This window comes from Gymnodraco acuticeps, unplaced genomic scaffold (assembly GCF_902827175.1).
Source record: "Gymnodraco acuticeps unplaced genomic scaffold, fGymAcu1.1, whole genome shotgun sequence".
Taxonomy (NCBI): domain Eukaryota; kingdom Metazoa; phylum Chordata; class Actinopteri; order Perciformes; family Bathydraconidae; genus Gymnodraco; species Gymnodraco acuticeps.
This window is the reverse complement of record NW_022990441.1, coordinates 4,011,873-4,156,051: the sequence shown is the minus strand read 5'-3', so window position 1 is coordinate 4,156,051 and position 144,179 is coordinate 4,011,873. Positions and strand designations below refer to the sequence as shown.

At 41.7% G+C, this 144,179-nt stretch overlaps 1 protein-coding gene across 1 annotated transcript; it reads right to left on the bottom strand.

The window, feature by feature from the left end:
• Positions 1-34,695: 34,695 nt before the first annotated feature.
• Positions 34,696-122,381, bottom strand: drd2a (dopamine receptor D2a). The gene is made up of 8 exons (XM_034225623.1): positions 121,966-122,381; positions 95,302-95,612; positions 69,020-69,129; positions 39,864-40,000; positions 38,209-38,417; positions 36,840-36,926; positions 36,148-36,541; positions 34,696-35,674 (listed from the first exon to the last, which is right to left on the bottom strand). Exons 2-8 carry the CDS (start codon positions 95,578-95,580, stop codon positions 35,478-35,480), a joined length of 1,413 nt encoding a protein of 470 aa, XP_034081514.1. The 5' UTR covers positions 95,581-95,612; positions 121,966-122,381; the 3' UTR covers positions 34,696-35,477.
• Positions 122,382-144,179: the final 21,798 nt, after the last annotated feature.

The following is a 144,179-nucleotide window of genomic DNA, read 5'->3' as shown; positions in this document are numbered from 1 at the left end:
TAAAAGGGTTGCCTGACACACACAGCTTTTATCTTAATCGTAGGATGTAATCTGGCTTCTTATCAGTATATTTAGCTTCTCTGAGGAGAGCCATTACATGCTTTCTCCAGAGCCCCTCTTAACTGGCAGGGTTAATCTAGCCATTGAGTGGTATCCTGCGGTGCTAAGCAGCTGCAATCATGTTTGATGCAGCTGTGTCTTTTAATCCAGGTGTGCCACCTCATCAGGGCCAGGACTCTGCAACCTCCCCTTGTCCTTGCCATGGTAATTGATTGAGTGATCTATCGTCTCTCCTGAGGGAGGAGTTTTTTCTCACAGTGATGATATGGAAACGTTTTTTGCCCTTGTCCTCTCTTAGCGACCTCTCACTCTGGAAGATGACAGTGGAAAAACACCCAGGTCGGTCTTTTACAATTCCCCAAGGTTGTTGCCTGCTGCAAGGGACAAGTGCTATTTCTCACCTGGGTGAAGTCCTATTCAGGATACTGGTTTGAAGCTTTTATTCTCTCATAAAGTAACCGCCTTACAAAATATTTTCTTTAACTATTGACTGGATGATTTTAAATTATAATATATTCCTTTACTACAGAGTGCACTCTCAAAGCAATTGACCCTTTTTGCAATTGAAAGGCCTTGTTTTCTTCATTGCATTCTTATCATGCTTGGTGTCATTTTGTTCCTGTAAAATTATTAATGAAGGATCTTCTCACTCCCATTTTCCTAAGTAAACCCAACACTTTGCACTTTTTGATAACCTTCACTTTGCATACTTCAGCAGCATCACACACTCTGGACTTTTTGTACCATCACTACTAAGACAGTTTGTTAGATACATCTAGTAGGTGTTGTGACGACCCCTCCCCCCTTCTGCCTGGCTGTGCTCCCTGCCTTGCTGTCCTCTGGCAGGTACTGGGAGTGTCGTCCTGTTTGTGCCTGCCCATCTAGAGGCTGAGCCTCAAGAAGGTATAAAGGTTGCCCTGCTGCAAAGTTCAGTCTCTGATTCTGATCCTGGCCTGCTGCAGCAACCTCAGCCTACAGCCTGTGTTAGGTTTGATGCACCCTCCAACATGCTACAACACCCTTCCACACACCCACACACTGCTGACACTACTGACAGTCTGATTCTTACGTACACTATTCATCAGAGGTGTTTTTCGTTAACTTGTTAAATAAACAGATATTTGGCATTTAACTCTGTGTGGCCTCCCTATATATGACACGCATTTTTAAATAATTATCATCCGATAAAACAGACCAGTCTCTGCCAGTCTTTTTCTTTTCTTTTTTTTTAATCCGATGACGTTATCAGTGATTTTAAGCTGATTAATTACCGAAATAACATCAACCCTGTGGCCGGCGCCATTTTGACGAGTCACATGACTTATTTTACCGGAAGTGACGTGAACTATGCGTTTGGTGTCGAGGACAAATTGACGTATGTGCTTTGTTCATGTTGTTTACTCTAGTTACTCTCACAATTCTATTGAAATATGCCTCATTGTATCGCGAAACATTGCCACAATTCGGATAGGAACAATCCACGGAATGCTCGGTTCCATCTATTGCCAACGGGTAAGCGTAGGAAGTACGTTCGGAGGCAGTGGCTAGCGAAATGTGCTCGGCCCGAACCGAAAGATCCACAGGCGCATGTATGCAGCGAACATTTCAAGTTTCCGGACGACTACTCTGAGAGTATGATGAAACATAAAATGGGATTTATTAATCAACCATTACTTAATGGCAGAGATGGGGACTCGAGTTTGTGACTCGGACTCGAGTCGCACTTAAGTCGCACACACAGAGACTTCAGACTTGACTTGGACTCCTGCTCAAAAGACTTCGGACTCGACTTGGACTCGTTTTTTGGGACTCGTGAACAATCATTGTGTTTTCTATTTTTGGCGTATTAAAGGTGGGGTAGGTAATTTTGAGAAACCGGCTCGAGTGCGCTAGAATTTGAAAATACACAACCGGAGAAAATCTGCCACTTCCTTACAGAGCCCCTCCTCCGACACACACAAACGCGCACATGACCAATGAGGGCACGAGATAAGTTTGTGCCCCGATGGAAGGCTGACAGGCAGGTAGGCCATCCAGTTATTTTAGCCGGGCCGGCTAAAATAATTGGTCGTGCTTTTTACAGTATTACGGCTTCCACAGATGAAATTTTTTTATGGATTTTTTGTCAAAGCACTTATGGACGGTTAGCAAACATGTTTAGCTCAGCATCAGCTATGTAATGTTAACTTAGCTTGCTACTAGCTTTGTAACTGAATATTTGAAAAGATGAGTGAATGTTTGCTTGTCACACTTGTTTGCGTTGAGTGGCGTTGACATCCAACTCTTGACATGACATAAAAAAGGTCGGTAACGTTAATCATTACGTTCCGCTGCCACCATCTACTGGCTAACGTTAAACGTAGAAAAATACATAGTTACATACATAAATACATCTGTCGGTTTATAGGCAGGTTACAGGTTTATTGTTGACCACGTAACGTTAATGTTACAGGTTTATCAGGTTACCATTACACTGGGTTTGAGTGAGAGGATAGAGGAATATGTTTATTTATAGTAGACTTAAAAGATGTAATTAGAGACCCAGTGTAATTAAACAATACGGTTGCAGAGGTCAAATTTTAACATTTTTGTCCACTGGCCAAATGGCTAGCCTAGTGAATGTTGAAATGTTACCAGCCACTCAATAGATTGCCATTGTTATTTTTGGCTGGTGCGTGCAACATACAGTACCAGCCACGTGCATGATTTACCAGCATTTGGCTGGTAAATGGTGTTAATGGTAGATATCTCTTTTGGAACAGGTCATGTTTTAATATCACCAGTTCAGTATATTTCAGATAATATTGCAGCAATAGTTTTTTAGTTACAAATGGCACAGAACAAATGATTACTTTTAAGTACTTTTAACACAGTTTCCCTGCGGGGGATTAATAAAGTATTTGTGATACTGATTTTTGATTCTGAAGTGTTTTGCTTATAAGTTGTTTGCATTTAGCTAAAGTGTGATGTTTTTCCTCATATTGCATTGCAACAGCCTGTTTAAAGTGATCATATAACAAACAACTAATCAGTACTGATACTGTATGCTAATAGATATAGGAGTGATAATAATACAGTAAATGCTTTGAATTTCTTAGATAGCTGTGCAGTATTCTTAACAGACTGGATAGCAGCAGACAATAGAAGGCTTATTACAACCAGAAGAGACATGAGACTTTTATTTTTTAGAGACTTGAGACTTGACTTGGACTCGTGACCAAAGACTTGAGACTTGATCAAGTCTCACCCCACAAAGACTTGAGACTTGACTTGGACTCGTGACTTGAGACTTGACTTGGACTTGCAAAAAAAGACTTGTGAACATCTCTGCTTAATGGGGATGCAGTGCACTGCCAATGCCAGCCAGCGTAAGCACATTACGCAGCAGACTTTACTTATTGTTTACTACGTAAGGAAGCAGGAATTGCAGGACCCAGAGCGCACAGAGCGGACAGCAGATAACGGAATTGCAATTTTATTGCTTATAGATTATCAGAACATTTCAAAGGGGACACAGTCACATTGGATATTAACCTATGGATTAACTACATCATCGTTTTTATTGTTGTAATGCCATTGAAGACCAGTTTAGACCAGACAAAGACCAAGGTAAGCCATGTTAGCCTAGCGCATGTTAGTACCTAGCGCCACTTGTTTTGATGTACGTTTTTGTTGATAACGTCGCGAGTTTGTATCTTTCAGTGTTGAGGTGAGCACCGTTAGATTCTGTGTCTTTACGATCATAAACGATGTGTTGGATGTGCAGCTAGGATAAGTAATAAGGGAGCTAGGAGTGATTTTCGGTGCAGTAATAGGTTAGCATTTTTCGCTCGGGGCTAATTCAGAGGCTCACTGTTAGCATTGTGTGTTTTTTTTGAAGAAAAAAATGAAAAAGATCAGTTAAATTAGTTTTTTTCCCGTTATATGGATATCAAATATTTATAGTTTATTAAATATTAAGGTTCCTTAGACGTTGTTTCCTGCAAATGACGCGATTTGGGTCCCGGAACCGGGTCCGTGGGGCCTAAAAGGATAACAGAGTATGTTTTTTACAGTTGTATTTGGATGGAATGAATACCTATAGTGATAATTCAAAGTAAGTCCGCCTGGACTTTATTTTTCTAAACTTCTTCCTCGGCTGACGAGTCCGAACTCAAATACGCCATGTTTTCTTCGTGTGTTTACAAAGTGAAAGCATAGATGACGTCACGACCTAGTTTTTCGGATCATGTGACTACTGAAAATGGCCAAAATGGCAGCTGCCTGACGGAATATACAGGTTTTGATAAAAAAGAGCTATAAAATCATTATTTACCGGGGAATATCGCTGATTTCTTCAGGGTATGGTTTAAACATAATGTTTCACTAAATACTGAAGTTTTGATTAACTATCTAATGACTGGAGCCTTCCTTTAACCTGTTAAGCCCGAAGGTCCCCGCCGGCGGGAACCCTGTTTTTTTTTTCCACGACACTGTGTCTCAGGGCATCTTAATATTTAAAAATCTATTAATGTGTTATACCAGATTAACGAGAAGAATCTCAGCTAACTGACGATACGAACCATTTTTACCGTCACAAGAAGCGTTAGCATTAGCCCTTAGCTAAAACGGGCAGATGCTACTTCCGGTGCTAACTAGCAAAAACGATCTTTAAAACTTAATATTTGCTGCACAAACTACATATCACCTGAAAGCTGATACTACACAGATTATTTTGTTATAAGTATCATCACTGTAGGACACAAACTCACTGAGCTAGCAGCCAGAACAGAGAAGAAAAAAAACAACAGTTTTCAAAACCATAACAATAATTATGTCTTACCGTTGCTGTTTTGTGATCAAAGCTCGTGTTCAAGGGAATACAAAGGCTGTTTAAGGTTAATCCAATGTCTCTTAGTCACTTTAGAATTGTTCCTGATAATCTATCATTACATTCGTGGCAGCAGAGTAGGTATAAAGTTTCGCAGTCCCGAGCTAATGCTGTCTCACGTGCTGTTTACGCAAACCTCTCTCTACTTGACGTAAGTGTTTAGCGGGACTTACTAACTGTCACTCGATTCTATTGTCTCTAACGGTTCAGAAAAGGTGTCAATCAGATATGATCCTGCGTAGTATAAACTACGCCCGCTCCGGCTCCATTACGCATTACGCAGCCATAAGGGAGAGCTTCACCACCGAGCAGGTGCTAGAGATGCTAGCTGACGATAGCGGGGCTATGATCATACCAGATGACTCTTCGTCGGATGATGAAGATCTCCTCCAGCCAGACCTGGATCCGGACAGTAGTGACTCGGATGTTGAACTTCCACCACGGGAAAGGTATGTAATCTCTCTGTTTTTATATATTACTTATGTGTTTGCTGGAACTGCGTCACAGTGCTAGCTTAGCCAAGAAGCTACAGGAATGATTAGGCAAAATGCTAAATAGTGTTACTTGTCTTTTTGGAGTTACATTTTCTAAATGAATGGCCAGTGAATGAATATACATGTGTTTACTTATTTATTTGGTGTAATATTATTCATGTATAGTCCAATATTATCCTATAAGTATAAGCCAGTGAATTAATCTAATCTCTTTGTTTTTCCACATTTGTTAGATGAGGAGTGACCCCAGCAGGACAAAGCCACACACCCAGAAGACTTTCAGGGAGCAGCTTGCTGCAGAATTATTGGAGTTTGCTGAAGGCCCTGCACCTCCACCACCCCCTCCTCCACCACCACTCACATGCATGCCCGAGTATTATGGGGAAGATGCCACCAAGGTCAGGAAGAACTGCAGGAGGTGCCTAGATGCTGGACTCAAAAGGGTGAAGACACCTGTGTACTGCAGGAAGTGCCAGGTCCCTCTGTGCTTCACTGTCAAAAAGAACTGTTTCAGGGAGTGGCACGACCTAAATACTGGAACATTCAGGTAGGTATAAAGTTCAGGTAGGTATAACGTTTTGCGAGTGTTTATTTAAAAAAAAAATACTTGTTTTTATATACCTAGTGTGATTTTATTGTATAGTGTGTTGGTAAAATATGTGTTGTTTTTACAAACCTACAGTGTGGTTTTATTGTCTAGTTAATGTTTGTTTTTACATGCCTATAGTGTGTTGGTAAAATGTTTGAAATAAATCTGCCCCAGTTGGAGTCAAATGTTACCTATGTTTCCGTTTTTTTTATTGTGCAAGTACACCTACACACACTGACCTACAGTGTGGTTTTATTGTATAGTGTGTTGGTACAGTTACATACACACACAGCTACACTTACACATACACAGCTACACATAGGCAAGGCAAGGCAAGGCAAGGCAAGTTTATTTATATAGCACTTTTCAACACAAGGCAATTCAAAGTGCTTTACAAAAAATGAAAGAGATTAAGAAAATGGCATTTAAAATCAGTCATTAAAAAGAAAAGCTAATAAAATAAACATTAAAAGAAAAAAATACATGGCAGTCAATTAAACATTAAAAGAAAAAAAGTACATGGATAAAAGTTACAGTGCAGTCTAAGATATGAATAGTTCAATTAAAAGCAGCGACAAAAAGAAAAGTCTTCAGCCTGGATTTAAAAGTAGTCAGAGTTGTAGCGGACCTGCAGGTTTCTGGGAGTTTGTTCCAGATATTTGGAGCATAATAACTGAACGCTGCTTTACCATGTTTAGTTCTGACTCTGGGGACAGAAAGCTGACCAGTCCCTGAAGACCTGAGAGATCTGGATGGTTCATAATTTAGCAGGAGGTCAGAAATGTATTTTGGGCCTAAACCATTCAGTGCTTTATAAACCAGCAGCAGTATTTTGAAATCTATTCTTTGACACACAGGAAGCCAGTGTAAAGACTTCAGAACTGGAGTGATGTGATCCACTTTCTTAGTGTTGGTGAGGACTCGAGCAGCAGCGTTCTGAATTAGCTGCAGCTTTCTAATATATTTTTTAGTGAGACCTGTGAAGACACCATTGCAGTAGTCGAGTCTACTGAAGATAAAAGCATGGACAAGTTTTTCCAAATCCTGCTGTGACATTAGTCTTTTAATCCTAGATATATTCTTTAGGTGATAGTAGGCTGATTTAGTAACAGTTTTAATGTGACTGTTGAAACTCAGGTCAGAGTCCATGACTACACCTAGATTTCTGGCTTTATCTGTTGTTTTGAACATTGCACACTGAAGCTCAGTGCTAACTTTTATACGTTCTGACTTGGCTCCAAAAACCATTACCTCAGTTTTATCTTTGTTTAATTGGAGAAAGTTCTGACACATCCAGTCATTGATTTGTTCAATGCACTTACTCAGTGTTTGAATTGGAGCATAGTCTCCTGGTGAAATTGTCACGTACATTTGTGTGTCATCTGCATAGCTATGGTAACTTATTTTGTTGTTCTTCATTATCTGAGCCAGTGGTAGCATGTAGATGTTAAAGAGAAGAGGCCCCAAGATGGAGCCTTGAGGAACCCCACATGTCATATTTGTCAACTCAGATGTGTATTTACCTATAGAAACAAAGTTTTTTCTGTCCTTTAAGTAGGATTCAAACCAATTCAGAACTGTTTCCGAAAGTCCCACCCAGTTTTCCAGTCGGTCTAGTAATATGCTGTGGTCAACAGTGTCAAACGCAGCACTGAGATCTAATAATACTAACACTGAAGTTCTGCCACTGTCTGTGTTTAAGTGGATGTCATTAAAGACCTTTACAAGAGCAGTCTCAGTGCTGTGGTTTGGACGAAAGCCTGACTGGAACACATCAAAACAGTTATTTAAATGCAAGAAATTACTCAACTGTTGAAAAACAACTTTTTCAATGATTTTACCTAGAAATGGCAGGTTTGATATGGGCCTGTAATTGTTCATTACTGAAGCATCTAGATTATTCTTTTTTAAGAGCGGTTTAATGACTGCAGTTTTCAGGGCCTGTGGAAAAATACCTGAGTGAAGAGATTTGTTTACTATATGAAGTAGATCTGAGGCCATGCAAGGCAAAACATCTTTGAAAATCCTGTTGGAATAATATCAAGGCAGCAAGAGGAGGATTTCAGAAGTTGAATAATGTCCTCTAGGTTTTTATCATTAATCTGATGGAATTGTGTCATGATGTCTGAATTGATGTTAAGTGGAGATAGGGACAACACATTTGCTGTTCCTGATGCAGAGGCACTGACTGCTTGTCTGATTTTCTGAATTTTGTCAGTGAAAAAGGAGGCAAAATCATTGCACGCCCTGGTGGATAGAAATTCAGAGGCTACTGACACTGGGGGGTTAGTTAGTCTGTCGACGGTAGCAAACAAGGCACGTGCGTTGTTTTTGTTTTTGGTAATGATGTCAGAGAAGAACGATTGTCGTGCGTTTTCAATTCCAAATTATAAAGTCCAAGTCTCTCTTTATAGATTTCAAAGTGAACCTGGAGATTTGTTTTTCGCCACCTGCGTTCAGCTTTTCGACATTCTCTTTTTTCTGTTTTCACGGTCATGGCCTTTCTCCATGGAGATATTTTCTTGACAGACACTTCCTTTAACCTAGTTGGAGCAATGGCATCTATAACATTTTTAATTTTTGAATTAAAATGATCTACTAGCTCATTTACTGAGATGTTGGCAGGGGCAAGTGTGGAAGAGAAATTCTGAGTAAACATTTCCCTAGTATTTTCAGTTAAATATCGCTTTGTGGTTACCTCTTTTTGAACATTTTTGTGAACAGAAATAGAGCTCTCAAATAAAACACAGGAATGGTCAGAGAGTGCAACATCAGTCACCACAACCTTAGAGATATTCACACCCTTTGAGATAATTAAGTCCAGAGTGTGCCCCTTATTGTGCGTGGGCTCCGTCACATGCTGAGTCAGTCCATAGCTATCAAGAACACAAAACAGTTCTTTAGCCCCTCTGTCCTGGGGGTTGTCAACATGGATGTTAAAATCACCAACAATGACTAGACGGTCAAAGTCAATACACACTATAGACAGCAGTTCAGTAAAGTCATCAAAAAAGCTTGCACAGTATTTGGGTGGTCTATAGATATTTAGGAACAGAGCTCGAGAGGAGCATTTCAGCCGAAGGGCCACATATTCAAAATAATCAAAGTTTCCATACGCTGTCTTCCTGCATTGAAGGGAATCATTGAACAGAATAGCAACTCCACCCCCTTTCTTATGCATTCTTTCCTGACTCATAAAACTAAAGTTGGGAGGGGTCGATTCGATAAGAACAGCTGCACTGTTATTTTGTTCAATCCAAGTTTCTGTTAAAAACATAAAATCACAGCTACACTTACACATACACACATACACACACACACACACACACACACACACACACACACACACACACACACACACACACACACACACACACACACACACACACCTACTCACACACACAAAAATGTTAAAAAATAATATATATATATATATTTTTTTTTAAATATATATTTTTTTAATTTTTTTTTTTTTTTTTTGTGGATGGAATGAATACCTATAGTGATGATTCAATGTAATACAATGATTTGTATAGTCTGGTACCTGAAAAAGGTCAAATGGCACTGATGGAACCAAATGTACCCAAATGTGCCCAAAGCTTATTCCGCCTGGACTTTATTTTCATAAACCTCTCTCAAAAGGTCAAATGTCACTTGTTTTGCCTCAATCTTGATACAGGGTACTTATTATATGTTATACTTTGGATTCCTAAAGCTTTTAGGCTACTAACCCATCATTTAAGGTTGGTCATCACTATAAGTAATGGGTTTTCTTTAGGCGGAGACAGGAATTTACATTTTTTTGCTATGTTCCATCTGAATTTACTCTGACACAGAAAAATCTATATTGATTCTGACACTTCTACATCCAACTCACAGATGTAACCTTGCTTTAATAACAACAATTATTCATATAAACCTTTTAGAAGTGAAGTTATAGTCATTTGTTCTGGGAATGTCATTTTCGAGCCTGAAACCTGAAAAACAGGCTCGGGGTTTAACAGGTTAAGGCAGGTTGTAACAAGTGAGGACTCGTCCGGGATTATTTCCGGTGCTGGATAAAGGACATGGTGACCTATTTCAGTCGGGGAGTGTTCACACAGCTTGTTGGTTGACTCTGAGTTTTATAGGGGAAAATAGGTCAGGTTGATCTTACTCTATGTTTAAGTAACTGGTTTTACTCACAGTTGTGTTTCTGTCCAAGGCAAGCTATGTTTTCCGGTATTGCTGTTTTGTGGTAAAGGCTGTCAAATGTTTGGAACACTTTCCTGTTAGGTATAAGCAACGAGAGACACAAGCTGTCTCCATTGAACCTTTTTTTGTTTTTGTTTGTTATTTTTGTGTAGTAAGTGGCTAGAGCATTTGCTCGGGTGCACTCCATGACTGCCTAGGTGATTTAATTCATTTAGGTTTTTTGTAATGAGAATTCTTGCATGAATCAAAGACATGGATTTGGCTTTCGTGCGCTTTTTTTCTCTGTCAATGTAATTTGTGAAAAGAAGTCCCTGATGATTTAGGTGAAGAAAAACACATTTTCATTTTCATCCTATATAACAGGGGTACTCAAATACAAATCTTAAAGGTCCAAAATAAATGTTTCAATAAGACAAAGGTCCGTTTATTACGGTCATTCAAACTTTTAAACAATTGCAACAAGATTCTTAACACGAGGTTGCAAAAACAAAAATAATCTGTATGCAGCAGTTTTCATTGTTATTGTGTCTGTGCTTGACCCCTCAGAGTCGCAGTGTAAGAGCTGCACAGTTAGGAATAAAGGCAGCTGCACCCTCTTTCATTCAGCATTCCCATTATTGCTTTATAAATGTCTTGCCCCCTTGTGTGTCCACTGAGGTTCGTCAGGCCCAACACATCTTCAACAAACTCCCCCTTTGCCTCATCATAAAAACTCACAAACACCAGCAACTGAGCATGGTCAGTGGTGTCAGTGGACTCACCCACAGCTAAGGAAATGCACTGTGCATTTTTTATTCCATCACAAAGCTGATGAATCAAATCACCAGCCAGTATTTATGTTCTTCTGGTTGCTGTGCAATCTGAGAGGGGGATTTGCTTGATTTGACCTGTTATTTCCTCTTTTTGTTTGCCTTCAACATGGTCGCCATCACTTCAGTCATGCATTCTTTTATACTGCAGTTATTATCCAGTGGAAAGTCCTTACCTACTGGCCTAGTTCAATCAAAGTGGTTACTTTTTTTTGGCTGGGCAGTGTAGTTTTAAACACCGTCTTATTTGACTTTCTCAGGACTTAAAACAGTTTTTTGGGGGCAGACCCCCTCAAAGAAAACAATATTTTTACACACGTAAGGTCATCATCTTAATAGTTGTGTATGCTCATCCGTGAGCAGAGCATCAAGTTGACATGTCTATTACAGCTGAATGCGGCGATTACCATTTTGTTCAGCAAAACGCCTCACAAACGTATTAAGATCAACAGCTTCAGTGCGTTTTGATTCAATGCTGAGTACAGTCAAACTGACAGTCTCTTCTCTGTCATTGTAGACCGCAAATACCTCATTCCTTCAGTGCTTGGGTCCGAATGCTTCTCGTTTTGCGCCGTCCAGTTAAAAATGAAATCGCCGCCAAATCGTATGTCCACGCTCGCGCCAGGACCGGGGGAGGGGTTACATGACGTGCATCTTGTGCTGCATTCACTTGCACTCGGACATTAGAGACTTTCTCTCATAAATGTCCGATGAGCCACAACTTTTCTTTCAAAACAAAGCTGCCAACTGGGGTGCCAGCTGGGGTGGCAAGGCCTATTTTTAGGGTGTCAGTTGCCACCCCGGTAGGTGAAACTAGGCTACTAGCTACAGTACAGATGGAACTAGATGAGCTGTTAACTCTCGCTCTGAATTTTTTTTGTTTTTGTTTTAATTCTCGCTCTGACTTAGACAGGTTGAAAGAGACACACACATTTTTCCCATCCGCATTCCGCGAAGACCCGCCCTACTGTGCCTCTGATTCGCAGATTGTTTGGGGGGGAAAAAACGCTGACTGGATGCTGAATGTGATTGGACCAAAGCGTTGACACACACAGGTGGAACACAGTGGAACAGTCAGACATGCAGAGCGCTGTTTGCAGTGGACATAGCGGAGAATTTTGACTCGTTGCGAATGCGTTGTGGCGATGTCTCACATATAATACAGAGAGATCATACATATGAAAAGTATAATTTGCTCAGAGTCCGGAGACAGTGCTGGTTCGGTCCGGATCCGGACCGGAGTCCGTAGTTTGAGGATGCCTGCTATATAATATCGTTTTTGGGATGGCACCACATTAGCAGCCATAAGGACGATCAATCTCTTTTAAAGGGTCATTTGCGCAAAACAATTGTTTTGATGTTTTGTAGTCGTCTATAATTGTGTGTTTTTGTTTCCTGTCAGACAAAGCAATACATTGGATGATGCTTTTATGCAGCAACCCTTTGCATTTTCACACAGCCTATTGCCTGAGTTGATTGTTTTCTGTCTCAAAGGTTATAATTAAATGTAATGGATAGGTTATACAAAGACGTAACATAAATAATTAGAAGAGCATTGTTGACTATACAATATGTGTTCTCTGGATACATTGATTAGTTAGTGATTTTGTTTTAAATTTTTCTGGCATTCAATTCAAAACCTTTATTTATCCAGGTAAAATCCCATTGAGATCAATGATCTCTTTTTCAAGGGAGACCTGCAGCAGTAGGTTCCACAAGAAGACATAAACAACAGAACAACAAAAGGACATCATACAGCAAAATGTACAGGGATTACAATTTACATATTTAACCACAAGTACAGGTACCAACAGCATCTGATTTTGTAGCATCCAACCGAGCTTTAAAAACATGTAGTGGTACTAGCTTGGTAATTTTCCATTCTTTTTGCAGACTGTTCCATGTTAGTGGAGCTGCACATCTAAAAGCTTTCTTCCCTAAGACAGTCCTAGCACTTGGCACATTTAATAAAACCACAGCATGCGATCTCAGGCAATAAGTACTTTCAATTCGCAGAGAGATCAGGGAGCAGATATAAGATGGTAGTTTATCCAACATGGCTTTGTAAATGAAAAAGTACCAGTGACTGAGCCTCCGTACAGTAAGTGATGGCATAACCGCCTTGGTATACAGGGTACAGTGATGCGTAAGTGCTTTACAATTTGTCAAAAATCTCAGTGCACTGTGATACGCAGCATCTAACTTGCTCAGGTAATTGGCAGGTGCATTCATATATAACAAATCACCATAATCCAGCACAGGTAAAAAGGTCACAGTGACTAGCCTTTTCCTGGCCTCAAGCGAGAAACAGGACTTATTTCTGTAAAAGAAACCTAGCCTAACCCTCAGCTTTTTAAGCAGGTTATTGACATGAAGTTTAAAAGTGAGACAGTCATCAAGCCAGATACCCAAGTATTTGTAACAGGTAACCACTTCAAGTTGTATTTCTTGCGTAGTTACAATATCCAAAGCAGTCTCTGGTGTATTTTTAGCTTTAGCTTTCGAAAAGAGCATTACCTTGGTTTTATCCACATTTAAAAGAAGCTTAAGCTCAGCGAGCTGAGCCTGAATAATGTTAAAAACAGCCTGTAATTTAACAACAGCCTCGTTAATCGAGGGACCTGCACAGTACATAACGGTATCGTCCGCATAAAAATGTAAGGTTGCTCCTTCGACATTTTCACCTAAACTATTAATATAGATAGAGAATAATAGCGGACCTAAAACTGAACCTTGTGGTACACCATTAGTGATGTTTAACCACTCAGAAGACAGCCCATCAAACTGAACACATTGGGATCTTTCAGAGAGGTAGTTTACAAACCACCCTACTGCATGGCTGGACATGCCTATACTGACCAGCCTTTGCTTCAAAATGCAATGATCGACAGTATCAAAAGCTTTGGATAGGTCAACAAATAGAGCTGCACAACTCTGCTTATTATCTAAAATACTCGTAATATCATTTATCACTTTCATTGTGGCAGTGATGGTGCTATGTTTCTTTCTGAAGCCTGACTGATGTTTAGACAGGATGTCATTGTTACATAAAAACTCCTTTACCTGTTCACTCACTAAGCGTTCAAGAACCTTGGCCAGAACTGACAACTTAGAGATGGGTCTATAATTGTTTAATAAGGTTGCCTCCCCTCCTTTTAGTAGTGGCAGGACATAAGCTGACTTCCATACTTTTGGGATTTTGTTCGTGCTGAGGGAGAGGTTAAAAAGAGTAGTAAGAGGTGGAGCAATAAAATCTGCAGCTATCTTTAAAAAGAAAGGTTCTACGTTGTCCGGACCAGCCGGCTTTTTAGCATTGCAGCTAAGATAATAGTCTGTACAACTCTGATGCACTGGAATGAGTTTGACTTGTGGTCTGTAGTCTGCATTCATATTAGGCTTTACACTTTACTTTTTTATTGTTTTAATATGTTTTTCTTTAAGGAACAAATATACACCACAGACTTGGAAGTGTACTGAGATCCAAAAGTCCAACAAAGCAGATATAGTAGAAGTATATCATTACTAAATATAATGAATGGTTTCTGCAGAATTTTTATATATGCACGTTTTCTTCCCCAAGACTGCAGAGAAGTCATGTGGAAGGATATTATAGATTTAATTATACAAGACTCACTTCATGTGCCCGTGACTTAAGAACCATTTTTAAATTGGTTCCTCTTTCTCCATGAATAAACAAAGAGAGCAAGAAAAGTCAAGAGGTGCCCTTCTTAAAGGTTTTATGCTGAAGAAGAATCACAAAAGCATGTATTGCTACTATAAAGGGATCGCATTGGATATCATTCAAACATCCAAACACCTCTCTCCTTGGATAAGCTCCCATGATGAAGGAAGTGCCAGTATATCAAACAGCACTCAGATATTTATCTGTTTAATTTCCTCCTGCCTACACCTCTTGTCCTTCAGGCTTCAGCGAAGATTACATCCAACTTTTCAAATAAGTGCTTTCATCACAAGCCTCTCTTTTCCTTACATGGCACACCTCAAAGCTCCAGTTAATGCTGTTGCTGCCGCTCTCTTCCTGTCACTCTACCCAGGCACCTCAGTCACTTAGCTTACAGAATGCATTATTGAGTATGAATGGCATGGAGGACAGCATGCAGACAGGGGGCACATTGACTGCTGCAGGAGATAGGACAGGACTTAAAAACAATAACACATGGTGACTCTGTGGTGGACTGTAAGGACATAATTCAAATAAATCACCACCGCCTGTGACACTAGCAATCAAATGATGTGCCTTTTCTTTCATGTTTTTCCCTCACCACGTACACAGGGCCAGTTGGCCAGTGTATTTGTGTTACTATGGAAACATGGAATGTTAAGAGTAACTGTTTCCAATGTTTTTCTGGTTGAGCTTCTAGTTAGTAAACCATATAACGGGGGCGTGGGGCGCAGTGGATAGAGCCTTGGTGTTTGGATCAGGGGAGCACAGGTTCAAACCCCACTGCAGTCAGCATGTCGTTGTGTCCCTGGGCAAGACACTTCACCCCAAATTGCTCTTGTGGGGATTGCCCACAGTATTGAGTATGTAAGTCGTTTTGGATAAAAGCGTCTAACAAGTAACATGATGTAATATAAACAACACACACACACACACTGTGTCGTCAAAGTAAGAGGTTGGTTATGTTCTCAAAACTTCCTCAAAGGGGCATTATTCATCTAGAGTTCAGATTCTGACACAAATGTCACAAGCTGAGCATTGTAACAACCGGTGTTTATTTGACCGGTAGTCACTCACGGTAACGCCCACCCAGCCAGTGATTCGCTGTTGGTTGGCGCCTCATTTCCTTTTCCCCCTATTTAGTTAGACGGAGCCGGAAGGAAAAGGTGTGTGCAGCAAGAGGGATCAGCGGAGCAACACGCTCATCTGTTAGCAACCAGCAGTTAGGTCGTTTACAGTCCGTACCGTTTGTCTGGTCCACCGTCATCCGGCATCATACCCTTGCTTCACGTTCCTGGATTATTGCATACAAAGCTGAAAGGAGCCGCTCATCTCACAAAACCTTAAAAACCAGGACTGGATTGCTCAAACCGACTGACATTCTCCTGTGGTAATTGACTGTTTTATTTATTTTGAAGGACACCCAGAGTGGAACGTTTTGGATTTACATTTTGAACTGTGGGAAGACGAATTTGTTTGTATTCAAAAATACACTTACTACTTGTGATTATGATTTTGAGTTGTGTCTTTTCTTATATTTTAATGTCATTCAATGTGGGGTGTTTATAGAGAGATGTATACACCTTTGTGCAGATTTACAAAAACTGACTGACTAAGCCAAATCTGAAACGTCAGGAGAGAGACCTGACTGGCACCCCAAATAAGTAAACTGTTACATAAAAAATGGCACCCCAGATGGGACTCGACGATGAAAATACCGTTGAATGACAAAGATAAAAGAAAAAAACTAAATAAAGAAACCCACCCCTGTGGCTAGTAGACCTATACTTTATTTTTGGGGAAAGGAGAACAAAGGACAACAAAATGGCTGCCTATTCAGAATCCTTGTTGTGGGAAATGGAAGGAGAATTAGTGGTGTCCCCTACTACAAATACAGTACCTTCTCACGAGTCTCCTCCCACAACATATTCACTGTTGGACATGGACCTCACTAGATTCTCAGAGTTGGCTAATCCCTTAACTCCTCAAACTGCTGTAAAAGACGACATCAATGGAAATGAAGGACCTCAACCTGTAACTTCTGCCTTAGAGGAAAATAATTCTGGCTGTAGGATTCAACAGCAGCTTCAGAAAATGATTGAGGACCAACATCACCATCGCCAGGAGCTAAAGGATAACATGGAACAAATGACAGACAAAATCACAACTCATAATGAACAAGTAAACAAAGCCCTGACAGGCCTATTTCATGAAAAACAACCAGAAGTTGTCAAACATATGGATAAGCAGTTTGAATATCTGCAAACACAGCTCAATGCATCCATTAGCTGGCGGTTAAATCACTATCATACTGACCTGCTCAAGGATTTTTGTTCTGCTCTCACCCCAATGTCTGTTACCATAACTAACCTACATGAGGAGCTTTCCAAATGCAAGAAAACTATAGATACATTGTCAGAAGAAATGACGGCAGCCAAAGTTAGCACCACCTTTGGCCATGTGAGTGTTCAAACCCACCCTGTGGTTTTACAGGAAGATAAGCCCCTGCCCATTCCAAACCGCCCCAGATTACAATCCACTGTACAGCCTGGACTGTCAGAGAAAATTTTTGGGTCACCTGGGGAGTCTACCATTCATGAGAAAGTAAAGAGCAGGTTCATGGGAAAGAGTCCTGTTAAACTTCAATTTCCATCATTTGGGAAATTGAATGATACACCTGACCCTCTCCAATATCTGGAAAGGTGTGATGATTTCCTGGCTCTAAATCCACTCACGGATGAGGAGCTTATTGCCACCCTGCGTAATGTGCTTCACGGGACTGCAAGAGATTGGTGGGATGTTGGCCGCCATAAAATTCACACTTGGAGAGAATTCCATGACCAGTTCCGTGCTGCCTTCCTGTCAGAGGACTATGGGGATGAACTGGCAGAGAGGGTGCGCAATAGAGTTCAGGGAGAGGGTGAAAGCGTCAGAGACTTTGCCTACATGTACCAGTCATTATGCAAGCGCTGGAAACCCGATATTGATGAAGAGGAGATCATAAAGTTGATTTTGAAAAACATCAACCCCCAACTGGCCAGTCAGCTGAGAAGTAGCAGAGTCACCTCTGTCGATGGACTTGTCCGCCTTGGTCAGCAACTGGAGAAGGACCGGGAGAACCAGATGCAATATGAACAAAGAAATAATTTACTAAGTAAAACACCTCAGCATGTTGCCTCTAAATCTGCTACTATGCCTCCTAACAGAGAAAACCCTGTCCGACCAAGCCAACCTAATCACAACCGACCCCCCCAAGTGTTCTGTTGGCGCTGTAAGGGAAGTCATGCCCCAGATTCCTGCCCGCACTGGAACTCTAACAGGGCTACTTCTCAGAAAACCCCATATCAACAACCAAAAACTCCCCATGATGGCCGTGCTACACTTGGGTTCCTAGGACCAACTACTCCTGCAAACACTTCTTCAATACCACCAGGGGGCACTCTTCCCTGTCAGTTGATGGTTCCATTGCACATTGGTCCATGGATGGGAACTGCAATTCTTGACACCGGTTCATCTTACACCCTGGTAAACGAAAAAATATGGAAAGGAATTAAAGGACAGCAAGATGCGCTCAAACCCTGGACAAGGGGACCCTTGTACTTGGCAGATGGCGAAGCGAGACAGCCTTTAGGATGGAGCGATATGGACCTCACATTAAAGACACAAACAGTTACATTACCTTGTGTCGTCCTGCCTGCTTCCAGTCTTGCTTTCCCTGCAGTGGTCGGGCTTGACTTCATTTTCTTTTCCGGCTTGCAGTTTGATGTATCAGAGAACAGTTACTGGTTTAAGTGCAATAAGAAGCGCCAGTATCAGTTCTTAAAAGAAAGTCAGAGTACAGGCTTTTCACCACAACTCGCCTTCTTCTCTGCTGTGCCTCCTGGTAGCGTGGTTGATCTACCACCATGCCCTGACCTCCTACAGGCTACAACCCTCACTTCTCACCTAGACGATTTCGGAAAAAAACAACTGTTACGTCGACTACAAGCAAACTCTGATGTTTGTACAGAAAAACTTGGAAACACAAATATTCTGACGCACAAAATGTTCCTCACCCACAATATGCCCATCAAACAGAAGGCCTATCGTGTGTCCCCATCCAAACTTCAGGTCATAAAAGACCATGTAGAAGAAATGTTAGAAAAATACATTATTGAGCCATCTTCCTCTCCATATGCTGCTCCCGTTGTCCTGGTGCCTAAAAAACAGGATAGCAAACCAAAGTTTTGTGTGGACTACAGAAAGATGAATACAGCTACCCACACTGACGCCTATCCCTTACCAAACATCCAGGAAATACTAGAGTCATTGGCTGGATCTGTAGTATTCACTTCCTTGGACCTCAACAGTGGCTACTGGCAAGTTCAAATGGATAAGGATAGCCGAGAAAAAACTGCCTTCATATGCCCTTTTGGCCTGTATCAGTTCAAAGTAATGCCATTTGGACTTAAGAACGCCCCAGCTACTTTCCAACGGCTGATGGAGATAGTACTTCGGGACCTACAGGGAAACACATGCTTTGTATATTTAGATGACATCATCTATTCTGACACCTTCGAAAAACACACATCTGATATACAAGCGGTGCTAGACAAACTACGTGAGGCTAATCTTACAGTCAACATGAAAAAAAGTCCGTTTTTTCGAACCTCTCTGAAGTTTCTGGGCCATGTTGTTTCCTCTGTTGGTATTGAAGTTGACCCTGAAAAGACAAAGGCAGTACAGCATTTCCCTGTTCCCCAGAACATCAAGGAACTCCAAAGGGTTCTTGGGATGGCTGGATGGTATCATCGCTTTGTGCCTGGATTCTCACAGTTAACCGAACCACTCAACGCCCTTAAACGGAAAGGAGCCAAGTTCCTCTGGACCTCTCAATGTCAGACTGCTTTTGAGGTTCTAAAAAAACATCTGGTTTCACCGCCAATCCTGGGTCATCCTGACTTTAAACTCCCCTTTATCGTCTATACTGACGCCAGTGATGTCGGTTTGGGGGCAGTCTTGGCTCAACAGACTGGTCTCGGTACAGAGCAGGTCCTGGCTTTTGCCAGCCGAACTTTAAACCAGGCAGAGCGGAACTACTCGACCACAGAGCAAGAATGCCTCGCTGTCGTATGGGCCCTAGAGAAGTGGAGGTACTACTTGGAAGGCAGACACTTTACAGTAGTGACCGATCATTCCTCACTTGTCTGGGTTTTCAAAACGCAAAAAACCAGCACTCGACTTATTCGTTGGGCTCTCCGTCTCCAGGAGTTTTCCTTCACTGTGGAGTACCGTAAAGGAAAATACAACACAGTTCCAGATGCGCTGTCAAGAGCTCATGTGGATGATGCCCAGACACAACCTGCCACCTGTGCTGCTGTGCTGCTCTCCAAGAGGGACACCTATAGAAACCTCCAAATTACTGATGAGGACATCTGGAAAGCCCAGCAGGAGGATTCTGTCATCCAGACTCTGTACGATGCAATCATGGAAAAAGGAGAAGTCGTTGAAAACGCAACTACCAAGTTTACTGTTTTGGAGGACAAGGTATACAGAGTAGTGCACTTACCTCACAAAACGTTATACCAGGTGTATATTCCATCTTCACTACGCCAACAACTACTCTACCATTATCATAATGATCCTGTGTCCGGCCATTTCGGAAGATATAAAACGTATAAAAGACTACAAGCCCTGGTGTATTGGCCTAAAATGAGCATTGATGTGAGAGAGTATGTACGTTGTTGTCAGGTTTGCCAGCTCTACAAACCTCAGACTCGAAAACCTCCAGGGAAACTTCAGCAGACTGTGGTACATGGACCTTGGGAGATGTTAGGAGTTGATCTCATGGGACCCTTCCCAAGAAGCTCTAGTGGTAACCTCTATCTCATTGTCTTTGTGGACTACTACACCAGATGGGTTGAGATGTTTCCACTTCGTAAAGCAACAGCAGAGGCAGTATCCCAGATATTAACAAAGGAGATTCTGACTCGCTGGGGTGTACCGACCTTCATCCTCTCGGACCAAGGTCCCCAGTTTGTTTCAGCTGTTTTTGGAGAAACATGCAAGCGGTGGAACCTTCAGCAGAAACGGACCTCACCGTATCACCCTCAAACCAATCTGACTGAGAGAGTTAACCGGAATGTGAAAGCTATGATAGCTTCCTATGTGGAAGAAAAACACAAAGCTTGGGACAAATACTTACCAGAATTCCGCTTTGCACTGAATTCAGCGGTGCATGAGTCCACAGGAGTCACCCCTGCAGAGCTAAACCTTTGTCGTCCTTTGAAAGGCCCATTGGATGTCGAGCTAAAGCCCCATCTCTGTGATCTTGACACCTCTGCATACACTACAGCTAAACAGATAGCCGAGTTTCAGAAAATGGTAAACGGCAACATGGAAAAAGCAAGGCAGAGACAAAATATAAACTATGACAAAGGAAGAAGAGATGTGGATTTCTCAGAGAAAGATCGTGTGTGGATAAAAGCACATCCTTACTCAAGGGCTGATAAATCCTATATGGCCAAATTGGCACCTAGGTGGAAAGGTCCCTATCGTGTCATCAGGCAAGTCGGACCTCTAAACTTTGAGGTGGTCCTAGAAGAGACTGGAGAGAACATTCGTGTTGTTAATGTGGCTCAAATCAAACCATGCTTCCCCACTGCTGAAGAGATGGACAGAAAGCAACATCAGCGTATCCTCAAGATTTTTGAAGAGGAAAGCGATGAAGAGGATTTTGTGGGTTTTCCAGCTTAAAGTTGGAACAACAATATCGGAAATAAAATAAGGAGGGATAAGGAAAATAAAAAAGCCTTCCTATGTCAGGCTTCTCTCATGGGGGAAGGAGTGTAACAACCGGTGTTTATGTGACCGGTAGTCACTCACGGTAACGCCCACCCAGCCAGTGATTCGCTGTTGGTTGGCACCTCATTTCCTTTTCCCCCTATTTAGTTAGACGGAGCCGGAAGGAAAAGGTGTGTGCAGCAAGAGGGATCGGCGGAGCAACACGCTCATCTGTTAGCAACCAGCAGTTAGGTCGTTTACAGTCCGTACCGTTTGTCTGGTCCACCGTCATCCGGCATCATACCCTTGCTTCACGTTCCTGGATTATTGCATACAAAGCTGAAAGGAGCCGCTCATCTCACAAAACCTTAAAAACCAGGACTGGATTGCTCAAACCGACTGACATTCTCCTGTGGTAATTGACTGTTTTTTATTTATTTTGAAGGACACCCAGAGTGGAACGTTTTGGATTTACATTTTGAATTGTGGGAAGACGAATTTGTTTGTATTCAAAAATACACTTACTACTTGTGATTATGATTTTGAGTTGTGTCTTTTCTTATATTTTAATGTCATTCAATGTGGGGTGTTTATAAAGAGATGTATACACCTTTGTGCAGATTTACAAAAACTGACTGACTAAGCCAAATCTGAAACGTCAGGAGAGAGACCTGACTGGCACCCCAAATAAGTAAACTGTTACAGCATGTATTCAATCCTTAAATAGAGAGCAATTTACAGCAAATCTAAAATGTTGCACTAAACATACATTGGGTGTAGGATTTAACCATGAACCTCAATTTTTCCAGAGTGTCTCTTGCAGGGTCAAGCGACATTGTGAGATGAGCCCCCCCCCCCCCCCCCCCCCCAACCGACAGGAGTGAAAAAAAAACGTTTGGAAACAAAGTAGGCTACTTTGCAAATATAATTCCTGTTTATTATTATTATCAACACAGTTACTTTGTATACAGTGAGGTAAATGGTAAATGTGCATTTATGTCGTTCAGTGTGCGTTTACAGGTGAATACGTCTGCATTTCCTGCCAAATACTAGCCTCAAAAAGATTAAAATATAATTAATGCAAATAAACTACTTCTACTAATAATAATAATCATAATCAATTCAATAATATAAATACTATATTATTTCATTATAATATAGTTGTAATATAGTATAAGACAAAACATGCTTATGACATGCTCAAAAACTGATATTTCTTAAATCTGTATTCAAACGTAGTTCTCTCTGTCAGCAATGTATCAACAACTACACACACATTTCTATCAGTATTTCTCTGTGTTGTGATTGACATGACGATGACTGTTACGGCCTGTCCACACAGCGGCTTTGGAAAAAGCTTGCCGGCGGGCGTGTCTGAAGCTCGACCAACAACCAATCACATGAATCTCCCGCCCCAGACACACAAGCAGCGGTTTGATTGGCTAGAGCTTGTACTGGCATATTATTTGATTGGCTGACGCTTCCACCGAAAGCTTCAGAAGCTTCAAAAGTTGAACATTGCTCAACTTTTGCAGCCTGAAACGCCAGGAAAGCTCCGCTCTGCTTCCCACAATGCAGTTCGGCGAAAAGTGACGTCACCCCATTCAAAGTGAATGGGCAGAAGCTTCCAACGCCGCTGTGTGGACGGGCCGTTAGGAGTTAAGGGGAGAGGCTGAATATCACCATGAAATATGCAAATTGACATAAAAATGAATAAAAGGGGAAAAAATGCTCCATGTTTTTTAGGCTGTAAACTTTAACTGTTATGTAAGCCAACTAGACAGACAGTTTATCACTCTTCCTCCTGTCCATTAGCAGATAAAAGGCATAACATACTTGAATGAATGGTAAATAAAAAATGCTGGAAATAACTACATCTCCATTAGCCTATCGCAGTGCTTCTCAAAGTGTGGTCCGCGGACCACTGGTGGTCGGTGAGTGCCCCCTAGTGGTCTGTGAGTATAATGGTAACATTTCACATTTGAAATAAATAAATACATTTAAGTTTTCCGCACTCTCGCGAGAATATCTCCGCAATGGAACGAGCTTAAGTTTCACTTTCTATTGCATGATAAAGCCCAGGGCAACACCTTCGTCACACATGTGGCCACTTGTTTGTACCATTTTCAGGCGATTTATAATCTGTTCTAGAAAAACGATGTGTTTTGGGATATTTGTGGAGTTAGGTGGTCCGCGAGTGTTTTTTTATCGGTTAAGTGGTCCTTGGTATGAAAAAGTTTGAGAAACACTGCATAGCCTATATGCTATGCAGAGACTGCCTTCATGTCGTGAATTGCAGCTGATGTTTTAATATGGCAATTGGCAATTTGACTTGTACAACATTCACAAGTTGTACATTTGACTCATACAATAACCCACCTTCGAGTGATGCTCTAGTTCAGGGGTACTCAAATACAAATCTTAAAGGTCCAAAATAAATGTTTCAATAAGACAAAGGTCCGTTTATTACGGTCATTCAAACTTTTAAACAATTGCAACAAGATTCTTAACACGAGGTTGCAAAAACAAAAATAATCTGTATGCAGCAGTTTTCATTGTTATTGTGTCTGTGCTTGACCCCTCAGAGTCGCAGTGTAAGAGCTGCACAGTTATGAATAAAGGCAGCTGCACCCTCTTTCATTCAGCATTCCCATTATTGCTTTATAAATGTATTCCCCCTTGTGTGTCCACTGAGGTTCGTCAGGCCCAACACATCTTCAACAAACTCCCCCTTTGTCTCATCATAACAACTCACAAACACCAGCAACTGAGCATTGTCAGTGGTGTCAGTGGACTCACCCACAGCTAAGGAAATGCACTGTGCATTTTTTATTCCATCACAAAGCTGATGAATCAAATCACCAGCCAGTATTTATGTTCTTCTGGTTGCTGTGGAATCTGAGAGGGGGATTTGCTTGATTTGACCTGTTATTTCCTCTTTTTGTTTGCCTTCAACATGGTCTCCATCACTTCAGTCATGCATTCTTTTATACTGCAGTTATTATCCAGTGGAAGGTCCTTACCTACTGGCCTAGTTCAATCAAAGTGGTTACTTTTTTTTGGCTGGGCAGTGTAGTTTTACACCGTCTTATTTGACTTTCTCAGGACTTAAAACTGTTTTTTGGGGGCAGACCCCCTCAAAGAAAACAATATATTTACACACATAAGGTCATCATCTTAATAGTTGTGTATGCTCATCCGTGAGCAGAGCATCAAGTTGGCATGTATATTACAGCTGAATGCGGCGATTACCATTTTGTTCAGCAAAACGCCTCACAAACGTATTAAGATCAACAGCTTTAGTGCGTTTTGATTCAATGCTGAGTACAGCCAAACTGACAGTCTCTTCTCCGTCATTGTAGACCGCAAATACCTCATTCCTTCAGCGCTTGGGTCCGAATGCTTCTCGTTTTGCGCCGTCCAGTTCAAAATGAAATCGCCGCCAATTGTATGTCCACGCTCGCGCCAGGACCGGGGGAGGGGTTACATGACGTGCATCTTGTGCTGCATTCACTTGCACTCGGACATTAGAGACTTTCTCTCATAAATGTCCGATGATCCACAACTTTTCTTTCAAAACAAAGCTGCCAACTGGGGTGGCAGCTGGGGTGGCAAGGCCTATTTTTACGGTGTCAGTTGCCACCCCGGTAGGTGAAACTAGGCTACTAGCTACAGTACAGATGGAACTAGATGAGCTGTTAGCTCTCGCTCTGAATTTTATTTTATTTTATTCTTGCTCTGACTTAGACAGGTTGAAAGAGACACACACATTTTTCCCACCCGCATTCCGCGAAGACCCGCCCTACTGTGCCTCTGATTCGCAGATTGTTTGGGGGAAAAAAACGCTGACTGGATGCTGAATGTGATTGGACCAAAGCGTTGACACACACAGGTGGAACACAGTGGAACAGTCAGACATGCAGAGCGCTGTTTGCAGTGGACATAGCGGAGCATTTTGACTCGTTGCGAATGCGTTGTGGCGATGTCTCACATATAATACAGAGAGATCATACATATGAAAAGTATAATTTGCTCAGAGTCCGGAGACAGTGGTGGTTCGGTCCGGATCCGGACCGGAGTCCGTAGTTTGAGGATGCCTGCTCTAGTTTCTTCATGTTTTTTTTTTTTTCCCTCTTGCTTGCTCCGGACTGAAACTGTCTTTTCACCGACATCTCTTCACCTCCGTGGCCGTATCAAAGCCGTGATTGGTCAGATGTCGATTCATTGCAACGGTGTCGGGTTACAGACGTGCTCCCCTTGTCACCTCTCACTCTCGCAGGGGGTGCGCGGAGAACTGCACACAGCAGCTGAGGCCCTCTGGGTGGGGCCCCCTGCGCAAGGCGGGGCCCCATGCAGCCTGCGTGATTGGCCTCTAGGGAGGGGTGGCCCTGGTCTCTTGGCACCCGGGTGAAAAAAGCTACACAACAGCTATTTACACCCACCCCGCCACAAACCCACATTCCTCTCTCCCCTTGTCACATAATGCCGTAAAGCGCGAAATTAAGCTACTAAGCGCCAAATCACGCTCCAAAGTCATGTCCAAATTGGCGTTGAAGACGTCTTTTCTCTCTTTGTGTAATTTAAATGAAATTTAATATATAAAAGGTCGTTCTATGCGCTAATGTCTGCCCATTTTTTCCTGTTATTAATCAGCTTAATACAACGGTCAGTTTATACTTAGACAACAGGTTTGTCTTTGCACCCCCGACACAAACATGAACAGCTTCTTCATAATTTCCTGCAGCCCTGAATATTTCATACATAATTGTTTACATTTTGGATAGGAAATTAATAGCTAGCTTATATACAAATAGGCCTCCAGTAGATTATGAAAGTGCACGTTCACTCGAAAGTCATGATAACATCTTAACACCTGTTTGTGTTTCTTGTTAAAGAAGTTGAAGAACAGCAGTTTTACATTTTTAGCCCCATTGCACCATGCCTTATCTTTTGGTTGTTTGAGGGTGCCGTTTTAGACTCTGAGAATATGTAACCGTTACTTTCTAATCAAAATAAACCTTTAATGGCACATGATGGCTTATTTTATCTTTGTTGATAACACTGAAATCATATTCTACCTAATCCTCGTAAAGGTCATATGTCATTGCTAACATTTCTATTGAATTTTTGGTAAATCCCTTTTAAATCCATTGGTGAAATCCTCTTGATATTATTTGCAGCAAGGTAGAAAATATATATTGACTATATGTTGTCTGTTATAAGTCTTTCGGTCTCCCTCATACCAGTCGCTAAGTCAGGATCTAGATACATCAATACATTCAATACAAGTGCATTGAATGTATTGAGGGCAAAATGGTGTTTTTAGACAATTGGAAATCTGATAAACCTTTAATTAGATATAGTGTAGATGTAAATCTCTCTCTTATATTCTGTATCAGGTTGTCACTCACAAGATAAAACCAATGTCCCAGTAAACTCGTCCTGCTTTATATCCTGCTGTAGGTGATGCTTCAGCCGCTAAGATATTGATGTCTCTTGGGGCAACAGCTAACATAGAAACCAAGGCTCTCATACCTAATGGTTAAGACCGTTAATGGACCAAAAATTGCTTGGCGGACAAGCAACGGTTAAAAGGACGTTGAAATTAGTTTAATATATTAAATCAAGACTTAATCACTGTATTCAGCCTGTAAAATACACACTTCTGTCGTCCATACACATTAACTATTTGGATGTTTTGCCATGACATTGTGTGCAGACATTGAATAGCAATACTCCTAATGAATGTGGTTATCCCCTGACTTTTACTTTAGGGAATATATTTTGTTTTAGGTTACGTATATTAAACAAACATGGATTTCAGCAACAGGTAAAATATAACAACCTTGAATAGATTCTGGCTTTAAATTAAGCACCATCATCAGATAGAAGTTACATTTGTTCCAAAACTTCTTTTGAGGAAGAAACATCACATCCCCAAGAAACTACAATAAAAGTAAAGTAAAAAAAATGCACTGATATACACTCTGTGAAATCAGTTTCCCCAACAGCATAACCGTAACCTCCAGTGAGCAATTAGTGGTGTACAGTACGTGACAGAAGGTTAATCTTCGTGATGCATGTTTCTTTCCCAAATGTTTCGAGGGAGCTGTAGTTAATTTCTTCTTATTTGATAGGACAAAAGAAAGAAATCCCCATTAAAAATACCAAAGACATTGATCTCAGTGTTCTTGCTACAGTCCTGCTGAGATCAGGAAAGGACTGGAGGCGGGCCGTAACGGTGTTTTAAATTAGAAAGTAGAACACTTGAAACAGAGCTATAGTGGAGACACACTTATTTGATCTTAAGAGCCAAGCATGTTATTATGACTATCAGTGCCAAGAGAGCTCTCCAATCTCTCACTTTCATCCCCATGATGCCCATCACAATTAACAACACATCCCACTGCTCCTGTACCAATCTCAGGCTGCTGATCTGATAGATTTGAGATTTAGATTAATACCCTGCATAGGGGGGTAGATGAACAAATTACTTCACAGACCTCCTCTAAAGCAGGCAAGAGCCAAGTGGAATCAGTTAGTTAGAGAGAGGGCCCAAGAGATTGGGATTGGGTTGAAAAACTCAGCTTGCTGAACTTATCTTCTTTCAACACCACATTGTCCTCTACCCATATAAAACCACGTTTGCGGGACCGGAGACGAAACAAGGTGTGAAGCATATCTAATTGATCCAATCATATCCATCGCCATATTTAGCTTTGTCTTACAATTTATTCCCGCAGGCACACTTTGCGATGAAATGACTTCCACATTTTGAAGCTTCACTTTGTTCTTGTTTGACACTTTTAACTTGCCTTCACCATGCAATTGATTTGCTGCTGCTGAAGAGGTACTGCTTCCTCCCTAATTGCATCACAATCAACACTGCTTTATCTCGTCTAAAGTCTCACTGTGAATGCAGATGAACAAAATAAACACAATTACTATTCATCTTGACGAACACCTTCTGAATAATTTGAAAAGCGTATCTTCCATCAAGCAGAAAATGTTCGATGCAGACAAATCCATCAAGAAAATGATTTTAATTAAAGCATTCAGACTTGGATGAAGTCAAGATAAAACATTAGTGTTCTTTTCTATCCTTTTATTATTCCTCATTTTGTATCAATATCACATTTCAGTGTTTTTTGTTAATTGTAGGATTGACTTTCTTAAAAAAATATTGCAACCAGGAAATACCTCGAGGTCTTACTCCCTGTTAGTTTAACCTTTTTCATTCCCTATTTAAAATGGGTTTAATCATTACTTGGTAATACATTTGTGAGAATCATGGGGGGTGCCACATCCGAAGCAATATCTGCAATAGTCAAACGTTTTGCCAAGGGCGAGAATATTCCTACTGTTAAAAGGCTTTTCATTCAATATACAAATGAATACACAATTTAAATATTACCAATATCTGGATTGTTCAAGCTGTTGGATAGCTACTGCAGCAAACCAATTTTTCTAAAAGGTCAGTGACAAACACACAAGAAGACAACCAATATGATTACAATGCTTAAGCTACACAGTCAGGATATTTCTGTTCAGCCTTGGGTATACATCTGAAACAGGATAAAGGCGTTCTGTCATCAACAGTAATTCCCCTGAGATCATTCAAATCTGACAGCTTTCTCCGCTTGCTGCTGAAAGGACCGTGCCTTCTCAGCTTTTATGACTTGACTTGAATAATTAAATGAAAAAATCCACAGAACAGAAAACCATATATGATATAATCTTGGTTTTCTTATTTTGTGGAGTACACACAATAAGATGCCACATCTTCATAGCCATTGCCCAAAACAATTATAGTAAGTATAATGTTATACCCAGGGCTGCACATAACTGGTGCGCTGGTGCGCATGCGCACCTCCGCCAAAAAAAGAGCACCGGGTCATTTGAAACAAAGCGCATTTGCAACATTGAGAGAGGGAGAAGAGAAAAGAGAAAATAGAGGAGAGAGAGAGAGAGAGAAGAGAGAGAGAGTTGCATATGAACCATGATATGAACTCAGGGCCGGCCCGTAGCGATGGCTAGATGTTCGCCTAGGGCGCCAGATCTGGGGAGGTGCTGCGCTGTCAGTTCTGGTAGGGAAAAAAACATTTTGACCGTTGGGGCTCATCCTAATTTTCGGCCTTGATGTAACAACATTCATAATTAAGTAAATGTAACACCCTTTTCACCCCGGTTACACGTTTAATTTGCCCTGTACGATGGGCGCTGTAAGTGATGAAAATGGGGGATGTTGGCTTATCTGGCGCCCGCAGCTCACAGCAAAAATGCGAGTGAGCGAGGGAGAGAGGGAGGGTGCACCGGTACCAGCGCTGTTGTTATTAGAATCTGGTGCCGTGCTAGCTGCTCTAACGGATATAAGAAGAAGATGTTTCTACAATAATGTGGAGGGAGAGTCCTCTCCAGTCAGACTGAGAGCCTGATAAGTTAACTACAGCTCAGTGAGGTAAAGGACTCTGAGTCTAAGTTCAAACGGTTTGGTCACAATTTATGTAAACACATATTTCCAAGGCACTCCTTTATAATTATTGGGATAAACAGGTTTGAAATAATTCCAATGTATACTATAGGACAGTAACCAAAAATATCCTTTAAAACTGGAGAGATAAAAAAAAAATGCATAAATAAATAAATGTTAAGGTAAAATAAGATATGAATGAACAACACAAATAAAATAAGTTACATTAATTTGTTATTGGCTATGGTAGGTTATTGGTTATGTTCACATACTTATTTGATTACATCCACTTTTCTAAGATGACAACAGAGACTTTCGACCCAAAACCAGCTGTTGACTTGTGGATGCAAGCAGCTAATCACAGACTCAACCAGAGAGGAAGTAGTAGGCCTACATCATCAGCTACCATGTCTGACAGTCAGGAGGGTAGTGATGACAGCTTGTAGGATTACTGGTTGTGCTAATGTTGTCTTGTGTTCACCTCTGCATGTGTGTTCTGTGTTCACCTCTGCATGTGTGTTCTGTGTTCACCTCTGCATGTGTGTTCTGTGTTCACCTCTGCATGGGTGTTTAGTGCCGTGTGTCTGGCAAATAAAGTCAAGACCCCCTCAAAAGTTACGGTTTATTTCATTTTAAGGATGAGCACCAAGCAACATCTCCAGGGGCTCCTTTGAGAACCAGGGCAAAAAAGTTATGTGCACCCTTGGTTATACCCCACTCCATTGGCCAAAAGCTGCAAAAGGGAATAAGGGAAAAAAGCGTTAAACTACACCTAATTCAGTTCAAACGAGTGAGTATTAAGTGATTATTTTTTTAACAAGCCTGTATGTATACATGTCATTTAAATGTATGAAACTAAACAATTACAAAAATGTAAGCAAACAAGCTTTGAAATGGATACTACATTTCGTCTTTCACCTTTGTCTCTTGAGCAGGCAGAACAATGTAATGCACCTCTTTAACTTTTAAGGATAACTTTTGAAAAGCTATTACCATATTAGACAGCTTTATCTCACTACGCACATAGCCTGCAGAATGGAAAAGCTGCTGGTTGATGGTCCAGCAGTATTCAGATTTCAAGACTCAATTCCTTGGTGAAAGAAGATTTTAATTATTCAGGAAAGCTATAGGGTTTCAGTTAATTCCCAGTTTTCTTATTGCTTAAACAGCAGTGAAGTTGGCACCTCAGTTTGAACTCTCCTTCTCCAACAATTGGACATGCCTCCACATGTTACTGAGTTTGTGTTCGGAGAAAATACATAGGCTACTGGAAACTGAAGGGAAAACAGATGGACGAAAGGCTCCCTTATGAGACACTGAGGGTCCTAGCCTTGGAGGTTAATCTCTGTGTTGACCTCAGAGTGTGTGTCTGTGTTGTAGGAAACACTAAAGGGAAATCGAGCTTCTGTAAATAAGTGGTGATTATTTGAAGCAATAATAAAAAGAGGGATCAAAGCCGCAGCGGGTTACAGATTTACAAGTTATTGCATTACAATTTAAATCTCTTGTATATTGTGGAGTATAACCACTTAACATATTTATATATGCGTGACAATGTGTCATTGGTCTCCTTGCCTGTGAATAACAGTGTGTCATTTTTGCATTTACTGTGAAGGTTTTTACCTTTTTTTAAATTAAGATGAGATTCTCGGGTTTAATCTCAAGTGAATCCTCCCTTATACTAAATTTAGATACACGCCAATCACAGTTCTGTATGAATTATTTACAAACCCACCAAAGACCGCACCAATTCCAAGTTCAAAGTTAGACATAGCAACAGCCTCAAAAAGCGTAAAGATATATAATTGAGTCCTTTAAGGCTAAACTATTTCTATATGCATACATAAGGCTAACCGACAAGCTGAGCCATTCATAAATAATAGCACTTACAAAATGTTAACCAGTACAGCTGCTAATTAAAATGATTCAGAAGCTTTAATAAAGATGGGAACAGTTCCAGCATACAGTATGTGCCAGACATGATTGGTGCTGATCCAGTATACGTTGCTCTAGGAAATGCCCCCTGGGGTTTTTATTATGGAAATACCATATAAACATGTGTCACAGAGGTCTAAGAGACAACCATAAATAGCAGCGTTAATACAAATGGATCTTTTGGATCTGTGCCAGTAAAGCAAAGACAAAAGCTACTCTGTAAGATGATTGCATGTGACTGAATAGAACAATAATAGGGCACGCTTTTTACACATTAATATTTCAGACAAGTTACTTTTAAACCTCTGAATGTCCCAGTGGGAGCACCTTCACTGAAACACAAGGCACAACATAACATTGTATTGCTTCTGTGTTAATAGAAATTATGTTTTTTTTCTTTGTCATCAAAAAACCTGTGTCCTGGCTCTTCCTTAACAACCTTTCTCTGATAGTGTCTGCCGGGGGCCAATATAATTGAAATCTCCTGGGACATGCTAGTCCATTATGCCGTGTCGCCAAGTACACCACATCAGTCAGCCGCTGCCTGAAGGGACTATTTGACAAAACATCCTCTCTACTGATCTGATTCTGCTCCTGTTCAACAAAGAAAAAAGGGAATTAAGAGAGATTATTCACTATGAGCAGCGTGGTGCATTATGGTGTGGTACACCAGTGTAGAACATGCAACTGCTTTTGAATCCCTAGGGTTACAAAATGTAATCTTTTTACAACTACAGAATCAACATAATTCCCACAAATTGGTGGAATATTTTATTCCACCATTACACTTTTTCCCACCGTTGAATATTCAAAGCAATTCTAACATTTACTAGATCCAACTTCAGATTTATTTTCCCATTTAACTCCATGCAAATAGAATTAAGCTATTTTTTTTAGAAATGCTAGGATATTGCTTTAAATATGTAATTAAGTTTTACTTTACATTAAAAAGTTTTAATAATCTCCACCTTTACCAGCTTCAATATTAAAAGTGTTGGACACACTGATGTATCAATATGTATAACCTATAAACATAATTCTGAAATTAATGGGCAATTCGTCATAAGAAATACCTTCACTTTTAGTACTTTTGTTGCCAAACCTTGTTTACCACTTAAGGTAACATTTAAATGCAGAACTTTTCACAGAGGATTTGTACTGTACTCTTTGGTATTGCTATACATTCCTTTAAGTTTACTGTCTGAGTGCTTTAACTACTACTGCCACCACAACTCTGTAGACATTACCTGCTGTTAGATTGGAGAAAAAACGGTCTTCTGACCTTCATTTTTCAACTTTAAACAATTTATTCCGATACAACCACAACATCACAACAGAAAGAGGTCAACTCTGTTTTTCCCGAGAACCCTGCTAGCTGCAGCAGCAGCAGCAGCAGCAGCAGCACTCACGATGAATTGCTTTGAAAAAGGAAAACTTCTCATTTTGTTACCTTTGTAACTTGGGTTGCACTCAATGATTGCTAACAGCATTATAGACATGTGATGGTTGTTGTTTTCGGCTCTTGTCCTGTATGTTAGCTTGCTGTAATAATACTTTTTTTTCCCCCTTATAAATGATGCAATGCTGGACTGTCTTTGGTCATCAAAAAGACTGCTGTTAGTCCACAGTGTTAAAGTGCCAGTGATGTAAAGTACTTCTGTAAGACAGCAACAATCACTGATAATACTGTAAAAGCACTACGCCGTCCTTACAATTCAAGAAATAGAGATAACCATACACTGACAGGGTATCCTTAATTGTACGCTGTCTACATCAGGCCACATGAGGAGTGTTAGTATATTTGCAAATGTTTATTAGTTTGGATTCGTTTTCTCAATCACAACAAAGTTACCTTTTCCCACAATCGCTGTCATGGTCAAACATTTCCTCTAAAATCATTTTACCATTCACGAAAAGTGCAACGTTTTGAGCCGAAATTGGTTGTTCTTGAGGTACAGTGTCTGTAAAAAGTCCCTATGTATGTTGTGTATATAGGGTATTTACCAAAAGAGAAACACAATGAAGGAATCAAGTCATGGAGTTGAAAAAAGCATGCAAAAAAAAAAGTCAGATCAATCAATGGTGATTTATACACATGAGCTTCTAAGTTGGAACTGTCCACTTGATTTTCTCTTTTATAAGCCACAACCCTTTCCATGGGATTGTCTGAAGACATTTATTGAATGCCACGAATCTGATTGATTCTGATACCTATGTACCTTCCTAGATCCTGTTCAGGCTAAAAATGTTGTTCCTTATATAATGGTTGGTCAGGGCCTGGACAAGAACATGTTGCATGTTTTAGCCACTGATTTCCACAAATATTAAAAAAAACAAAAATCACCTTTTTCAGAGTTTATTTTCTTGATTGAAATGAAGCACTTGACAAAAAACATTATTTCTGTGAATTCCCTTTACAGTAATCTCTGGCTAATATCCGTCAAAACACTAACATATCTTAATTGATAATGTCTTTATTGTTGAACTGAAATAAAACGCAGGCTTTGTAAGACACAGATATAGCTGTAGTGCTGTATCTGTTATTTCAGTGTTGCCAAGTTTGCCCCATTCTTACACCGCAAAAGCCCGGGGAGCTGCTTCAGGGTAGCACAAACGAGTATACCTGGAAGCTGCAAAGTCCACATACAGTACATGTCATTAGTTTGCCATGGAAGAACTGCACTGCAGCAGTGCTCAGAGTAACTTCCAGAAAACAACATTTCTCAAACGGCAAAACAGTCCCGGGAACAACACAGACGCTGCTGAATGCTGTCAAATCATTTATGGGTGTATATTTTTATACACGGCAAACACTGATATTCATGTGGCATTTTACAGTGTCTCATAACTTCATTTATTGGACATCTTTTGTTAAACATACATTTCATGAATAATCAAGTAAAGGAGCCATTTAGCATGCATCACATTTCCATAGCAGGCATATAATCACAGTTAATGTTTCAAGAAAAACTATGTACAGCAAATATAAATAATAATAACAATAATAATGATATTTTTAATAATAATAATAATAATATAAATTTTTCAATTTATAAAATTGCAAATATGTGGATATTGGCATAGCCACATTATACAGCAGGTAACATGTATCTTGTCTTGGACACACTTTCCAACCAGTGATACGCTTAACGATTAAGAGCTTTTGTATCAGTTTTAACACTGCATTGAACACTGACTAAGAATTGCAGAAGATTTCCATCATTCAAAAGTAAAGTACATATACAATAAATAGCAGTTTGCAACTTGTATGTGTGTGGTATACACAGATGGCTACCCACGTGACAAATACAATGATTTAGAGAACAATGTTACATTTTCTTTTCTCAATGAAACAGCTCCTTGTTACAGACATTTCTTGTATTACATTCAGTGATTTGGAGAATGGGACCCCACAAACAATGCACATATAGAGCCAACGTGCCTTTTAATAAGACACTATCAGTTTTTCAGTCACTCAGCTCCATAGGTTTTAAAAAGCAGATTGCCGTTCCCCCTATGGTGCGTTTCCCTTGACAGGATGAGGTATTTGCCAGAAGAGATGCTTTTATGTATCGCTCTTCCTTCAGTCTGATCCGAAAGTGATGCTGCAGTTTAGCAGTGCAAGATCTTAATAAATGCCTTTCTGAACTCAACATTAAAGGTGGTGTATATGATGGGATTAATAGCACTATTCACGTAGCCCAGCCAAGTGAAAGCATTATACATCTCAGCGGGGACCTTGCATTTTGTGCAGTGGGTGTTCAAGATATGCGTAATGAAAAATGGCAACCAGCATATGATGAATACACCTGTGGAGATACGAGAAAAAATGGGAATATTAGAAAAAGAGTCACAAAAATGAAAAGGAAGCAAGCTTTTTTCGACACTCAAATATGGTTGACTTTAAAATCAAAGCAATAGAATAATTTCCTGTCATTGCATCAGCTTGTCTTATCTTTAAGCCAAAGAAAATGACGTGGCTTGTACAAAAGAGAAACAGTTTTTTAAAAAATTGTACAATAAGAATAAGTTAGAAGAGATACAAATATTTCATCTTGAGTTTCAACAGAGTCCCCTGCTGGTTTGATGTTGTAATCACTGCATGTTGTTTTGCAATAGACAACCAAAACATAGTTATTTGGTTGTGGAAACGCTTCATTACCAACAGCTCCACTTTGGAGAGTATATTCACATTAAACAGCATTTCATAAACTTTAATGTCAATCATTATAAATTATTTATGTTAAATGTTACTTTAAAAAATCAGTAGAAAATATCTTACCAAGGACGATGGCTAACATCTGAGTGGCCTTCTTCTCCTTTTGCTGGGAGATCTTCCTCTTGCTCATGGTCATGGTCTTCACAGAGGTCTGAGTCTTGCCATTAGGTAAGGCCTGCGTTTGGAAGGCTTTAGCCACAAGGGGTGCTGGATCCCGGAGGACCTCCTTGGTAGGATCTCCATTTTTCTCTGCTTTCTGGCCCTGCTCAGGGGGTGTGGGTGGTGAGGAGGTGGGGCTAGCGTTGGCCTTTTTGGGCATCGGTAGCTGGTGGCTGGTGGCCGGAGTGTCTCCCAGAGCACACTGTGGCGGCTGCTTCTGTTTCTGGCTGCTGCCACTGTTGTTCAGCTCATCCAGCTCCAGATCCTCCCCCTCATGGACTACTTCTTTGATGAATATCTGAGCAAGGTCAGGATGAGCACAAAAACATGGATTCAGATGGTCATGTTTTGTATTAAGGCATGGTTGGCATTTAACGGATAACAAAATTAATCACGCTTTAAATGTTGAATTTCCATTTGCTGTGTTCACAGAAGCAGAAAAGGTTGTGTTTTAAGCTGTATTTTCTCTTGAGAAATGGAGTAGAACTTCAAGGTGACACCTTGATAAATCTTTTACGGGAAAAACAAACATGGTTCCTACAATTAAACTTTTTGAGAAAAGAGCAGCAACCAAAAGAACAAAAAAGAGCACACACCACTTTCTTCTTGTTGACAGGAAAACTTCCATTAGATTTAACAATCATGGTGCACAACCTCACATCCTCTGGATGAGTGCACTTATCCTGAAATAAAAAACAGCTGTGTCAGGCATGCAGAGGGTACAATATCAAAGAACAACTGACAAAAGGAATGTCTAAACACAGGTCCCACAGCCTACTAGGTAAAATTAGGCTTCATTGAGCTATGATGCAGAAAGGCTGTTTAGTAAGAATCTGATCTGCAGCTTCAAGCAGCTCGGAGTCCTTTTTTTTCTGACAGTTTAGGACATACAGTTTTTTATGTAAATATCTGAGATCTGATATATGTCAAAGTAAAAGTGAACCTTTATTAAATTATTTTGCTCCTTATAGGTGGGGTAGGTAATTTTGGAGAAACCAGCTTGAGTGCGCTAGAATTTGAAAATACACAACCGAAGAAATCTGCTACTTCCTTACAGAGCCCCTCCTCCAACACACACGAATGCGCACATGACCAATGAGGGCACGAGATAAGTTTGTGCACAGATGGAAGGCTGACAGGCAGGTAGGCCATCCAGTTATGTTAGCCGGGCCGGCTAAAATGATTGGTCGTGCTTTTTACAGTACTACGGCTTCCACAGATGAAATTTGTTATGGATTTTTAGTCAAAGCACTTAAGATATTCATTGCTATCGGGATGTTAAGAGCATTCCATGGAATATAACAAAAAGTGTATTTCGAGCCGGTTTCTCAAACTTACCTACCCCACCTTTAAAGATTATGTACATAATCTATACAATATACTGCCATACAAGACTTCACCGGTCATTGAATTAATTTGCAGTCTTTCAATTCCTGTAAAGATGCAGAAACCGCATGGTGATCTGTGCAGAGCCTATTGAGTGTTTAGGTCAGTAGAATCAATAGAAAGAAAAGCAAAAGGTCACTTTAGGGCCATCACAATTAAAGAAAGGAGACAGCTTTCAACACTGAAAACCTGCCAGTTAATGTGACATTAAGATTAAAATTGGGTGTAACTGAGGCTTGACCTTTCAATATCTTGCATTGAATGTTGTCCACTGTTCTTTCCCAAAAAATAAATTCTCTCGGTTTCGCCTTTACATTATGTTGTTATGTAATGCAATGCCTATACATAAAACCATCAAGTATGATTTGGTTCAGAGAATTATTGATTGTTGTTTCATAAATACACAAATGAACCTTAAAGGGCACGCTGTATTTACACGGTTGAAAAATACATCATTCTACAACATCTGGAAACAGAACGATACAGATCTCTGGGGTAATACAAGCGTAAATCACTCACAGATCCACATCGAAGCAGTACAATATTTAGTAGTAAATAGCAGCCATATTGCAAGCTCACCTTCAGCGAAGTAGGCATATCAGTGTCGGCCGCCTGACAGACACGCTGCTTCGGTTTGGTGTTTACACGTTTTCTGCGCTTCCTCAGCACCACATAAATTTGCACATAAACCAGCAGAGTGATGATGAAGGGAACATAGAAGGACACGATGGAAGAGTAAACCACGAAGGCCGGATTGGCGATCACACATTGAGACTCATCACGGGTAGCTGTGGAGATAAACACAGGGTGAATAAAGACCTATGACTGCATCTTATGCCCCATCCAAAATTGTTTTTTAAGTCAGTTTTGTCATGTCGTGTCAATGTGACTCTTGAAAAACTTTCTGAAATACAATGTGGAAACTTTTTATGAATTTAGTTTTTCTTGCAAAGAACCAAGGGTTGATAGATGATAGATTGCTCTTTGATTTTGATCTCTGGGAAGCTCATCCAAAAATGTAACCATTTATAATACCACCATCACATAGAGGTCATTCAAACATTTTCTCTCCCCTCCCCCCTCATGTTCACTTGGACCATTGCAATCCTTTTTTATTACAACTGACCTCACTCAAAAGTGTTAACAACTTGTCTTCACACTTCAGGGTTGCTGCAGCACAGGGGTAGAGTGGGTGGTCCATTAAAGTGGCAGTCCGATTTGACATATACAATTATCTTTGCTTGTCAGGGGGACTCCCATTTTGCTGTCAGTAATAACAGCACACTTCTTCTAGCTTTGGTAGGAATACAAAGTTCAAATAAAATATATAAATAGTAACTTAAATACATCTTAATCTATGGGAAATGTAAGATCGTCTGTTTTGGACTTTTGACTCATACTAATACTGAATACCTCAGCCTCCTTCTATAATCCTACTCTGCAAGCCCTTCAATTTTACAAATTGCGTGGATGATGCATGGTGAATAAGAGTCACTTTGGAAAGCGCTTTTGGCAAAATAACTATACACAACACAGTTAATTTACAACACAAACCAGGTTGTGATCATCTGTGTATGAAATCATCCACATACACCTCATACGTGTTGTACTTGCTTTCCCTCCACAGTTTTACAGTCTTTCAATCCATTTAAAAGAACATATAAATATTTTAAATATGAGATGCTATAGCGAATTGCTTCCGTTACAGTGGTTCCTTCTGACGATCTCAGCTTTCATGTTTCCTGAAGCCCACACTGGCGAGATCTGCAGCAACTGCTTATATTAAAAGGGTTATGGTAGAATCAACATCTAAGGAGCTCTTGATCGTAACCTGCTTTTGCTGTAATCCTCTGTAAAGCCCTCATTCTGTGGAGTGAGCAACCTAACGGGCTATGGCTCGCTAAAGTAGTTCAGTGTCAGTATGAAGTTAAGTAGTATAAGTTTAATATATTTACTTTTAGAACACAATGCTCTTTTAGAACACAATCTCAATGTGCAATGCTGCAAATGGGCACTGACGTTGGCATTCTGCTTTAATGCAATATTAATGCAAAGAGGGGCAAGAATACAAAAATGACATCAGCTATATCTTCAAAACTTATGTGTATATACAGTTTACATGCTGTACTGCTGTGCAGGGGATGTACAAAACACATGAATAATATAATGCATTCAAACTATTGTTTCAACAAACTATACATCATGAGAAAAATTTTAATGGCATCCTTTCTTACCTGTGTTATTTAGGCCAAACAATAGGGGACATGATATGGCGAAAGACAGTACCCACACCACGGATATCATGACTGTGACCCGTCTCCTGGAACTGTAGCGAGTATTGTACAGCATTGGCATTGCAACTGCTGTGTAACTGTAAGGAATGAAGAAAAAAACACTTAGTTAAGTGCATAAAAAAAAGCATGTAAAAAAAAAAAAAGGAAATGAAATCAGAAGAAAATCTTTGTCATACACTTGTATCGTTTGAATTTATCCAATGATCTGCCGCTTATTTTATCCCCTTCATGTTCCTAGTTCTCTTTCTTCATCAATGGATTTATAGCTCAAAAGGGGACACAGAACATTAGGCCTACAAGTGGTATAACCAAAAGATCTTGCCTGCCATCTTTGATCAGATCCTTTTTGATGTTGGATGGGCGCTTAGGAAATGTGTGGCCTCAGTTTACATGTAGAGGAGGAACTTTAAAGTAGTCTCGCTTTTTCCTCCAAAGAAATACATTATCATTTAACCTCGCTACATCGGCTGACCTTATTAGTGAGCTGCTGTAATCACCAGGAAACGGACAGCCTTTTACTCATGCATTGATTTCTGTGCAATTTGGATGTAAAGCCGAGTGGGTAAAGCTTTACAGAGAATACTTTGCTGCTTGGATTTCTTTTTGTTGAAACACAAGGGAAGTAATACATTTAAGGTGATTGTGTTATAGACAGGGGTGCACATAACTTTTTTGCCCTGGTTCTCAAAGGAGCACCTGGAGATGTTGCTTGGTGCTCATCCTTAAAATGAAATAAACCGCAACTTTTGAGGGGGTCTTGACTTTATTTGCCAGACACACGGCACTGAACACACATGCAGAGGTGAACACAGAACACACATGCAGAGGTGAACACAGCTCACACATGCAGAGGTGAACACAAGACAACATTAGCATGACCAGTAATCCTACAAGCTGTCATCACTACCCTCCTGACTGTTCTCCTGACTGTCTTCCTCTCTGTCAGACATGGTAGCTGCTGATGTAGGCCTACTACTTTCTCTCCGGTTGAGTCTGCGATTAGCTGCTTGCATTCACAAGTCAACAGCTGGTTTTGGGTCGAAAATCTCTGTTGTCATCTTAGACAAGTGGATGTAATCAAATACGTATGTGAACATAACCAATAACCTACCATAGCCAATAACAAATTAATGTAACTTATTTTATTTTTGCTGTTCATTCATATCTTATTTTACCTTAACATTTATTTATTTATGCATTTTTTTTTATCTCTCCAGTTTTAAAGGATATTTTTGGTTACTGTCCTATAGTATACATTGGAATGATTTCAAACCTGTTCATCCCAATAATTATAAAGGAGTGCCTTGGAAATATGTGTTTACATAAATTGTGACCAAACCGTTTGAACTTAGACTAAAGTTATCTAAAAACTCAAGAGTCCTTTACCTCAGTGCTTCTCAAACTTTTTTCAGTAATGTACCCCCTTTGAAACATTTTCTCAGCCGAGTACCCCCTGTCCGACCCCGAACATCTTTGATAGAAAACGCCTATATACATAATTACAATATAGTGATGTTTCATCTGTGTGTGATTTATTAACTCCTTCATGCATGAATTACAACAAACTAAGGATTTTTTCATCTTTGTGCATGAAAAAAAGGAGTTTTTCAATTGAAGTAATATATATGTTTAACAAACCAATGAACAAAATGATATATTATGAAAAACTATAAAATACAATACACACATTTGACATGTTTATATGAGGACCCCCTTGGTGGTTTTAGAAATATTTTATATACAATTGTGTTTTCTATTTCACTTATTGTACTAAAATTATTTTTGTAATCATGCATGGTATTTTTTATTTTTCATTTTAAATCTCACGTACCCCCTGCAGTACCCCAACGTACCCCTAGGGGTCCGCGTACCCCCATTTGAGAATCACTGCTTTACCTCACTGAGCTTTAGCTATCAGCCTCTCAGTCTGACTGGAGAGGACTCTCCCTCCACATTATTGTAGAAACATCTTCGTCTTATATCCGTTAAAGCAGCTAGCACCAGATTCTAATAACAACAGCGCCGGTACCGGTGCACCCTCTCTCGCTCACTCGCATTTTGGCTGTGAGCTGCGGAACATCCCCCATTTTCATCACTTACAGCGCCCATCGTACAGGGCAAATTAAACGTGTAACCGGGGTGAAAAGGGTGTTACATTTACTTAATTATGAATATTGTGACATCAAGGCCGAAAATTAGGATGAGCCCCAACGGTAAAAAAAACAACGTTTCCCCTCCCAGAACTGCCAGCGCAGTGCCTCCCCAGATCTGGCGCCCTAGGCGAACATCTATAACGCCGGCCCTGAGTTCATATGCAACTCGCAAATATCTCTCTCTCTCTCGTCTCTCCTATCTATCTCTCGCTCTCTCTCTCTCTCTCTTCTCTCTCTATCCTCTCTCTCTCTCTATCATATCTCTCTCTCTCTAGTACTATCTCTCATATCTCTCCTCTCTCTCTCTCTCTCTCTCTCTCTCAATGTTGGTACGCAAATGCGCCGGTGCTCTTTTTTTGGCGGAACACAGTTTACCAAGTTTTCGGATAGGAAGCCTTGGGTAAGGTAAAACCTCTCCAATTGTCCCAAGATTGATAATGCACAGTACTTGTGCAAGGCCAAAAATAATGCATATATCCAGAAAAACACCGGCAGATTAATGTTTCCCTCCACCTGCTCATGAATCACAATTGTGGTGATGGATAATCACATGGCTGCACAGAGATAGCAGCTGGGTTTAGAAAAGATTAGACATAGACAAATGTTATCCATTTTGAAAAGAAATTCAGCCCACAACTCAGAGAGGGAAACTTAGGTCTTATGTGTTTTCATTGCTTTCTTTATGGGATGTACACAAATCCCGCTGTTACATCAGATAGATCACATAGTTGAGCCTTCTGTCTTTCAATTATAATATTTACATACATTTTTTAAAGAAACCCTATGAAGTAAGTTAAATACTAGTAGTGTTTGTTTATTTATGCACACGTACCAGGAATCACACCCAAAGGCATGATTCAGCATAGCAATACACATTCATTTAGGCAATTTAATACTAATTTGTCAACAAAAATGTAGTGAAGATCAGTTTAATAAAGATCTGAATTCGCTTTATTGGCCATGTTTGTGAGCATACGAGGAACTACCCTCGGTACAAACACGTAGTTTCAAGTTGCTTTCAATGTACTTTTTAACGGTTCCAACAACAATTGATTTATATACCATTTTTACATTAAGAGCTGATTAGGCCTAATGGTGGATTGTTACCAATTGTTTAAACATGTATAAAGGTTCTCCTCCCAGATAGTTAAGACACAGTATAGCAGTAAGAATGATATCTGCAATACAGCTGCAGCTTCTTTCTAAAGGGGTGTGCAATTTTGCGTGCTACATACATTTCCTGCACCTGTTTTATTCAATCAATCAATGTTTATTTATATAGCCCAATATCACAAATGTTACATTTGTCTCAGTGGACACAGTTTGTACAGAATATCAGTATGCAGGGTGGGATTTTCACGGCGGCCATGACGGCCATGGCCGTCGTAGCCCCTCGGTCTGGCCGTTATGCCCCACAAATAATTGTTCGTCCTACGGCCACCATGGCCTTTGGGCCCCTCACACTGTTAAAAGTTGCTTTAAAAGCGTCAGAACAGTGGTTTCTGAACTGCATTATGCTGCGTTCACAACGGACGCGATGCGAATATTCTCATCGCTCTAACCGCTGGAGTTTCACCGCGGCTGTCAGCTGTGTTTACTCCTGTCATTCAAACAGGACGCGCTGGAGATGGGGCGGGGCTTATATCCATGTAAATACTGTGCCAACTACGACCAAATTAACCTATGTTACCGTGATTTAATTGTAATACACGTTTCAAAATGATGCCGAAGTAACTAAATACTGATAACGGTTAGTAAAAACCATGCTTTAATGCTTTGACAAGTGTGCAGACAAGACGGCATGCAAAACCTTTTAAAATGCGCGTTTTGTGAATGGAGATTGGATCGATCAGGCTAAACCAGTGTTTCTCAAACTTTTTCATACCAAGGACCACTTAACCAATAATAAAACACTCGCGGACCACCTAACTCCACAAATATCCCAAAACACATCGTTTTTCTAGAACAGATTATAAATCGCCTGAAAATGGTACAAACAAGTGGCAACATGTGTGACGAAGGTGTTGCCCTGGGCTTTATCATGCAATAGAAAGTTAAATTTAAGCTCCTTCCATTGTGGAGATATTCCCGCGAGAGTGCGGAAAACTTAAATGTATTTATTTATTTCAAATGTGAAATGTTACCAATATACTCACGGACCACTAGGGGGCGCTCACGGACCACCAGTGGTCCGCGGACCACACTTTGAGAAGCACTGGGCTAAACTAACGTTGTAGCTGCTCCGTCCACACTCACAACAACGTCCTAAAGACAGAATTAAAGCAGCGACTGTATTCGTCATGACAGAGACAGTCTGTGGTTTGTACTTGTTTAACTTTTGTCTAGTTTCTGAACAGATATGAGGAGCTGTGAGGAGTTAATTAAAGAGACACACGCACACGCACACGCACACACACACACACACACTTTTGCATTTCAAAGTATTGCTTGTTCATACAGTTGGATGTTGGAGCTTCACTGTGCACTGCTGAATGATGTATGTGCAGAGTTTGACCCTTGAAGGCTGTTTCTTCTGCTCTGAAATGGAATATATTTGTTACATATTAATATAATTTTTGATTTTTAGATTTCATTTCGGATTTGTGAATGGGAGAAGTAGTAGATGGAAAACATACCAAACACTAATTATTCAAAGTAAATTATTTCATTTTATATACGGTAATACTAAGGAGTCATAGGCCTATATGATGATACGATTATTGATCTTAAAAAAGTGATTTGTTTTTTGTCATTAGAAAGTGAAGTTATTTATTTGTAAGCTCCAAATCCAAATGTTTTCCTCAATGGCCTTTGTGCCCTGGCATGTGGCCTTTGCGCGCTGAAAAAATGTGTGACACCAAAGGCCAAATGGCCTTGCCCCTAAAATGACGAAAATCCAAGCCTGTCAGTATGACAATACGACACCCTCTGTCCTTAGAGGCTTAGACCCTCACATCGTACAAGGAAAAACTTCCGGAGAAAACCCACTGTTTAAAGGGAAAAATGGGAGAAACCTCAGGGAGAGCAACAGAGGAGGGATCCCTCTCCCAGGACGGACAGACGTGCAATAGATGCCGAGTGTAAATTGAAAAGATAATACATTTGCAACATAGGTAGTCCAAATGTTTGGAAATGCATGTGTGTATAATAGGAAGATGAATCCACGAGGATATCCATCCAGGACTTATGATCCAGGACCACAGCCACGACTCAAGATCCAGGGCTCGCGATCCAGGACACAGGACTGCAGCGACAGGATCCTCCATGACTCCGGATCCCGGCGTATATAGACACCAAAAAGAAAGAAATTTGGGGAAGCTGGGTTAATCGGAACATGAGAGTACACAGGTATAGACAGAGAGAAGGAAGAAGTAAGATGTCCCCCGACAAACTAAGCCTATATCAGCAAAACTAGGGGCTGAATCTAATCAGCCCTAACTATAAGCTTTATCAAAAAGGAAGGTCTTAAGCGCACTCTTAAAAACGGATAGGGTGTCTGCCGCCCGAACACAAACTGGAAGCTGATTCCACAAATGTGGAGCTTGATAAGAAAAGGCTCTGGCTCCCATTGTACTTTTAGAGACTCTAGGAACAACCAACAACCCTGCATTCTTGGAACGCAATGCCCTAGTACAGGGGTCGGCAACCCGCGGCCCACGGGCCGCATGCGGCCCTTTAAGCCCTCTGCTCTGGCTCCCTTGAGCTTAGACAAAAATAAGAAGGAAATAAAATAAAAGTATTTGTAGGACTATTTATATTTTATTGCATGGTTGAAAATGTTTCGTATCTTGTATTTTGAGGTGATACTGTGACACATAAATAAAAAACAAAACGGTTTTAATTAGGTCAACTAAAATATGCGTCACATCCTGCTACGGTCCCGCGCGAGCGCCTTTTCTTGGAGGCGAATAACCTGACCCCTGGCTCGATGAGCGAACTATGGATAAATCAAAGAAAAGTACCGGAGGAACACAGGATTTAATTCTGTGTGGACAGAGTTATATGCTTTCACAGCAAACGATGCTGGTTTACTGGTATGTTTGATATGTAGAGACGAGAGAGAAGTTGTCAACGGTGGTGCAGCCTTTACGTATCGAGGAACAACAAGGGAGAGGAAGACAGCTGACGATCTTCAGTCATAATTCAATGGGGTATGTAATTTATTTCAGAAAACACTTTTTGTTATATTCCATGGAATGCTCTTAACGTCCCGATAGCAATGAATATATTAAATGCTTTGACAATAAATACAAAAATGTATCTCTGGAACTCGTAGCGCTGTAAAAAGCACGACCAATCATCTGAGCCGGCCCGGCTAAAATAACTGGATGGCCTAACTGCCTGTCAGCCTTCCATCTGTGCACACACTTATCTCGTGCCCTCATTGGTCATGTGCGCGTTCGTGTGTGTTGGAGGAGGGACTCTGTAAGAAAGTCTGAAGGAAGAGGCATATTTTTTCCGGTTGTGTACTTTCAAAGTCTTACCTACCCTACCTTTAACTCTTTTTAGGGTGCAGCTATATGTTTTATTTATTTCAAAGTGGGCCCATTTTAATAATATTTTTTTTTTCCTTCAAATGTGCAGAGGACTCCCCAAGTGCTGTGTTTAATTTATTTTTAAAGTAGGCCTGTGTATTATTTTGTATTCTCCTTATAAGAGTTATTTGTTTATTATTAGAGGTTAACAGTTGTATATCATGTAATAAATAGCCTAATAAATGCAAAAAAACTCTAGTTTTTGTCTGATATAACAATAAAAAACTATGAAATATGTTTTGCGGCTCCAGACAAAAAATTTTTTGGGAAAAAGGAGCAAAATGGCTCTTTTGGTCAAAAAGGTTGCAGACCCCTGCCCTAGTAGGACAGTAGGGTATAATGAGTTCTTTAAAGTAAGATGGCGCCTGCCCATTAAGGGCTTTGTAGGCGAGAAGAAGAATTTTAAATTCTATCCTGTGTTCTATAGGGAGCCAGTGTAAGGCAGCCATAACAGGAGTAATGTGGTCCCTTTTCATAACTCTGGTTAGTACACAAGCTGCAGCATTTTGAATCAGCTGAAGCGACTTGACTGACTTCTTGGTACACCCTGATAAAAGGAGTTACAATAATCCAGCCTTGAAGTAACAAATGCATGGACTAGTTTCTCTGCATCGTTTTGAGGCAAGATATGCCTGATCTTTGCAATGTTACGTAGATGGAAGTAGGCGGTCCTTGAAATTGATTTTATGTGGGCGTTAAAGGATAAATCCTGATCAAATATAACACCAAGATTCCTTACAGTCTCACTGGAGGCCAAATTAATGCCATCCTTAGTTAGTATATCTTTAGATAATTTGTTTCGTAGATTCTTCGGGCCAAGTACAATAACTTTAAGGTCATCCACGTTTTTTAAGTCCTTGAGGCAGTCTTGAATTTTATTTAGATGATTAATTTCATCAGGCTTGATTGATAAATATAGTTGAGTATCATCCGCATAACAATGAAAATGTACAGTATGATTCCTTATAATATTGCCTAACGGAAGAATATATAATGTGAACAAAATAGGTCCGAGCACTGAGCCCTGTGGCACTCCATGGCTAACTTTGGTTCGCGTGGAAGATTCATCGTTGACACGTACAAACTGAGAGCGTTCAGATAGATAGGACCTAAACCAGCCTAAAGCAGTTCCCTGTATGCCAACTAAGTGCTCTAGTCTTTGCAATAAGATATCATGGTCGATAGTATCAAATGCAGCACTGAGATCGAGCAAAACAAGAATAGAGACAAGTCCCTTGTCAGAGGCTATTAGAATGTCATTTGTGACTTCAACCAGAGCTGTCTCTGTGCTATGATGTGTTCTAAAGCCAGACTGAAAATCTTCAAATAAATTATTGTTTTTTAAGTAATCACACAACTGTTTTGCGACTGCTTTCTCAAGAATCTTTGAGAGGAAGGAAGATTAGAAATAGGTCTATAGTTGGCTAAAACCTCTGGATCGAGCTTGTGCTTTTTAAGAAGCGGTTTTATCACTGCTACTTTGAATGATTGTGGAACATAGCCTGATAATAAAGACATATTCATAATATTTAATAAAGAAGTGCTAATTAATGGAAAAACTTCCTTCAACAGCTTAGTTGGAATTGGGTCTAACATACACGTTGATGGTTTAGAAGAGAGAGTCATTGAATTTAATTGTTCAAGGTTTATGGCTGAAAAGCATTCTAGTTTACTATCTAGTGTAATATTAGAACTTACGTTTCCGGGAGCTGTTGATAACACTATACTGGTCAAAGGCAAGAGGTCGTTAATTTTGTTTCTAAGAGTAACAATTTTATCGTTACAAAAGCACATAAAATCATTACTACTGAGTGCTATGGGAATAGAAGGCTCAATCGAGCTATGGCTCTCTGTCAGCCTGGCTATAGTGCTGAAAAGAAATCTTGCATTATTCTTATTCTCATCTATTAATGAAGAGTAGTAGGCTGCTCTCGCTTTACGCAGTGCTTTCTTATATTAATTGAGAGTAATATGCCAAATTAAACGAGATTCTTCAAGTTTAGTGGAACGCCATATCCTTTCAAGTTGTCACGACTTTTGCTTTATTTTGCGGGTTTCGGCATTATGCCATGGAGCTAATCTATGTTGTTTTATTTTCTTCTTTTTCAAAGGAGCAACAGAGTCTAATTTTATTCGCAGCGCATCTACTGTATAGCACTATCAACAACATGATCAATTTGGGGTGGTGTACATTTTGTATAAGTTTCCTCCCTTACATGCAGACATGCTATCGAGTTAAGTATTGGTGGAATCTCTTCCTTAAATTTGGCTATAGCACTAACAGATAGGTTTCTGCTGCAGGAGCTTTTGACTAATGCTTTGTAGTCTAGTAACAGTACTTCAAAAGTTACTAAGAAATGGTCGGATAAAGCAGGATTATGCGGTTCGACTAATAGTTGCTCAATTTCAATACCATAAGTCAGAACAAGGTCGAGAGTGTGATTATAGCAGTGGGTTTGGTTTATTTACACTCCGACGAAAACCAACAGAATCTAATATAGAGTTAAATGCAACAGTAAGGCTATTTTTATCATCGTCAACATGAATATTAAAGTCACCTACGATAATTCTGTTTTAAGTACCAAAGTTGATAAAAACTCAGAGAATTCTGATAAGAATTCTGAATAAGGACCTGGTGCACGATACACTGTAACAAATGAGATTGGCTGCAAAGTTTTCCAGGTCGGATGCGTAAGATTAAAAACAAGACTTTCAAAGGAGGTATAATTTAATTTTGGTTTAGTATTGATAAGTAAACTTGAGTCAAAGATTGCTGCAACTCCACCTCCTCGGCTCGTGCCTCGGGAAATATGAGTATTGATATGGCTGGGTGGAGTGGCCTCATTTATGCTGACATATTCTTCATGTCTCAACCAAGTTTCAGTGAGACAGCATATATGTGATCTATCGAAATCAGTCGCATTGACCCGAAGACACATTTTGAGTTGTATACACTGCTGGAAAGAGGATATTCCTAGCTTTCTAATGATATCAGGATTGTTGTTGTACTCCAAATATTAAGCGAAATATGTCACATTATATAATGACTGTCATCGAGTCATCATTTTGAGAAAAAGGCCTTCAAAGTTTTCTCTTCTCTGGAATCCATCGATCTGATTGATTATTAGCGGAGCAAATGACCAAATACTACGGAGGGAAGATATTTTCGTTTGAATTACTGGTCTGGGGGAAGCTTGCGAGTGTGTGTGTGTGTATACGTGTGTGTGTGTGTGTAAGTTTGCGTTTGTGTGTATTGCGTTTGTTTCCCGGCGAAAACCCTCACGAGAAACACCGGCTGTTGTTATGCCTGCTGTGACGTTAAATTACTCCGTTCTCCGCTTGTAATTATGCCGTTACAAGCTTCAAAGTTGTATTTATCATCTGAATTTGCCGAAACAAGTTTAATATTCTGAAAGCCAAGACTTTGTTTAATTGAAATCAGATGAAAACAAACTGTAACGGACCCTGCCGTGTTATCTATGATTACTATACTCTTACGGCCCCTACACACGGCGGCGTGCGTTACCGCTTGGCGGTGGGCGTGTCTGAAGCTTGGGGATTTTTTACGAACAACGCGACCAACAACCAATCACATGAATGTCCCGCCCCGGACATACAAAGCAAAGCATTCATGCTACATCCATGCTGGCTAAATATACTGTCTATGCTTGCTAGCTGTTCATTCAAACGAAGTACACTGGATATAAACTCCCCAAACAGGCGAAAACCTATCAGTTTCACCCTCTGTCTCTGCCACCTCCCCCCATGCCTGGCTCCTCCGCTTTGTATCCCTGTATGTAAAGAGGGACTGGTCATATAGTACCGGGTGATTCCCTACCGCCACGATAATTTTCTCCTCCATTTTTTGACATATGGGAAATAACTGCGGTCTGGCTCTCCCAACATACACGCGGTTTGATTGGCTAGCGCTTGTAATGTCAGATTTGCATACGCGGGATTTGATTGGCTGACGCCTCCGTCGAGGCGGCAAAAGTAGAACATTGCTCTACTTTTGCAGCGAGCACCGCGAGAGAAGCTACGCTTTGCTCCCACAATGCAGTTCGGCGAATCGTGACGTCACCCCATTCAAAGTGAATGGGCAGAAGCGTTGAAGCGGCAACGCACGCCACCGTGTGTAGGGGCCGTTACGGAGCGTCCACACAGCAGCGTGCGTTGACGCTTGGAGGTGGGCGTATCTGAAGCTTTTTTGCGAGCAACGCGACCAACAACCAATCACATGAATCTCCTGCCCCCGACATACAAAGCAATAGCAATGTTAAAACGAAGTAAACTGGATATAAAATCCCCAAACAGGCGAAAACCTACCAGATTCACCCACTGTCTCTGCCACCTCCCTCCATGCCTCGCTCCTCCGGTTTGTATCCCGGTAGATCAACAGAGACTGATCATACAGCACCGGGTGATTCACTACCGCTATAATGAATTTTCCCTCCATTTTTTTGAATATGAGGAAATGACCTGCGTAGTCTCTCCCAGCATACACACGGTTTGATTGGCTAGTGCTTGTACTGGCAGATTTGCATAAACGGGATTTCATTGGCTGACGCCTCCGTTGAGGCGTCAAAAGTTGAACATTGCTCAACTTTTGACGCCAGCTACGCCAGCAACGCTCCACGTCGCTTCCCAAAATGCAGTTCGGCTAAAAGTGACGTCACCCCATTCAAAGTGAATGGGCAGAAGCGTTGGAAGCTTCAACGCACGCCGCTGTGTGGAGGGGCCGTTACATTCATAATGTCAGCCGGAGGGAGGGGGGGCGGCGCTGCGGAAGAGCAGATTGCCTGTCATCTTCCCTTTACAAGCTTAAAGAATGTATTTATCCTGTGAGTTTGGAAATGAAAGTTTCATATTCTGAAAGCCAAGACTTTGTTTGTTTAAAATCAAACAAAACACCCAAACTCCGAAAAAATAGTTTTTTACTTAAATCCACGTTTATTTTGAAATGAGCCGTTGCGACTTCCGACTGATTTCGATAGAGCGGGTCACATAAGTTGTGCACCGACAGAAAAGCTAGAGAGGTTCATGTTGTTTATGTTTGCTTTCTGTCATTCCAGGCTTCTTGATTGTTTGCACCATCCTGTGTCTCCTGTGCTCATCAGTGTCAGCCCCGCCCCTGATTGGTCCCACCTGTGTCTTGTCACCCTGTGCTTAAATTCCCCTGTCTCCCAGTGTTCTTTGTCAGTTCGTATTGTCTTACGGCCCGTCCACACAGCAGCTTTTGGCGATTTGTCCACCGCTTCCAGCGCTTCTCTGCCCATTGACTTTGAATGGGGATGACGTCACTTTCCCTCGCTTGTCGCCGAACTGCATTGTGGGGGAGCGAGGCGAAGATTTCCAGGATTTCCAGGATGTTCAGGATTCCAAAGTTGAGCAATGTTCAACTTTTGAAGCTGAGCTGGAAGCGTCAGCCAATCACACCCGTTTATGTAAATCTGACCGTAGAAGCTCTAGCCAATCAAACCGCATGTAAGCAGGGAGAGCCAGACCGCAGTTCATTTCCTCATATTCCAAACGAGAAATTACGGTAGCAAATCATCCGGTTCTTTACGACCAGACTATTTACCGGGATACAAACCGGAGGAACCAGGCATGGAGGGAGGTGCCAGAGACAGTGGGTGAAACTGGTAGGTTTTCGCCGGTTTGGGGAGTTTATATATATATATATTGCTCGCATTAAATCACCGGGGTTTTTTGCTTTGTATGTCGGGGGCGGGAGATTCATGTGATTGGTTGTTGGTCGTGTTGCTCGCAAAAAATCCCCAAGCTGTCAGACACGCCCAGCTCCAAGATTTTCAAGATTTGGTCAAAGCTGCTGTGTGGACGGGCCGTTATGCTATGGTCAGGGCGAAGTTTCTTGTGCTCGTGAAAAGTTGAATTCCTCACTACGTTTTTTGTTCGCTATTTTTTTCATCTCGGCTAGAGATTGATAGTTACCCTTTTTGTTGTTCACTGCTGTATTGGAAAATAAAGTATCTTACAAATACTTTAGCTCTGTCTCCCGGGTCGTGCAATTGGGTCCTACATCCTAAGTGTCTGAGTTCGTAACAGAACGAACTGACCATTATGGACCCAGCCGACCCAAGAACGCTTCACGCCGCTCTGTCAGCACATGGCGTGAAGATTTTTCATCATGAGGAACAGCTGGGCATAGTCAGCCAGGAAATGCAAGAGCTGAGAGGACGCCAGGCCGGGATTCTGGAAGACTTATCTACACAGATGCAACAACTGGTTGCCCAAATGAATCATTTTTTCACTCACCAACAGACTGCTCCTCTGGTGACGTCATCCACACGTGAGAGGTTGCCTGTCAATACTCCAGCTGACTACCAGGCTAAGTCAGGCTGTTTCTTCCCCTTTACGGCTGGCTCTTCCGGAGAGATTTTCCGGAGATTCCTCGAATTGCAGAGCCTTTCTGGTACAGTGCGATCTGCATTTTCAACACAACCCAGGAGCTTTTTCATCTGACCTTGGTAAAGTGGCATTTATTGTGTCACATTTAACGGGAAGAGCTACAGCCTGGGCTACTGCAGAATGGTCTAGAGAAACCGAACTATGTTACTCATTGGCCGATTTCATAGAGACTATGAGTCGCATTTTTGACCACTCATCGCCTGCTACAGAGGCCAGCAGAAGACTGTTTCAAATACGTCAGCTCAACCGTCGGGTGGTTGATTGTGCCATTGAGCTTCGTACAGCAGCAGCGGATGGAATGTTCCGGCTCTTCGTGACGCCTTCATGACGGGACTTTCGGAACCGATAAAGGACCAGCTGGCTCCACTGGAGACACCCCGGGATCTGGAATCCCTCATCGCTGTAGCCATCCGGATCGATAACCGTCTTCGGGAAAGAGAGAGGGAGCGTCGACGCAACCGAGATGTTATTCCCAGCTTCCAGAATTCGTCTCGGAGGGTCGCGCCGCCAGCTGAGGATTTCCAGCCCATGTTACCGGACCGTCAGAGGACTACACTTCCGAATGACTCCGGTGAACCCATGCAGCTGGGAAGAACCACGCTTTCTCTGCAGGAGAGGCAGCGCCGTCTACGGGAGGGTTGTTGTTTCTACTGCGGCCAGCCGGATCATCAACTCGCTTCATGCCCGGGAAAAGGTCGTGCTCACCATTCAAAAGGAGGGCGCTGATGAGCAAGTTTCCCGCAGACTTCCCTCCTCGACCTGTTACTCAGGTAAACATTTGTATTAACAATCAGACCATTGACCAGGGTGTGTTAATAGACTCAGGGGCTGACGAAAGCCTTATGGTCTGGGGCGTAGTAAATCAGCTAGAAATAAAGACTGTTCCGCTATCTCATCCTATTAATGCCAGTGCCTTAGACGGCCGCTTGTTGTTCACAGTTACCCATTGTACTGAGCCCATTCAGATTACTGTGAATAAGGACCATACCGAGAGCATGCAATTTCATATTTTTGAGTCGGTTCAGCACCCGATTATTTTGGGGTTTCCATGGCTGAAGACCCACAATCCTCACATTGACTGTCGTTCAGGGAAAATTAAGGAATGGGGAGAGGATTGTATGGGCAGGTGTAAACTTCCGCAACCTGTTAATGCACCAACAGACTCTAGTAAAATCATTATACTGTAGATCACCCTGACTATCCTAATCTACAGAAGGTTACCATGATTTAAAGGAAGCCTTTAACAAGTCCAAAGCCCTGTCGCTACCTCCTCACTGAGATTTTGACTGTCCCATTGATCTCTTACCGGGAGCCCCCATTCCCAAGGGGAGACTTTATGTCATCTGCTTTTGAACTGCTTAAAACTGCCAATATATTCACCAAGTTAGATTCAAGAAATGCATATCACTTGGTTAGAATAAGAAAAGGGGATGAGTGGAAGACAGGATTCAACACTCAGAGTGGTCACTATGAGTACCTAGTAATGCCCTTTGGACTATGCAATGCACCGGCTGTGTTTCAAGCTTTTGTGAATGAGGTTTTGCGGGAATTTTTTAATATTTCAGTGTATCTGGATGATATTCTGATTTTCTCCCCAGACGCACAATCTCATGTTAACCATGTCCGCCAGGTTTTGCAGAAACTGCTGGAGAATCAGCTATATGTTAAGGCAGATAAATGTGAGTTCCACACAGAAGAGGTGTCTTTCTTAGGATACATAATCTCACCTAATCATATGCAAATGGATCCTGCTAAAATCAGTGCAGTATCCCAGTGGCCCACTCCAGGAAGAAGGTTCAGCAGTTTTTAGGGTTTGCTAACTTCTATAGGAAGTTTATTAGGAATTTCAGTTCTGTTGCTGCACCTCTGCATGTTCTGACTTCTCCTAAGGTTCCCTTCAAGTGGACTCCCCAGGCGGACTTCGCTTTCCAACGCCTCAGAGAGAGATTCACATCAGCTCCCATACTCACCATTCTAGATTCCCAGCGCCAGTTTGTGGTCGAGGTTGATGCTTCCAATGAGGGAATTGGAGGAGTACTGTCTCAACGTTCTGCAGAAGACAACAAAATGCATCCATGTGCTTACCTATCGCGGAAGTTGACAACAGCAGAGCGGAATTATGACGTGGGAAACAAGGAACTGTTAGCGGTAAAAGCTGCCCTCGAGGAATGGAGACACTGGCTAGAGGGTGCAGAGCGGCCGTTTTTAGTCTGGACAGATCACAAGAATCTGGAATATATAAGAAAGGCTAAACGTCTCAACTCCCGTCAGGCCAGGTGGACACTATTCTTTAGTAGGTACAACTTCACACTCTCCTTTCGTCCCGGGTCTCAGAACCAAAAACCTGATGCTTTGTCTCGTCTTTACGATCCAGAACCACTTGCGGTAGAGCCCAAGACCATCCTTCCACTTAACCGTGTGATCGGAGCCTTTTTCTGGCAAGTGGAGTCGGACGTTAAGAAGGCGAATGGCATGAATCCAGCACCTAGCGAGTGTCCCAACAATCTGCTGTTTGTTCCTGAGGCTCTTCACTCCAAGGTCATCCACTGGGCTCATTCATCTGTGCTTTCGTGCCATCCGGGAGTAACAAGGACAATGTTCAGGATTCAACAACGTTTCTGGTGGCCAGCCATGAGGAAGGATGTGGCGGAGTATGTAGCGGCTTGTCTTGTGTGCGTGTAATAAGACCTCAAGTCAAGATGGGCTTGCTCCAGCCGCTGCCGATTCCCCAACGTCCTTGGTCACACATTTCAATGGATTTTGTGACAGGATTTCCTTCATCCAGAGGCAAGACTACGGTCCTAAAAGTGGTGGATCGATTTTCAAAGATGGCTCACTTCATCCCATTTACCAAGCTTCCCTCTGCCAAAGTCACTGCAGAGGTCATGATGAATCACGTATTCAGGATCCATGGATTCCCTGATGACATTGTTTCCGACAGGGGTCCACAATTCATTTCCGTTTTCTGGAAGGAGTTTTCCAGAACTGTTGTGCACCGACAGAAATGCTAGAGAGATTCATGTTTTCGTTTGCTTTCTCTCAATCCAGACTTCTTGATTGTTTGAACCTGTCATCCATCCTGTGTCTCCTGTGCTTATCAGTGTCAGCCCCGCCCCTGATTGGTCCCACCTGTGTCTTGTCACCCTGTGCTTAAATTCCCCTGTCTCCAAGTGTTCTTTGTCAGTTTGTATTGTCTTATGCTATGGTCAGGTCGATGTTTCTTGTGCTCGTGAAAAGTTTAATTCCTCACTACGTGAGCGCTTTCATTTTTTGTTCGCTATTTTTGTCATCTCGGCTAGAGATTGATAGTTACCCTTTTTGTTGTTCACTGCTGTATTGGAAAATAAAGTATCTTACAAATACTTTACCTCTGTCTCCCGGGTCGTGCGGGTCTGAGTTGTGTCTGAGTTTGTAACAATATATCAATATTATAATCTGATATTAAATCATTTACCAATATTGCTTTAGATGCTAGAGATCTTATGTTTAAGAGACCACATTTAATCTTCCTGTTTTGTTGCACTGTAGTAGTTGTTACATTTACTTTTATTAGGTTATATATGACACCTCTATTAGGTTTTACCTTAAATTGTCCTTGGGCAGACACACACACCGTTAATATTGGGTATTTTATTGGGTTCGGGATTCCTATGGATGACTGCCTAGGAGAGAGCGCAGAGAAGCGTGTAAAACTGCGACTCCGCCTCCTGGTCTCAACTCCAGTTTGTCATGGATTACGTCCACAAAGCTCTGAAATGTTTGCCGAAATGAGATTTGCACCTTCCAAAGTAGGATGAATGCCGTCTCTCTTAATCAGACCAGGTTTTCCCCAGAAGGCTGTCCAATTATTTACGAAGCCCACATTGTTTGCTGGGCACCACCAAGACAACCAGCACTGAAATGATGACATGCGGCTATACATGTCATCATTGATCAGATTGGGGAGGGGACCAGAGAAGATTACGGTGTCCGACATTGTTTTAGCATAACTACACACCGACTCCACATTAAGTTTGGTGCATTCTGATTGGCGTAAACGAACATCATTACCACCGACGTGAATAACAATCCTACTGTATTTACGTTTATTTTAGCCAGCAGTTTAAGATGCGCCTCAACGTCTCCCGCTCTGGCCCCCGGAATGCATGTGACTGTGGAGGCTTCGGTCTCTAAATGCACGTGTCTCATAGAGCTACCAATTTATTCTACAGTATAATCAAATCCAATGAAGGACTGCCAATAAATCACATAAATACACCTATTTTGTTTTTAAATTACATATTGGGTCTTTAATCCTGTGACATACTACCAGCGGCGCCGGATTCATTTCAGAAGTGGGGGGGGCAAAAAGTGCGTGTGTGTATGTGCAACACACTCTCACTCCCTAAGCGTCCAGGAGCGACGTTTGGTCAGTGTCCGTGGCGTCCAGTTGTGACGCTCCTAGGCTCCTTCAGCGTCATAAAGGGACGCAAATAGCTTTCAACTGATTGCAATGTATTCCCATCTGCGGCGGGATTTGACGCTCATGGAAGCACGGCATTCGTTTGTGTCGGCTGCCCTTAAAGGCAATGTGAGCGTCCATTCCCATTGGATAACGGAGAATTGTACACCCGGAAGTAAGTATTCCTCTTACTGTCGATTGATTTTACAGTGATATCTGCACTACTCATCGACTAAAAAACACCAGATTATCCTTGTTAATTACACAACATTGATTGGTTTAAATTGTGTGCAATGCTTTTGTATTTTTCCCCTTCGATTCGGAGAAACAAATGTTTTTTCTGAGTAAAGGATGGCAGAAGACACTACACTACCCAGAATCCCCAGCTATCGTTTGGACTACACCATGTGCTCTGTTTGACAAACCCCGTTTTTTTCACTATTCATTCCAATGGCTGGCGTCTATGTCACGTGATCTTCAAATTTCTCCCTGCAGAAAAAGAAAACATGGCCGAACTTCGTTTTATTCTCGGTGGAAAATGCCAATTTTAAAGTTAGTTTGGCCATTAAAATGCATTTTGATGTCATTTGATGCGAGAAATATGAGTTGTTATTTCAGATTATGTGTGCAGTGGATGTCCATGATCTTTAGTTTGCTAGTTATTACGAAGATTACTTCAGGAAATCGTGACGTTTTAATTGTTACCAAGGTGGTTGCTAGGGACGCTGCTATCGATATTATTTCTGTTATGTTGTGTAACTGTTTAATGGTGTTATCTTTATTGCTACCCCCTTCCCCGTCAATGTATAGTGTTGGTCCACAGTGCAAACATATTAGTTTAACAAAATCCGCATCTAAAGATAGCCTACGTTATTTTCCCCTGTGCAATTCCAGTCTCACATCTCACAGCACATCGTCATTAACAAATACCGGAAACAGACCGAAAACTTTTTTAAAAATAAAATAATACTTTATTCCGAGTGTGCTTGCTTTTCTCTTTGAAAGTCATCACATAACGGCATTGTAATACACAGTTCGGCTGCATTAAATATTACATATCTGCCGTAGTTCTGTATTTATAGAGCCCTGATGAGAAGACTTATAGACAAACATGAGGAACTGAAAACGTGACGTGGATCATAAATATATCAGCCATTAAACAACATCTTACATTTCTTTTCACACAATACGTCTCCTTGCAGTATCAACACTAATTCGGCTGACTTTTATTTTTGATCCAATTGGTAGATAGGCTGTATTTACACCATAAAGGTGCACAGCTGATATAAAGGGACACCTAGTGGTTAAAGCATGTTATTGAATTTCATTATTTTTATTATTAGATATTAATAGGATCCCTATAAAGTATATTCATTACTCGTTATTCTCTACTAATAGTTAATTAAAGACTGTATATAATGACTATTTTGCACATCCCTTTCAAGATTTTCTAAGGTTTATTGACATATCATATAGGCCTACACAACTATGGTGTAGTTCTGCATTGAATGAAAAACTTGGGTCACAGGTTCCTCAATAGTGCATTACAAGACATCTATCAATATTTGTGCATACCTCCAGCAATGTTAACTATGTTGAAGCACTTATTTTAACTGATATTATACATAATGTATTATACTCTTATAAGATGTATGTAGATATTTCATCCCCGGCCTTGTCAGGTATTGAACAATCAATAAATAAAGAAGAATTGTTAAATATAAAACACAGAATTTGTGTGATTATACTAAATGATTTACAAATAAACACCACTGCATATTTACAACTGTTACACATGCTGATGTAACGCAAATGTTCCAACTTGGGATCAATAAAGTATATCTTATTTTAAGCTGATCGATGGCTACTGCCATATTTGCAAAATTTGCCTCTGAACCTTGACAAGTGCATGTTTCAGGCTTATCAATTAATGTAATGTAATGTTATCAATTAACAACAGGGGTCACAAACATAAGACCAGCTGTTAAATAAAGCTCTTCTGACCTTAGCTGGCATGTGTGTATATATATTAATGCTGCCCATTATGGGCACAAGCAATTTTCACCCATTTATTAATTATATGTTTTAAATTTGAGTGTTTCCTATCACCTAAACCTCCAGGGATGTACACAGTTTAATACTGGCAACTTCTTATTATGGGAAATACGAAAACGTCTTTTAAAACTACAACTCCCAGTAGAGACGTGGCATAGATAGAGAACATGTTGCGAAACAGAATAGCCAGCATGTGTAGTTCTGGGGATGGGGTGGGGGAGGGGGGGACGCGGTGGACCCGTTCAAATCCAGTTTTGGACAGTCTGCCGTGCATGGTTCCATCCCATTTCAAGTGCTGTTCGAGAATCGGCGTAACCCTCGGAGCACACTCTCCAATCACAGAGCTTGAGGACTATCACGGGGTTTGTCAAACAGAGCACATGGTGTAGTCCAAACGATAGCTGGGGATTCTGGGTAGTGTAGTGTCTTCTGCCATCCTTTACTTAGAAAAAAACATTTGTTTCTCCGAATCGAAGGGGAAAAATACAAAAGCATTGCACACAATTTAAACCAATCAATGTTGTGTAATTAACAAGGATAATCTGGTGTTTTTTAGTCGATGAGTAGTGCAGATATCACTGTAAAATCAATCGACAGTAAGAGGAATACTTACTTCCGGGTGTACAATTCTCCGTTATCCAATGGGAATGGACGCTCACATTGCCTTTAAGGGCAGCCGACACAAACGAATGCCGTGCTTCCATGAGCGTCAAATCCCGCCGCAGATGATACATTGCAATCAGTTGAAAGCTATTTGCGTCCCTTTATGACGCTGAAGGAGCCTAGGAGGGTCACAACTGGACGCCACGGACACTGACCAAACGTCGCTCCTGGACGCTTAGGGAGTGAGAGTGTGTTGGTATGTGACATAGCCTACTTGCCAACCCTCCCGATTTTCGCGGGAGACTCCCGTTTTCCTCCCGGGGTCATATTTATCCCGCATTTCTCCCGATTTCTGACTAAATCTGATTTGTTTCATTCTAACATAACGCACCAAATGTTAGTGTTTCCACTCGGACTTCAATACAGCTACACCATTGTTTGGTTTCCATGGTAACGTGTCTCTTTAGTAGCGCGAGCAAATGAAAGTCTGAGAGGGTCTTCAGGAGGAAGATAGTCAGAGAAAACAGAACAAGAATGGACAACTCGACCCTCTGCTCACTCCTTTCCTGTAAATGAAACTATACAGACCAGCCCACACATATGACAGCGCAGTTGCTCATTCCATCTCTTATTTTTTCCTGCTACGCTCTTGTTTGACAGGCTGAATGTTGACTGGTGTTTGACTGAAGTAAGCTCTGTGAAAAGTTCCAGTTATTAACTCGGTATTTACAAAGCTGTCATCTCCACATTTGGAGAAAGTTACAAGCCGTTTGACAGCAGCACATCTGCATATTTCACAGAAGGCTCGTTTAGTGGTTTTGCAAATAATTAACCACTCTCTGTTTTTGTAACATTCTGCATTGAAGTACCTTCTCTTTGCCCAAATAAGCTTTTATTTGCCCGTCACAATGTCCCGACAACAAACTTCCATGCAGTCGGAACCAGCCTGTTTCGGTTCAACGATGCCGGCGGCGGCGGTTTTGACAGCCTCTGCGGCCGCAGAGCTGCTGCTGGGGTTCATCTGGCTGCGCTGGTTCTATGGTTGAAGGACCAGGCTCTGGAGCTCGCTCTATGGTTGAAGGACCAGGCTCTGGAGCTGGCTCTATGGTTGAAGGACCAGGCTCTGGAGGTGGTTCTATGGTTGAAGGACCAGGCTCTGGAGGTGGTTCTATGGTTGAAGGACCAGGCTCTGGAGCTGGCTCTATGGTTGAAGGACCAGGCTCCGGAGTTGTGGATGTCAGGGATGTGACATTCAAGTTGTTGAATTTCAGCTTAGTTTGACTGTATTTTTGTTTTCTTATGCGCCGGTTCTTCTGACATGTTTGCAAGTTTATCTATCTAAGTTAACGGCTGACACACACTGAACAACGTAACACACAAAGTAAACAACGTAACAAATAAACACATCTAAGCTTTGTTATTGGTTGTAATGTACATGGATACATTTGAATGGTGTGACAATGTCCTATTTGATTGGATTAAAATGTACATATTCTTCCTGTTATGTCTGCCTGCTGTATTTTACCTAATGCAAAGTGACCTGCTCCATCGAAATCAGTCGCATTGATCCGAAGACACATTTTGAGTTGTATACACTGTTGGCAAGAGGAGATTCCTAGCTGACTCACCGAGTCATCATTTTGAGAAAAAGGCTTTTAAAGTTTCCTCTTCTCTGGATCGATCTGATTGATTATTAGCGGAGCAAATGATCAAAGTAGTACGGAGGGAAGATATGTTCGTTTGGATTACTGGTCTGGGGGAAGCTCGCGAGTGTGTGCGTGTGTATACGTGTGTGTGTGTTTGTGTATGTTTGCGTGTGTTTCCCGGGGAAAACTCTCAGGAGAAACACCGGCTGTTGTTATGCTTGCTGTGACGTCAAGTTACTCCGTTCTCCGCTTGTAATTATGCCGTTAAAAGCTTCAAAGCTGTATTTATCATCTGAATTTGCCGAAACAAGTTTAATATTCTGAAAGCCAAGACTTTGTTTATTTGAAATCAGATGAAAACAAACTGTAACGGACCCTGCGGTGTTATCTATGATTACTATTTGCCTTACATTCATAATGTCAGCGGAGGGAGGGGGAGCGGCGCTGTGGAAGAGCAGAGTGGCGACTGAGAGGCGAGCTGTGTTCTTCCCTTTACAAGCTTAACAAATGCCTGTAGCTAATGAGATTGAATATAACAATCAAAAATAACAAAATATACACAGCTAGATCAGATGGCGTTCTTTTTAGATGCGACTTTAGAGTAGAGGGGAATTATTGAAACGGGATGTGTACAGTGTTCCGCGGCATCAGCTGCTGCGAAAATGTGGGGCAGGGCCGTAAAGTGGGGGGGGGGCAATGCCTCCCTGGCCCCTCCGCTTCCGGCGCCCTTGCATGCTACCGAGCTCTATCAAAAGAAGGAGACAGATGTTTTGTGCACACCAAATGTGAAGAATATCCTGCAAAGATTCACGGGAATGCGCCGGTGAAGATGGCCGCATTGTCTTTTGGCTCCTCTCCAACTTTGCCCTTTTTCGTATTTTGTGCGTGTTTATTTACTTTTTGCTCTCACTCGCCCTCCCTTCGGCAAATACAAAGGAGCAACGGGGGTACTGCGGGAGTGTCTGCGTGCGCATCTCTCTCAGATGAGCTGAACAGCTTTTTTGAGAGCGGCCAGGCTGTAGAGGCACAGAAGGATCAGGAGCCCTGCCCTTTTGTTTTAAACAGGGCAGATGTGTGCAAATCCTTTAAAAGGGTTAACCCACACAAGGCTCCTGGACCTGATGGCATCCCTGGCCGTGTTCTCAGGGTGTGTGCAGTTCAGCTGGCAGAGGTGTTCTATTATCTAATATATAATTCCAATAACTTGTATAGACTCGTATTGCACTATTCCACTGTTCTTTCTCACTTTAAAACTTTTTTTTTTTTCTTTTTGTATTACTTTTAATATAGTTCAATTCAATTCAATTCAAAACCTTTATTTATCCAGGTAAAATCCCATTGAGATCAATGATCTCTTTTTCAAGGGAGACCTGCAGCAGTAGGTTCCACAAGAAGACATAAACAACAGAACAACAAAAGGACATCATACAGCAAAATGTACAGGGATTACAATTTACATATTTAACCACAAGTACAGGTACCAACAGCATCTGATTTTGTAGCATCCAACCGAGCTTTAAAAACATGTAGTGGTACTAGCTTGGTAATTTTCCATTCTTTTTGCAGACTGTTCCATGTTAGTGGAGCTGCACATCTAAAAGCTTTCTTCCCTAAGACAGTCCTAGCACTTGGCACATTTAATAAAACCACAGCATGCGATCTCAGGCAATAAGTACTTTCAATTCGCAGAGAGATCAGGGAGCAGATATAAGATGGTAGTTTATCCAACATGGCTTTGTAAATGAAAAAGTACCAGTGACTGAGCCTCCGTACAGTAAGTGATGGCATAACCGCCTTGGTATACAGGGTACAGTGATGCGTAAGTGCTTTACAATTTGTCAAAAATCTCAGTGCACTGTGATACGCAGCATCTAACTTGCTCAGGTAATTGGCAGGTGCATTCATATATAACAAATCACCATAATCCAGCACAGGTAAAAAGGTCACAGTGACTAGCCTTTTCCTGGCCTCAAGCGAGAAACAGGACTTATTTCTGTAAAAGAAACCTAGCCTAACCCTCAGCTTTTTAAGCAGGTTATTGACATGAAGTTTAAAAGTGAGACAGTCATCAAGCCAGATACCCAAGTATTTGTAACAGGTAACCACTTCAAGTTGTATTTCTTGCGTAGTTACAATATCCAAAGCAGTCTCTGGTGTATTTTTAGCTTTAGCTTTAGAAAAGAGCATTACCTTGGTTTTATCCACATTTAAAAGAAGCTTAAGCTCAGAGAGCTGAGCCTGAATAATGTTAAAAACAGCCTGTAATTTAACAACAGCCTCGTTAATCGAGGGACCTGCACAGTACATAACGGTATCGTCCGCATAAAAATGTAAGGTTGCTCCTTCGACATTTTCACCTAAACTATTAATATAGATAGAGAATAATAGCGGACCTAAAACTGAACCTTGTGGTACACCATTAGTGATGTTTAACCACTCAGAAGACAGCCCATCAAACTGAACACATTGGGATCTTTCAGAGAGGTAGTTTACAAACCACCCTACTGCATGGCTGGACATGCCTATACTGACCAGCCTTTGCTTCAAAATGCAATGATCGACAGTATCAAAAGCTTTGGATAGGTCAACAAATAGAGCTGCACAACTCTGCTTATTATCTAAAATACTCGCATAGTATATTTTAATATTGTCTGCTTATCTGTATTATTGTGTTGCATTGTTGGAGAAGCCTGTGACCTAAGATTTTCAACGACATAATTACTCTGTAGCTATGTTAGTTTGACAATAAAGAACCTTGAACCTTGAAGTTATACACCTGCAATCATTGGAGATGGTATTTTAGGGCACATGATGACTCACTGAGAGCGTAATGATGGGGAAGTTTCTTGTGGTTTAAATGTGATATATACAACATTCAGGACATTTGTATAGCAGCAATCACATATTTGCTTTGTGTTTTAAAGCATTTTGAATGGTCAAGAAGAGTGCTAAATGCTGTCTCTTTGCCATTAGGCAATCCCTAGATAATATGCTCTAAATCTGAAATATAGCCCAGAGAACATCATTTGAATTATGTTATGTTCATATCACCTACACAAATTCAGATATGTTTTATGGCTACTGCCTTTAAAGAGGGAGTGAGTAGCAGATTTGATTGGCAAGCTCTACCTTCTGTTAATGTGTTCGCCCCTTAAAGGTGGGGTAGGTAAGTTTGAGAAACCGGCTCGAGATATACTTTTTGTTATATTCCATGGAATGCTCTTAACATCCCGATAGCAATGAATATCTAAAGTGCTTTGACAAAAAATCCATAAAAAAATGTCATCTGTGGAAGCCGTAATACTGTAAAAAGCATGACCAATCATTTTAGCCGGCTAAAAATAACTGGATGGCCTACCTGCCTGTCAGCCTTCCATCTGTGCACAAACTTATCTCGTGCCCTCATTGGTCATGTGCGCGTTTGTGTGTGTTGGAGGAGGGGCTCTGTAAGCAAGTGGCCGATTTTTTCCGGCTGTGTATTTTCAAATTCTAGCGCACTCGAGCTGGTTTCTCCAAAATTACCTACCCCACCTTTAAACTATATAGTAATACAGAAAAACGGTTTTATATCCTGTGGCCACGCATTTAAAAGTAAGTTGTCGACACACTCATTAGTGCAGAACAAAGTTTGGAGCAAAACTAAAATCCTTTGATGTATAAAATATGATGCTCCCTTAAGCTGCTGAATTGATAAAAGATAACAAATTCTTCAGTGACTTCTTGATGAACTTTTACAAATCAGCATCATAAGGGTGGACACCAGTGATTAGTATTCACATGTACTGTACACAGCAAGCAGGCACAAATCAGATTAGTAATTTCTAAATGTAAATTTTAATGTAATTCCCATGCTTGTAACACTCATTTCAATTACATGCAAACAATGATTATCTTGAGATACCAGGTGTTTATTCAAGGAAGCTTTTCTCCACATGTGAGAGACCTTTGCATTCTAATACATTCAGGCCAGTAAGAATTGAAATTGTGTTTGTGCGACCAAAGTGAGCGCACATTTTGCATATAGATTTAAGGTGAAAAAGGCAACCAAGCATAAAATCATGTAAGATTAAACCTGGCAGGATTCTATGAAATGAAAATATGAAAAACAGAACGCCCTTGGTAATTGTCAGATGTCAGCAAACTAAGCACTAAGACTTTGAATACATATTTTTGGTTATCAACATCACACGATTACTTCCTATGGATTTTTATTGACAGCTTGAGATTTACATACTCTTCACATGAACAGCTTTCTTGTGTAACTCTGCTTCCTCAGCAGTTTGAGATATACAGTAGGCCTACTCTAATAGAGGTCCAGTTAAAAAACACAACTAAAAAAGTGCATTTCCTTTTGGACAAGGCTTTAAAGGCCCCCTATTATACTGTTTTTCATCAACATATAATAGTTCTCAGATATATACTAAACATGTCTCTGAAGTGTTTGGCTTGAAAGACCAAACAGATCATTGTAGCATCCCATAAATCCCTCTGTTTCAGCCCTGTTTCAAAAGTGCTGATTCTCTGTCTGTTACTTTAGATGAAAATAAGGAGCCACTCCCAACGCCCCTCTGAGAGATATTTGGTTAAAAAGAACACAATGGTGCTCCAGGAGGAGATTCAGGTGATAAGGTGGGGGAGGGGGGGTTACCTTGGTTGGTTATTGGATAATGGTTACACAAGCAAAAAAATCGTTATGACATCATAAAGTGGGCAAAATCTGATCAGCTCATTTTCAGACAGGTTTTGATATGGATCAGGACAACAAGTGAGTAAATCTTTTTTCCTGAACATGTCAGAATCTCTTTACTAAGGGGACACATGCTTATGTATAAAAGAGATGAAAAAGTGGATTTTGCATAATGGGTGACTTTTAATGATTCAAAGTGAAGATGTTTCAGTGATAGGTTTTCTAAATGGCACTTCATTACCAGCCATGATGTGACGCTGCTATTGTTTTTCGCCTTGTTTGCTCCTAAATTCACTCAATGTAGAGGGAACTCATACTGAGGTTTGCAGAACTTAGTCAGGTGTTTCTATTGCTTTGTCACTGCAAGTTGCACTGCAAGTCGCAAATGTTTTCCCATCCGTATCTTAACCAAAAGATGTCCTTTGACATTTTGATGGTCTTTATGTTTTTGTTCATATTCGAGCATAGCATAGATTACATATTGTTGTGGGTAGACGTCAGATTCATTGTTTGTCTTTCCCTTCATGTCACGTTCCATGTTTGTCCTTGAAGTTTTGGTCCTGGATTATTTATTCACGCTCCCCTGTTTTGGTAATACTAAGTTTGTCTCTTGTTTTCTTTTGTCATCGGTAGTGATGGCGAGATGAAGCCTTATGAAGCTTTCCAGCCAATTGGTTCGCAAAAGGGTTCATCTCATGGGCTTCATTTGAACACAAACCCCCCTGTTGGTCAAAGTGTGTAAAACAGGCAGATTGGACATCTCAACAGTGTGCTCTATCTCATACCGAGTTCCCAATGAGTAAAGCCTTAGAATAACTCTAAACAACGAACATTAAATCATATTTTCATGTTAACAATATTGTTTTTATTCCAGTTGAATGATTGTGATTGAAAAGCCTAAGGAGGCTGGTAAACATTGCAAAGAGGGATTTGTATTCCTCCATAAACTTAACCATGTTGTAGCCTGAGAAAGGCTAAACCATATCAAAGAATACATTTCTTAACTACATTATCTCATTTAGCTGTAGCTTTTATAAACAACCAAAAATACGTAGGCCTATTGACCAGTTGTTGAACCAGGGACCCTGCGGTCGTGAGTCAACTGCTTTCCAGCTGAGCCGCAGCCCCACACTGAATCTCCCTGAAAACACTGCACGATATTTATTCCTGTATTTATTCATTTATTTATTCATGTTTTTATTCCTACATTTATTTATGCTTGTATCTATTTATACTTATGACATGTTCCGACCTCTATATAAGTGAGGGTCTGAGCTCTCTTAATTCCATCGTGTCACCGGGCCCGGGTACAGGAGTGGTTATATTGTTTGTAGTGGCTATTTGTCAACAACAATACAGTTTCAAAAGGCCACTGAGGCACCAGGTATAGTGGATCTTACGCAGATCAGGAGTTGGTAATTAATCCATTGTCCAGACAAGGCATCAACGTTTTTGTGGTATTTATTAGCTTCACCTTGCGGGAACAATACAGCAAAAGGTGTTTAAATGTTTGCTGAACTCAGCCCTGACACTGGTAAAAAACCATAGACCTTCCCGGTGCCCACTGACTGCTGCTGTGCCCTGATTGACTTAAATAAACCCAGCTGTGTGCCCAAATTGACCCATCACCTTCAAAATAAAAGCATTTTAGCTGGAACACAACTTAACTTAAATAATATGGCTGTAAATTAACTAATTCTACAAAACAAAAAAAACAACAAATAAATACATTAAATAAATGTGAAAAATACTGAATAGCTTCCACATTGTTCTTATTATACATCCATGGGTAATATGAGCGTTGTGGTTCAACCGATCTGAATGGCTTCGTGAAGCAGTCACGTGGTATCGACAGGCAGCGAGGCTTCGTTTGTCATCGATGACGTCACTGGCCCAAAACGATACAAGCCTCGATACATGCTTCACAAAAAGCTTCGGGGATTACTCGACACACGCTCCGAAGCCTCGGCGCAATACGTAACATCACTAGTCATCGGCTTTTTTTTTGTAAATTAAAGCTCGCTTTTTGTTAATACTGCATTAATTGGGTCCTACCTTTTCCACGCACCCTGACAAAGATGTGTCATTGGCCTTGTAAGTAAGTATTTCTTCTGATTGTTTTTTTTAAGTCTGTATTGTGCTTTGTGGGCTGTTTGTCTTATAATAAACAAAGGTTTCTAACTTAAACCTAACTGCTTTTTTTCATTAGGGTTTAAACTTCGGGTTTTTGCTAATGTTTGTTTATCATGCAGTCGTCAACGATTTTGCCAATAGATGTAATTCCTTTAAGCATATTTCTTAGAGGTAGTATATTCACATTTATAATTCTGGAACATCTAGATGCTATCAATTACGACATGTGTGCTCTTGACTTTTATATAACTCAATAGATGACATTAGGGTGTTTTGCATTGTGCACAATTGAGGCCTTTTTTCAGATTATAGCTGTGTGGGCGCTGATGGCAATGTGCGTAAAGATTTCCATTGAAGCTCCGTACAGAAAGCATGACAGACAGGCCTTAATAATCAGTGCAGCGGTGAACTCACCGATCAATGCTGATGGCACAGAGATTGAAGATGCTGGCTGTACACATCATCACATCCAGAGTGACAAAGATGTCACAGTGGATCTTGCTAAAGCGCCACTCTCCCACTACCTGTAAGAAAAAACATCAACAAATAGCAGTTTACAAAAACAGTCAACAGAACAAAGCCACTGCACCGTAAGAGGCAGCACCTGTGATGATGCGTTATACTTCTCCAACAAAAAGCAATCCTGACAGTCAAGCCTTCTTGTATTTTTTTCCGTATTATTTCCTCACCGGTAACATCAGAAATAAAGGGCAAAACTGAATCATAGGAAGAAAGAATAAATGAGGTTAAAATGAAAAAGCATACAAAAAGATCTGAATGCACCGAGTTGTGAGTGGCATCTGATGGGAAAACAGATTAAACAGACATAAGCCATCTGATAAACTGCAGGAGAAAAACAGCTGGCATATATATATTTTGCAGATACAGACTCCAAATGTTCTGTTACGTTTATTTTACCAAAAGAATCCTGACATCCTGGATATTGACTGATTATCTGATTTGACTACGCAGTGACTTACTGACATCTTTTCAATGACACCAGGTGGCTTTTATTTTGACTTGTTCGTGTTCGTATCTTGGTTTCACTCGGATCCAGGATCAAACCCTAATATAAACCAACATGAGTGATGCTTTGAAAGGTCTAAGCCCACTCTGCACTACATCACACCTGTTTCCTCCTGAAAGGGTAAGAGAGATGAATGTGTCGGGGGAACGACCCCGACCTCATGTGGCAGATTAATCTTTGTCACTAGGCCATGTGTTCATGAAATTAAACGCCACGTTACATTTCCTATGTCGTTGCTGGTGTCTACAACACAAGTGGTGATAGCAGAAATATCTGACAGCCTAATGAGCGCCCTTCTCCCTGTCGCAACCTCTCCTCTCTTTTTGCATTCTTCCTGACCTTTTGCTCCTGACATTTGTCTTCTTAGTATCTCTACACTACCTTCTATTTCTAGCTGCCCCTGCCATCACTCAATTTCTTGTTCTTGATCTTTATAGGATGATCTGCCGGTTCCTCCTCTCATCAGCTCCATGAAAACAACCATACTTTTGAACCTCATCAGTGCTGCAACCCATAACAATTTAAATGCCTCATAAGAGATGAAAACCATTTCAGCCCCTCACAGTTGAAACACCACTTGTTTTCTATCAGCATGGAAAAAGCATTCAGTGGATATTAACTTGCTTGTCTCAGCCAATAAAATCACAACAAATATATGCTAAAATAGGATAATTATTATGAAATGTTTACTGTGGGTTTACAACTCCAACGTCATTTATAATTTGATACTGTGTATATGTGCATCGCAAATCATAATTTACAATGTAACTGTGGTATGATTTAATTTTTCAAAGGTAAGGTTTGAGGAAATTGAAAATCCAGTGATGGGGGCAGGGGAACTCAGTAGAGGCTTCGCAATTCTTAAATTTCCCCTCCTCGACTCCTATCCTCGAGACTTAGTCCCGCCCACAGGAGATGCGAGCGGAGGACTGAGGAGGGGAACCGAGGAGAGAGGAGGGGAAGCAGCAGGCGGTTAGAGAAATGAGAACTCCTCTCCTCTGAGCGGTAATTTTAAAGAGACGTCCATTAATGATGACAGGAGGCACAGCAGCCCTCTGTATGATGGACCAACACACTCTCACTCCATAATCGTCCAGGAGCGACGTTTGGTCAGTGTCCGTGGGTGCAGTTGTGACGCTCCTAGGCTCCTTCAGCTTCATAAAGGGACGCAAATAGCTTTCAACTGATTGCAATGTATTCCCATCTGCGGCGGGATTTGACGCTCATGGAAGCACGGCATTCGTTTGTGTCGGCTGCCCTTAAAGGCAATGTGAGCGTCCATTCTCATTGGATAACGGATAATTGTACACCCGGAAGTAAGTATTCCCCTTACGGCCCGTCCACACTACAGCGTGCCGTCTACAGCGTCGACAGCTTCAATCTGCCCATTCACTTTGAATGGGGTGACGTCACGTTGCCTCGCTTTTTCGCCGAACTGAATTGTGGGTAGCATAGCGGTCCGTCTCCGCTGGAGTAGCCAGCGCCAGCCAATCAAATCCCGTTTCGGAAAATCTGACAGCTCAAGCCGTAGCCAATCAAACCGCGTCTAAGCCGGGAGAGATATCCCGCCGTTCATTTCTATATTTCAAAAAAAGATGGAGGAGAAACTAATTATCGCCGTAGCAAATCACCCGGTTTTGTATGATCAGACCCTCTTCACCTACCGGGATACAAACCGGAGGAACCAGGCATGGAGGGAGGTGGCAACTGGTAGGTGAAACTGGTAGGTTTTCGCCTGTTTGGGGAGTTTATATATATATATTGCTCCCATACAATCCCCGGGGGTTTTTGCTTTGTATGTCGGGGGCGGGAGATTCATGTGATTGGTTGTTGGTCGCGTTGCTTGAATAAAATCCCCAAGCTTCAGACACGCCCAGCTCCAAGCTTTTTTTGAAGCTGTAGTGTGGACGCTCCGTTACTGTCGATTGATTTTACAGTGATATCCAGTGGTGTAGTGGGCGTTGGACACGGGGGTACGCCGTACCCCCACTTATTTGGAGCACAATCTTTTTTTTAATAGTCTAATAAATATAAAATCATTGCCAGTGTTATCAGCTGCAAGTGTGTATTTGTTGTAATAATGACAAAAACACAATACATTTCACAGTAATTATAATACAAAATAAAAACGATTTCCTTAAAGAATTATGATTCATCATCACGCTCATGACCCCGCGGCGAGCTGGGGGTGTGTCACTGACACACCCACGGCGAGCCAGCTCACTGCCCGCCGATTTTGCGGTAGCTCTTTCCCTCAAGAATGCTAACGAAAAAGCTCTATAATGGCAGGCAAACATTTTTTACTTGACTTATTTTCTAAAAAGAATATAATTCACAAGAAGAAAGAGGCTAGCAGCACCGAAGCTACAAGTGAAGTTGCTAGTACTACATCACCAGAAGAGCCACCTAAAGACGTGTGCTAGCACTAACGTCAACGTTAGCTGCGCTAGCAACGTTCCCCTGGCTAGCTCAAGCTCACCTTTCCCAGAGGTATGGACGGAGGAGATATGGCGGAGGAAACAAGAGGAATACCCGTGGAGACTGCAAAGCTGGAAAACTGGGCTGCAAAGTTTGTTCATCCATTTCGGATTTATCAGTCTTCAAAACGCAAGGTGTGTGTGTGTGTGTGTGAAAAGCAGCGCTGTCTGTTTATTTGCAATGTAGGCTAGGCCTAATCAGAATAATTTCAAGTCCAGATCATCGTCTGCTTAGTTGCAATACTGTAGTTTATGCAATTTAGGCCTATAAATTGTTTATGTAATTTATATGCCAGTGTGTCTGTCCATGGTTTTGAGTCTGTGTGTGTGTTGAGCGCAGCGCCGTCTACTTTTTGCAGTACAGCAACTATAGGACTAAGCATGCCGGTAGTTTCTTTGGGCCTGTCTGCCCGTGTTGTGAGTGCACTTCGCGCGTGCGCACTTGTGTGGCATTGTTTGGGATTAAGATATCGTCCCCCCAGTAAAAAAATCCCCACTACACCACTGGTGATATCTGCACTACTCATCGACTAAAAAACACCAGATTATCCTTGTTAATTACACAACATTGATTGGTTTAAATTGTGTGCAATGCTTTTGTATTTTTCCCCTTCGATTCGGAGAAACAAATATTTTTTCGGAGTAGAGGATGGCAGAAGACACTACACTACCCAGAATCCCCAGCTATCGTTTGGACTCCACCATGTGCTCTGTTTGACAAACCCCGTTTTTTTTCCACCATTCATTCCAATGGCTGGCGTCTATGTCACGTGATCTTCAAATTTCTCCCTGCAGAAAAAAAAAACATGGCCGAACTTCGTTTTATTCTCGGTGGAAAATGCCTATTTTAAAGTTAGTTTGGCCATTAAAATGCGTTTTGATGTCATTTGATGCGAGAAATATGAGTTGTTATTTCAGATTATGTGTGCAGTGGATGTATGATCTTTAGTTTGCTAGTTATTACGAAGATTACTTCAGGACATTGTGTCCATAGAACGTTTTCATTGTTACCAAGGTGGTTGCTAGGGACGCTGCTATCGATATTATTTCTGTTATGTTGTGTAACTGTTTAATGGTGTTATCTTTATTGTTACCCCCTTCCCCGTCAATGTATAGTGTTGGTTCACAGCACAAACATCTTAGTTTAACAAAATCCGCATCTAAAGATAGCCTACGTTATTTTCCCCTGTGCAATTCCAGTCTCACATCTCACAGCACATCGTCATTAACAAATACCGGAAACAGACCGAAAACATTTAAAAAAATAAAATAATAATACTTTATTCCGAGTGTGCTTGCTTTTCTATTTGAAAGTCATCACATAACGGCATTGTAATACACGGTTCGGCTGCATTAAATATTAGATATCTGCCGTAGTTCTGTATTTATAGAGCCCTGATGAGAAGACTTCTAGACAAACATGAGGAACTGAAAACGTGACGTGGATCATAAATATATCAGCCATTAAACAACATCTTACATTTCTTTTCACACAATACGTCTCCTTGCAGTATCAACACTAATTCGGCTGACTTTTATATTTGATCCAATTGGTAGATAGGCTGTATTTACACCATAAAGGTGCACAGCTGATATAAAGGGACACCTAGTGGTTAAAGCATGTTATTTAATTTCATTATTTTTATTATTAGATATTAATAGGATCCCTATAAAGTATATTCATTACTCGTTATTCTCTACTAATAGTTCATTAAAGACTGTATATAATGACTATTTTGCACATCCCTTTCAAGATTTCAAGATTTTCTAAGGTTTATTGACATATCATATTCACAAACGGTGTAGTTATGCATTGAATGAAAAACTTGGGTCGCAGGTTCCTCAATAGTGTATTACAAGATATCTATCTATATTTGTGCATACCTCCAGCAATGTTAACTATGTTGAAGCACTTATTTTAACTGATATTATACATAATGTATTATACTCTTATAAGATGTATGTAGATATTTAATCTCCGGCCTTGTCAGGTATTGAACAATCAATAAATAAAGAACACATAATTGTTAAATATAAAACACAGAATTTGTGTGATTATACTAAATGATTTACAAATAAACACCACTGCATATTTACAACTGTTACACATGCTGATGTAACGCAAATGTTCCAACTTGGGATCAATAAAGTATATCTTATCTTAAGCTGATCGATGGCTACTGCCATATTTGCAAAATTTGCCTCTGAACCTTGACAAGGGCATGTTTCAGGCTTATCAATTAATGTAATGTAATGTTATCAATTAACAACAGGGGTCACAAACATAAGACCAGCTGTTAAATAAAGCTCTTAGCTGGCATGTGTGTATATATATATTAATGCTGCTCATTATGCATGGGCACAAGCAATTTTCACCCATTTATTAATTATATGTTTTAAATTTGAGTGTTTCCTATCCCCTAAACCTCCAGGGATGTACACAGTTTAATACTGGCAACTTCTTATTATGGGAAATACGAAAACGTCTTTTAAAACTACAACTCCCAGTAGAGACGTGCCATAGATAGAGAGGAGGCTTGTTTGAGACAAGCGAGACCTGCGCAGACCTGCGCAGTTGCGATCAACGTCTTGCTAGTGCGTTGCATGATGGTTAGTCATTTTGTCCGACTTGCTCTGGAGGCCCGCCTACATGAGACGTTGAAATCTCGCGGGACAAAGACGCCCGCAGCCTTGAGAGCGAGGCGCGGCGAGGCGGCGCAGTTCCTCTCCACGGGCTGCGGAAGCGAAATGCTTGATGGGAAACGACTCGCTGGTATCTCGAGCTGAGCGCTCATTGGTGGTTTTTACCACGTGCAGGTGATGAAACTCTCCAATTGGCTCGGCAAAAGTTTGTTTTGTGTCAGTTTTACGTCGCCACATCCATTCCCATTTTTCATCATTGTTCCACAATGTTTATCATAATGAAATTAATATCCATATATTTTATACTATACTTGCACTGCTTACCGTTTTCATACTTTATATATCTTAGCATATTCATACACACTGTTCATACTGCTCTCAGGCTGCTGTGTATATCTAGTGTATTCATAGCCCTCACTGTTTATTCATCATTCAATTCATTCTATATTTTATTCTGTCTATTGTGTACATTACTTTTCACTTTACTGCTTGTTGCACCTGGTTAGAAGCTAAACTGCATTTCGTTGTCTCAGTACCTGTAATATGGGCAATAACAATAAAGTTGAATCTAATCTTGAGCAGGAACAAATATATTTACTTAGTACATATCTGACATTAACGATTAAACACATGTGTGCATTCTTTATAAATGCAAACCGAGTCAAGCCGACTCCGGAGGTGGCGGTATGCACCTTAAAGTTGTTTGCAATCCGCCAAAACACCGAGAGAAGAAGAGGACGAAGCCGATTCCGAGCTGTCCGACTTCAGGCGAGCTTTTTGAGACCTCCCCCGGCTGCGATCGGCTATTCTCGTCTACTTTCGAGGCGAGCCGCAACGCGTCTCAAATAAGCCTAGTAGCTCTGTCCCCGTTGTGTTCACAAACACCCCCGCCTCTGTTAGTACACATTTACTGACACAAACATTTGTATCATCTGTTGTAGAGTGCACAATAGAAATAAAAGAATTGAGAGAAGAAAAAGAGATAGCCTATGTTATCAAAACCCAGTGAGATTAACATTCATTGGATTGCACACTTTGTTTGTTTGTTTGGTTAGCACATTAACATTTTAAATAGCACTGAATGACTGACTGAATGGAAATGACAATAAATGAAAATGTAAAACGAAAAAAGCGATCATGAAAATGTTTCCAAAAAATGAATAAAATGATTTTTGACCACTTTGTTGTTCAGATATATCACATATTTGTAACTAAATGAAACATTAATTGAATCAAAACACGGTATAAACTGAGGAGTGACTCTCGTGAGGTTCATGTGTTTTCTTCACTCCGCTGGGAAACTGCTCTCATGTCAAGAAGCATCAGATCAGTGCATGCACTGCATCGTCCAATCAGTGAGCGATACACAGTAAGGGGGCGGGGCGAGTGTCTGAGGATTTCATCGAAGGATGGTCTGGTGGTTCCTCGATTATAGCTCCTCCATTATCGCTCCTCGTTCCTCGCTCCTCTGGCAGAAATAAGGCCATTGGGACGCTACTCAAGATGGCGCAGACAAATCAACTTCCGGTGATACCGAGACCGAGGAGCGAGGAAATGAAAAATAAGAGAAGTGAGAAGGGCCCGTAGAGGCTTCTCAATACTCAAATGTCGACTCCTCGGTCCTCCGGTAGTGACCCGGAAATGAATTTCAGCGCGCCATTTTGAAGGACATCTAATTTCTCTAAATGCACACCGAGGATCGAGCGTCGAGGAGGCTCTCTGGAGGAGCTATAACCGAGGATACACTGATGGTTCCTCCGCGGATGCATTTCTGGGAACGGTGGAGTATAAAAGAGGCGTGACACACCGCTGGATTCATTTAAAAACCATGGCGGGAGCAAAGCACATATGTAAGTGTTGACAATGATACGTTGCATTAGTTATTTAAGAAGTGAAATGCGCGATCAAACTCCGTCTGTATGCAGTTAGAGCCTTCTAACCGCATTCCTTATTGACATTTCACCTGATATTCTTTATGTTTGTATCCACATTTTAACTACACCCAATCCTGCTACAGCATGCTATGATGTTTAAAAGGGCAAACGTTTATTTATTTTTAAGAGTATTAAATCAACACGAACTTTGTTTAGCATTTAGCACTATCATTTGTGCTATGTTATATATACACTAGAATCAATTGCTCATTACAGAGTCGGTAAATCTTCCAACAGTTTTAAGCTACACCTTTTTACTTTGTCTTTTCACAGGGCCATCCATCGACCCTCCCACCATCGACCCTCCCACCCTGATGGACTCGGCCACTGCTGCTGTTGCTTCTGGCAGTGGCTCAACATCCACTGAGGCTGTCCAGAGCCAGGCCACAGTGGAGGATGAGGAGGCCGCCAAGTCTGGCTCGGACAGCCAGGAGGATGTTGAGCCATCCACCTCTGCCGGTCCCCCTCCCCGAAAAAAAAGAAAATGCAGTTTATTGCAGTTCCTGGAGGCAGAGGCGGCCAAGGAGGAGGACCGCTTCAACCGCCAGCAGGCAGCCAGTGAGGAAACCTCCAAAAGATTCCTCGACTTATTTGAAGTGTTAGTTCGAAAAGAATAGTTTCCGTTCTTTGTTTTTCGTTTGGTTTGGATTTGTTATATTGTTTTGTGTGAAGTTTATGAAAATATTGAAGTTTGGAATACAAATTAAGTTTGTCGTGAAATCAGTAGCCTTCTTTACAGTTTGAAATACAGAACAAAAACCAACACATGTTTACTGAAAATATACAAGGACATCTTTATTTTATACAAAGCTCAATATGTTATGATTGTGACATGACTAAAAAGCCAACGGTTACAATCATTATGGGGTGTACAATGCAGGGGTAGCCACCATCCCCCACAATGAAGTACCCTGGAGGAGGATAAAGAGCCTCTTTATAGAGGGCACTGTGCTTCATGGTGTCGTGGACTGAGCCCGGAAATCCTACAAATGTTTGTAGAAATCTCCCCTTCCTATTCACGTAATCCTGGCCAGTGGGTCCGGATGGGGTCCTGATGCATATGTGGCACCCGTCTATTGCACCCACACAGGAACTGAATGCCGGGCTGTTGGCCAACTGCTGGAAGCCCTGCCCAACCTCCTCCAGCTCTGGACCAGCAGGCAGCTTGATGAGGGAATGCCGGAGAGCAGCGATGTACTCCACTCCCTGGTGGACCAGTCTGTGGACCGTGGAGAGGGGTACCTGAAAGGCCCGGGACACCACACTGTATGACAAACCGTGTGCCAGCCAGTACACGGTCGTCAAGACAGTCATGTGGTGTCCCCAGGCCTGTCTCCTCTCAGGCCCCAGACACCGCATCAAGGCCTCCAGGGAGTCTCGGCGGATCCTGAAGTCCTTCAGCAGGCACCCATCACCCTCGAAGTACAGTTTAAGCAGTGGGACACTGTTCAAACGTGTGTACATGCTGGGAGAGTGTGGTGCTGAACCTACAGGAAGAATAACATGTACAGAGGTCAATACCTTTATCCAGCAAACTAAACTCCTTTATCCCGCAATTTAAACTGCACATAAATATTCTGTCATAAGGAATAAAGCCATGGCTAAATCTGGCACATTTGATGGTCTCAAGTGCTCGTGTTAACTAGTGTGCATGGTCCCTTCTTGAATAAATACAACTACATAATCCAAAACACAACTGTCTCTTTGACAAACATGCTTTTTCTCTGACTCTCTGGTTTAGGCCTATATGTGTCATGATTGTCTTGCTACAAGTAGTTGGTAATTTTTGTATTCCAATTAAAAAAAAGCCAGCTATTTTTCAACCATTTCAAACATTTGTAAACAAACACTCATAAATACCTCAAGATGAAGCAGGATGGCATTGCGCATTCTCGCTTTCCAGCGCTTCCTCACGGGATTTTGTTTTCTGTAGCTCGTGCCACTGCCATAAGGCACACACTAATTGCGGTCTTCATTCTCAATATTGAGAATATAAATCAGAGGTGTGCCTGGACCTTATATAGGCTGTCAGGTCCCTCATGATTTGGTAATTAATTAGAAATGTGGTGCAGGTGTTTTGTCAAAGAGGTGTGACTTGATGACTTATCATGTCATTAAGCCTATAGTTTAAAAAGGTAAACATACTGTGTATAGTGTATAGACAGTCATTGGGTTTTTTAGGCGTTTGTGTGTGTGCATGTGTGAATATATCAAACGTATATAGCACTTTATTGGGTATTTTCATACTAATATTTTAGTGTGCCACAATACAGAAGAGATGCAGGCCTATGTATTACATTATACATATTCATACATTCTTGACATACTATGCCTTGTTGCAAATTGAATTAAAAGTAAATATGTGGGGGAACAATGTTCAGCTGATCTAACAGAGATTATAAAATACAGCACTATGACAAAACACTCGACAGCTGATGCAGCTGTTGCCACGTAATAATGAACGGACGTCGCTTTAATATGACCGCTCAGAGGAGAGGAGTTCTCATTTCTTTAAACGTCTGCTGCTTCCCCTCCTCTCTCCTCGGTTCACCTCCTCGGTCCTCCGCTCGCATCTCCTGTGGGCGGGACTAAGTCTCGAGGAGGGGAAATTTGAGTATTGAGAAGCCTCTCATCAGTGTATCCTCGGTTATAGCTCCTCGGCGCTCGATCCTCCTCGACGCTCGATCCTCCTCGGTCCTCGGTGTGCATTTAGAGAAATGAGATGTCCTTCAAAATGGCGCGCTGAAATTCATTTCCGGGTCACTACCGGAGGAGTCGAGGAGGGGAAATTTGAGTATTGAGAAGCCTCTAGAGTGGTAGGAAACTGCAGTTTGAGATGTCAGATGAAATTTGGGTGAAATTAAACTAACTTACTCTGCTGTTTCATCTAAAACGCAGCTGTCTTTATGGCATTCATAATAAAAACAATAAATGCCAAACTCTATAACTACTGGACCTTTTATATCTAAAATGCAGGAGCATTCATAAACAATTTATTATGAACGGTGAAGACAAGTAAACAACTCAAACTGCAGTAAAAAAAAGCATATCAAAACAACATCCGGTTTCACTATGAGTGGTCGCATTTTCGAGAGCTCCCGCTTTGGCGGTTATTCCTCACGATTTTTTACATATTTCATCCTCCTGACAATATGGATTATGGACTCCTACCTCAACTCATCAATGAGGCAACATCACTTAGAGAAGGAGAGTAATGAAAGCGGGGATAAAATGAACCACAATGACTTTTACCTTCTCAACGGCTGGGAAAGGAAACACCTCGCTTTTGGAAGTGCAAGCATTCATGCATTATTAACTGCAAACCCGACGCGAAAGTACTTACCCCCCGTCAGGCAAACTAGACCGAAGAAGTATGATCGTCTTGGTCTTATTGTTAGCGGGAGACATCCATCTGAATCCGGGCCCGGTGCAGACAAGAAGCCAGTCCTGCAGGCTCGAGGAGCTAGCATCACAATTAGCATCAGAACTAGCATCTCTTCCGCTGCAACAACAACTACGCGACGACAACAGAGACCGTGGAGACAGCGGAGACCGAGGAATGAACGGAGACTTCGAGATTCCCCCGGGGACGCCTCGGCAGACAGACACGCATGAGGCAGTGACGAGAGGAAGAGAACCGAGATCCGAGGGAACAAATATCCGCCATGTTGTTAGCCACCCTGCTAGCATATCAACGGCTAAAGCTACAACGGAGCCTCCCTCCCCCCCACTCCCCCCCACCACCATCCCACACCACCACACCACCACCCCACCTCTCCAAACACCACGGCAAGCCGGTTGCTGTAACGGACAAAGACAAATATCTGCAAGCTGACGACATTGTGCATTTAAGCAACAAAAAAGGACTACATATTTTTCATCTGAACACTAACAGCCTGAGACACAAACTGGCTGAACTCAGGCAGCTATTCATGAACGGTAAGGCAAGCATATTATGCTTTTCTGAGACCAAATTGGACAATTCCATTACAGATTCAGAGATTGAAATTGAAGATTATCTTGTAGTGAGAAGGGACAGGAACGTGAATGGAGGTGGTGTCTGCATGTACATACATAAAGACACCAATTTCAAAAACCGTACTGACCTGCATCATGAAAATATTGAATCTGTTGAAATTCTTTTTGACAATGCTAAATCTGTAATAGTCGGGACAATCTATAGACCACCGGAACAGAGTGACTTTTATGATACATTAGATGAGTGTTTGGCTGATGTGGGGGATGTAGAGACAATTATTATTGGAGACTGGAACACGGATATGCAACGTAAAGACACGTCCGTCTTCAAGTCCTTCAGTAGGATTTGTGATCTGCACGGCTTCAGCCAGCTAATCACCCAACCCACCCGGGTATGTGAAACAACACAAACTACCATTGATCTCATTCTGACCTCTGACAAGTCCAGGATCTCCAGTAAAGGGGTTATAGCATGCGGTTTAAGTGATCATTATATGATATTCTGTACCCGCAAAAAGCTAAAACAAAGGGCCGGCTGTCACAAAACAGTCATATCTAGAGACCTCAAAAACTACTCTAGCGAGGCCTTTAACCTAGAACTGGAGGGCCTGGACTGGTCAGATGAGCTCAGTGGTACACAAGTTGAAGAAACATGGCTTGGTTTAAAAAACAAATTCTCTGCAATACTCAATGATTTGGCCCCCCTAAGAACAACCAGGGTAAAAAATCGCGCTGAGCCGTGGATGCACTCCGGCATACTGACCGCCATGAAAACCAGAGACAAAAAATGCTCTGAGTTTCATAAAAGTCAGTCAATGCTTTCCAAAAGCACGAGCAGTGAACTCCAGGCCCACGTGACTGAACTCAAAATTGAAAGAAACAGACTAAGAAATGACGTAAGCTCCATGATCAAAACTGCCAAAAAGAATTTCATCAATGTCAAAACTGAGGAAAACAAAAATAAACCCAGTGAACTTTGGAAATTACTCAATAACCAGCTTGGCTGCAGTAAAAAACTCAAAACGAGATTTTCTAACTTAAACATAAAGACAGATAACAGGCTCATCACAGACAAACTGGAAGTGGCCAAGTACTTGAACATTTTTTTCACAAACATAGCCACAACTCTTGTAAATAAATTACCCTCCCACTCAGGGCTTTTTGGAGTAGATCACATCATGACCTACTACAAAAACCTAGGGGTACGCAAAGATGATTTCAGTCTAGCAAGGGTAACAACAGCAGAGGTACTCATTAAACTGAGCGCCCTCCAACCTAACAAGGCCACTGGCCACGACAATATCCCCTCCAAATTCCTCAGAGACACAGCAACCGCCATCTCACCAGTCATAGCTCACATAATTAACCTCTCCATAAAACAGGGAAAAGTACCCAAAGACTTCAAAATTGCAAGAGTAACCCCCCTGCACAAAAAGGGCAGCAAATTGGACCCAGGCAACTACCGCCCTGTTTCTATACTTACCTCCATCTCGAAAGTCATGGAAAAAATAGTATATGAACAGGTCGAAAAGTACCTTGCGGAAAATAAACTAATCTATGAATTTCAATCTGGCTTTAGAACATCCCACTCCACTGACACATGCCTTCTTTATTTGAGCGACCACATCAAACAAGAGGTGGACGAGGGCAAGTACTGCGGCATGGTGATGCTGGACCTACAAAAGGCTTTCGACACTGTCAATCACCCCATTCTGATTGACAAGCTAAAAGCAATTGGTTTTGATAAACTATCGGTGAGCTGGATGCAATCCTACCTGGAGGGGAGAGAACAGATGGTGGAGGTAAACGGTACTCTGTCCCCCCCCCTCCCAGTGAGCTGTGGTGTTCCACAAGGAAGCATATTAGTTACTGTTCCTAATTTATGTAAATGACATGTCATCAGCATGTGACTGCAACTTGTTCCTGTTCGCGGACGACTCAGCCCTGCTGGTCTCTGACAGGAACAGGTTGCAGGTTGAAAAAACCCTCAGCTCCGAGCTCGGCAGAATCTGCACCTGGCTCGCCGATAATAAATTATCATTACACCTGGGTAAAACAGAGTCCATTCTCTTCGGTTCGAAACATAATCTCAGCAAATCCGACGACTTCTCAGTTGCAGTGGGTGACATTATTGTCACAAGTAAGAAGGAAATTACATACCTAGGATCTATTCTTGAGGCAAACCTCTCCTGTGACAAAATGGCATCCAATGTAATAAAAAAAGTCAATCAAAGAACTAGATTCCTATACCGGATCTCCTCTCTGGTAAACAAAAACACCCTGAAAACTCTGGCAGGAGCACTCATTCAAGGGTACTATGACTATGCTTGCACGTCATGGTACCATAGCACGTCCAAGGCGCTAAAAATAAAACTTCAAACATCGCAAAATAAACTGGTCAGACTACTGCTTGACCTTTCATCTAGAACCCACCTCACCTCTGCCCACTTTGACAACCTAGGATGGCTTAGAGTAGACGACAGAGTACAGCTACTTGCAATGGGACTGGTCTACAAGATCCACTACACCTCTATGGTACCCATGTACATGTCAAAATTCTTCCCAAAGGTCAAGGAATACCATGATCCTAACACCAGAGGGAGCTCCACAAATCATGTGAAACCCAGATTTGGCACAAAAAAGGGGGAATACACGTTTCGCAATTATGCCACATCAAGGTGGAACGCTCTTCCCACAACTGTAAAGGAAAGTAAAACTATACTTACCTTCAAAACCTCTCTTAAAGAGCACCTTCGGGGGAGGGCATTGCAAAACTGGCCCCGGTAATGGTACAAATCTCAACCTGTCGTTCAATGGACAGCTTCCCCCCCCCCCCCCATCTATGTATATACTCGCATTTTAGACTCTGTTACTAACTGTATATCTGTAGACTTGGTATGTCTTAAATGTCCGGTTAGGATGTATTAGAACGAAATCTAAAATGAAAATTGTAAACAAGCAATCTGTATGTAAAAAAACCACCTGTATGTAAATTGTAAATAAGCCATCTGTATGTCAAATATGTCTTATATGTCTTAAATGACATGATGAATTGGAAATGGGGGACCCTGATGTAAACAAGACGAAAGTCTTTCTCTGGTCTGCATCCCCTTAACAATTGTATGTTTTGAGCTGTACTGTACTGTACTGTACCCAATATACAAGCTGTTAATAAACTTTTCAATCAATTCAATCAATCAATATCGCATACATCATTTGCATATAGCACATTTCAAATGATACATACAACTAATTATTTATCTCTGTATTACAATGTCGAATGGACATCCTTACTGGCAAGAATAACTAATGAAGCTTAGCGCAAGTTCAGACAGGAAGACCTATCACTCCGTATTGCACGTCATGGCAATACTCGCTCCCTGCACTAAATGACAGGGAGCGCCACTCCTCAGCTAACCTATCACTCCCCTCCATTTACAAGCCTAATTATCGCACCTGTTAATCCCTCTATATATGCTCTCCCCTTTCCTATCAGCTGTCTTCCAGGTGTCAACGCGCAAGCAGCAGCAGGGCTTCGTCCCAGCTCCAGGCATTATTCATCAGCTCCGCAGTCTTGCGGATTAAGCTGCAGGCGGCGTCCCCCAGTCGGCTAGCGGTTCCAGCCGGCCGCCCCGCAAACCCGGACGCGGGAGGAAAAGACAAGGAAATCGGGCTCCACGGAAGTTCCTCCGGCTAATGGAAATGGACTACTTCACGCAAACAATTGACGCACGCCTTCAGTCTCTCAAGACATCACTGGCATCAGGGCCGCTCAAATGCGGCGCTTCCGGCTTCACGCGGAACGGGTCCTCATCGCATGCGAAGCTTTACCCATTCTGGCTTCAACCACAACCCCTCCTGCAGGCAGGCAGGGCGTAAGCTACATCCCATTGAAGCTACTTCCTCCTGCGCCTCACCTCTAAAACAGGCGTCAGGGTAGCGCTGGCAAGAGGCAGTTGCAACAAATTCACAATATGTTTCGTATATTGTTATGACATTTGGGTCATGCAGAGTGAGATCGCTACCCATTTAAGAGAGGGTGTGGCGCGTGCATGTGTGCGCGGGCATGGTATGGTAGACCGAGCGGGATACATGTTTTCTAGAAATAACGAGGCAGCAGAAAAAGGAAGGTCTGTGATCTTGCGAAACAGAAGAGCTAAATAAATGCAACGACCTCCCAAGAAGAGCTCGCCTCTCTCCAGTCTTTCCGATAAAATGGGTTATTGAACCCGAAGCGTGTTGCTTCTGCCCTGGGAGACGACAGAGAGTCAACCCCCCCGTTTCCTCGACTACGGTCTGGGAGCCGACAGGAAGTTCAACACTATGCATTGCTACCTTTAGTTCAGGGTTAAGGTGAGTCCCAGCAGGCAGTGTTGGTTGTAACGTGTTACAGTATGGCAGTGGTTCTCAAACTTTTTCTGTCAGGCCCCCCCTTTGGAGAAAAAAAAAAGTCGGGCCCCCCCAACACAAATAGTCAGGCTCAGTGGCGGCGCCAGATATTTATTTTGGGGGTGCTGTGGGGTAGCTTGACGTTTCATAGAGGGTGCTCAAACATTTAGGGTTTCCCATTAACGTACCGGGCGCTACAGTGGAATTTTCTACTGCAACACTCCCCACGCAAATACACAGTGTACCCGCGACTGTTACAATGAAGGCTCGATAATCAGCTCACGGCATATAGGTGTAAGCAGGGGTAAAGTGCTATTTTTATAGGTGGTGCGTGGACCTCGCATAGGGGTTTCCGGGGGCAAGTTCCCCCGGGAATATTTATTTTTAAATATTTAAGTTAAAAGCATCAATCTGGTGCACTTTGAGAGCAAAATGACGAGATCTATGGATACATCTCTCAACACCCATTTGAAACAGACCTGTTAACAGATTTACTTTTTATTTATGGATATTTTACAAATCACCCTTTTAAACTTTATTCTTTTTTTACTGTCATATAGTATTTCATACCTGTTTCTCATTTATTCTCTTATTTTTGTATAACCATAATGATCATTTAAACGTGTGCCTCGGAAATAATTGTTTACATTAATGGTGACCAAAACGTTTAAGACCCACTGAGATAACACTGAGAGTCCTTTATCTCACTGAGTCTCTCAGTCTGACAGGAGAGGACTCTGCTCCACTTTGTTGTTGAAAAAAACTCCTTATATCCGTTAGCTCTCTCTCGCTCGCGCACACAAAATGGCTCGTTACACACACACACACACACACACACACACACACACACACACACACACACACACACACACACACACACACACACACACACACACACACACACACACACAGTCGAGCTTTAATGAAACACAGAGACCCAGACGTAATAGTACTGTACTGCATCATATTATTTTTGAATCAATAATTTTTCAAATTATGATTTTTTTATTTTTATTTTTTTTTTTTTTTATATAACCATTTTTCCTCCTGGTCTCTCGCGCCCCCCCTGGCATGCCTCTGCCCACTTTGAGAACCACTGCAGTATGGAGTTCAGTAACGTATTACTTGCATTACTAATGCAGTTCGGGTAATTACTACCCATTACAATGCTCAGTAACTAACGCAGTTTCAAGCTTCAACACAGTGTTACCTGAAATAAATGGCGTTTCATAGGGCTTCTTTTCCTCAATGACCAAGTCGCTGCACATTATCCTGTTTATGACACGACCAGATACTAAATAAATTAGGAATTCACTCCCAATATTAATTGAATGATTATTGACTGAATGATCGTATTTTTCTCTTTTTCTTCTCCACTAAGAAATATTCCGTTTCTCGTTGCACCAACGGCTGGATCTGCGACAACAACATATCCTCGGCAGTAGGGGTGCAACAACTGATCGACTTAATCGATTACCAAATTAGTTGCCAACTAATTCAGTCGTCGATTCATTGGTGACGTCATCACGTGTGTTTTACGCGCCGTTAAGTTCCAACGTATTGGTCTTTTATCGGTACCGGAGACATTTATAAAATATATGTCATGTATTATTGCTAAAAAACATTATATCGCAGTCTTAGTGTCGCCAACTCGTTTCTAATATGCAAAAGACAAAAAAATGCGTCTATGATGTATTTCCGATCAGACGAGATCTCTCTCCCCCGTCTGTGTGCGAGGGGGCGGGGCAGTTTACACACACGGAGCTGCTACATGCAGCGGAGCACACTGCGGAGATGGCGGAGAGAACGCGCTCCGAGGTGTGGTTAAACTTTACCCGTCTCGATGTGAAGAATGCTCGTTGCCAAAAGTGCAATAAGAGTTTAGCATGTAAGGGCGGTAACACGAGCAATTTGTCTAAATATTTAGCAAAAGTGCTCCACATTCAGACGGAGGAATGTACCGGGTTCGACCGTCTTTCTAGCAGCTCTGTAGCCCCATCCACGAGTAACGTTTCCACGTCAGGTGTTATGTATGCTAGCAGCAACACACAGAGTTAACTACATTATACAAACATGGGTTAATGATTAGAGGTAACAGAGTTATTTCGTTTGTTAAAATTCCAGCTATTCTGTTTACAGTCTGTCGACAGATGACTTAATACGATTTGTTAAAGGCTCAGGGCAATCTCGATGACAAAGGTCAATGTTCCCCCCTTTCTACGCACGGAGATAATGTAATCTTAATAGTGTGCAGGCCAAGGCTGGCTCTTCAAAGCAGATATTAACGACGCGCTTTAAAGTTCCCATCATCGTTCAGCGGAACTCTTTCAGCCTTAAGCGGCAGTCAAGTAAGGAGAAACTACGTGTGCACCGGCTATTCGGGTAAATAATATTAATAGCTGTCTCTCCCCAGTTCAAATCACCCACTGCTCAGGGAGATCTCCTCATGCGTTGCCTTTACGCATCTAGTGTTCAAATACAACATTACTAACCTATAACTCCGCTCAACTGGGAAAAGAGAAGAAGAAAGAAGAGAATCCTCCAGGAGCACAGCGTTCCTAATCATGAGGAACTATAGGCCCAGTCACACACCTGGAGTTCCTAGGCATCACATCAAGCTCATGGTATTAACGTTCCTCTAACCAAACTGCGTGCATCCACATAAACGTCTTCAACGACAGTTGCTCTTCCTCATCGGGCAACCGTACTTTGCATGCGGATATTCTTCGGCACACCATCATCTCCCATTTCCTGGACGTGGCATCCGCCGGCCTCACGACGACCGCGTTTTCCCCGACTTAAGGACGTGCACCGCACATCCTCCGTTTTGGGGGGGGGACATCTGCATGAGATCATACGCATAGCGGCACACTCAGATTTCCACTATTGCTACACATTTATTATCACACTCGCTGGATCTAACACTAGCCTCCCTCAGAAAAGAAGAAGTCAATCGAGACGTCAGCTTTTCTGACATATCCTTTCACGCCAGCCATTTTAGCTTATATCTTAAGCACTCCAAATGCGGCGGCGCCTGCTCCGTCATCGCCGCCCGCAATAACTCCCAGTTCTGCCCTTATAAATCCATGATCAAATTCCTACAGCTTAGACCTACCTCTAATCCTCTCTCACCATTATTCCTTATCTCAGGGAATTTTCCTTTAACTCAACGACAGTCCAATATCTATCCCCGCACGTTCGGGAAGCCCTGCACGTTCCGGGCGCCCCGCACGTTCGGGAAGCCCTGCACGTTCCGGGCGCCCCGCACGTTCGGGAAGCCCTGCACGTTCCGGGCGCCCCGCACGTTCGGGAAGCCCTGCACGTTCCGGGCGCCCCGCACGTTCGGGAAGCCCTGCACGTTCCGGGCGCCCCGCACGTCGGGTCGCCCGGTGCGTCCGGGATGCCTCGTTCGCCCGGGATGCCCCGTACGTCCGGGACGCCCTGTATGTCCGGGATGCCCTGTATGTCCGGGATGCCCTGTATGTCCGGGATGCCCTGTATGTCCGGGATGCCCTGTATGTCCGGGATGCCCTGTATGTCCGGGATGCCCTGTACGTCCGGGACGCCCTGTACGTCCGGGATGCCCCGTACGTCCGGGAAGCCCCGTATGTCCGGGTCGTTAACCTCCGGTCCGTATAATGTGTCCCTGCTAAAGTTAGGTTGCCCCGCACGTTCGGGAAGCCCTGCACGTTCCGGGCACCCCGCACGTCGGGTCGCTCGGTGCGTCCGGGATGCCCCGTACGTCCGGGACGCCCTGTATGTCCAGGATGCCCTGTACGTCCAGGATGCCCCGTCCGGGATGCCCCGTCCGGGATGCCCCGTACGTCCGGGAAGCCCTGTATGTCCAGGAAGGATGCCCGGGAGGCATCAGATGTTTAAATTCTCACATGTATTAACCTCATTTCCATCCATAGATTTCCACTGCATCCCACAAGGTAAGATTCTTCACGTTCAGTACTTCATACTTCATTCTTTTGGGGGTTCATCGGAAACGGTTCTTCCCTTCCCGATTGATATCCTACAAAACCTGGGCCTAATCGCCAAAACACCATTTCATTCACTTGTGATAAACTGTCATCATTATGTTTCATTTATATAATGTGACCGATAATAAATATGTATTCCATACATCACGTCTCTCCTGATTGAAATAATATCATGTTAATCATATCCACATCTCAGATTACCATTTGGGTGTACACTACTCATGTTTTAATACAATCATTTAGTGGGAATGCTGTTAACTATTACGTTTATCATTCATAACTTTCATAATTCCAGAGATACATTCCATAATTCATCAAATTCTTAACATTGAAGTCAATGGAGGACATCTTCATGCAACTTCAACTGCTAACTGTTCATTCATACTTTCACTCAGAAACCTCATTCCAACTTTAAATGTTACACATCTTTCTGACATTATTCGTGTAAAACAACTTTTAAATCTGATTCTTACTTTTAGAGATATTAAACATTGTTCAGACCTTGTTAAAGAGGTTTTCTTCAGATTTTAACATTAACTAGAGTGCGTGATGTCACAGGGTAAAACATCTTGAAATTTGCCTTCATATATTTTTTTTAAACTGCCATAATTCCCAAACCCTACATTCCTGAGACATCATTTTAAATGAAAAACGTAGGAAAACATCTCGTAGCTTGAAAATGACAAATAATTAAACAAACTGCCTCTTGAGGGCATGAAGTGACAAAAACGTTCAACATTCCTCCATTAAAGCCCATTGTAATTTAAGGCAGATATTTATATTTCAGCAGCCGCACACCTTTAGTTAAACTGCCTAAAAGGCCACATTATTAACCCGAAACTACACAAAAATTACACTTCAGATATTCAACTTCCTTGACATGCTTCACGTTTTGAAATTTCACAGATATCTGTTACGTTTCTTCCACAAAACGTTCACATGTAAGAGGTTTATCTCTCATTCAGAACAATAGAAACCTTTGATCTCTGCACACCTCGTTAGCTCAAATATAAACACCTGTGTCATGGAACACAATGATGTCATCACTCCAACTGACATGTCAGAGCAGCAGACTTCAGATAAAGCTTAATGGTCCTGCCCTCAACAGCTATACGTCAATTATGGGGTGTCATCATCATATGCCGAAGAGGGAGAGAAGAGAGAGAGAAGAGAGAGTAATGTAATAAAACACGGTTTTCTCATAACTTCAGTGAAAATACTCCAAACAGCCCAAAACTTCACAGGTAACAATGCATATTATGGGGTGTCATCAAAATACCGTTGCCATGGCCATGAAACAGGATGCCGCTGTAAGTCCAATCGACACGGTCCAATCGTCCCCCAATCTTCACTTGTATATCACCGGTCCATACCTCAACAGCTCTACGCCAAATCTGAGATCTCACCATATGCCGTTTCCATGGAAACGCATCCCTCGCCATAAAACATGATGTCGCTAACTCCTATGAAAATATTTTAAAAGTGCTCAAACTTCACACTGTGCTAACAGTCCAGCCGTGAAGACATCTACGGGACAGTTTTGAGATTTCTTCAAATGCCGTTGCCATGGCAACACAATGCTCGTCATGAAACACGGTTTTCTCATAACTTCAGTGAAAATGCTCCAAACGCCCCAAAACTTCACAGGTTTGGTAACGATGCAGCAATCAACGCATCTAAGCGTATTATGGGGTGTCATCAAATGTCGTTGCCATGGCGACAGATCATTCGCCATCAAGTTAGTTCAGAAGTTTGCAGTTCAAATATTCTGCTGCTTTTCCAAGCCTTTTTACTTTCTTTTCTTCTCTTATACACATTCAAGCCCCCAGTGTTCATGTATCATTTCAATCTAAATTGTTCACTTTCTTCTTGCACATTTCAATCTAAATTATTCACTTTCTTCTTACACATTTCATTTTAATCTAAATTCTTCACTTTCTTCTTACACATTACATTTCAGCATAGCAGTTTAGCGTCAGCTTTTCAGCATAAAGCATTCCCACTAGCAATTTCTTCAGGAATTGCATTCTCTAGTTGTAAACTGCACTTAAACTGGATTTACTGTCTGATGTTTAAAAGACTCGTAATTATTTGTAATAATTCAGTTTTTTAGCCCGGCTTATGTTCCTTCAATATGCTCTCTCTTCTCCCACTTGGCAGAAAGCAAAAGCTGCAATAATGAATGCTAAATCAGCTTTTGATAATAAAGGGCGAGTTAAATGCCCTTTTCCACACTGTGTGACTAAGCTCTAACTAAAGTTCATTATGATACATTATTAACAAGATGAAACTAAGTCATTGCCAAAGTCAACGAGGCTAAGATTAAGGAAGTGAAATATCTGCACATGGATATAAAAGAAAACAGTTTTTCTGTATGCAGTTAGAATTGGTGTGTTATTTGTAGTAGGTAGACAAACCATAGACACATTTGTATCCCACGCTGAACACTAAATTGTTTGTTTGTTATTATTTGAAGATGCACATCACTCTGATGGAAGAAGAATATACATTATGAACTCTGTCAGAGGTTAATTTTTTTTATATTCAAGCACATGCTGTCTTGAGCTCTGCACAATTTGTACACATAATTAACAGTGAACTGTCATTATGAGCAGCTCAGCCTGTCAAAAGGGGTTGACTAATGTCAATTTAGGCTATATAGGCCACTCTCTAAAGTCTGAGAAAATAAACCTGAACCTAAAATGTTGTACAATGGAGTTTGAATGACGTGAGCTTTTACAAAGGGTCAAAGTAAATGATCATTTTGATTTCCATTGTGGTAAATGTAGGATTCTTGAGCTGGATTACATTTCAACATATTGCAGTCTCTGTTACTTTGATTTTTTTCTGACTCGTGATGCCTTATGAACTAAATCCCTGAACCACTTCTTTAATCCACAATTTCTGATGCTTGCCCTGCCCTGGTTATGAAGAAAGAAAGAAAAAAACATTGGGTTTCCACGAAACACAAACAGATCACAAATCAGCAATATAAAGTTACAGGATGTAGAAGTTTTAAATTAGTGTCTGAAAACATGCTGTGTCAGAGGAATTCCAAGGCTCACTCAAATTGAAACTCCACCCAATGCCATTAAAACACTTTCATGGACACGCTTTATTTTGCTATAATATTTAATTAAAAAGGTTTTATGGTAGAATTTTGGAGCTTTGATACAATGCTGCACTGAGACATTGCAATTCCACTTGATTGTTAACGAAATACTTTAAAGTGGACCTATCATGCTATATTTGAAAAATATATTGTAGGGCCATATACCTACAGTATATACATTTTTTTTTCAAAATACCAAACAGATCACCCATTGTAGCCATGCCTCTTACTGCTCAAACCCCTCTTTTGAAGCCCTGTTAGAGAAACGCGGATCTTGGGTCCTTAGCTTGAAAAAAAAGAAGAAGAGGACGCGGAGCTAATGCCTGATCAGAATTCTACCGGAGATAAAGTTAAATTCGGTTGTGATAAAACGCCATCCTGTTTAAACCACGTCAAGGATTATTTCTGAAATAGTATAGAGCTCAAATGCTTTTTCTCTTGCAGGTTTATCACAAGGTGAGTTTTTTTTTTATTTCTTGCTTTTTAAACACATGTGCTCTACAGTACAGGTTAGCTCTGAGCAGGGGCGGACTGGGGGGAAAAAGTGGCCCGGGGATTAATTGACAGACAGGCCCACTTAATGCTCGGCATGTATTGGCCGGCCGGCGACGAAAGTATGTTACTTAACAAAAAACCCTATGCATTTTATGTTATTTTGGACAATTATTCATATAGTAATCACATTACCTGACCCCTTGAGTTGCCTAGAGCAAAATAGTTACGGCATATATTTAGTGATTTTAATGTTAACAGATCATTGATGCAATAACATTTTGACCCAATTTGCCTGACTTGACACATGGAATAAAACATGGGCGTAGGAAGCATCCTCAATGTGGGTGAGACAATTTAACAGGGGGTGTGGGCAGGTGGTGAACCTCACCTCCTCTAGGGGGGTCCGGGGGCAAGTTCCCCCGGGAAGATTTGTTTTTAAATGTTGAAGTGAAATGCATCAATCTGGTCCATTTTGAGAGCAAAATTAGGGACTAAATCAATGGCAGTCGGTAGGGGCTTGGACTGTGAGCCGTAGGGTCGCCGGTTCAAGTCCCCGACCAGACCTATTTGGAGTGTGGACTTCTACTTGGAGAGGTTCCAGTTCACCTCCTGCCGTGGTGCCCTTGAGCAAGGCACCATACATCCCCCTTCCCCCCTCACTCCCATTGCTCCGCGGGCGCTGTACAATAGCTGCCCACTGCTCCTAGTACTAGACCCCTGGTACTAGGATGGGTTAAAAGCAGAGAACACATTTCACTGTGTGTGCTGTGTGCTCTGCATGTGTGACCATTAAAGAGGGTTTAATTCCTCCCACTTCTTCTTCTTCTTCTTCTTCTTCTTCTTCTTCTTCTTCTTCTTCTTCTTCTTCTTCTTCTTCTTCTTCTTCTTCTGCTTCTTCTTCTTCTTCGTCTTCTTCTTCTTCTTCTTCTTCTTCTTCTTCTTCTTCTTCTTCTTCTTCTTCTTCTTCTTCTTCTTCTTCTTCTTCTTCTTCTTCTTCTTCTTCTTCTTCTTCTTCTTCTTCTTCTTCTTCTTCTTCACCCATATAAAACAGAACTGTAAACAGATTAACTTTTTCTTTCAACATTTATTTGAACAGCAAGTGGAGGCAAACGTGACTTTTTAATTTTTTTTGGCCCTCCGGCCCACACACAGCACCGGCCCACCGGGGAAACTCCCGGTATTCCCAATGGCCAGTCCGCCCCTGGCTCTGAGTGTTAGCGAGGCTTGCTAATGTAAACAAAGACGAGATTACGTCCAAAACACGTCAGGCATTGTTTCCGATAGCAACTTTCTGTGGGTCCGCCGGCACCGACGTCCCAGCGGATGGAAATCGTCACAGCGGATGGAAATCTGTGTCCGCTCGTTGTACACCAGTTTTTAAAAGATTTGGGTACGGAGGAAAAGAGAGAGGGTTTTATTTCCTGACGCTGCGTGAGTTCCCCGACGCACCGGGGACACATATTTATGTATAAAAGACATCACAAAGTGCATTTTGCATGATAGGTCCCCTTTAATGTAGGCACCCTACTAGTCGGCCCACATCAAAAGAGAGAGTGTAAATGTTAGTGATAAAAAACAAACACAGCAGGTTTCTTACTTTATGGATTAACAAGCTTTAGGCTAATAATTGGTCCTAATGATCACACACATAAAAGCAATGAAAAGGTAATAAAAAAAAAAAAGTAATAATATCTCTGAAAGATTACTGTTAAAGAGAGACACATTTCCACTTTCCACTGTGCTGTAACAAACATACATGGAGTGACCATGACATTGTATGGATTAATACAGTGTAATTTGATCAGAGTGATAATCATCCTGACTCACTGAGAGGCACAGGAGGATTAGAGTCCCTTTAGTCTTAGATTGCCTTTCTCTACATCAGACAGCGTGACCTAAAGCCTGACGGTCAGAAATAAACCCGGGGCCGAGAAGATAGACAGAAGAAATGAGCAATGACCAAGAGATAGTCTTTTCTGAAAGATAGCCCACATTTAGTGGATTGGAGATGAATTTATGCTGCACCCGAGACTCTGTTCTGTTTGAGGTTGCTCTGGTTAGCAGCATTGATGTGTCTAAACTGCTTTGAAAACTGCATTATATCACACAGCAGCGAATGCAAACTGATATATCCCAGAATAGGAAGAATTATTCATAAATGTCTGACCTCTAGCTGAATAGACCGGTCCGACATTTTGATGTTGTCACGTATTGTTGCAACAATAAAGGCCTTTAACCACTGCAGGACTGATATTTACAATGCTGATGTGAACATAAGAGCTGTCCCCCTTGTTTCACCTTGGGCCTTCGACCTGCTGATAACTGCAGGCGACTTGCTTGGCTCAAACCCTTTTCAGGAGTTTTTTTACTTGCACTGGATTTATATATAAATCCATGCTGTATGCATAATTTGCTTTGTTATTTTATAACCACAATATTCCAAACTGAAATCTGTCTTAAGGTAACTTTCTTGGTATCAAAGGAGCCTCTCTGTTTTGTTGACAGTATTCACATCTGTTATATAGGAGATAGTATAGAAACCAGAACTGCTTATTATACAACAAGTCTGCACACCACTTTGCTTTGTCTTTGGTATAGTATGTACACAGTATACTTGTGTAAATGTTGTGTGGGTGTGTGTATCTGGTATCTTACCTCCAAGTAGACGACCCATGGCATAACCAGCGTGGCCACCAGAAGGTCGGCGACTGCCAGGCTGACGATCAGGTAGTTGGTGGTGGTCTGAAGGGCCTTCTCTCTGGACACAGCAATGCATACCAGCACGTTGCCGAAGACGATGACGAAGATGAGCAGAGTAAGCAGCATGGCATAGTAGTTGTAAGGGTGCTTGTGCTCTTGATCTGTTTCGTTGAAGCTCCATGTTCCATTATCATTGAAACTGTCATTGTAGGCATACTGGGTTAAGACATCCATTAGCTGTGAGTGACGAAGGCCAAGAACGGGCCCTGCAAAACATGCAGAAACACAGAGAGAAAACAGCATTTAAATGTAGCTGCAATCATGTGAATGTTCACAGTAATAGTTTATGAAGAAAGCACAAATGTGTTGGGACAATCTGTATTCCTGCAGTATTTTTGTCTTAATCTCTAAAACCCCGATGGACCAAGTTCATTTTAGAATATTCGGGATAATCCAAATGTGTACAACACGAAGTAGAAGGTATTTACCATATTTCCATAAAACTACAGCCCTGAAAAAGCCCTGACTTCAAGAAAAGCATTAAGTGAACTGGCAGAATTTTAAATGCATCCTGTAGTTTCTGTGGCCTTTAGAGAAAAACATATTGTGATTTCCAATGGGTATATTTCCCCAGTGCACCAATGCCGTAATGCACATATTAATGTGCTGGTAAATGTGCTTTTCCTTCTTTTTGTAAGGAAAGAGGTGCTGCAAAAGGAATGATACTCAAAAAGAGATTTCAGAACATTCTAGAAAAGGTACACTATAGAGTTTTCTTGTATGCAAATACAGTTGCTACAGTTATTTGCACTTTTTGGTTATATTTCATAACTTTTGAGATACAGTACAACAATATGGGGAAATGTTCCATAGCACTACAAAAAGTGATAGTGTTAGGACATGTAGTTAAATATCAGGAACAGGTTTGCATCTAAAAACAGCAATTAGTGCTCCCAAAGTGTTCGGTCTTTAAAACAAACAAACACATATTAACCACAAAAAAGGGGAAAGATGTGGAGTTGTCTCCCCTTGACAGACATATCACCCGAATATCGGAAACCCAACACAAGAGCTTCTGTGTTATCAAAGGAATCATAGTCAGCGCACCCGTGATATACATCCATTTGAAATGACTAGAAAAGCATGACTTTGAAACGGCAGTTAATTTTCTTCAATTCTAATCTTATGACTTGCATTTTCAGACAGGAATACCATTATAAGAACTTCTGCTTAGCCAATATGTTACAAAACAGCCATATTGCATCAATATGCACCATTACTGTAAACACTTGAAGGACCTTGTGACAGTCAGTAAAACAATGCGTCATTGCGACAAGAGATTCTGATTAACATATTTACTGAGCTTCTGCAGCCATCAATCTGCATTTAGCTTACAACATCAAATACAATGTGAGGAATGTGATTACAGCCTGGATATTCCTGCGTCCTGGATATTTGAAGTCTGTTTATTTAATCATTTGTCAGTGTCATCAAAATGAAATTTTAAATTGTAAATTGTGTGTCAACCACACAAAGTATATAGTTCATTAATATGATCCTGCTTTCTTTTTGCCACAATACTGTGAAGCTAAAATGAAAGCAACTTAATAAAGCTGTACGTATCATCTCTGTGTACGTCAGAAATACACAAACACATTCTATTTTGGAAACTATTGGCAGTGCCGTTCACTCATAACTGAATAGATTCATGTTTATGTAATCCTCCACTTTCCCAAATACATTTTTGTTCTCCATTGGTACTCCAAGCTGCAGCAATGTCTCCACTCTTGGTAAAATAAGTTTTCATACAGAAGGTGGCCTGTAAAGCTATAAAGTCCTGGTACGATTTTGACAACACTTTCAGTTCTCCCATTTCGCTAATTATCTTCAATTAAGGCCCTTAATTGTTGACTTTCAAAACATAAATAAATGACACTAAAATACACACTGCTTTTGGCTGCTATCATACAGTAGTTCCTCCTCTTCATACGGGCAGCGTATGTGGCAGATAGAAAAATTAAAAAACCCTTTGTTCAACTTCTTAGTCTTCATCCCACCGAGGGACGTTTTATTCCAAAGACAGAATCTTTTAGTTCAACCTTTTTTAGTTGTTAGTGTGTTATTATGTATTAGCTCAACCACAAAACAGAACAACAAAGTACAGTCAAAAAGAAGAGGACATTTTTAAAATAAAGTTGCGACTTTGGGAGATATAATTGATTTTCTACATATCTTCTTTACCATTAAGATAAGGAAAAATAACAGAAAAAACTGTTTTAATGTAAATGTTTTTTTTTTTAAGAACACATGACATTTTAAGCCATGTTTTGGTTGAAGTCTTTGAGGCAGTGGATTTCTCCATGGTGACCTCAATGAAGAACATATATATCCCTCAGGGTTTTTTTTATATTGTAGATGTTTAGAAACACACTCTGCCCTTCGGCTTTGTTTCACATCCTTTATCTTAATATGGAACTCTTTAACTGAATGTCGTAGCGACATTTATTATCATTTTTAACATGAATCGCTTCGCAGTAACTGTGAAATTTGCCCTTTCCATCATTACATAATGATGTGTCTTTGTCCAGAGGTATATGAAAATCTTGAATTTGAAGGACCTCGAAAATGTTCAGGTCACGTTTTACTGGTGAAGGACGGACACTTAGCTATCTGTGATTTTTTTAATAGGGTCAGGTACGTGCAACTTACAATACATCTGAATGTCACTGCACTGATTAAATTATCTTTGACTTTCAAAAAGGTTTGCACACTAATTCTAACATTGAATGTGAATTTTCATTTTAGAGAATCGATACAAAAAAGTGACTAATAGAGGGAAATACACAAATACAACACTAAATACATCTACTATTGAGCCCAGAACACGGCTGAATTCATTACAAACGTTACAAAAGGAGGCTAGAGGAGAGCCTCAGTGCCGAGAGAAGGATGCAGAGCATTGCTCTGGGGCAGCAGTCTCTGTGTGTACCCTGCAGATGCCCTGTGCTGTCTAATCTCATGTATTTGCCCGCTCTACTTCCTCACTTACAGTACATGAGACTGTTCTCATTGCTGTCCTGACAGCGCGTGCTAGCTTTTATAAAGCAACCTCTGCTCTCTCCCTGCTGCCTTCAATATGTTCCATTATTTAAATGGCTCCTCTGTGACCTGCACATGATTATCATAATAACAATGTCCTCCTCAGTTGAGGTCAGATAGAGGTCAGGGTGCATCCCCTAAACAGATTCAGTGTCTTTCACTAGGAATCCCCATCAGAGCCCATATTGCTGAATGCTAAAACCTGAACCGTTGTCCATTATTTAAATTAAGTGTCGCTATTGTAATAGGCAACTGGACATTCAAAGAGTCTAACACCAACAAAGATCAAACCCAGGGTCATACCATTCATTAGGAGCAGCTAATGTTGAGGGCACCTGGCTAAGCCACAGGATAGACTTTTCTTGTGACCTTGGCGCCCCATGAATGCCTTTTTTTTCTTCTTGGTGTCATCCATATTTTGATATTTGAAGCAAGCAGACAACCCACTGCCTTGCGGGCTGCACTGCAATACTGACAGTGCTTATGCAAATATACATAAATGATTTGGTCCAACCCAAATGATTGCCAAGCCAGCCTGTGTTTATACCACAATGCTGTGATTATAGTCCCTGATAAAAACAAATGTATCACGTTGTGAGGAATGTTAGCACACATTTTGTTCCAAATGATCCACAATGATAACCAACTGGGTGTGTAATTATGTTCAGTCTCTTTCTTCAGAACAATTATATAGAAATAATCAGATCTCTCAAGGAAAAAGTAAAGATGCTAGGCTGCAAAATCATTAAATAACAAAGAATGTCAAAGTGAGTGTCGTCATTTTTTGTCTGGTTTTGGAAAATCATTCTTGAATTGTCTTTTACAATATTATAAATGGGAAATATGTGTGGTTTAGTATCCCTCTATACAAATGTATTTCAACATCAATGTCTGTCAATATATAGTTTAAGGTGGGATCTTTTAAAAAAGGCAATGCCTGTCAGATGTGGGGTTCCCCAGGGTAAAATGCAGGGTTATCTGTTGTTTTTGTTTTAAAATGACATCAAATGTAATTGCAATAATTATTCTTTTGGGTATTTGTTCCATCATAATAAGGCCACTTAAGTGTCACACAAACAGAAATAAATCTAACAAGAAAGACTAGTTACAGTGAGTGAGATATATAAAAACCAGATTACAGAATCAGAAGACAGGATTATGTTTTGTTTGGATAAAAGTTGAGAACATCCCCAAACTGTAACAGAGCCAGAATGCTAACAACACACATAGTGACAGCGCAGCGTCATACTTCATGAATGAAAAGTAAACTATAATATATTAGACAAATATGAAGAAGTTAAACTTTAAACATCCATGACTTAACCAGGATAAAAGCCACATAGTTGCACATGCAAGGTGAATACAGCTGGTAAAAGAAAAAGTGTTTGAATGCATTCATTAACAGTTTATGATATCACTGCCCCGTCTAAGACACGAGGGGATCTGACTTTAATTGCATTTGAGTGTTTCTTCAACTTAACGTGTTGCTTAAAATAATACTTTGGCATTCAGTATGTGACAATGTAAGTGTTGCACGTCCAGATAGCAGATACGGCTCAAGAAGCTGACTGAGATAAGGAAATATATGATATTATGATGTGATTGATGATGTACTGTAATATGAATGATAATGGGACACATCGATGTCTGCACTCAGTGTCGCGGACTGTTCCGGAGCATAAGTTACCATGGAGATCTACCCCGGTAAGAAGTGAACCAGCGTCGTAGGACCGGAAACCCAGAGTTAACCCTGAAGTTACCTCGCTAATCGAAAATCCGGCTTCGTAGTACAGGGCACAGGAGATGCTTAATCTACTAGATGAAAAAGATTTGGATCAAAAACATCTGAAGAAACACAGACAGCCAGGAGAGAAAGAGAGGTCCCAGGACAACAGATGGTCCAGTTCAGAGAGGTTTAGAAACAGAACAAAGAGGAGAAACTATGGAGCACACAGATTGGATGCTTGTGTGCTTGTGGAACAACAAACAAACTAGGTTTAGAGGTAAACAGCCACCAATCTGCCAAAATGTGATGTTAACAAGAGAGGAAGTAATCGGAAATAACCGAGATACTTTTTTCATTTAAAGCCTTAACCTGTTGAACCCCACCCCTGTTTTTCAGTCTGATCGTGTTTTGCCATAAACACTTTTTCAGCCAATCCAGCATAAAAAAATATTATTACAGCAAACAGCTACAGTTACCATGGTGATTTACCCAGGTTCAAAGAGCGCCCCCTTCGCAACATCGGAAACTCTGGCTTTAGGATCAACATAATTGGCTTAACCACTATTCATACTTCTTAGTAGTACTTTAATATTTTACATTAGACTTAAAGATAAAATACAATTCTAAGGTTAACCTAGGTGAAATGTAAATTATACACCAATTATAAAGCAACAATAACAGTGAACAATGTAGTGATTTTGATCAAATAGTCAGGTGCAATTAATAGAAAGTTTACTCTCAGAGTACAAATTGTCTTTTACTTCGAGAAGGTTTACGTGTTGTTGATCAGTAGCAGTTTATTTAATTATTTGTCTAGGTGCTGCAATTTCCTGCTGTGAAAAGACACCTTTCCCTCCCGGCTTTAGAACAAGCATGCACTTCTGAAACAAAGAAGATGGGGCTAAAGACAAGTGAACTGTGTCACAAGACATTATTTTTGGAGTCTCTTGATGTGTATTGTTCTTTGAAGCTCCCAGTAATAAGCCATAATTTCCTCTTTTTTTTAAGGCCAGACACCTCCATCCTGTCATCTAAGAAGCTGCATGTGTCGTCTATAATAGCAAAACAGTTAATAGACCGCTGGTAGGAAAGCTCTCACACACAAACCCAGAATTCAAATGGGAGCTTTAATTTCAAAATGGAGTGCACAATCACAGATAGAAGGAAAGTGGGTGTTCTTCCTCTTCATGTCCTAATGAAATACATCTGCAAATCAAAAAATGTGATGGCAATGCTATAAATGTATGGACTATTATAACTGAAATTATTTGAAAACTGTTGCACCAGTTGCATCAGTTATTTGATGTTGATACAATTGTGAGTGTGTTATTATTTTGGCTCCAGCTGTTGGAGCTTTTTTCCGTGCGTGTGTTTGTGTGTAGGAGATCACATCTGCAGTGCACTGAAGAACTGTAAAGCCATCAAATGTAAAAACACCATCTGACGTAAATACAATACAGTTAGCTTATTGAACAGTTTAACTTTGTTTACCAACATATATGTGCATATGGAAGAAAACACAGAGAAGCACATGAAAATATGTACTAAACATTATAAAACAAATATCTGTATCTGTGCATGCAGTATGCTGTGTAATGCACTTATTCTCAAATCCAATTTGAATTCAAATGGCACCTTATTTTCCATAATTTATTAGTTTTTAGTCAAAATGACTGATGGAAAGGTTGCAAAGATGTGGCCGAATAGCATAACAAGCAAGACTGCAGCCCAGAGTCTAATAAAGTATGGGAAATACACAACAAACCCTGCTGTAATAAAATGCCTTTAGAATGATGAAGCTGAAGGGTTTGTGGACTCATAACAAATGACAATCTGGGCTACAAGCATTTTCAAACATTGCAGATAAACTCTCTGAAACAGCTACAGGGAAACTCACAATACTCTATAGCATGGGTCGGCAACAGGCGGCCCGCGGGCAATTGTTGGCCCGCCAGCAATAATATTTGGCCCGTAATTTTGAGAATCACTAATAACATATTATTTTGAGTTTTTTTTTTTTTTTTACAACATAAAAGCCGCTGATTGATCGGCCGCCGGTCACTATCGGCCGATATTCACTATTAATAGTTTGATCGGTGCTCTCTATAAAGGCCGATCAGGAGAGCTGGATCTGATCGATATAAACGCGAGTGAAGTATAACCGGACCGAGAGAGATCAGATCAGCTGCTGAGTCTGACGGAGACATGCAGCTCTGCATAATCACCTGAAGCCCCGCCCACTGTTTAGCGAGCTGCTTGTGAAACTGACGGGCTGTCAGGAGAGAGAGAGAGGGAGGAGGGGAAAAGAGAGCATTCGTTTCTCCCGTGTTATTATTGAAAGTTAATTTAAACTTTTGAATAATGTACTTCATCTACTACAAGTAGTTTGTTTGAATGTAATAATTATGTTGTTTGTTGTTTGTGGAATCATTTATTGAAAAATGAATCTGAACTTTTCGATCTGTAACGATTATAAACTGAAGCAATATAAAAATGAGCCCCATTAACTGAGTTTTAACATCAGCATATCCGGTCATAGTCCGGTGATTACCTGCTAACGGAAACTCTGCTACACCATTCTTATTATTATTATTGAAACATGACCGGTACATTTCAAATTACGGTAAAATAAATTCTGTCCCGAAATATCCGCTTACATTCATAATGTCAGCGGAGGGAGGGGAAGCTGCGCTGTGGAAGAGCAGAGTGGCGAGGGAGAGCTGTCATCTTCCCTTTACAAGCTTCAAACCAGTGCTGGAATTGGGCCGGTACTCACCGGTACGCAGTACCGGCACTTCTGGTTCTGACCCATGGAGTACCGGCACTTCTTGCTCAGTACCGGCATGCTGGCGGTACTCCGGTACTCATGCACCGTGCCAGTACTCAACACTCTCCCGCCGTTCTTATTATACATCCATATATATACAGTGCTGGAATTGGGCCGGTACTCACCGGTACGCAGTATCGGCACTTCTGGTTCTGACCCATGGAGTACCGGCACTTCTTGCTCAGTACCGGCATGCTGGCGGTACTCCGGTACTCATGCACCGTGCCAGTACTCAACACTCTCCCGCCGTTCTTATTATACATCCATATATATATATACAGCCGCCCGGTACTCAGTAGATGCGTCATGAGGTGCGGAACGGACATTCTCATCGCTCTAACCGCTGGAGTTTCACAGCGGCTGTCAGCTGTTTACTCCTGTCATTCAAACAGAACGTGCTGGAGAGGGGGCGGGGCTTATCTTCTCCATGTAAATACTGTGGTGGAAACGACTATGTCAAAATTAACCTATTTGACCGTGATTTAATAGTAATACACGTTTCAAAATAATAATAATAATAATGCCGAAGTAACAACATACTGAAAACTGTTAGTAAAACCATGTTTTAATGCTTTACAATTTACATACCTAGATGCACGTGTGTTGTGTTTATGCAGTGCAACTCCCACCCAGTGGGTGGCTATGTAGAGTGATAGAACAGAGCAGGCACGCCCCCGAGAGAAGGAAAGCAAGTCACGTCACAAATTAGCATTTCTAAAATGTTAGCGTGGATTAATAAAAGTGCAAAAAGACAGCGGTTGTCGCCGGAAGAAACTTCAAATACAGAGAATGCTGTGCCTGTGTTGGAAATTGTGTCTGATGGGGAGCTTTCTTTGGTTGATCCTCCTGCTCCAAGTTCTAGTGCATTAGCATTAGCACTAGCTCCGCCGCCCCCTCCAGAGCCTCTAACGTTAGCTGCTGCTGGCGCAACTGCCACCACCAACACCGGGCAAAGCGATGCACCTGACTGCTGGACAACGGACCAGGTGCAATATTTTTTGCAAGACCAATGCATGGCTCCTTCTTAAAGATAAGAAGCTAGGATGTCGGATATGCAGAGATGTCAAATCTTTGGGAATACACACTGGACAAGGACTGAAACTGTCAACTGAATGGGGTGAGTGTGCAGTGTCTCATTTCGGTGTTGACAAGGGCAAACAACAAGCTAGCCTGAGAAAAAAAATCAAAGAACATAAAGAATCACAAGCCCATGTAAAAGCTGCTGACATCCTTACATCTGCTTCACGTGAAACTATTCAACATCAAGTGCAGTCTATGCATACATCTGAATTAGACACCACTATCAGAGTTTTTCGAACGGCATATAAAATTGGCAAACATAGCCGGCCATTCACAGACATGCCAATTGATTTGAATGTACAGAAACTGAATGGGCTGAACGTGGGCAGGGTTTTGCACTCCAATAAAACCTGTGGCGAAATCATCGACCACATAGCTCATGAGCTGAAGAAAAAAATGGCAAAAGACATTACAGAAAACCAAAGAAAACTCTGTGTTTTGGTCGATGAATCTACCACTATTAGTGGTAAAACGGTGCTTGTTGTGTGTCTACGCTCAGCATTAGCTGATGCTGAGCCCGAAACGTTTTTTTGGGAGCTGATCGAGTTGGATGGAACAACGGCTGATGACATCACAAAGGCGTTAATGGAGTGTCTTGGAAGAGATTTTAACGAGGACTTTTTAGGTCAGTGTTTCGTTTCTTTTGCATGTGATGGGGCTTCAGTCATGCTAGGGAAGAGAACAGGCGTTGCTACCCAGTTGTGTAGTAAATTCCCAAGCCTGTTTGTGTGGCACTGCTCCAATCATCGTCTAGAGCTGGCAGTTGGGGATGTGGTCAAGGAGGTCTCAGGGCTCAATCATTTCCAGATCTTTTTTGACAAACTCTATTCCTTGTTCCATGCCTCCCCCAAAAATCAGAGGCAGTTAGCGCAGTGTGCGCAAGCAGTCGGACAGCGTCTCCTGGTGATAGGGCGTGTTTTGTCCATCCGCTGGGTGGCTTCAAGTGAAAGGAGCGTCAGAGCAGTCTGGGAAAACTACCGAGTGCTTCATGATCACTTCACAAATGCTGCAAACGACACGAGCAGGGATTCCAGAGACAGAGCAAAGTACAAGGGCCTGGATGATGTGCTCACATCTGCAACGTTTGTCAGCAATCTGGGACTGATGTACGATGCGCTCACAGAGCTCAGCGACCTCTCTCGGCAACTCCAAAAAAGAGAGATGACACTGCCTACAGCAGATAGGCTCTTAACTCGAGAAATACGAGTTTTTGAATCCATGGTCACCATGCCTGGCCCACACATGACTACAGTTCATACAGCTCTAGCTGAGAAGTCCTTCAAGGGTGTTGCCCTGCGTGAGAATGGCAGGCTTGTACAGATTCATGCAGGTCAGTTTTTCCGCAGTATGGTAGAGAATCTGAGACACAGAATGACTTCCACAACCTCCTCTCATGTCAGCACAAGAGAAATCCCATTACATGGCCGGGAGGCCCGGGACAATCAGCTAATCCAGGACATGAAAGTTATCCATCCTGGAAGTTGGCCTGAAGAGGAGTTAGACGTACAGTATGGGGACGTAGAGGTGCTACGTTTGTGCGAAGTGCTGAAAGTGGACAGAAGAGAGACTGTTCAGGGCTTTCGCGAATACAAGGAAACCAGGGCATCCCGTACACCTGCTGCCATGGAGCCTCTACTGAAAGCAGTCCGAACCATCGCTGTCTCCACTAGTGAGTGTGAGCGGGCATTCAGCTGCATGAACGATATCCTTACTGCAAAAAGGAATGCTCTCTCTGTCAGCCGACTGTCCAGCCTGGTTTTCATTAAATGTAATGGACCATCACTAGGACAGTTCAATCCGGAACAGTATGTGAGGTCCTGGCTGGCAAAGGGAAGGAGAAGTGCTGATGAAAGAGCCTGTCCAGCTCCAGCCCCTGATACTGATGTCCCCAAGGCCTTCTGGAGCCTTTTCTAACAATGTGAAGTATATTGCAAAGCAGCTCACCCAGTGAGAAGACTTTTGGCATAATGTGCCGATTTGTACAGATCCTGGAGATAGAAGGACTTCAGATCAACCAGGGAGTTATCTGATCAGCTTGGTGTTCAATGTAACTCTTTACCATGGCTCAGACTTTGTTACTTGCAGTTACAGTTTCTCATTTTAGATTGTGCAAATTTTGCATTTGTTTTTACATGTTCTTTGTTCATGCTCTTTATCATTTTTCTGAGTTGGAAAGTTAGATTGCATCATAGTTTACTTTATACATATTTGTATTCTTCAGTGGTGAAGTATATTGCAAAGCAGCTCAGCCATGTGAGAAGACTTTTGGCACTTTTTCGTTTTTCGTTTTCTGAGTTGGAAAGTTAGATTGCATTCAAAATGTACAGAAATACTTAATTTTGTTAAAGCTTTTTATAAAAAATGCTTCTGACCAGAGCTTTGTTTCCTTGTCATTAATGTTGAACACCACCAGAGGGGCTCTCACCTGAAAGGTCTCTGCTTCATGTGTCTTCAGCAGAAGATCTAGACTTTGATTGCTATATTTTCAGTTAATATTGACCTTACTGAGCTTTAGCCATATCCGCTGCCTATCATAAAAAATGTTAAGTACAGTGAACCTTTCTAAAATATACAGTAGTAAAGAGACAAACCCACCAGCATTATAGTAGCCAAATTCTTGTTTGTGGGCTGTATATATAAAATTGACTTGAAAAAGTTGCTGATTTTAGAGTACTGGCACCTTTTTCATTCCAATTCAAGCACTGCTTCAAACATGTATTTATCGTGTGATTTTGGAAATAAAAATGTCATATTCTGAAAGCCAAGACTTTGTTTATTTAAAATCAAACAAAACACCCGAACCCCGAAAAACTAGTTTTTTATGCATATCCACGTTTATTTTGAAATGAGCCGTTGCTACTTTCGACTGATTTCGATAGAGCGGGTCACATATGGCAAATTGGGGGGAACCAGGTCAATTAAAGTACTTATTTAACTATATATGAAATACATTGAGTTTGAGTAAAATACTTGGTTACTGATTAATTTAGGTTATAATATATTAAATTGCAAAGCAAAATGCTGTAATTGATTTATTTTGTCCTTTGGTATTTTTTAAAGGTTTTCAACCTGAAAGAATATAATGTGTCCTTGAAAAGTTTAAATAAAGAAAAGGAAAAAGGATTCCAGTTGTCCATGCGTCCTCTGTTGCCCCTCAAGCCTCTCAAATGTGCAAACACTCAAATAAATGCCAAAAACCCAGAGAACTTGACAATACTTATCAGAATAAAATGTTAAATAACACTGCTACCTAGTTAATAACTCTACTTTACTCAGTGGAGGCTCGTCCATTGAGGAAAGGGAGGACCATCCTCCCTAAAATTTCAGAGAAAAATAAACTTTGAAGAGAACAATAAATACACCTCAATTTAAAAGATAAGTCTGTTAAAATACAGATAATAGCCCTGGCTTTGGGACTGAAATGGGGCTAGAGAGGACGAGCCTCCCTTTGGGCGGGTCTAGCCAGAGGCTCTGGATTGGGCGCCTATATCATCAGTGAACCAATCAGCGGATCTGACTGCGCATCAGAGTGTTGATGGGGAGGATCATCAGCGATAGAGTTTTTTCTGAACCGGGGAACAGGGGCGCTGCGCCCTCTTACCAAAATCATTTCCTTGAATTAGGCTTTGATTATGTTCTGGCCCGCCATCTTGCGGCTCAGCAAAAAATTGGCCCACGGCCAAACTTACTTGCCTACCCCTGCTCTATAGACTATGTGTCAAACTGAGTTATGCCTTATTGATTGGAAATTACACTGTGGATGATAAAAACAGATGAAAGGTGCATTAAATAGAACATTTCCTTAATGCTTCGGTGGCTGTGACACGAGCACTCGGATATTCATCAGCCAGTTAGTAAACATATGTTTCGATATAGTTTTGCTGTGGGAACAGGAGTTGCAGTTTTATGATGAAATTACTTTTGAGTTGAATCGACTTCATTTATTTTACATTTGAATAATGACAGTTTACCAGTATATTAACGTGATGACATGCTGTAAGAAGGCCTAGTGTCGTAAATACACAGTCAATTTAACGCAATTCATTATAGGGTTAACACAAGTTTTATTAATAAATGTGATTATGGTTTGATTCATTGTGTCACAGCCATACCGGGACCCTAGCCCACCAATATGTTACCTGCTCATGAGTGTTGTTACGCCTGTATTTACGCTGCAATGAAATTGGCTCTACAGCCACAGAGAAGGTGAATGGTAAAGTTTTCTTAATTCTTGTATACTCTTGAAGATAACATTTTGGTCATCAGTGAATGAGATATAACCTCTGACCTGAATCACCGACATCAAAATGTTGATCCTCTAAGTCAGTGGTTCCCAACCTGGGGGGCGCCAGGCCTCAGATGATTTGAGGCCAAATCTCATATTTAGACTTTTTTATTTTTATTTGTTTACTTATAATTGTAAAATCCAGCTTACTTTGAGCATGTTTTAAACAGTTTAATCCCTTTGCGAATTGTTTCCACTTGCGCCGTCATTTAATTTCTTCATTCAGCGGGAATCCAAATGAATTAATCCTTAGTCCAATAACCATCAAATTCACTCCAATAGTGCTCCTTAATTACGCTTTCAAACAGCTGGATTACGAGCAGCAGCTACAGTGTTTCCATCATCATTAAACAGATTGTATAGTGCTTGAGCCTACCAAGTGACCTCTTAATTGTGAACAGTTGACCTGTCTTGCATACAATCCTTAAATAACCTCACTTTCTACCCACAATCCCTCAATGTGACCCCATCACTGATCTATGAAAGCAGGAGGTATTATCTGGCTATCCTGGATTTCCACAGTAGTGACAAGGCTTTTCTCTGCAGACAGACGAGGACCCCGGCTTCAACTGCCCGAAAAAACAGATAAAAAGCACTAGTGAGGGTGTTTGATTTGTTCTTGTTACACAGATGCAATGTAGAATATGTATTTTTTCTCTCTTTCATCAGATAAAGTGTACAATTACATTCCAAGACCAAATAGAAAATGTTATTTACAAAAAGATTGACAAAAGCAGAGACATGTTTGAATAAATAAAGAGATTAAATGTTTTCATTTGTAAACATAGATATTAATGTTTCTATTTTTATATTTATAACTGTTATTTTATCTTTAACAGTATGAATATATGAGTGATGTTGGTTCTAGTGTGTTTCATAGTTTACTTTATGTTATTGATGGAGATTGCAGGCAACACATTATGGTGTAATTATTTTTGTAATAATGGGGTAATTACAAAATAATAAGAAGGTACAATTATGATATCATTGGGGAGCAAAATGGTCATGACAGTTTCTTATAAAAATCCAACCATAATTACTTTTGAATTCCTCCATAAATACACCCATTGTTGTCTATATTATTGTACCCTAAAATAATAGTACTTCTAGCATTATTTATGGTTAGCAACATTAGGCTGCTTCGTACAGAGCAACTGTTTTGAAATAATAATAATTGAATCTCCTATAAAATGTTGAAGGTCTCTGAACAGGCATCAGTCTGTGAAAAACGAATAAACCTGTTCCTCATTGCTGTTGAGTGCTAATCTCCTCCAATCACCAGCGATTCAGTCATCCGTTTATTAAACCTTGCAGTAAACCGCACTGTTAATCTTACAATAAGCCCCATTTAATTAACAATTTGGTTGGGTTGAATCACTGCTATTCTAGAGCCCTGAAATATGATTGTTCTACACACACACACACACACACACACACACACACACACACACACACACACACACACACACACACACACACACACACACACACACACACACACACACACACACACACACACACACACACACACACACATACCATGTATACATCACTTCAGGGGTTCAGGGGACATTACATTGACTTACATGCATTTCCTGGAGACTTATCCTAACCTTAACCATAACCAACACATGCCTAACCCTAACCCTTAACCTTACCCTTACCCTTACCCTAATCCTAAACCTAACCAAGTCTTCACCCTAAAATTAATGATTCCCCTTATGGGGACCTCTAATTTGTCCCCATAAGGGAGGCGAGTCCCCACACATGACTGTGTAAACAGATTTAGGTCCCCACAAGTATAGTAATGCTAGGCCACACACACACACACACACACACACACACACACACACACACACACACACACACACACACACACACACACACACACACACACACACACACACACACACACACACACACACACACACACACACACACACACACACACACACACACACACACACACACACACACACACACAGTGCCATAATACACATACTAACAACAACAGAACTGAAACACACCGTTTACAATAGTGCCTTGAATACCACAAAACACATTTCACAGTTACTATACTATTGTTTGAAACGCTCCGTTAACAATGTTTTCTGGGTTTGGAATGTGAGACATTTTCATTTAACACCTGTTTTAAGGGCAATTAAAGATACATTATTCCGACTGGAACCAAATAATCTATTAATAAATGTAATTTGTGTGGATAATATGGCGCTGCTAATGTTCTCTTTTAATTTCTAAATTCTTGCCAGTTATGTATACCTGAATTCTTATAGATTTGTTTGTGTGACACGGTTAAACGGACATCCAGTTCTAATGGTACATTTAATGGTACATTTAATTCTAATGGGACATTTAGATTTTGCTAACCCTGTCCACATGCATCATTTAATCCTTTACAAATCCCAGTACCTGCATATGCAAAGGGAAAGTAAAACCTCAATCTGATACCTCTTGGTCAATACTGTCAAAGTGTTTGATTCCACCCTGCGATAGCCTTCAATCTAATTTGTTTTCTATCTACCACATCCCCTCTTAGAAGGGGGTCAGAATCATCAATGCTGAATAAGTCAATGACTATCTTGTGAATTCCCTTTCTCATAAAATAGCTTTTGTTACTGTTTGAGTGAAGAAGCAACTCCTAACAATTTCCAAGCCTCTTTCTACAGGCTTGCTATGTAGGAAGCTGCTATGTCTTTAAGTGTGCTGAAAATAAACCTGCTCATTCAGAGTAGCAATTACAGTGTCATTATCCTGGAGTTCCAATTATCCCTCTTTTCTCGCTGCACATACCAATACGAAATATTTTCTGGTAAAATCCTTCTTACGTAAAGGTTCAATCAGTTTTGTTTGGCACCCTTTTGAGATGGGGCAAGACAAAATGGATAAGATGGTGAATGATTCAAAAGACATATACTGAAGACGTATGTTTCCTTTCTATATGAAACATAAAAAAGCACTCTTGCAGCCTCACTGTTGTGCCCTTAGTGGTACACCGATATGTTCATCAAACAGCTATAGTAGTAGAAGAGTTACAGTTTCAAAGACAGTGTTTGTAAAGATGATAAATCAATTCTATTTTTCAGGCATCTGCTTAAAGAAGAGGGGGAGAAAGAAGAAGAGACAGCAGTTTATTCTGTCAGGATGCTGAGCTACGGCAATTGACATATAAAAAAGTACAAAGGGACCGGTCGGTAATTTATTTGACTGACGTCTGCAATAACCTGTATCACTGAAAATGGCATTCAGAGCAGAAATTGTAACTCTGACAAGGGACTTTTTAATTTGGAGATCCTGTCAGAAAGAGGTGAAAACAAATCTAATATGAGGAACCAAACAGGAAGTTACAAGTCACATTGAGAGAAAGGAAGGAAGATATAAAGGGCTAAATAAAAGGCACTGAGACCAAATCCCTCTGGGCACAAATTCCACCTATACATCAATGTTATTGATACAGTACGACATAAAGGTTATTGTAGTGGCAATTCCAGCCATTACTTTCTCAAATCAAGCCATAAGGGTAAAAATGGTAGAGCATCCGCCCACTGGAAAGAGAGGAGAGGGAGGTTGGTAACAAGCCTCCATTGTCCTCATTAGGTTGTAGGGAAGCTCTAACCTAACAACCGGTCTTGTCTCTTGTGAGACACATGCACACACATACGTGCATATACACACACATACAAAAATAACACACACCTAGCTACTTTTCCATTACAGGCCAACAAACATGTAGGAACGGATGCAGGTGTACACAGACATCCATGCACACCTCCGCAAAAAAAGAGCACCGTGTCATTTGAAAAAAGGTGCATTTGCGTACCAACATTGAGAGAGAGAAGGGAGAAGAGAGAAGAGAGGAGAGAGAAGAGAGAAAAGAGAAGAGAGAAGAGAGAAGAGAGAAAGAGAGAAATATATTTGCGAGTTGCATATGAACCTATGATATGAACTCAGAGCCGGCCCGTAGCGCTGGCGTAATAGATGTTCGCCTATGGGCGCCAGATCTGGGGAGGCGCTGCGCTGGCAGCTCTGGGAGGGAAAAAAACATTTTTGACCGTTTGATTGATTGATTAATTGAAAAGTTTATTAACAGCTTGTATATTGGGTACAGTACAGTACAGCTCAAAACATACAATTGTTAAGGGGATGCAGACCAGAGAAAGACTTTCGTCTTGTTTACATCAGGGTCCCCCATTTCCAATTCATCATGTCATTTAAGACATATAAGACATATTTGACATACAGATGGCTTATTTACAATTTACATACAGGTGTTTTTTTTTTACATACAGATGGCTTATTTACAATTTACATACAGGTGGTTTTTTTACATACAGATTGCTTGTTTACAATTTACATACAGGTGGTTTTTTTACATACAGATTGCTTGTTTACAATTTTCATTTTAGATTTCGTTCTAATACATCCTAACCGGACATTTAAGACATACCAAGTCTACAGATATACAGTTAGTAACAGAGTCTAAAATGCGAGTATATACATAGATGGGGGGGGGGGGAAGCTGTCCATTGAACGACAGGTTGAGATTTGTACCATTACCGGGGCCAGTTTTGCCATTGGGGCTCATCCTAATTTTCGACCTTGATGTAACAATATTCACAATTAAGTAAATGTAACACCCTTTTCACCCCGGTTACACGTTTCATTTGCCCTGTACGATGGGCGCTGTAAGTGATGAAAATGGGGGATTTTGGCTTATCTGGCGCCCGCAGCTCACAGCCAAAATGCGAGTGAGCGAGGGAGAGAGGGAGGGTGCACCGGTACCGGCGCTGTTGTTATTAGAATCTGGTGCCGTGCTAGCTGCTCTAACGAATATAAGAAGAAGATGTTTCTACAATAATGTGGAGGGAGAGTCCTCTCCAGTCAGACTGAGAGGCTAATAACTACAGCTCAGTGAGGTAAGGACTCTGAGTGTTTAGATAGTTAACTTTAGTCTAAGTTCAAACGGTTTGGTCACAATTTATGTAAACACATATTTCCAAGGCACTCCTTTATAATTATTGGGATAAACAGGTTTGAAATCATTCCATTAACCAAAAATATCCTTTAAAACTGGAGATAAAAACAAGTATGCATAAATAAATAAATGTTAAGGTAAAATAAGATATGAATGAAGAACATAAATAAAACAAGTTACATTAAATTGTTAGTGGCTATGGTAGGTTATTGGTTATGTTCACATACTTATTTGATTACATCCACTTTTCTAAGATGACAACAGAGACTTTCGACCCAAAACCAGCTGTTGACTTGTGGATGCAAGCATCTAATCACAGACTCAACCGGAGAGAAAGTAGTAGGCCTACATCATCAGTTACCATGTCTGACAGAGAGGAAGACAGTCAGGAGAACAGTCAGGAGGGTAGTGATGACAGCTTGTAGGATTACTGCTCGTGCTAATGTTGTCTTGTGTTCACCTCTGCATGTGTGTTCTGTGTGTTCAGCGTGTGTGTCTGGCAAATAAAGTCAAGACCCCCTCAAAAGTTACGGTTTATTTCATTTTAAGGATGAGCACCAAGCAACATCTCCAGGTGCTCCTTTGAGAACCAGGCCAAAAAAGTTATGTGCACCCCTGCTCATAATACACACATGCGCACAGAAGGATTCACACTTGTATTTCATGATCCGCAAAAGGATTCACACTTGTATTTCCGGATCCACACTTGTGTTTTTCAATGCACACACAAATGTATTCCGTTTCATATACATGTAAATAAAATCCAAATACAGAAAAAAGTTTTACATGTGTATTTTTGATCCTCACATATTTGTTTTCCGTGTAAAGCCTCTGAACCTGCAAACACAAACAGCTTTCTGTGCACGGATCGCTGTGCATTTGTGTGTGGGTTTTTTGAGACTCCCCTGACGGTCAGCCGATTCGTACATGTAATTATTTCTATCTATAGCCAATCAGATGTCTCCTCAATTCTAAGCCAATCACATGAGCGCGCGCCCCACGAGGATAGATTTCTTGCGTTCATGACGTAGCGCTTCATGTACGCATTTTGCGCAGTCCGGAGCTGACAGCTCCATGGAGCCTGCCTGCAGGCGCTAATCTCAGGACACCCTCCACTCTCAGTACAGCGCCACTTTCCGAACAGGAAATGCACGCAAATACAAGCCTTTATATTAATAAGGTACAGCGCCACTTTCCAAACCATTGATGAATGCTTGTGTACACAAAAACGGCAGGCAAAACCGTTTTAAATGTGTGTTTCCTGTATGGCGATTGCGAATACAGCTGCTTTATTTATGTCTGTATGAAGTTGTTGTGAGTGAGCAGCTACAGGTTAGCTTAGCCTAATCGATCAGTGCACTACGAAGCCAATGCTAGACAGTGACCTCGGGGGGAGCCCCGCCGGTCATTATCGGCCGATATTCACTCTTAATAGTTTGATCGGTGCTCTCTATAAAGGCCGATCAGGAGAGCTGGATCTGATCGATATGGACATAAATGCGAGTGAAGTATAACCGGACGCAAGAGAGAGATCAGATCAGCTGCTGAGTCTGATGGAGACACGCTGCTCTGCATGATCACCTGATGCTCCGCCCTCTGTTTAGCGAGCTGACCGGACTGCGCAAAATGCATATATGAAGTAATCTTACTCTCGTGGGGGCGCGCTCATGTGATTGGCTTAGAATGAAGGAGACATCTGATTGGCTATAGATATAAAAAATTACAAGTACGAATCGGCTGACCGTCAGGGGAGTCTAAAAAAAAACACACACGAATGCAAAGCGATCCGTGCACAGAAAGCTGTTTGTGTTTGCAGGTTCAGGGGATTTAAACGGGAAACTAATAAGTGAGGATCAAAAATACATATGTAAAACTTTTTTCTGTATTTGGATTTTATTTACATGTATATGAAACGGAATACATTTGTGTGTGCATTGAAAAACACAAGTGTGGATCCGGAAATACAAGTTTGAATCCTTCTGTGTGCATATGTGTATTATGAGATTGTTCTGAGCCCATATATAAGCCCCGAGTAAATCAAGTGCTTCTTTGAGCCCCACTGTACCTGTCTGCAACAACGGTGCTGTTTATAGTAAAAAATAAAAGGTGAGGTTAATAAAACTGGGTTTTTCATGTCCGATGCTTGTCTGAGCTTATTGCACAGTCATTTTAGGCAGTCCATAATCCTGCATATCCCCACACTATCCTGGAAGGTGCTGTTGGCTGTGGAGTGAACAAAGATGCACTGAAGCAGGCATATTCTTTGCACTTGTGATTAGCAGATCAATGTGAAACCGTGCCAACATGTGTATTTTTGTATTTCTCCCTCCTCCCTCTGTGTTTGGCACAGAGATACAGTCGTGTTTTTGTCATTATCAGTTTGAGGCTACATAACAGCATTGTTATCACCCACTGTGAAATAGGATATTATCCGTTGCCAGGTGAAAATGTTGCATCATTTTGACCTTTAATAAAACCGTTGTCAGCTTAAAAATGTGAAGCAGAACCATTTACTTTAATTAATGGCCATGCAAGGGAACATTAATCGGAAGAGGAACAGTATGACCCAAACATATTGATAGAGGGGTTATTAGTGGTTGCCTGTAATAACAACACACCTAAATTGCACTGATCATTTACTTCATGTAAACAAATCTCCTCCTTTCGTGAAAATCCTCATCAGTTTCTGCAACGGTATCACTATTTGAACATGCAGATGAAGGGGCCTGTTATAGCATACTACAAGCGAATGAGACTGGTGGAAATGTATTATTGACACACATTAGTAAACTTTAAAATCTGATTTTGAGCTGCTTCTACCAGTTCTGCAACCATAAAGAAACGGACCACAGAGGATAGGATGCAACAAGTAAGCCTGGAAAAAGGTCACAAGGCCTGATGGATTGGTAGTGACAAAAATAAACCACAATGGTATCTTGTGGTTGTCACTTTTACCAGGCAATTGAAAGGAATTCGTTATTTCTGATTTAATATCAATCCCATGCTGACTCAAAAATCTGGATGTATTGTTGACAATGCGCCAACAAGCTATCAGACTCAATTATTTGAATATAAAACCCTTCAGCACATTTATATCTATATATTGATTTTGTTACATTAAAGGTGGGGTAAGTAAATTTGGAGAAACCAGCTCGAGTGCGCTAGAATTTGAAAATACACAGCTGGAAAAAATCTGCCACTTCCTTACAGAGCCCCTCCTCCAACACACACGAACGCGCACATGACCAATGAGGGCACGAGATAAGTTTGTGCACAGATGGAAGGCTGACAGGCAGGTAGGCCATCCAGTTACTTTAGCCGGGCCGGCTCAGATGATTGGTCGTGCTTTTTACAGTACTACGGCTTCCACAGATGAAATTTGCTATGGATTTTTTGTCAAAGCACTTCATATATTCATTGCTATCGGGATGTTAAGAGCATTCCATGGAATATAACAAAAAGTGTATCTCGAGCCGGTTTCTTAAACTTACCTACCCCGCCTTTAAGAAGTACAAAGTTTATAGAGCAATGTTTGAGTCAAACCTGCTATTGTCTGACACCTTTAAGAACTATCCTGCTCACTTACACTCATGTATAAAACGTGTAAATAAAAAGGTTTGATTGGTTTATCACAACATTCAATTGGTGGCCCTAACATTTAAATGAGAGAGTCCCTTATACTGCCAGTGCGCCTCCTTCTGAGAAAGATAAGATTGTCACGGTTTGTGTGGGAAACAGGACCCAAATGCAGACTTAAGTGACAAAAGAATTCCTTTATTTCAAGGCTACAGTATCTAGACACAGAACAGAACACTCACCGCAGAATGACTCAAAACACAAGACGAACCGACAAAGACAGACGGAAAAACCAGAACTGAAATACACCCAGGACTAATCAAACAAACACGAGACAGGTGAGGAGGTAGGAGAAAACACAGAGGCACCAGGTGAACACAATCGGGTAATCAGGGAGGGAAAACAGACAGAAAGCAACAGGCAGGAAACGGGGGTGAACAATTTACAAAATAAAACAGGAAACCCAAAGATAGAAAAAGACAAGACAAAACAACAACACAGACAGATCGTGACAAAGATGCTGTATACTTCAATTATATGTATCCTATACACTGTGAGCACAGTATTATAAAAACAGTAAACATGTTAAATCGGAAATGACTTATCACCTATGTATTACCCACTCATCTTTTGAAAAACCTTACTGTCAGTTTTTTCAAATACGGGGTGCCTGGAGGCTTTGCTATTTTCAGAGATTAGCAGTTCCTCAGAAAGTCTTGTGTTGGACAATAATTTATCAAAGCTACGACCAAAAGGTCATACAGACAGGAGAATCTATGCTTGCTTTGTTCACCCAACAAAACACTCTTGAGGAAAATGTCAAGGAAGCTGCCACTGAGGGGCTGTTTAGTAAAACCCAGCTTTCATTTGGCACTTGACACAAGAGCTTGAACAATATAGTTCAAAGTGATACGTGATTCGTGTCACGGCAAGCTTGTATCTTACACATCACCCCACTCCATCTCACTTTCCCCTTTTTAATGTTTGTCCTTTTAAAGACTGATTTTCAGAGTGTTTGAGTGAGCTGTGTAAACATGTTTTCTTTGTACACCACGATGGTCTCAGTGTTTCAGGCACCATCTGGTGGAGTTCAAATTATCTGGTCTTAGTGCCACTAAATTAAAGTCCACAGGGAGAAACTCTTAAATGGACCACACATTCAAATTTCAGCGTATTCAGACCAAACACACTCTATATTGAAATAATTAGGAAGACATTTCCTTTCTCTAGGGACAAGCTGTTCCTTCTTTCTACTTTTGCTAATAATCCTCATTGCTTCCCCTCTCCTCTAATAGACACCCTGTCAATGGCTGCACATAGTTATTTCAAACATGTTACCTTTGATGTTATATCAAGCTCTACAGGAGCCATAACTAATTAAGAAATGTCCAATCCAATTATATTCATTGTGTGTATGTATGCAATGCACATGTGTCTTTAATGCACCAATTGTGACTGCTCGAGAGGGTGTTTTATATCCTATGACAATGCAGCCTTACTGTAGCTAAAGCACTTTCACACCTCTCAGTGCATATATTGTGTGTGTGTCTAGCTCAACAGGGGATCAGTGAGATAGAGAGCCATGGAAAGGTTCACTGTTCTTACTGATCACTCACATATTTAACTAACTGTTGCTCTTGCCTCAAAAGAACAAGACAAATGGGCTATTTCTCTAATTAAAAATGTGTGATGGAGCGGTTCTCAACAGCAGAGCGTTATGCGTGTAAAACTTATTTTTGTCTGCTTTTTACGGCAATGTAATTATAAATGTGATGATGCATTTGTTAAGGTGTTAGTTATTGTCAAGTGTAACTGCACCATAAAGGCAAATAATACAGTGCTGTGTGAGTGCACCTCTCCATGAGGATGATATAATATACATATAATAATTACTGTTAAGAAAGAATTTTCTATGAAACACACACACAAAGAGAGCACACTTATGGCAACATAATACAAACCCCTCATTTAGGTTACAATCGTAACTCGAACACAATGCAACATACTGTTTATATACACAATCTGTAGTAATGTGTTTATATCATGGACGCATCATTAATGCACACACCAGTCTGCCACCATAACTTTGAGAATATAACTCTAACATGGAGCATTATCAGATCCTGATGGATTTCTTATTGGCTTTAGGACCTAATTGACTCCTCCATCCTTTCAGTGATGGTGCCAGTCCCTAGTGTGTGGACGTATTTGACATGCTGGGGAATGGGTTTCAGGAGAGAAGAGAATGTAGGCAAGTCAGATACATTCACATAGATCCAATACAATTAAATTATTAATTGGTCAAAACACAATGGGGCTGCTGAGCCACATACAAATACAGGAGGAGATGCCCTGGTGTTTTGGTGCTACGTGTGCATTATGCCAGATTATTGTGAAACCGCTGCTAGTCGGAGGAGTCTGCTGTGCGGTTACACTGGTTGTTATTTTAAGGTCATTTTGAGTTTTAGTGCTTCAGTTTCCGCTGAAAATGTAAACTATTTATATTTCATGTTAACTCACTTATGTTCTAGACAGAACCGAACAAAAAGGTCACCAAAGCTCTCTTGTCCACCATTTCTTAGCCTTTTTTGTTTATCATGGTCCAAACAATCCCTCTTAGTTTTTTGTATTCCTCTTCAGGTTACATTGACATAATTACGGTTAACATCTACTGCTTTTAAAACTCTGAGACTGCTGTAAGAGCGGGGCTTTCCGGGGTTTAGTGTATACTAACATTACTATATTACATAATACCCTGACATTTCTGAAAGCACCACATATAATCATCTCAAATCATAAAGCATCAAAGTATGCAAGATGCCAATTAACTTGTATCATGGCATAGAGGACTTTATTATTAAACATTGGCTTTACTTTCCCAAATGGGTAATGCCAGAAGAATGCTTCTACAAAGAATAATATTACGAACAAAAAATATGTTAAGTTTTGACATTGCAGAGCTTTTTGTAGCATCTTGTAAACATAAACTAATGCTTCAATTTGAAATTATTTGTTACTTTATTCTAATGGCTTGACCCCTGTAGCACATATGGAGAATGTTTTTTTTTGTGAGTGTCTGTTTATTAAATGAGGTTTTGATTTTCAGAGACAAATTTGGGCGATACAAGCCTGTAAACAAACAGGTTTGTAATTAAATGTAATCACGGGCCCAGGCTGAAGCACGGTGTTGTTTTTGTTGAATACATGTCATCTCTCTTAGGAGCAGTGTGCTGAATTGAAATGTCACTATTGACTGACCAGCTGCATCAAGTGATTTGGCTTTAAATCCCTTAACTATTGTGCTAACAATGTGCCTTATCCACTTAAGACTGTACCACCATGATGTAAATATCCTCATGTAGGCTTATCTCTCACAAGGTAAAGCTATAGCAACGTCCTAATGGGTGTTGTCTTTTCCTGATACTAATCCATGTAAATCATGGCGAGATAAATATCAGTTTTTTTAAATTAATAGTTGTCTGGTGGCAATCAGGAGATTTGATTCAATTGTAGCTGTCTGGCTTAAACAGCTGGACTTGACAAGCGCTACTTCAGGCAGCCCTTTCGTTGCTGTTTACTTCACAAGGTGTGACACATCAGAGTCAGGAAGACGTAGAATCCATATGAATGAACAATGCGTCTGGAAAACTGTCACTGGACAGACAGCAAATTGACACTACATTCAGTCTCAGGAGTTCCCTTGGTATTTGAAAGATGCAAACACTTGGAGCAAGCATTTCACATTTCCCCTTTAAGAAACCATTCCAATTGTTAATTGTGGCCATGTTGAGCTAACAAACCCAACTGTCCCTGTCCACTGGTGGTCCTTTTTGGTGAAAGCACAAATTCGGTTAACAGAATTTAGCTATCTGACCATACCTTAGTTGCTGACCACATGCCAAAACAGTTTGACATGAGCTATCTTGTTCCCAATCACATTTTTACTTTTTTCAAATGTTGTCTTCAGTTACTGACTGAATATCAATATCTGCATCATCATTATCACCATTCTCTTCCATCTGTTTGGGAAATGGCAAACTAAGCATATTTCAACAAAAATAAAACAATGCAACAACATCATGCTACATGTTTTATTATACATGCAATTAAATACATACATTACTTAAAGGCCACTATCAACTCTGTGACAGTATGACTGATAGGTTGTTAGCCCACAGGTTTCAGACAGCTGCAGATAAATAATAATAATAATAATAATAATGCATTTTATTTATATAGCGCTTTTCACAACTCAAAGACGCTTTACAGTATGAGGGAGGGTAGACAAACAATACAAAAAATAAACCACCCAGGTCTGTTCACCTCATTTATATTGCCCGTTAACTTGTAAAAGCTGCTGAGCGAGGGTTGATAGGATACATGACGGGTTGTTCAGCCAGAACAGCACACACCTGCCCTGCACCGAGCCCTGTGTCGAGGACGCGCTGCCCCTGGAGAACCTAGCACTAATTACACACTGGAAGGCACAAACAGATCTCAAATCAGCTCCGTGGGTTGGAAAGGTGAGCTTGACACATTGTCACATCTCAATAATTAAACTACAACTCACTTGCTGGGCTCCTAATACGGCGGAGAGCAAATGTTTGCCTTCAGTTGTTTTACACCGGAGACCAACCCGGATCAATACTGACAACAACATACCTGCTATACAAATAAATCTTCCCGATAATGCGTCTGTGACACAAACACTGTTGATGTGCTTACGCCCTCGCACTCGCTCATTCACAGAAACGGTCTTAAAGTGTTAATTTGCAAATAGACAAATATTTCGAGTTTGGATTATTCTTAAAAATAGTCTCACAACAGCAAATTCATCTTGAAAGTTAATAGTTTAGGGAATCACACCCAATAAATCACTTTATATCACCCCATATGTCTCAGTAGGTATAGGTTTGACTGGACCACCGAACCCTGCTGGATAGAAAATGTTTCACATATATTCACAGATCCAAGCAAGATAATCTTATTTTTGCAAGTTTGGCGCATTACATAGGGAAATAAATGTGTCTTACCTTCACGCCATAAGTTTGAATGAATCTTTGTTTTTACGGGTTAGATCCAAGCGCACCCCAGTTAGCTCCTACTGTATCCGTCATTTGCTTTACACATGGTTTACTCTTTGAAATGGAAACGAATCGGTGCGGCGGTTTGGGTCCGAGGCATTAGTACAGGCTGTTGGGGGACAACTACACTGGCGATGAGAGCCTGAACATAGGATGCATACAAAACATAAATAAATAAAACTGATTTAAATATTGAACTGTTTCCCGGTTATTTGGCGAAAACCTCGAGGAAAGCGTTTCTTCCCTACTGATCTCTAGAGAAGCACGCTGAAACCGTACGGTGTCTGTATGATGTCCAGGAGCTTTACGCACGGAGTTACCTTCGGCACTGACTGAGGAAGGCGAAGACGCACAGACTGTGGAAAATAAAGGCGGGGTTACATCTGTTTAAACCCTGGAAGGGACGTATATTTCCTTTACGGTCACCGTCCTTGGGGGCAGACCTTGTCACCTTATGTTTGCCTGACATTTTCAGTACTGCGTGCCAATTTACGCCACAAGCTGGATCCAAAGGATTCCATCCACTGCGGACGAGAGTGGACGAGATTTGAAAAATAAATAGTTTGCTACTAATTTAGTACACATTCATTTTAGGCGGTGAATCGTGATAGATTTAGTGCATGACGTGCATGCATGGAAAATGTGTACCCATATACACATATTAACAAATCTCTCTCGTTATAAGAATAATACATATTATAATGAGGATAGTAATAATCATCATCATTATAATGATAATTAATAATCATTATTATTATTAATAATAATAATAATAATAATAAGATATACTCGTATACCAGTAATAATTTAAAAACCCTTGTCATTATTTAATAACTGGCCTCTCAGTACCCAGCACATACAGTACAAGTGGAGAAGAGTTTGATTTTAAATACAATACTCTTGTGTCAGGACAGACTCTTGACTTTGTTCCCGATCAAAAAGGTAATCTGAGTGTCAATATGATTGCTCTCCACACTACAGCCCAGGTATTTGAGAACAGATACAACATATGATGCAGAATTGTTTATTTATGTAGTATGTCAGAAGGAGCACAAGAGCATTTTCAATAGCAGCACACATTTCTCACATTTCATAAACTGTATAGCAAATGTAAGAAAACCATTGCTGAGTGATGAAACATTTATGTAGAACCACTGGCAGAATTGTTAAGTGTATTAACTCAGATTATTTGTGTTTGAATACATTGTCTTCATTTACTGAAAACAATCAAAACCAAAGGCATTTTGAGAAAGGAAACAAAGTAATTATAGCATGATTAATTAAGACAACCACAGGGAGATAGCAAAAAGTTAAATTGCAACCCCCCAAAATCCTCACAATGAATGAAATATTAGACACTAGTGATACTACCTGACTGTGGCATATTCCTGTGTGAAGCTTTGCAAAGTAGATTTCCTCAATTCTGTGCTCTTGTGGTGACATCTGCTTTCAAGCAGATAGCAATATCACAGTTTAGACTTCTGATTCGCACATGAACATATACACACTAGGATTCATATACCGTTACAGTACACATACAAACTTGCACCGTCCCTGGGCTTGTTGTGGGAGGCACAAACACATATAACTGCTGACTGCCATAAGGCAACATTGCAGCCTGGTGCTGCCTGATATGGCAGCACTCAGTTGATGAGTGTATCTTGGCAGCATGCTAAATAAATCAGAGTAATCTAGATGATGGTGTTCAGTTCATGCTATTTCACACTAAGGCTTCACCCTTGTGTCATGCCAATAACTGTTGAAATCCACCAAGGACAGATCCACAATATTGCGTATAATCTGAATGTCTGAGGATAAATTCACTTCAGCGATGGAATTATTTTTCATCCTTATGTCGAACAGTACTTGTCGAGACAGATTAGATAGACACGCTCCTCTCTCAGCCTGGCCCAGGCACAGAGCCTCCACGGATGCCGACTTGAGGTGAGCCGGGGAAAGGCACAAACCTGGCAAGAAGGAGGACACAACTGTGACATAAAGGGTTCTCGCTCCCTCTTACACACAGCCTGTGTCCTACATTGACTAATCCTGAAAATGAATTACATTTTATGCACCAGGCACTTTAAAGTTCACCTCACCCTATAAATAATTGATGATGTTATGATGATGTTATTACTGGTTAGCACTATGGTTGACATCCTCCACTCATAACACTGAGGCTTATTCCCTGGCTGGCACTCGCTCCAGACGTACTGTGTTGAGCAGCTGCCAGTTTGGATGAGGACATGGACACCACAGGTACCACAGAGATGATGCATCACTAAGCCACCAGGGTGGGTGGAGGGGGTCTGGAGGACGGGCTTGGGCTGACAGCCCAGGGGCACGGCAGAGGACCAGGAAGGGGTCTCGGGCGGACGGCCTGGGGGCAAGGCAGAGGACCAGGAAGGGGTCTCGGGCGGACGGCCCGGGTGCAAGGCAGAGGACCAGGAAGGGGTCTCGGGCGGACGGCCCGGGGGCAAGGCAGAGTCCAAAATGGGGGTTATGGAGGGGCGAAGGCCACCGCGGGCGAACTCAGGGGGCCGAGCATGAGGGCGAGGACTGCGGCCGGAAAAGTCAGGGGGCCGAGCATGAGGGCGAGGACCGCGGCCGGAAGAGTCAGGGGGCCGGGCCCGAGGGCGAGGACCGCGGCAGGAAGAGTCAGGGGGCCGGGATCGAGGGCGAAGACCGCGGCTCTCAGGGGGCCGGGCTCGAGGGTGAAGACTGCGGCTCTCAGAGGGCCGGGCTCGAGGGCGAAGACCAGACAGCTCCGGAGGCCGGGCAGGAAGGCGCTGACGGGACAGTGCCGGAGGCCGGGCAGGACCCGGTGTCGGAGCTGGTGGGACAGGCCTCGGCAGGATCCCCCACGGAAGAGGACCAGGACACGGGATTTGCAGGATCCCCGGCAGGAGAGCAGTCGGCGGGGCCTCCAACGGCACAGTACATAGGATTGGCAGGACCCCCGGCAGGAGAGTAGACGGCGGGACCTCCAACGAGACAGGACAAAGGGTTGGCAGGACCCCCGGCAGGAGAGTAGTCGGCGGGGCCTCCAACAGCACAGGACAAAAGGTTGGCAGGACCCCCGGCAGGAGAGTAGTCGGCGGGGCCTCCAACAGCACAGGACAAAAGGTTGGCAGGACCCCCGGCAGGAGAGTAGTCGGCGGGGCCTCCAACGGCAAAGGACAAAGGGTTGGCAGGACCCCCGGCAGGAGAGTAGTCGGCGGGACCTCCAACGAGACAGGACAAGGAGCTGGCAGGACCCCCGGCAGGAGAGTAGACGGCGGGACCTCCAAGGGGACAGGAAAAAGGGTTGGCAGGACCCCCGGCAGGAGAGTAGACGGCGGGACCTCCAAGGGGACAGGACAAAGGGTTGGCAGGACCCCCGGAAGGAGAGTAGACGGCGGGACCTCCAAAAAACAGACATACGATTGGTAGGACCCCCGGCAGAGGAGTAGTCGACGGGGCCTCCAACGGGACAGGACATGGAGTTGGCAGGACCCCCAGCGGAACCTCCAACGGACCAGGACATTGGGTAGGGACTTGAGACGTGACTCGAGAGGAGACTCGAGAGGGGAACCAAGGGGGAACTCGAGAGGAGACTCGAGAGGGGAACCAAGGGGGAACTCGAGAGGGGACTCGAGAGGAGACTCGAGAGGGGACTAGAGGAGGGACTAGAGAAGGGAACTCGAGGAGGGACTAGAGAGGGGACTAGAGGAGGGACTAAAGGAGGGAACTCGAGAGGGAACTCGAGAAGGGACTAGAGAGGGGACTCGAGAAGGGACTAGAGAGGGGACTCGAGAAGGGACTAGAGAGGAGACTGGAGAGGAGACTGGAGAGGGGACTAGAGAGGGGACTCGAGAGGAGACTGGAGAGGGGACTCGAGAGGAGACTCGAGAGTGGACCCGAGAGTGGACCCGGAGAGGGAACTCGAGAAGGGATTTGAGAGGAGACTGGAGAGGGGACTAGAGAGGGGACTCGAGAAGGGATTTGAGAGGAGACTGGAGAGGGGACTAGAGAGTGGACCCGAGAGTGGACCCGGAGAGGGAACTGGAGAGGGGACTCGAGAAGGGATTTGAGAGGAGACTGGAGAGGGGACTAGAGAGGGGACTCGAGAAGGGATTTGAGAGGAGACTGGAGAGGGGACTAGAGAGGGGACCCGAGAGGGAACTCGAGAGGGAACTCGAGAGGGGACCCGAGAGGGGACCCGAGAGGGAACTCGAGAGGGGACCCGAGAGGGAACTCGAGAGGGGACCCGAGAGGGAACTCGAGAGGGGACCCGAGAGGGAACTCGAGAGGGGACCCGAGAGGGAACTCGAGAGGGAACTCGAGAGGGGACCCGAGAGGGAACTCGAGAGGGGACCCGAGAGGGAACCCGAGAGGGAACTCGAGAGGGAACCGGAGAGGGCACTCGGGTAGGAACCGGAGAGGGCACTCGGGTAGGAACTGGAGAGGGCACTCGGGTAGGAACTTTAGAGGGGACTTGAGTCGGTCGGTACGCCGACAGGACACAGGGAGCTGGCGTCGGCTGGGGAGCCAGCAGGAGACGAGGTGCCGGAGTCGGCCGGTACGCCGACAAGACTCGGGGAGCTGGCGTCGGCTGGGGAGCGAGCAGAAGACAAGGTGCTGGAGTTGGCCGGTACACCGACAAGACTCGGGGAACTGGCGTCGGCTGGGGAGCCAGCCCTGTAGCCGAAACTGGAGTCGAGCCCATGGCTTCCCGGGCCGGTACTGTAGCCGGAATCATGGCTGTAAGGTCCGGTTCTGGAGCCGGAAACATGGCTGTAAGGTCCGGTTCTGGAGCCGGAAACATGGCTGTAAGGTCCGGTTCTGGAGCCGGAAACATGGCTGAATGGGCCGGCTCTGGAGCCGGAATCATGGCTGTAAGGTCCGGTTCTGGAGCCGGAAACATGGCTATAAGGTCGGTTCTGGAGCCGGAAACATGGCTGAATGGGCCGGCTCTGGAGCCGGAATTGAAGCCAGAATCATGGCTGCTGGGTCCGGCGCGGAAGCCTGGACCCTGGCTGTGTAAGCCAGGTAATCCAGTATGGACGCAAAGCTGCGTGGGCCGGTACTGGAGCATGGAGGCATGGCTGCTAGCTTGGCTTTGCGCCTCTTTCTCTTAGCAGCCGCCGGAAAGCTCCGTGGACCTCCATAAGCCAGACGAGTTCCAGCATACGACTCCTGGACAGGAGCAGGAACTGGGGCAGAAGCACTGGCTGACTCCAGACGGACCACACCGAGACGTGTGTAGTCAGCAGGCTGGAAATCACACACCCAGAGGAAGTTCAAAATCCAGCCAGGCAAGAACTTCACCAAGTCTGGTTTCTCCATAGCCAACCGGTGTGCCTCTACCAGAGCGGCCTCCCTCTGCCGAACACTGGACGCTCCACTCCACCAATCACAGCAGCAAGCCAAACAAAAGGAAAAATGCTGTAGCTCCACCTCAAATTGATCATCTGCTGGGTCCATTTCTGGTCGGTTCGTTCTGTCACGGTTTGTGTAGGAAACAGGACCCAAATGCAGACTTAAGTGACAAAAATAATTCCTTTATTTCAAGGCTACCATATCTAGACACAGAACAGAACACTCACCGCAGAATTACTCAAAAACACAAGACCAACCGACAAAGACAGACGGAAAAACCAGAACTTAAATACACCCAGGACTAATCAAACAAACACGAGACAGGTGAGGAGGTAGGAGAAAACACAGAGGCACCAGGTGAACACAATCGGGTAATCAGGGAGGGAAAACAGACAGAAAGCAACAGGCAGGAAACGGGGGTGAACAATTTACAAAATAAAACAGGAAACCCAAAGATAGAAAAAGACAAGACAAAACAACAACACAGACAGATCGTGACAATTGTTGTCCAAAAACACTACGAAACAGTGAGCAACATCATTGCACTGGGTATTGTGACATACGCATTAGTCATGTAGTTTATAGAGCCTGTCCCTGCACAGAATATATGTTCTTCCCCAACTAAAATCGGTCCACAAAAGAAATACAGTAAACACATGTGCTAAATGCTACAGTTCCCAGGGGTTTTAGGAAAGTGTACTTTATGTCTAGCCAGTGGCTTGACTCAGATGTAATTTTCATTTTTCCACTCAGTCACCTAACAACTTTGCCAGACTCTCAATAACTAGTCGATGGACTGCCAAAAAAAATGGTGCAGACGTCATAGTTCCTTATTTAGTTTATCTTGCTGTCTATTAAAGGGGACATATCATGCTATATTTGAACAATATATTGTAGGGCCATACCTATATAAAGTATATAAATATAGTTTTTTTTCAAAATACCAAACAGATCCTGCATTTTAGCCATGCCTCATTTCGCTCTATTTGCTCTTTCCAGCGCTGTTTTTGCAGGGGGCTAATTCTGTGAGCTGCAGCTGACCATGCCCCCCTGCAGGAGAGGGGAGCGTGCTTTGAGATCAGCTGCTATATAAGTGATGGGGCAGAAACCCTCCTTTTTACGCAGCGGTCCAGACATAGACATCAAACGGCGACACATATTCAGTTGCCAGTTACTTTGGCATTAGGGCAGAGATATCTAGATACTTTCCAAGGTTTGACATAATGAATTGTGCTACTTTTAAAGCAAGCAACGATGTTTTCAAATCTGTAATCAAAAAGCTCCTCAAAAACGCTATCGAAGCAGTTCCTGCCGTTGCTACGTTAGTTCAGACAGTAACAACGGACTATTTTTCTTAGCGGATGCATGTCAATTTAAATCAATACAACTATTTTTTAAATCAATAAAATAATTTTCTAAATCCATAAAAGCGTTTCAATTAATATTGGGAGTCATATCGTTACTTTGATGAGAATGTGGCCATGTAGTAAGCGGGATAATGTGCAGCGACGCGGTCATTATGGGGAAAAGAACACCGATGAAGGCACAGAAACAAATATGAACCAAAACATAGAATAATGCACTACTACGTTGTTGTTTCACTGCAGGTTGTGGATCATCTCCTCCTTGGCAATAAGATGTGTGGTCTAGATCTCTCCGCTTCGCGTCCTCCTGATCAGCCTGTCGGTGTTCTTTTCCCCATAATGACCGCGTCGCTGCACATTATCCCTTACATATGATTATATAGAGTTATTATTCATTTGTTTTAAAGCAGGAGGCGCAAACGCTTGCCTCGAGGAGGGAGAAAAAGAGCCACAGCGGAGAACAAACAGAAGGGCAACCATGGGAACCATGCGCGGGAAGTCTTCTTCGCTGCTTTTGTGGCAGACTACAGCGCCACTTACAGGCCTGGCATATGTACTACAGCGTCTCCAGCGCTTTCAAGCGGCAATGGCCGGCTGTGGTCCAACCTCTCATTCCCCTGATAGGTGGAGAATTGACCACTAAGTGGAGCACCCTTTTTGTGACGTAGAAAATAATTCAAATCTGGATCAGTCTGTATCAGATCCATTACAGCCCCTTTTTTTTTTAGAGATTTGGGTATAGAGGAAAAGAGAGAGGGTTGTATTTTCTGACACTTGGTGAGTTCCCTGACACACCGGGGACACATATTCATGTATAAAATACGTACAAGAGTGCATTTTGCATGATAGGTCCCCTTTAAATGGATTAGGGAAAGAAACACAAAACATAAATTGTTCTTCCCAGTAAAAAGATTGTTGTTCTTAGTCCTTCAGGACATTTACATGTTTTGGCCCAAAGTAGGTTGTTAATATGAAAAACAAATTGTCATTACATTTTATACAGACAATCATGATTCCTAAATAATTATTTGCTATAAAAACTGAGATCCCCAGACGTTTTATCTGGCACCATCGTCAGGTTTCACCACCGTATCATCAAAGAAGAGCAATTGGCATTATGCATTTAAAACAAGCAGGTTTTTATTTAAGTACCACAGATGTGTGGGGACGTTGTAAAGCACTGAAAGGCAGTCTAATAAATTGTCATTCTGGTGTTGTCATGGGAATTTGTTGACAGTAAAATAAATATAAAGTGACATCACACCAGCATTATCATCATAGTGTAAAACTGCTGCCTTTTCTCACTTGTTCCTTTTAGTAGGCTTTTAGTGCTTTGCTACAACTGGAAGACTTACCACAATCCTTCATTAGTTGTAGAAGCTTCTTGGCCTAGAAAAACATAAACAACAGATATACTGTGGGTGGTTAAGAGAATCACAAAGTGAGAGCGAAGAGAGAATACAATTAAACTAAACTATAACATGTTGATAGGTCATTTATTAGAATATAAATGACAAATTGATTATTATTATTATTACATGGATTCATTCAAGAAAAAGAAGTGTGATGCTAATGTGGAAGTAAAAATCTAAATTAATTAAAAGGAAAACCACTGCGAGCCTGAGAGACGAGAGAAGCTTAACTTTTTCATTACTTTCACAGATACTTGTTTTGCTTGTACACTCAGGCAAAGTAATTATGAATTTTTTGTTGCGATTATAGAGGAAAGTGGTATCCAATGTCCACACAAGAAATTAGCTGCTGTCTGCTTCCAGGATTCATGTTTATTTCATAGGTCTGTTTAATTGTACATCTTCCTGTGCAATGAGTGTTTGCATTTTGCTCATTACAGTTGAGATACAGTAGGATTTACAGCATTCATGGCAACCTTCCATCTATTTTAATTGTCACATTTTAATCAGATGGTACAGTACAGCAGTTTTGGGGAGGAAGGACGAAGCGTGAGGCCAAGATGTTCTGAATATAGGAGTAGGAGGAAGAGATGTAAGATACCTAATTTATTCCGGAAATGTATAATTTTCTCGTTTCTAGTTTCTTCGCAGATACTTCCTTAATGAAAAGGATCTCATGCAAGGCTTTGTGAGAACCGGGAGCTAGAGAGGAATTAAGACGGAGAGAACAGAAAGCAGTCTGAGAATTGTGAAGCTCAAGGTCACCCATTGTTGGACCTGCCAAGCCGAGCAGCATGTTGACAGTATGACGGGGCACTGTGGAGCTGCCTGTGCATTGTCAAACAAGCTTGTTAGCCTTATGGCCGCTCATCGCTGAGTAAAAGAGTGTTTGTCTGCAATTAATTCTTTTAGAAGTTTTCATTTATCCCGTTCCCTGTGTTTGAAATTATTGCAGACTGATTTAAAATTGAAAAAGCTTTTCCTTTGGTGTGTTGGAGTGATTACACACAATGCAGAGGCCAAATGGAGAAGTAGCTGTTTACAGTTTGATTTAATCTATAATTGTTATAGTTGTTGGATTGCTTTTTATTACATTTTTGCTCAAATAAAGTGTTGCATATTTGATATAACTATCTGTTTCCCTGTTTTAAAAAAAGAAAATGGGTCATACTGTAGATGGAACACCCAGAGAGATATGGCGGTATCCTGGCTGATACAAGGGAAGATTTCATCATATAGTTGAACTTCGAGATAGAGCAGACAGCCTATTCTCGAGATTAACAGCAGATACAAATACAACTATTACAGTCCTGCAGAACATAAACAAGCCAAATTCATGTGCCATATTGTTGTTGATGGCAGCCACAGTGTTGCATGTGACTTACTGGCTAGATTGTGCTGCAGATTGAAGACTTTCCGCAATTCAAAGCCCTCACTGCTGGTTTAATCAGATCCATTTGGGACCAATACTGCGGAGGGTCTCACATCATGTAACAGGGCTTTTAATTATCATCCCTTTGTCACTTCTGTCAGCTCATTCAACTTACCGCGAGGCAGGGAGATGAACCATGGTTGGTTATGTGGATTCTTTCACATTCTAAATAAATACACAAACACATGCAATATATTGAAATGAATGACTACTATGACTCCCTTGAAAAGAGATCAATGATCTCAAGGGTTACACCTGGGTAAATAAAGGCTTGAAATTAAATGAAATGACTAACAGTGTTTACAAAAACACCACTGTCAGGCACATGTCATGATGTGAATAACATTCCAAAAGTAATTATGGTAGTGTATGTGTTTATATGCATTTTAAGGAATTGTTTGTATTTTCAGAACTATGATTATTTGCTTTCTTTCTCAAATTGTTCTTAAATTCATACCGTACTCATGAGTAAAACACAAAATCTCAGCCAGCAGCTGGTAGGTCTGAAAGGCCTTGAGAGACTGGAAACAGCTAACATGGCTCATTCCCAAGGTAACACAATCATCCTTCCAGTATTTCCAAAGTTTACTAATTAAAAAGTCTGGTTTGATCAATACATTCAAAAGCCGAAGTGTACAAAATATGTGATTTTACATCGGTTATGTGTTTCACTTAAAGATCACGTATCATGCTATTTTTAGGCATATGTTATGGGTATCAGATATATATACCAAACAGATCCTGCATTTTAGACATCCCTCATATCCCTCTATTTCAGCCCTGGCCCCGCCCCCTTTTGAGCATGCAGGCACACTGTGAATTCTGTGAGAGCAGGCTGTCTGATCTGCTCAGATGCAGCTAGATGCTGCCGTGATTAAACGCCATATCATGTTCAAAACCACTTCAAGGATTATTTCGGAAACAGTATAGAGCTCGAATGCTTCTTTTCTTGCAGATTTACCACAAAGTGAGTTCCTTTTTTTATTTCCTGCTTTTTTACACATGCTCTCTCCAGTACAGATTAGCTCTGAGTGTTAGCGATGCTTGCTAATGTAAACAAAGACCAAATTACGTCCAAAACACGTCACGTATTGTTTCTGATAGTGACGTTTCTGATAGGGCTGTGGGTGTAAAGCTAGCCCACATTTACGATATTACGTCATATCGGACGCAAATCTGGTTCAGCTCCGTTGTACCCCCATTCTTAGAGATATGGGTACAGAGGAAAAGAGAAAGGGTTTTATTTTCTGACACTTTGTGAGTTCCCTGGCACACCGGGGATAAAATACTTTAAAAAGTGCATTTAGCATGATAGGACACCTTTAAACTCAGAAGGTTGCCTGGCAACCTCACAGCGACAACAAGACTCAATAATTGCACAATTAGACATACAAGATACAACATGTTAATTAGTGAGCTTGAGATGAGCTGGAAGGTGGATTGTGTTACCTTTGGAAAGGGTCAATGTTTTCAGTCTGTATGCCAAGCTCAGCTAACTGTGTCCGCTTATCTGTAAAGAACAGATGTGGAGGAGCATTGATCCTCTCATCGAACTCTGAAGGAAGTTATTATGTTTCTTTCCCAACATGTGAAGCTATTAATTTAACAGGTAAACATGCTAATGTAGTCACATTGGGATGTATATACCAGCATTTGTGGCAGGGTAAAGATAATACACTCAAAGTATGCTCCTAGTTGCAACGAATAGTACATGCATGGACTGTTATGAGGTTAAAATAGGGTTTAAAAGATCATAGTTTACATACATACTATTGACTAAACTAAACAATGTAGGTACTGTCGTTAACATCTGTAACATGTTAGAGAATGGCCTGTTCTTACTTGTTCAGTTAGTATATAAAACAATGTGAATGTATGTGACTTTCTGTTCCTTTTAGTGCAAAGCAATTAATCGTGAACATCTGCACTGGATTTACAGGATTTGCTGGATTTAACGCTCTTAGGGTTCTAGTGAAAAGGAATCTAACTTCGATACAACCAACGTTAATATCTAGGCCGTCTCCGATACCGACCTCCGGTGCTGATAAGGCTTCGGTGAACGGCCGTCCAATCTTTTTAGGACTAAACCCCCCAGAATCTACACGCAAGATCAACGTAATCTGTTTAGGGGGGGGTTTACAGCCTGGCCTCTAACACCAAACTGCCCGTCGTATCCCTATTTTAGGCACTCCAGCCACGGATGTCCGACCACTAGGATAGCAAAACGGAGTGTATAGTGTAGTAGGTGTTGGTGGGCTGGTAGAACCCCAGAGCAGTATCAAAACTGCCCCTGGAGGGGAAACCCTGTGTCGTTGGGAGACCCCTTGGTAATTAGGGCAGCTTCAGGACCCACAATCCCTAACCCCCAATTTTGATCCCCAGTTATACCAATCAAAACAATGCAAATGTAATATCAAACATAGCCAGAGTCATAACATTAATGTCACAGCAGTGACACTACCAGCCAGAGTTAAATATTAATATCACAGCAGTGATATCACCACATCAGCAGAGCATATGTCATATTTCAACATCAATCAAAACCACATCAACCACAGTAACCAATGTGAAACAATAGTTACACTGATACCTTCAGAAACCACGAGAGAGACCAGGAGTTGGGTCGAAATGTACAAAGTACAAACCGGTTTTATTAAGGTTTTAACAAAAATTGAGGATTAAAAGAATCCTTAAAAAATAACAAAGACACAAAGTCAAAATACAAAAGCAACAGGTTCACAAGTTAAATGTCCTAAAAAAGCCGTCTAAAAGAGCCCAAGCCCAGGGCTTGGGCCTCAGAAAACTTCCCCCAAGCTCTCAAGTTCTCAAGCTCTCAAGCTCTCAAGCCTCCAAGCCTCAAAAGCCTAAAAAAAACCTTTCTCTTCACACATCACCTTTTATAGTCTCTTGCCTCCTCCCTCTCTGCATCAGGTGGTTTCCCCTTTTCTATCTTTGAGGGAGAAGGAGGTCACATATGTTCAACTTTTACTTAATGAACAATTACAAATGTAAAGTTAAAATAAAACAAATAAAGACTTATAGTAATAATATGCAATTTTAACAAGAGGGAATATGAACATTTTTCATGAAAGCAGAACACATTGTCAATGTCATGTTTTAGAATCAAGTTTTTTCTTTAAATGTTTCAATTTCAAATATACAAACTTTATACTTTAATTCATTAACAGAGACTTCATTTATTAACCGAGGCAACAGAAGCAGTTTGTCTCTATGATTCGCTGGCCCAGGAAGTTGATTCAAATCTGTGTGTAGGCCGCCTGCATCCTGTGCCTCATTGTCTTCGTACCCATTGTAACCGCTCTCAAGGTGTCAAAAACCACAAGCGCCTTCTCAGAATTGTGGCTGGAACTTGTACGCTTTTATTGCCCCAGTTAGCATAGGTCAAAAGTTCAGAATGTTCTATCTAGTTTCACATGCCTGGTTTCACATGTCTGAAAATACATGATGGAAACATACATCCTTTCTATTTACAGCCAATGTAGCATCTTTTTATCAATGGTAAGCTTAATAGAGGTAGGTGAGGTAAAGGTCAGGTCTGACACGGCCACTTAAACAGCAGAACTGTCAACACTAGATTAATTGAGATCGTATAGTTAATGTTGACAGCCGTAGTTTTCAATCAAACACAGTGCACAGGGCTATATTTTGAGCACTTAAACCCTCTAAACTTTCTCTGCTGTTGCTTGAGTCTTTACCTACCTAAGAAGCAAAACAAAACATCATCTATAGTCCAACCTTTATGCTGAGACTTTGTTTTGAACACTTACCCTGTCTGTTGAAATAAGAAACACACAACCTTTTTGTTTGTCACAGTCACAGCGTGTGCCCCCTGGTCTTCAGGCAGGGGTGTGGGGCAAAAGAGAACAAATACCATGTGAAAGGAAAAGCTAAAAATGGGGAGATTTTTTCGAAATTCCCTTTAGTTTTTCTCTAAGCTTTTTTGCATCACTGAGGCTGCAAAAACATGGCTTCTGCATTCAGTTTCCATAAATCTCAAGTGAAATTTAGTTTAGTCTTCAATGAAGATGTGTGTTTCACATTTTAAATCTCAAATATATTACTTCTATTGCTGAGGTCTCTTGGAGGTTTATGCACAAGGGGGGAAAGTTAGAGAAAGCTTATTGTCCAAAATATGATCATCTATGTGTTTACAATTGTATGTTTCAGTCAGTCCTTACATTTTGTTAAAATAAATCACATGAATGTTTTTGGCTCAGTCTTTGATCTGAACGTATTTTGCCCCCAGTACTGTGCTGCATGCAACTGCCCAGATTCACTATTTTGTACCTCTTTCTGAACAAGTTAAATGTTACTTCAGCTGCAGTGGATGAAGACAATTAGCTGGTGAGTCTTTTGCAACAGTCTACACAGAATGATGCACTTCAGCAAACATGATGACAACAATGATTAAACTAAAAAGCATCAATTAAAAAAGGGTGTTACTTTTTTCCGAATTCCTTAGTTTCCAGCTGTGGCCATGTTTTGGTTCACACATTTTTCATCATATTTTGTCAGTAAGTCCTGTTCCATTATAAACTGTACATGGTGAAAAGCAAAAGCAAAATAAACATTTTTAAAGGTAGTAATTTTTCTTCTGTTCAGCAAGAACATGTTATCTACCGACCGTACTCAATGCGTCAGGTTGGGTAGTACTGTCTCTGAGCCTGTCACCTTGGAGAAGGGAGTTCCACAGGGCTCTATTTTGGGGCCCTTGCTCTTTTTATTATATGTAAACAATATTTGTAATCAGATGCAATTTTCTACCTATCATATGTATGCTGATGACACTATTGTATACTCATGTGCTGCTTCTCTGGATATGGCCGTTTCCAATTTAAAATCTGATTTTATCACGCTGCAGCATGCACCTCTTGATTCCAAACTGCTATTGAACAGTAAGAAAATCAAAGCAATGCTTTTTATTCCCAAGTCAGCGTCCTCTTGCCTCTCTATTGACACCCTTGATGGTGTCTCTGTTGAGTTGGTCAATACCTACAAATATCTGGGCTTTTGGTTGGATAGTAATCTGAACTTTAAATACCATATTGTAGTTCTAAGAAAGACATTGAAATTCACTCTTGGCTTCCTTTTCAGACTTAAATGTTGTTTTTCAACTTCATCCCGTAAAAGGTTGGTCTCTGGCTTATTCCTGTCCCAGCTGGACTACAGTGATACCATTTATAGATTTGCCTGTCCCACTGTTTTGGCCAAACCTCACCCACTCTACCATGCTGCACTGCGTTATATATCAAATGCACCCTATAGGACTCACCATTGCAAACTGTATAGCCTAACTGAATGGTCCTCACTTACTATGCGTAGGATGCAGTATTGGTTTTTATTAATGTATAAATCCATTTTAGGAAAGCTTCCACTGTACATATGTGCCAGATTTGCTCCGGTTTGTGACTCTTACAACCTCAGATCCGATGCCTGGATACGGTTCCAGGTACCTGCTGTGCGGAATGGGGCTGGAACAAGGAGTCTTTTTTATTATGGTCCTTGGTCTTGGAATGACCTTCAATCACGCCTCAAACTGACGGCACTTGTCTCAATAGCATGTTTTAAATTGAAGTTGTCTGAGGTCCTTACCACCAGCTGCTCTTGCAGTAATAAGTAGTACACCTTTCTTACTGTCCTAATGTGCACAATGTAGTGTCTGCTTTTTCGTCTTTTGTTTTCTTAGTTATGTTCTCTGTATTTTATATGTTTGTGTAATGTGTTATGTGTAACGTTGCTGCCTTCTTGGCCAGGTCAGCATTGTAAATGAGATTTTATCTCAATGCTTTTTTATCTGGTTGAATAAAGGTTAAATAAAAAAATAAAAATGAGCAATTACTGACATGTTGCTGATTATTTGAATACATTCAAGTGAGTTGGTTCCTGTGCTTGGCATCACTTAATGAAGATGCCAAGGTTTGGACTCTTCTACTTTTGGGAAAACGTTGGTCCATAAAATAAAAGGAGAAACAAACAAAAAACAATAAAGGAAGGAAAGCAAAAGACGAGCCGATGGATGAGAGCCTGATGGTGCGGAAAGACTGGAGGACGAACAGACAAACAGAGAACCTCTGGTAATGAAGGCAGTAGGAGTTGAAGTACCCTCAGAAGCAGGATGAGGATCTTTATTTTTAAGAAGCCAACTCTTGACTATAATTGGGAGATAGTGAGTGCAGAGAAGTGAGTCTCAGATGTGATCATTAGCCCAAGTGGGGAGGTTTCTCACCTGAGTAAGAGAGGGGAGGAGAAAGAACAATGAGCATAGATGGAAAGACAAGTATGGCCAGAGGGAGAGACTATTTTAGATCAACATGAAGTTACCAAAGTGCAAAATCACGAGTGGAGAGGTGGAGGAAGAAGGAATATAACGGTCAGACTTGACAAAGATAGGAAATACCCAAGACTAATCGGATTCATCCAGGACACCTACTGACTCCATCCACTACACTGTGAGGAGAAAATATAGAGTACCACCATTCATCTATGTCAGAAAGCGCTGTTGGGAGCATATGGTGCTCCTTCTGCAGGATTGTATGGCAAAATGAGAAATGGGGCCATCGGTGCTTCATTGCTATACCTGCTGGCCGCAGATTGGTGAAGGCAGCGACTGGATACAGTTTGAGAGATGGATGCTCAAGTGTAGATCAAAGGGATGTGCTTTCACAGTGTGCCAACTTCATTTGTTGGATGAGTGGTATCGGCTTTGACACCAAAACAAAAGAACAAAACCACTGCCAATCGCTGTCTCAATTACCGCTTGTTGAATTAAATACCTTTTTCTCATGGGGAATCGGCATGCGGCACGGCACTCTCAAGCAGACGTCTGAAACAGTAATTACTGTCTGAAAACGTTTGTGTTACAGGTTTGCCTTGATGGAACAGACATCAGCCAGGTAGTGGATACTGAGAAAGGTAGGCCTACTGTAGAAATTGAGACTTTTTAATTTGCTGGGAGTTGCTACTGTTCTTCTGTTGATGTTAGTAAAGACCTCTTAATGTAGACTCATTTTCTATTTCCGCACATGTTAAACACAAAAGATTTCACATGTAAGTATAGAGGCTTTGAGGTTATCTAAAAGCCCCTTTCACAGAGCAAGTAACATACTGTATATATTTTTATTTTGAGTAATTAAAAACGTTTTTTAATTGATTAATAACAAGACTAGTCATCAATTCTTTAGATTTTATATGGTAAAAAGAAGGTACTTGCCCAACACTAAATATGTGATACCAAAGCACAACAGTCAGAAAAAAGTTTTAGCATTTCTTCTCTTAATCTACTTGATTTGTTGCCATCTATTACTCAAAGGAAAAGCCTTAACCGCTGGGCAGAGTCTCAGACTGTCACATCTACCCCCTGACCACATGGCCTTCTTTAATTAGCTACAAGTAGATCCACCGCTCCGGCTAAATATTTTATTCGGAAGTAAAGGTCACAGTCGAGCTTCGAATAGGATGTTATTTGTGAAAATGTTTTTAATTTATGCCTGCAATTATCAAAGCCAGGCACTGTGACCAAAATATATACAATTCTGCATTACTCAAGGAAAACTGATGGAGAGAATTTCTGGGAGCACAGACCTCTGTGAATGTGTCAGCAAACAACAAGCACATGAGAAATGGACAAATGATCCGTGTCTAAAACACAGCAGCCCATTCCACCTACATTACTGGCAGTGTAACTGAAGCATGCACAGTTGGTGTCAAAGGCCACACATTGATTTCCATGATAGGGTAATGGCTGCACATGCTGGTTTAGACTTACCTGCTTACATTACAATGTTGCTCTTCTCAGCCTCGGCCCTTTCATGTGCTGGCTTCAGACCGTTCATTTGCCGCCTTTCAGCAACAAGAATGTACGGTGCAATCGCCCTCCTCATCTGCATTTTTTTTTGTTATTCATCACCCTAAAATACTGAGAAGCTGTGATCTGCATTTACATAAGGAGTCTGAACCAGGCAAATGGTCTCCTTGCCGAGGGTGTGTTGGTGTTCCCAAGCACTGTCTCCTCAGACTCTACATACGCATCCTCAGGCAGCCTATGTACTGCTTGCTTTCGTCAATGGAGCCTGTCATCTTCAAAACTGTCACACCGTCTATCTCTTTCTCACTCTACGTTTCTCTCTTTTCTTTTTTGATCTCTCTTTCCCCTCTCTCACATCACCATGTGCTACCTCCACTGTCACTGTTTGGTGTATTTTTGTGTCTTGTCTTTATCTCCCTTGCACTCTTCTGTGTTCCTCTCTGTGCCATCTCTACAGCACTGCACTATCTTTTCATATTGAGTCTATAACAGTGTGTCTTCTCAGATACGCTGATACTGTTTGTGAAGTTTAACGTTGCACCATCGAGTAAACACAGCCATTGGGAGATTTCAGAGTAGTATCCTATCAAGAGCGTGGTGTTAATGAGTCCTAAGTGTCTTGTTTGATTGCTGTACAAAGCATTGAACTATCACTGCCCTACCGCTGCCATATGAACGATGTGAGGCAGGAGAAGATGGGGAACGATGCAGAAAGGAGTCAAAGAGATAGGAGGAGAAGATAATGGAGAGATAAGAAGCTGGGATGGGCAAGGGGCAGTGGCGGCGCTAGGGGGTGGCTACTTGGGCTCAAGCCCCGGATGTTTTCTGAAAAGCCCCGGATGTTTCACTTAAAAAAAAAATCGTCATCGAAGCAGGCCACAAGCTGCAGCAGCAGCAGTATCAGCAGCAGCAGTATCAGCAGCTGACAACAATGTAATCACCAGCAGTCAAGAAATGGATGATGTTTCAAGTTTGTGAATCTAATGGTGATATCTGCACTCTGGCTGACTGAGTAAGAAGTGAAAAAGAGTGATGTAACGTTAATGTTATAGCTAGTAAACATGGAGCAACCACACTAAGTATACCCTTATATGTTAGTATGTATACAACATGACTAAAAATTAGATAAGATGTAACGTTAACCCTTCATAACTCAGTCTACTTTTAAGACACTAAAATAACGTATTCCAATTTTTATTTTGTTTTCACGTGTGGAATTATACCGGCTCTCGTTTCAGTACACATAACAACAGAACTGACAGGCAACCCTTTGAATCAGACTCCGATTGGCTGTGACTGCATCCACTCAGAGTGTCCGATTCAGAAACGTGACTCTTACGGCCCGTCCACACAGCGGCGTGCGTTGACGCTTGCCGGCGGGCGTGTCTGACACTCGATCAACAACCAATCACATGAATCTCCCGCCCCTGACACACAAGCAGCGGTTTGATTGGCTAGAGCTTGGACTGGCATATGATTCGATTGGCTGAGTGGACAGGCCGTAACGGCCCGTCCACACAGCGGCGTGCGTTGACGCTTCCAACGCTTCTGCCCATTCACTTTGAATGGGGTGACGTCACTTTTAGCCGAACTGCATCGTGGGAAGCGACACGGAGCGTTGCTGGCGTGGCTCGTTGCAAAAGTTGAGCAATGCTCAACTTTTGACGCCTCGGCAGAAGCGTCAGCCAATCGAATCATATGTTTTTTTCTCATACAAGATGGCTGATGGTGTGTGTTATGGCTCGGTAGCTCCCGATTCAAACCACCGGCCTCGACTAAAACCTACAATATATAAGACTGTTGACGGCCTAGTTATTGTAGAGGATGAGTTACTCAACTTCCTGGCGGTTAAAATTAAAACTATGACCCAGGACGAGCTAGTCCTTGTAGCCTCTAACACCTTCGATTCCGAATGGATCGAGACTTCTAAAAAGACGTTGTTTGAACTCTGTCCTGAAACCAAGCAGCGGTGTGTGGCCTTTAAAGGCAACCAGAAGGATGCAAACAATATTAAAAGCTGCCTAAAAGTGCTAAATGAATGCGGTGAAAACATCCCCCGTTTTGTCTCCCACTACCTGGATGAGCTGCCGCCTGTTACGTTTAACAACCTGGATGTGTCCAACCTGCTGAGCAAGATGGAGCGACTGCACAGCGAGGTTTGCGCATTAAGACACGTAGTGGAAGTTCAGGCAGATATTGGTGAGGACCTGCGTGCTGTGGCTGCGACCATGGACAGCAGAGTTGCTGCCGTAGAACGCCAGTTGGAGCCGAGTCATGGTGGAGGACTGGCTGTACCAAGTGACGCTGAAACTACCTGTGGGAGTGCCCAGGGTGATGGTGCGGTGTTGGTGAAGGATGCGAGCCCCCCCGGCTCTACTACTGATGTAGTACATCCCAACTGTGTTGACCCGCTCGCTGCGTCAGGGACCGTGAGTGCCTGTGTGAGCCCTGGAGGAACTGCGGTAAATTCGCAGGTCTGGAGTCAAGTTGTGAAACAGGGCCGAGGTCGGAGGAATAGGGCAGAGGGCCAGTCTGCCTTATCTAAACAGCTTGTTGGGAAACCTGAACGGAGGATGCCTAAGCCTATTGTTGGCACTGCTGCACAAGGGAATATCAAAGTGATCCGTACGAAGTTGGTGAGTGTTTTTGCTACCAAATTCTCGCCAGACCTTGATGCTGAGACACTGTCCGAATATCTAACTGAACAACTCGGCCGTGACATTAACTGTCACCGTATTGACACTGCAAGCAGCAGATATAGCTCGTTTAAAGTGTGTGCTGAGTGCAATGAAGTTGCGGAGATGTTTAACCCAGAACTCTGGCCTGAAGGCTCAGTTGTGAGAAGATACTATGAACCACGTAAAGCGGAGGTGATAGGGGCTAGCAGAGCTAGACCTTTTGCTGGTGCGAGGGTACTGAATGGGGCTACGGCTGAGCTGCTTAGCTAAACGTTATGCGGGTTGGATCATTTAACTGTCGCGGGCTGCGCCTGGGCAACAGCGTTGCTGATAGGATCCGACGTGTAGTGGTGGACAACTTGCTACAAAAATGTGACATTTTATGCTTGCAAGAAACTTTCTTACCAAAGCAGGACTTGGGAAAGTTGAACTCTCTTAATGACAATTTTCACGGGGCTGGTGAGCAGTGGCGGCGGGTCATTAGGGGCAGGTGGGGCACAGCCCCACCTAGTGTCAGAAGAAAGTATTACAAATAATGATTACAAAAAAATACTAAAAAATAAATAAAAAAACATATAAAATATATTTTAAGGTCATGTTTAATAATCTGATTCGTCTGTACATTTCTGTTTTAGTCTGTGTTCTTCTAATTAGTGTCTAGAGTGCCGTTTTGAGCTGTTTAGAGCCATGTGGGACAAAACCCGATCCTGCCCCTCCCTCTCACAGTCTAAGTGAACGGTGATTGTAAAAACTACACTGCGCATGCTCAGAGTATTTTTCTATTTAATGTGTGTGGCAAAAAAATAATGACCGTAGGGGCATAGAGCTCCCATCCCCACCATACGTCATCTCACATAATTCAGAATTGATTGGCTGTAAGTACTCACGTGTGCAGTGCTGCGAAACGTCACGTGTAGTTTGAAGAGGAGACGAGAGAGCAGCATATAGCTAACATCACCAGCTATTAAAAGAAGTAAAAAACTGAAAGAAAATGAATGAAGTTGACCATTTACTGGAGCACACATTTGAGACACTTAGTCTCGGAGAGAAACTGGAGGTAAAGCGCCTCGGTGCCCACCATCCACCGGATTTCCAAATGGTCCAGACTGCGGGCAAAGTTAAACGTGGGTTTAACGCTGAGTGGTTTGCTAAAAATAAATGGCTAACGGCGAGCATCCAGAAGAATTCCCTCTTTTGCTTTCCTTGCCTGCTTTTTGGTGAAGATCAAGGTACTTGGTCGAGGACAGGTTACAAGGACTTAAAGCATCTTTCGGAGAGGACAATGAAGCATGAGAGCAGCAACAGTCATTTGGAAAATGCCGTAAAATTGGGATTACTTGGAAGGGTGAATGTTGCAGCTCAGATTGACAGCGCCTACAGACGCGGCATTGATTCTCATAATAGGAAGGTGGAAGAAAACAGGTACGTGCTTGGTCGGATCATCACCTGTATTAAACTGTGTGGGAAATGTGAGACAGCACTGCGGGGCCACAACGAGTCGGCGGACTCTCTGAATCCAGGGATATTCAGGTCAATTTTCGAGACAATGTGTGAGGGCGATTCCAGGCTTCAACGGCACTACGAAGCTCAGCTTGTTTTCAAAGGGACATCAAGCACCATACAGAATGAACTCTTGGACTGCATGTATGATGTGTACAGGGAGGAAATAGCCAAGCAAGTGGACAACACATCATTTGTTGCCGTTCAGGCCGACGAGACAACCGATGTCTCCTCTAAATCGCAAATGGTGATTGTGCTGCGATACATTATGCCTGACCTCACAGTTACAGAGCGTTTTTTGGAGTTTGTGGAAGTAAAGGACAAAACTGGTGTAGGTCTCTCTAACAGCATCAAGGCTGTTCTGGAACCCCTGAAGCTGAAAGAAAAGCTAATCGCTCAGACCTATGACGGGGCGGCCGTCATGAGCGGTAACGTGCGCGGGGTACAGACGGTGATGAAGGAGACGTACCCAAACGCTCAGTTTGTTCACTGCTACGCCCACCAACTGAACCTGACCCTGCAGCAACTGTGTTCAGCAAGGATGAGCATCCTGAAGGTGTTTTTTGCAGATCTAACTGCTTTTTCCACTTT

What these genes read in the sequence shown, in the direction of transcription:
- drd2a (XM_034225623.1), bottom strand. Translation starts at nt 95,580, where the DNA reads ATGGATGTCTTAACCCAGTATGCCTACAATGACAGTTTCAATGATAAT. An exon ending in TGTGCCATCAGCATTGATCG is followed by an intron (nt 40,001 to 69,019) that starts GTGAGTTCACCG and finishes CATTCCTTACAG; the next exon opens with TTACACAGCAGTTGCAATGC. An exon ending in CTGTCAACAAGAAGAAAGTG is followed by an intron (nt 36,542 to 36,839) that starts GTGTGTGCTCTT and finishes GACCTTGCTCAG; the next exon opens with ATATTCATCAAAGAAGTAGT.